Here is a 144,179-nt window from a genome sequence, read left to right on the forward strand (position 1 = left end):
ATACTACAAACACCACCTCCTCAAATAAAAAAAAAAATAATAAAATGTTAGCTACAGCTCTATTGGGTTGGCTCTCTCTGTCCCAGAATTTATAAATAACCTGAAGGTAGAAAGAATTTTAGACAGTTACCTCTTTTATTTCTTTAGCTCATAGTATTGACAGTTGTCTAGTATCTAAAAACATCTTTTATCTTTTTTTAAGTATTTGTGGAGAGAAGCAAGACCTTTCCTGATAGTAGAAGTCATATATGCACTTTTTAAAAAGAAACATTTTTTCAAGAATCTCATTACCTGTATATTTTTCCCCCGAGGAAAAAATTTGGATAATTGTGAAAAAAATACAGAATAGATAGATTACTGTTTTCAAAATAGTCTACAAGAGATCAAAGCTCTTGTAAAAGTTTTCTAGTGTTTTAGGATGGTAGAACCCTACTTTTGAAGTATATGTTGGAAACCACTGCTGTAGTAAAAAATGCCCTTACACATGAATTTTGTATGTTATCTGTCAGAGAATTAAAACTACAATTACATTTCTAAAAGTTTAAAATTGTTTTTAATATTCCTACTCTTTTTTTCCATATAGAAAGGTGTTCAGCAGGAGAATTTAAGAAGAAAATTTAAGTTTTAATAGTGACTTTAGAAAATTGTTTCTCAAAAAAAAAAAAAAAGAAAATAAAGAAAATTGTTTCTCATCTAGTCATTCTTTATCTACTTATTTTTACTTTTTCCTGAAACAAGTAACCTTAATATTGTTAGTCACTATTTATTCCCTCATTTTTAATTTTCCATTTGCTACTGTTGTACTCTAGGATTCCAAATATGAAAAAAAAAATTCTATTATTATCACTTTCTTGAGAAAGATGACTGGTATGTAGTCAAAAACCTGTTTGGCAGTGCAGTTAGAGATATAATCTCTCCACTAAGCAAACCCTACTATTTAAGCAGAGAGTACCTAAGGACTCAGGACGTAGCCATAGAGAGAAGTCAACAGTGTGATCTTGGTACATTTCTGAAATATACTTTTGTCTAATTTAAATATTCAGATTTTGCATGATAGCTGTATTAGGTTCTCCAGAGGTGGGGAAAAAAACCAATAGGATGTCTTGTTTAATATCTAGAAAGAGATTTATTATAAGGAATTGGCTCACATCATTTCAAAGGTTGACAAGTTCAAAACTTGTAACACCGGCCAGGTGGGTTAAGAGCCAGGAGGGCCAATGACATAGTTCCAGTCTAAATGCTGGCAGGATCGAGACTCTGGAAAGCTAATGGTGCAGGCAAAGTCAAATGGCAGTCTGCTAGAAAACTTCTTCATGCTCCCAGAGGCTGGAAATTTTCTTCTATTCAAGTATTTAACAATTTGGATGAGACTCACCAACATTATGGAAGATAATCTGCTTTACCTAAAGTTAAACAATTTAAATATTAATCTCATCCAAAAATACCCTACAGATTGACACATAAAATTAACCATCACAATAACATTTATGTTCTTTCCTTAGGCCTTATTAAAATGCCAAGAAAAAGAGAAACAATTTCAAATTGAAATAACTGATAAACTAACAAAGAAATGCCAAGTTTTATAGAACATAATAGAGAGGTAGTATCATTGGGAGGGGAAAAAGGAGATTAAAGAAAATGCATTAAAATGGGGAACACTCAGGAAATTGAGACAATGGTAAACAGCAGTATGTTGTTTGTAATCTATTATTAAATCTCTACAGTGTCTTCTATAATCCCAAAGGCCTCACATAAAGAGAGCTGTGAAAACTCATGAGCACTAATGACTTCAGATACCTCAAAGAATAATACGTGAAAGTCGTACAACAAAGAGAAAGAAATATTATACACACAATAATTAAATAATTAAACTTTGTTAAAGGGAGTTCCTGTTTTACCTACCAACATACAGAAATTAGATTTATTTATGTATTTATGTTTGTATATTTTTTATTTAGAGCTTTTTTTCTGAAGCTCTTTTATCAGCCTTAAAGTAAGAGTCAAAAAAATGAGCATGTTCCTTTTCTTAACTGGGTTCCCTTTTTTCTTGCTTGTTTGCTATTAAATTGCATAAATTTCTTACATATTTTGCATACTATCCTCTTATCAGATATATGGTTTACAAATATTTCTTCTCAATCTGTGGATTGTGTTTTCATACTGTTGATTATTTGTGGTGCAGAAGCGCTGCAGTTTAATAAAATTCTACTATTTTTTCTAAATTTATCAATTTTTGCTTTTGTTGTTTGTGTGTTTAGTATCATATCCAAAAATCTTTGCCCAAACCAATGTCAAGAAGCTTTTTCCTGTAGTTTTTTCAAGTAGTTTTATGGTTTCAAGTCTTATGTCTAAGACTTTAATAGATTTTCAGTTGATTTTTGTATGTAGTGCAAAGGTTTAACTTCATTCTTATATGTGTAGATACCCAGTTTTCCTAATACTATTTATTGAAAATACTATCCCTTCTCCATTATGTGTTCTTGGCATCCTTGTTAAAGATCAGTTGACCATACAAGCATGGATTTCTGGGCTCTCTACTTTGTTCCTTTGCCTTATATGTCTGTTTTCATCCCAGTACCATGCTGTTTTGTTTACTATAGCTTTGTAATATGTTTTGAAGTCAGAAAAGGGCAGAGAACCTGAATAGACATTTTTCAAAAGAAGACATACAAATAACCAAAAGCTGTAGGAAAAGGTGTTCGATATCACTATTGATTGGAAAAATCCAAGTAAAAATTACAATTAGATATCACATCACTTTAGTTAAAATGGCCATTATCAAAAAGACAAAATGCAACACATACTGACAAGAATCTGGTGGAAAGATAACACGTGTATGCTGTTGGTGGGAATGTAAATTGGTACACTTTTTATAGAAAACAGTATAGAAATTCATCAAAAAGTTAAAAATACAGCTCTTAGAAGATCCAGCAATTCCACTTCTGGTGTATATCTAAGAAGTGATATAATAATGGTATAATGAGGTAAATTAATATTTGCACTCCCATGTTTATATTGCAGCATTATTCACCATTTCCATTCCCACTGATAGATGAATGGAAAAAGAAAATGCAAGATACCTAGGTAGGGAGGTAGGAAGGTAGGTAGACAAAATGGAATATTATTTGGCTTTAATAAAGAAGAAAATCCTGATATTTATGACAACATGGATGAACTGGAGGACATTACACTAAGTAAAATAAACCAGACACAAAAGGTCAAATACTGTATGAACTGACTTATATGTGACTTATATGTGGAATCTAAAATCGTCAAACTCAGAAGCGGAGAGTTCGAGTGGTGGTTGTCAGAGCTGAGGAAATGAAAATGGGGAGATGTTAAGGGTTACAAAGTTTTAGTTACACAAAATAATATGTTCTAACGGCCTCCTGTACACCCATTAACAGTAATGACATATATTTAAAATTTGCTAACATGGTAGATCTTAAGTGTTTTCATCAAAAATAAAAATAAATGAAATTGTGTGAGGGGATGCATGTTAATTAGCTTGATTGTGGTGATTACTTTACACTATAATACATGTGTCAAAACATCAAGACATACTCCTTAAATATATACAACTTTGATTTGTCAATTGTACCTGAATAAAGCTGAAAGAAATGAATTAGCGTGTTATTCAGTGATCTGTAAGAAATTCTTCCCAGCTACCTCGTTTTATTTTTATCTTTTCCTTCAGGATACTTAGAACGTATAAAATTCCTATGCTCCCTTGATTCTAACCCACCACCCTAAAGCTAAGTGCTTTATTCAGTTATTCAGTAATTATGAATATTTTGGTTCAGCTATGCAACTACACTGAGTGAAACTGGGAGAGTAAAGAAGTAGAATCCTGTTCTTTTGCATCAAACACGACACTCATCACACTGCCGGTAGTGAAATGGTAGATAAGCCACATCCATTTTTACAAGCTTCTAAAACATTCCTTGGGAAAATATCTCTCATTATATTTCATTAAACTATGAAAAATACTAAAATGGCTTCTAACTCATTTGTGTTATTTCCTAATTCTTTTGGAATAACCAGTAAAATATTTTTAAAGCTCTAATATTGCAATTTATTATTTTATTTGAAAACAATACAAAGAACTATATAAACACTAGAGAGAGTCAATGAGGCTAGAACAATAACAAATAGATGTCAATTTGTATATTGATAATTTACAAAGCCTGAAATCACACGTTTGAATGTATCATCTGTCATACATACGAATGTGTGATTTCAGGCTTTGTATATGAATGTATCTCATAGCAATATGAAAACATTCAGTTAAGTGTTATTGAACATTAAGTGCAACCATGTGATTATTCAGAAACAGTTATATAATTTTTTCATTGCCCATCCAAGTAAATGCCACATTGAGTATTCAGTATGTTTGAATGTGCAGTCTCTCACAAAAATCCTCTTTCTTCAAACCATAATGTTATACATTAACTTACTACAGGGCTTTTAAATATTATATTAGAGTGTAATTCTCTGCATATTGTATTTGGGATTTGGTGCTATGAGCCATGTGATGCTCTTACACAGTGGTGCCTGGATCGATGGACCTAAGCTTTATTATCCCACTGCAAAGAGATAGTAGGGTAGAGGTGTTTGCTACTTGCATGACTGTCTCTTATTTTGATTGTTTTATTTAGATAGTAAATCAGTGGCATTAAAAGGGATCCAAAAGTTAAATATTGTAAAAGATTCCCAAAACTAACAGCAAGATGAACAAAATTTACTTAAAACTGTAGGTGGCAATTATTGTTTTCTTTACTTCTTTTTATTTTCCTTTAGGCCTCCTAAAATTTCTGAAACAGCTCTATTTATCTAGTCTACAGAGATATTGGGGGCATTCTAGTCTTTATTAGGAAGGAATGGGCATCTTCCTTTTGCTGAAGTTAGCTTTTGGGAAACGTGTCAGGAATTAACTGTCTTTTTGCTGTAAAATCCTGGGTTTCATGAAAAAGAAAATGCATTCTAATTCCCATAAATACGTTAAATAACAAATAACATGTCTCACTTAAAATAGCCATAATACGTGTCAACATTGACAGTAGAGAGTAAACATAGGGAACCTGAATCAAGATTCTTACCACTCCCAGAAGTTAGAGTAGAAGCGGAGGGGAAAAGGCCCTCAAGTGCTTATGAATGTGAAATCAAGAAGGAGTGAATAACACAATGTCATTTGCAATCACTTTCTGTAATGTATAATATGATGTACCACCCAGACTACTCCAGCAGGACTGAGAAGCTCATTCCAGCACCTTCTGAAAAAGTGAGCAGCTACATGTCTCTTTACAACTTTCTTTTAGCTAGACACATTTGTGTTCAGGTTATGACCTCTTCCAACGTGTAAACCTATTCATTGTCAGTGTAAAAGTGTAAAGTCGTGGCTCCTTTGTCTCAAGGCAAGATGACTCTGAAGGGTCATTCCAGCTCAAGCACTTCTCCTGAAACTATATGAGGCAATCCTGTGACTGCATTGAAGTTTTACCTTCTTCCTCTGCCCAATTCTAGAGACTTTACATGTTTAAAATGTTGATATTGAAGGTGCTGCCCAACGCAGTTCCCACATGCAAAATCCGTCTCCGTTTCTATTCAAGGAATCCTGACTTAAGACAACTGGCATAATCAAGTCTAAGTAAACATATTTTAATCTGAGATATTTAAGCTGGTTCCTCTATCAGCCAGCGGGCAAGGACAACATCATTATTAGCAGGAGATGGAGTACTGCAATTATAGCAGTGCAATTGTTAAAACTCTCACCTTTGATAAATTGGGATGGTGTGCTGGTACAAGTTAATGCACTCCAAATTTCAGTATCTCGGGCTTTTGAGTGGCTAAGAAAGTGTTAGAAGGAAATTGAATGATATGTTTTAGCTAAGCGACATTGATGCATCAGAGAAGACCAATAGAATGGTGTGGGTGACTAATCACCAATGAAAGTCAACTGTAAAATTCAGAGGGCCTCCTTGGCAGGTTAAAAAGAGACTCTTATTCCCTAAAGATAGAGAGCAGGAAAAAAAAAAACTGCGAATCAGTCCCAAGAATCAATTATACTATTATAATTATTACAGTAGCAAAAAGCTTTCCAGAGGAGGTTGAATTCATAACCAACAAGGGTTATGTTAATGTCAATGATAGATTTCTGGTTGGAAAAGATTGGTACCCTAAGTCTTGAGTTGGAGATATATTCGTTGATGAACTAAAAATCATTAAACTCAGATCCCCTGAATACTCTGGGCTTGAAGAAGATGCCCATTTCTTCCTAATAAAGACTAGAATGCTCCCATTGTCTGAAACTGATAAAGTAATTTCCACCTCACATGGTGTCTTGAACACTCTTAAGCATCTAAACTCAGCTCATTTTTTAGCTTACACACTGGGGAAGTGCCAGGCATTTTAAGAAAGATAAGCAACTATATCCCAAAGGGACCCAAAGACACCTCTCAACAAACTTCTAATGAGTTCAGCGAAACCTAGTCAATATACAATTAGTCCTTTGTATTCACAAGTTCCCCATCCACAGATTCAACTAACTGCAGATGGAAAATATGACAAAAATACAATAAAAAATAATACTGTACAAATTTTAAAAATAGTATAACAACTATTTATGCAGCAATTGTATTGTGTTAGGTATTACAAGTAATCTAGGGATGATATAAAGTATACAGGATGATGTCCATATATTATATGCAAATGCTATGCCATTTTACATAAAGGATTTGAGCATCTGCAGATGTGGGTATCCAGGGGAGATCCTGGAACAAATCTCCCATGGATACCAGGGTTGACTGTATATTGGAAGGAGTTAGAAGAGTGTGATTGGGTCTATATCCCAAGGATCCTGTGTCAAAGAAGGTAGAATGTGAGATAAATAAGAGGTGGCCAGGTTATTAGTAAAGGAAAACTTTCCCAAAAGGATTTGATACTTTCATGAAAACTTCAGAAAACAGTGTTAACTACTATTAATTTCTTAGAAGTTCTGAAAAAATGGTAGTGTGTAGTAGGCAAAGTATAAATACCAAAACTGCCAGATGTTACAAAAAAGAGTTTAAACATTTACAAAAGTGTCCAAGCTACTGAATATACTATGTAAGGCCAGAAAATTCACCATTTAACCATATTCTGAGGAAAAGCCTGAAAGGCTCCCTGTTTACCAAAGTAGTATGTGATGTCCTGGTGAGAGATATACCGTCGTCCTGGAGAAACTCAATGTCACCTGACCTCAACTGAGAGGACTTATGAGTAATAAATACTGTTACAGAATTGGGTTCCCTGATGACATGAAGGGTAATAGAATCTTGAAAATGTGCAGATCAATGGCAGTATTTAATCATCAGAAACAGGATGGAACCAATTGCCATAACTAGTGGCAAAATCAGAACGGCAACCTACAGGCCGTGACTCTCAGAGAGTTATGGAGGTGGTTAATAGATAGTAGCATCCTCAGGTGGGCATCTGACAAAGGTGTCTCCATATGGGCAATCAAAAGAAATTAAGTATGGATGGTCAGTAGACTGAGGGGAACATCTCCAATAAAATGCAATGGATGAATGGATGCCATTGTTTCTGACGCAGTTTCTGAACTTAAGCCAGTTTTCATATATGGAGCCCATTGAGATAAGGAAGGAGAGAGGAGGCTGTGGGGGGAAAGAAAAAGAGAAGTAGCATCTCCCACACTTAAGAATATTGTTACAATTCACAAAGTGACATGCATACGCTGCTGAGTATGTCCAGACCAGGAAAGTGTTCTGCAGTAGAGAAAAGCTAGAAAATGTACAAGCTGTACCAACCTCGCTGATTCTCTTATACAGAGGTTTGGGTAATGGGGAGTGATTCTTTGTTATTTATAATAGTGGAGAATTATGCAACATTTAAAAACAAAAAACAAAAAACAAAAACAAAAACTCTGTTTCTAGCATGTTACTTGTCCCTGGCATAGAAGAAATACCTAACCATAAGAAATTAAGTGGTCATTTGCCCTGCAAATCATAAGCTGAGTTCTGTCAGATCTTTCCTACCATAAGCAAGGCAGGCCTAGTAGAAATACGTTATAGCATGGAAATACATCTAAAATCAGGAATGTGCAGTGATCCAGACCCTTGTTACACCCACCACTGGTATACCAGTCCCTCTCTCTCTGCCTACATTTATAACAATATAAGAATTTGTCTCATCCAACTTACGGAAGTTGAGCTTAATCAGCTGCTGCACTACAGCCCTAGTCAGTAGTAGTCCTGAAAGTAAAAAAGGTTCACTTTAAGACCAATTGGAGAAGAAGAGGTGACAATTTATCCCACTTCCCTTCTTTTTCTAAGTTTCTCTTGGGTTACAGACCTATAAAAGTCACATGAAAAAAGTATAAAATTTATGATAGGGTGGAATGGATTAAGATAGCACAAGGGGTGGACCATAGTGGATACTGTGGTGCACAATACAGAGATCTTCAGATCTCTCACCAATGACTCCCTGCTGAGTGCCTCTCCATGAATTGCCTTAAAGACAGCTGCCTGTTCAAGGTAATATTCTACCCTGAAGAAGCCCATATTCATGACTGGTCAATACAAGGATATCAAAATCTCATCCCTGTGTTCAAGGTTGGATAACAGTAAAAGACCATCTCAGATTCAGAGTTCCCTATGGATATGCTGACGCTTTTGTTAAGACTGAATCACAGGTTGCCTTATCTCTGCCCAAATTTCCTTCCTTCACTCCAATACAGATGTTACTATCAAGGGCAATGGTAAATCAAATTTCTTCACGCAAGTCTTCATCTCATAGTCTGTTTCCCACACCAAATATAATGCATAATCCTTACAAAATATCAGAGTATCTTTATCAGCCAACATATTAGTATAATAATTGATTTCAGTTCATTCCAATGTGTAGGCCTTAATTGGTCAACAGGATGGTACAAACTTGTTTAAATCTAGAAAAACATGGATATTTCTAGTACAGTATTAGTAATAAAGAATTGAAGCTAGAGTTCTGATCCAGCAAAAAGCCATTGTCTCTGGCAATCTCTCCTGGATATCTGGAGTACTTTATTTATGATGGACCACGGTGATCACAATTAAAGATAAAGGATGATTTCTGGCACACTAAAATATTTGTTGGACACTATACTTCTCCAGGGTAATGCCATTTCCTCTCACAATAGTCTATATTGTGACATATTTCTTGCCTTTCCCCAATCCCAGACATGCATTCATAGTCCTCCAAGAACAGGAATATAATTCCCAGTTATCTTGATCTGTTTGTATTGCTATAGCAAAAGAACATAGATCATAGATTGGGTAGCTTAAACAACGAACATTTATTTCTCCAGTTCTGAAGACTGGGGATTTCAATATCAAGGCACCAGCAGATTTCATGTCTGGTGAAGGTCTACTTTCTGGTTCATATATAGCTATCCTCTTGCTGTGTTCTAACATGGCAGAAGAAACTAGAGAGCTCTACGGGTCTCTTTTGTAAGGGTGCTAATCCCGTTCATGTGGGCTACACCATTATGACTTTCCAAAGGCCCCACTTCCAAATATCATCTTATTGGGGAGTTAGGATTTTAGCACATGAGTTTGGGGGATGCAAATGTTCAGTTCATAACACCAGCTCAAAGAATTTGCCACTCAAGAATTCAGGATGCTTTTTGTTTTGTATATATTGTTCATGGTGCCTGTAACTTCTATACTGTTGTATTGAACTACTCTTGGTACTATTTGCATTATTTCATGTTGTCTTCGAGAAAGACATTAAGATAGGGCACTATCACAGGTGATGCTCTCTTGAAAGCCCAACTCCTGGCAGGAGGCCAACCAGCACAAAAAAATAGTACATTAACCAACCAAAACTAAGGACCTTCACAGAGTCGATTTCACCCCTCTGTGACTTCCACCAGAGCAGATGCTGATCTCCATGGCTAAGAGATCTATAGATGATTCACATCATAGGACACTGCGCAGATAAACCCCAGTATCAGCATGGAACCAGGTAGACCTGCTGGGTTGCTAGATTGAGAAGAGATAACAATCACTACAGCTCTGCTTTCTGGAAGTCACCTCCCTAGAAAGGGGGAAGGGTACTACATCAAGGGAAACTTCTGTGGGACAAAAGAAACCAAACAGTAGCCTCAAGCCCTAGATCTTCCCTCTGACATAGCCGACCCAAATGAGAAGGAAACAAAAACACAATTCTGGTGATATGACAAAACAAGGTTCTTTAACACCCGCCCCCCCCACCACCACCCAGCAAATTACACTAGCTCACCAGCAATGGATTCAAACCAAGAAGAAATCCCTGATTACCTGAAAAAGAATTCAGGAGAATAATTATTAAGGTAATGAAGGAGGTACCAGAGAAAGAGGAAGTCCAATTTAAGGAAGTCAAAAAATAAAAATACAAGAAATGAGGGTCAAAATCTTCAGTGAAATAGATAGCATAAATAGAAAATAATTACAACTTCAGGAAATAAAGAACACAAATGCAAAATGTTCTGGAAAGTCTCAGCAATAGAATTGAACAAGCAGAAGAAAGAACTTCGATACAAAATTTTTTGAATTAGCCCAATCCAAAGACAAAAAAAGAGAGAGAGAGAATAAGAAAAAAATGAACAAAGCCTCCAAGAAGTTTGGGATTATATTAAGCAACAAAACAAGAATAACTGGTGTTCCTGAGGAAGAAGAGAAATCCAAATGTTCGGAAAACATATTTGGGGGAATAGTCGAGGAAAACTTTCTCAGGCTTGCTAGAGACCTAGACATCCCAATACAAGAAGCTCAAAGAACACCTGGGAAATTTATCACAAAATCATCAGCTAGGAACATTATCATCAGGTTATTTAAAGTCAAGATAAAGGAAAAAATCTTAAGAGATGCGAGGCTAGTACTCTTTCAGACCACAGAGAAATGAAATTGGAAATCAACTCCAAAAGGAACCCTCAAAACCATGCAAATACATGGACATTAAATAATCTGCTCCTGAATGATCATTGGGTCAACAATGAAATTAAGATGAAAATTTAAAAAATTATTCAATTTGAATTACAATAGTGACAAAACCTATCAAAAACTCTGGGATACATCAAAGGCAATCTAAGAAAAATGTTCATAGTTTTAAATGCCTACATCAAAATGTCTGAAAGAGCACAAACAGACCATCTAAGTCATGCCTCAAGAAACTAGAAAAACAAGAACAAACCAAACCGAAACCCAGCAGAAGAAAGGAAATAACCAATCAGAGCAGAAGTAAATGAAATTAAAACAAACAAAAGCACACAAGCACACACACAAAATACAAAAGTTAGATGGGGAAAAAAATCTGGTTCTTTGTAAAGATAAATAAAAGTGATAGACCATTCAACAAATGGTGCTGGAATCATTGGCAAGCAACACGTAGGAGAATGAAACGGGATCCTCATCTCTCACCTTATACAAAAATCAACTCAAAATGGATCAAAGATTTCAATCTAAGACCTGGAACTATAAAAATTCTAGAAGATAACATCAGAAAAACCCATCTAGGCATAGGCTTAGGCAAAGGTTCCATGACTAAGAACCCAAAAACAAATGCAATAAAAACAAAGATAAATAGCTGGAATTTAGTTAAGCAAAAGAGCAATTGCATGGCAAAAGGAACAGTCAGTAGAGTAAATAGAAAACTCACAGAGTGGGAGAAAATCTTCACAATCTATCCATCTGACAAAGGACTAATATCCAGAATCTACAATGAACTCAAACAAACTAGCAAGAAAAAAAAGAAACAATCGCATCAAAACATAGACTAAAGATACACATACACAATTCTCAAAAGAAGATATGCAAACATGAAAAAATGCTCAATATCACTAATGATTAGGGAAATATTAATTAAAACCACAATGCTATACCACTTTACTCCTGCAAGAATGACCATAACAAAAAAAGTAAAAAGAGAAGAGCTGTTGGCAAAGATGCAGTGAACAAGGAACACTTCTACACTGCTGGTGGGAATGTAAACTAGTACAACCACTATGGAAAACAGTGTGGAGATTTCTTAAATAGCTAAAAGTAGAACTACCATTTGATCCAACAATTCCACTGCTAGGTATCTGTCCAGAGGAAAAGAAATCATTATATGAAAAAGATGCTTGCACAAATATAATAGTAACACAATTCACAATTGTGAAAATGTGGAACCAACCCAAATGTTCATCAATCAATAAGGGTATAAAGAAACTGTGGATAAAGAAACTAATAAATAATTTTAGGTTTATTATTGGATGCAAGGTTAATGTCTTTTAAAAAGTTATATTTCTATTTAATAGCAACAAAGAATTGAAAAATGATGTCTTAAAATTACCATTCAAAGTAGTATTTAGAAGCATTTAGAAATAAATTTTACATAAAATGTAGAAGACATATTTATTAAAATGTTTAAAACATACTTGAGATAAATTAAAACCTAAATAAATGGAAAAATACACCACATTTAAGGATTAGAAAACTTGATGTTGTCAAAATGTCTTTTCTCCACAAACGGATTTATATATTCATTGCAATCCCAATCAAAATAACAGATTTTTTTGTTTGTTTGTTTGTTTTTAGAAATTGACAAACTGATTCTAAAATGTGCATATAAATGCAAAAAAAAACCTAGGAAAAAAACAAAACTTTTTGGAAAATAAAATATATAAAGGATTCATTCTACTGACTTTAAAACTTACAATTAAGCTACATTAATCAAGGTAGTATTATGCTTGTGTAACAATTAATAGATATATTAATAAAATAAAACACAAATTCTGGAAATAGTTTTACTCTTGGCCAACTGGGTTTTAGTGAAAATGCCAAAACAATTTGAAGGAGAGCAGAATGTATTTTGCATAAATAATTCTAAAATAACTCAATGTTTATATGGACAAAGTATATCTTAACCAGTAATATATAACATACAAAAATTAATTTGAAAAGGATCACAGGCCTTGGTATTGAACCTAAAATTCTAAAGTAGAATATATATATATGTGTGTGTGTGTGTGTGTATTATATATACATATATAATACACACACACACACACGCAACCCTCTGGAAAGCAGTTTTTAGACAGAACACAAAAACATTAACCATAGAAGAAAAGCTGATAAATTGCACTTTACCAAATTTAAGACATCTGCTCATTCTTAAGCAGCTCTCAGAAAATGAGAAGGAAATATTTAGATTAGGGAAAAATATTTACAATAAGTATATTTGAAGAAGTATTTGGTTGATGCAAAAGTTTCTGTGGTTTTTGCCATTAGAAGTAATGCCATTAAAATCGGATTACTTTTGCAACTCAATATTTTGTCCGTTTTGTATAAAGAGCTCCTATAACTCAATAAAAAAGAAAACATACACAATAAAAATGTTCAGCTCCTGAACAGAAATTTCAAAAATCGCCAAGAACATAATGAGTTAGTACTTCACACTCAATAGAAGGTATAAAATTGGGCAAATGACTGAAAATATGTAACGTTGGTGATAATGTGGAATAGCTAGAACTTTCATACAATGATAGCGGGAGTGAAACACATCCTTATTCAAAGACCAAAATTTTTACCTCTAAAAAATAAAAATATTTTCCAAGAGAAATGGAAATCTTTTTCCACAAAAATACTTGCAAACAAATGTTCTAACTTTATTTACAAAAGCCTCAAACTGAAAATTACCCCAACAATCCATCAACAAGAAATTAATGGTCAAATATTTATTCAGGTGTATACATGCCTGAATCTTAAACTTGGAGAAAACTTCCCCTTAGTTACATTACCTCAATCAATCAATAATGCTTATATTTGAGATATAGACTTCAAAAAATCTTGAATATCACATTAATAATCCAAAATATCTCACTGATAAAGACAGGTGAGGCAGAAAAACTTAGAGAGGAATGAACTATGAGCATAAAGGGTTCACAAAGGTATGATAAAGACTTTGGCTATCCTTTCTCGTTGTCCACTCTAGACTTTAGCCAGAATCATTTTTCTTTTACATAATAACTTACAGTCAGTGAAATGTACTAATCTTAAGTGGTCAGTGTGATAATTTTGGCAAAACCTGTAAGAAATAACTAACACTTTTACCAGAGCATAGAGTATTTCCATCATCCCAGAATGACCTTTTTTCCCTTTCTGTGGTAAATTCCCATCTATCATAGACAATTATTCTCTATTATTTATCTCACCATAAATGTTTACATTTTATTGGTCTCCATAAAATTGATGTATGCAGCATCTACTCTTTCACATCTGTTTTGAGAGTTTTTAACGTTGTGTTTGTTGGTAGTTCACTTGCTAAAAAATTGCAGTGGTGCAATCTCAGCTCACTGCAACCTCTGTCTCCCAGGTTCACACAATTTCCCTGCCTTAGCCTCCCAAAAGTAGCTGGGTCTGCAGGCATGTGACACCACTCTGGTCTAATTTTTTTTTACATTTTTATTTTTATTTATTTATTTATTTATTTGTATTTTAGTGGAGACAGGGTTTCACCATGTTGGCCAGGATGGTCTTGATCTCATGACCTCGTGATCTGCCGACCTCAACCTCCCAAAGTGCTGGGATTACAGGCGTGAGCCACTGCACTAGGCGATAATGGTTGCTTTTTGAGTGAGAAATTTTTAAATTAAAGAGCAGAGATACAATGTTATATGAGATAGGATAGCCACATGCTGTGAATATACAAATATAAGCTGACTATATGGATTAAGAAAGCTAAACAATAAATGGGTCCATGAGAAATTATTAAGATTATATCAGAAATCCTATAGAAAAGAAATTTGAAGATACGAGTTTTGGCAGCTACTAGTTCACCACCTTTTTATGGAAAAAGAGCTTTGGCCATCAACCTTCAAATACACTTAGACATCAGGCAGAACCACCTCTATACTGAGATGAATAAAACATGCTCTTTGCTTCATGGATTTAATAATATGTGTCTGCCCTTTGACATATGGAACACTTGTGGAGTGATGATAGAATCATGTACCTTAGTAAATTTGGTGAACATACATTGAATCATGAAAATTTTACCATAAAAGAGTTGTAACTTATGAGGGTTTTAGAGATATTAACTAACTCACTTTCTTTTTCTAACAGTGTTATTCCCATTGTTTCAATTGTTTTTATTTTCCAGAATTTTTCAGAAAAAAAATATTCCTCACATATATTATTTTATTAAATCCTCTATTGTGTTGGACTCGGCGGATTCTGCCAGCATTTGGACTTATTCACGACAGATACATGTCTCTTCAACTAGTGTGAATTTATCTCTCAATGATTTATTAGTCTCTCAATGATTTATCATGTCCAGCTAACTTTGGTATTTTTAGTAGAGCAGAGTTTCACTAAGTTGGCCAGGGTGGTCTTGATCTCTTAAATTCAAGATCCACCCCGCTCAGCCTCCCAAAGTGTTGGGATTACAGGCATGAGCCACAGCACCCAGCCACGAATCCATATTTTCCTAACTTGTGTGAGGGATCAGTACCACCTAACAGTGGTAGATCTTACTTTCGCTGCTAAATTTTTGCTCTGTTCTCTTTCTAGTAAGGGCTTTATCCTGTGTTATTTATTGACATGTGGCATATAGGGCCCTCCTTAAAGAGATACTACATTATTGTCCCATTGATTTAGAGCCTGGTCACATATAAGCTTTAGTTGATGGAAGGTGAGTGAATATAACCTATGGAAACACCTGAGAAGAAAAACACTTAAGAAGGCATCAAGTTTTTCTGACAGATTTCTCTTGCTTGATGTCCCAAATAAGGACCACCGAAGAGGCTGGAATCTGGTGTGAGAAGAAAAATGGAAAAGAGCAACAGAAGTTGACCCACAGCCATGGATATCTATCCAGAGCAATAAATCAATGTCAATTATAGCCACTGTCATGTGGGGGGTTGTTTGTTATTAATAAAGCCAACTAATAAAATTTATATACTAGATTGGAAAACAATCAAGGTGAAACTTTTTTTTTTCTTTTGAGACAGAGTTTTTCGCTGTTGTTACCCAGACTGGAGTGCAATGGCGTGATCTTGGCTTAATGCAACCTCCGCCTCCTGGGTTTAAGCAATTCTCCTGCCTCAGCCTCCCTAGTAGCTGGGACTTCAGGAACTCACCACCATACCCAGCTGATTTTTTTGTATTTTTAGTAGAGACGGTGAAGGTGAAATATTTTAACAATAAATTTGAATTGCAAATCTGAATCCATCTTTTTTATTTTTTGAGAAAGAGTCCCACTCTGTCCCCAGGCTGGAGTACAGTGACGCAATCTCAGCTCACCGCAACCTCTGCCTCATGGGCTCAAGTGATTCTCCTGTCTCAGCATCCCAAGTTGCTGGGACTACAGGAGTGAGCCACCACACCCAACTAACTTTTGTATTTTTAATAGAGCAGGGTTTTACCAAGTTGGCCAGGGAGGTAGTGATCTCTTGACCTCGTGATCTGCCCCCTTTGGCCTCCCAAAGTGTTGGGATTACAGGCATGAGCCACTGCACCTGGCCACTAACCCAATTTAAATGACATGTCAAGAGTAAAAATGTTTGCTTCTTGAGCAAAACTAAAAATGTTAAAGTTATTAAAATTCATATTAATAAGAATACAATACTCTGAAATCTCAAGTTACTAAAAAAATTATTTCTGTACCTTTTGGTCTTAATAATATGTGATTAAATAAACTAGTAGTCTAATCACTTAATATCACTCCTGAGCATTTGAGGAGAGATCTCTCCTACTTCAGCAAACCCTTACAAAGTGAAGGCTGCTTTTCTTTGATAGGTCATCTAAGTCATGGACAGGAATGGGAAAGGTATCTTTTTTGGTTCTCCATTACATACACAAAACACCTCTTCAAGTCCTGTGGAGGTTATACCACCAGCCATATTTTTCTCTACTACTACGCATGCTGTCATCTACAGATCACCTCTTCTTCCCCAGAAATTAAAGCCATGCACAGATCATTGAATCCATGATTATTATCATGCTTAGTGAGTTAAATTTTATTGATGAGCTCTTCAAAACCTTAGTCTCTCTCTGTCTTTTCACTCCCTCACATCTAGCAAAATCTGGTTTCACCTTGCTTTCATCTTCTGTCCCCATGGAAACACTCTGGTATATCAGTAACTTATTTTCCCCCAGAAATCCAGGTTGTAACCATCTCACTTTCTCAGTATTATTAAATATCTCTCATCTTTTCAGCTCAACTTCTCTAGCAGTCCCTCAGAATTGAGATTTAATCACAAGGAGCTGTAGATTTTCTTTATGCATCATTCTCTTTGTGTTTTCACTCTTCTTATTACCCTCTTAGATTTGGTAGTTCATGTTTATTATCATGAGTTTTTAAGCACTTACAACTCTTGTTTTCTCTTTACTGCTGGAACTCAACTGCATACATTTTCTGTGTCTAAAATCTGAATAACTGAACTGGGCTGAAAATAGTCATAAAGCCATATTGACAAGACTCTCTTTAAATTTATCACTGCCCAAAAATATTATATGTCTTAAATTAGTTTGCTTTTTTACAATTTGGTATAATTATTTCAGAAATTTTCTTTCAATAAATACATTCCTATATATAATTTTATCTTTCTTAATTTGTTGTGCTCGGTATAATTTCTTCAATTGCATTCTTTATTTCCTGGTATTTCTGTCTAGATGATTTCCACTTCCTGATCTTTGCACTTTCCATTCGTTCAGACTATAAGGCTTTTTCCCTTCTGTTCATAGCTAACTCTTATTCGGAAGGTCTCAACTCAAATGTCATCTCCTTGGAAAGCCCTTGGATGGAAACCCTATTCAAAGAAAAGCTCCTTTATCACTCTCAGTTACATTGCCCTGCTGGTTCCCTCATAGCACTAATCACAATAATTATCTCCATTTTTTTTCTTTTATTATACCTTCTTATATCTAAAAATTAAAGTCTTCAAGAGGAGGATGCTTTTCTGTTTTGTATTCTGCTATATCCTTAGTGTCTAGTATAATGCCTGGCAAAGAGCATGTACACAGGAAATAGTTTTTGATTAATGAATGAATTAATACCACATGCAAATCACTTGTTAACACTTATTCAGTTTTTATATGTAAAGTGAGCAGGTAAACATACATGATTTCCAAGATCGCCTTTTGGATTTTAGTCCCATCTTTAACCTTTTGACTACAAATTGTAAACAACTATGCCACATGATTAGGTGGGTAGTTGAATCAACTGTTAGTTTGATGTGTCTATTTGGGCTGGTTCTACCATTTGTCATAAAAGATTTCCTGATATGAGGCTATTTTTGATTCTTCCTACAGGTGACTGCATCTTCAAAGAGATCTTAGCATCCATAAACAAGAATAGTCAATTGTCCAAACATCTCTGCTCACCTTATTAGAAATATAGTAGCTCTCTGTAACACTAACCACACACATTCAAAATATTTATGGGTTCTAGGTTAGTCTGTACAAGAATTTTACACATTAAAAAAAGTTACAATAATCAATTCATTCCTGACAACTCACTTTAAATTTATTCATCTGCCCAAAACATAAGTGGATAAATCTACTCTGCCACCTTCCTCATATTCCCATGTAAGAGGTAGTCACAAATATCTTTACATGTAGGTCATACAAGAGTTGTTAAAAATCCTGATTGCTTGAATCTTGTTGTAGAGTTTAATATGTATTTCTTTTTTTTCTAATGATAGGATTGCAATCAGATAGCAACTAATATAAGCTGTCACAGTTTGCACAAACTTTGATATTTGTAAGCATCATGTGCTTAACCACAATATCTATGCTATTTATAGGTATTGACATAAAGTTTTCTGGTGAAATGCAGGCAATTATAATTGTGGAAATACAGAAGAGAGATCAATTATTTATATTATGTTGGGTAGGCACAGGCCAGATGTGAATAAGACTCATTATTTTTCTTGTATTCCCACAGGCTCCCTCCAATAAGTATCTATTGATTCATTCTCCTAGAACAACTTTATCCTGCTGACTGAGTAAGCATCCATATAGTTAGCATCAAACTTTAGTTTATACAAGTTTTATTTAGTTATTTCCTTAACTATTCTTAAATGCTGAGATTATTAAAATTTTAAACTATCAAGCACATCAGTAATGAAATGTGTATATCATAATAGAATTATTCACCTTAAAGACTGCAAACTCAAATTCATGTGGGGTCCAAGTGAACAATACCAAAGAATAAAATTTTTAGAATAAACAAAAATTTAAGATAAATTAAGATAACACAAGTGTTACTTAACTCCATCTAATATTTACTGTTAGAGTAGGTAAGTCTGGCATTAACAAATCATATGATATTTTGGAAAGCAATCTGAAGTACTGGCAGTAAGTGTGTGTATGTGTGTGTGTGTGTGTGTGTGTGTGTGTGGTATGTATGTGTGTATGGTGTGTGTCTATGTGTTTAATTTCAATCCACTTTACAAAGAAACCAGTCTTCTGCAGGCTATATCCATCACTTTGTCAGTTAATAATGACTTCAGTATTATTATTTTTATAACATTCAAACAATAAATATTAACATAGTATTTAAAATATCATTTACTTTACAAAATGCAGTGTACATAGAACTGCTCCATGTAATAATATGTACTTTGATGCAATATATTTTAGTGATACTCAGTTTTTATTCGAACTATAAAAGCAGTTATGCAGATGTGTATATCTCAAAAGCGATAAACTTACACAAATACATTTTTAGGCTTGCACAAAATGTGCTATTATTTCTTCTTTTGCTTTTAATATGAAGAGTTGAAAATATTGGATTGGACAATATGAGAGAGGAAAGGTCCTATGACAGGTGAAACAAGTTGGCTAAACCAGATACAAATGAGAATTTGTAAAAGCTCACAAATGTTGAAGAAATTACAACTCCAAACAATAAACTTCCTAGAGATAGTGACACAGAAAATTACCTAGTAAATGATCACATTTCAATAAGAGAGCAATTTGGAGGGATATTTTGTTTACTGATTACTCTGTTCTACCAGACAGTTCCTCTTATCACATTTGATCAGAAAAACACAGCAAAAAGAAAACAAAGAAAAGAAAATATGTCGTTAGGTATTACAACAGGACATCTGGAACTTCCCAAAACAAGTGTGGAATAGTGTATTTGTGTATTACCAACATTTTAGGGGTCTGTACAGTAGAAAATAAAACAATACTAACCTGGACTATATAACTGAAGGAGATGAAGGTAGATAAACAATTAAAATATGGACTGTGAGCAAATGAAGCACTTATTAAAAATTGGGTATATTTGATCAACAGTAGTTAAAAGATGTCTTTCAAAGGACATTCCAAATGGATATTACACAGTGAAGACTATTGGACTAATGTTACCTGAGAATTCCCGCTTGCAAGGACATTCATGTTTAAAGAGAGATCAGAGTGCTACATGCAAAGGATAATGCTGTAAGTACACGAGTTAAACAATGAGGATGAATTGATAAGGACAATGATGAAATTTTTCTGTTCTTCCAAAAATTATACTTCATGATTGTTTCTTCTACCTAATGACAAGATCATCTTTCTGTTGTAAACTTATTACCTGGTTACTATGGAAGAAAAAAAAGTAACAGGACGATGAATACACATACAGAAAAAAAACATTAATATTTTATAGGGATTCATGTGGAGAAAATTAATTTAGAAAAAAAATACTTAAACTAGATGTTTTGTCCAGAAAGAAATGAAACAGAAATAATTGTCCACTAGTTAACAGCAGTTTTCTCATTTATATGCTTTTCCTGATTCATAAGTAAAAAGCTAAGCATTAATAATCCTCACTATATCATATAATCACAAATAAAAATTTCAACCTTTTAACTTTTTGTGTCAACTTAGCTAGGCCATGGTATTCAGATATGTGGTCAAACACCAGTCCAGATGTTTCTGTGAAAGTATTTTTTAAATAAAAATACTTTTAAATACGTTAAAACTATCAGTAAAGTAGATTAACCTCCATAATGTTGGTGGGCCCAAATCAGTCAGCTGATGGTCATAGTTAAAAACAGATTGATGTCCCCTAAGTACGAGGGAACTCTCCCTCTAGGCTGTCTTTAGACTTGAAAATAGCTCTTCCCTAGGTCTCCAACCTGCCAGCTTACTCCGCAGGTTTTGGTATTGCCAGCCCACATATCATGAGTTCTATTCCTTAAAATAAATCTCATTTTCACTATACATACAAATATTATTGGTTCTTTTTCTCTGAAAAAACTCTGAATTATATACACTATTTTCAATTTCCGTTACTAAAAATGCCATGAGTTCCTGCAAATGACAATTGAAATTTGAAATGAAACACAGTATTCGTTACATTAACTCCCCAAACAATAAAATATTCGGGTATAAAACTAATTAAATATGTATCAAATATACATTAGGAAAAGTTGAAAAAAAAACTCTAATGAAATAAATTAAAGAAGAACTAAATAAATGGAAAGATAGTCCATCTTCATGGCTAGAAATACTCAATACTGTGAAGGTATCATTTCTTCCCAGTATGATACATAGATTCAGTGCAAGCTCAATCATAATCCCAATAAGATATTTTTTAGGTATCAACAAACCCATTTCAAAGTTTATACAGAGAGGCAAAAGATCCAGAACAGCTAACAAAATATTGAAGAAAAAGAATAAAGTTGGAAGACTGATGCTACACTACTTTAAGTCTTACTGTAAAGCTTCAGCAGTCAAGATAGTGTGGTATTGGTAAAAGAATAGACAAATAGACCAATGGAACAGAATAGAAAGCCCAGAATAGACCCACCCAAATATATTTAAGCATTGCTTCTTTGTTTAAAAAAAAAAAAAAAAAAAAAGCAAATGTAATACAATGGAGAGAAGACAGCTTTTTCAACAAATGGTGCTGAAACGATTAGACATCCCCATGATAAAAAACAATAATTTAGACACAAAATTTGCATAATTCACAAAACTTAACTCAAAACAGATTATAGACTAAAACAGAAAATGATGAAATGCCTAAAAGATAACATGTCTTAAAAATCCAGATTACCTTAGGTTTAGATTTTAAATACAAAATCAAAGGAATCATCAATAAAATACCCAATTAATATGCTGGACTTCACTAAAATTAAAACCCTCTCCTCTGTGAAAGAAACTGTCAAGAGAACAAGAAGACAAGTCACAAACTGAGAGAATGTATTTTCAAAAAAAAAAAATATATATATGTGACAAAGAACTGTTATCCACAATATAGAAAGAACCCTTAAAACTCAACAATAAGAAAATGAACAACCAAGTTAAAACTCTGAGAAAACTTCAGAACAGACACCTCACCAAAGAAGATAAACATGTGTAAATTGCTCAACATTATATAATATCAGGAAATTGCAAATTAAAACAACAGTAAGATACCACTACTACACATCTAATAGAATGGTCAGAATCTAAACCGATACAACAGCAAATGTTGACAAGAATATGAAGCAACAAGGAGTCTCATTCATTGCTGATGGGAATGAAAAATGGTACAGCCACCTTGGAAGACACTTGGCAGTGTCTTACAAACCTAGACACATTTTTACCATGAAGTCCAACAATCTTGTTTCTTTCTATTTACCCAAATGAGTATAAAGTTTTACATCTACATGGAAAACAGTACACACATGTTTATAGAAGCCTTATTCATAATTGCCCAAACTTGGAAGCAATAAAGATGTCCTTCTATAAGTGGATGAATAAAACTTTGGTATATCCATATAATGAATTTTATTAGTGCTTACATAAAATGAACTTTGAAGCCATGAAAAAAATATCCGTTTTTCAAGTCATGAAAAAATATGGAGTATATTACTAAGCTGAAGAATCCAATCAGAAAAGGCTACATACTACATGATTTCAACTTATAACACTTATAAAGGCAAAGCTATGGAGACAGTAAAAGTATTGGGGATATTAGAGCCTGGGGTGATGGGGAGTGAGAAAGAAGCATGAATAATCAGATCACAGAAGATTTTTAGGTCAATTTGTATTAAAACCAATTTGTATTAAACTCTAATGGTGAATATATGTTCAGTATATATTTTGCAAAACCCATAAAATGTGCAACACCAAGAATGAATCCTAATGTAAACTATGTACTGTAGGTGATAATGATATGTCCATGTAGGTTCATTGAATGTAAAAAAAAAAAAAAAAAAAAAAAAGTACGGTTTTGATGAGGAATAATGATAGGGAGGCTGTGAGTATGCTATATGGAGAATCTCTGTATTTTCTGTTCAATTTTTTTATAAACCAAATCTTTTCTGAAAACATGTAGTCTATTAAAAATGTTATGGGTCATTAAAAACCCCACCATGAGACTGCAAGTATCTATCTATTTCTTGCCAGCTAGATTTGAAAGTACAGCCAGGAATGCAAACATGAATTTACATTAAGTCAAAGGATAAAGTAGCATTTTAAAACCAGCTGCCATTACTTACATTATTTATTTATAGGCTAATGTATAATTCCAGAATTGTGCTGAATAAAGACAAATATATTCTCTTTATTGAATAGCTTACAATCCGAAGATCAAATGAAAATTTAGAAACAATCTTATTTGCTCATGAACATCAAACTAAGCATTCTAATAGAAGAAGTTAATTCCAAAAGACTTCTTGTGTGGACAACACTTTTTATCCAACATTTAGAGTTCTTGCACCTACTTACATATTGAGAAAAATCAGAATGTCCTCACTTTGGTCTAAGTGTTGGCCTAAATAGCTTCCTTTTAATTGGCAGACTATAATGGCTATATATTTAATGAATCTAACAATATTAAACAAATAGCATTCAATTATACTTCGAACACTAAATTGTTTTAATTTGGAAAGAAGAATTCCTGGAGTCTAGCTGAACCGTTATCAGCTATTCAGAATTGCTCACCTTAATATAAAAAGTTCTGTACTTGAAAAATTCAGAAATAGCAGCATTATACAATTGGGGAGTTCACTTATTTTTCTTCTGGACATTTAAATTTATTTTATGTGATCTCATAACTAGTTCTTGGTTGCTTTAGTTTCGCTTTTGGGTTTTTTTGTTTTTTTTTTGTTTGTTTGTTTGTTTGTTTGTTTGTTTTCCCCCTGTTTGGGCTGAGTAAATACTTTCCCCTAATGTAATTTAAAGCTTAATACATAAATTAAACCCACTTTCCTCTTGACGAATTTTTTTATGGCTTTCTCATTAGAAAAGACAGTTACACACTCTTGAGCCAAAGAATATTATGAGCACACTTAAACTTATGACCCAGCGCTCTCCCTTAACCACTTTCCCATCTAACAGTTAAACCACTTCAAAGTTACCCCAAAGTACCAGCGTTTTATTCCTCTCTGGAGTGTGGCATTCTCCTTTTTCCACTTGCAATGTTCCATCCTCCCTCCCTTGTCAGCTTTGAAAACAGGAGTCTACGTGTCCCTTTCACCAGGAAACTCAACTTTGGGGCTTGAAAAGGCTTAAACACTCCATCTGCTTCAACCCAGGAGCTTACTCAGATACCATATATATTTCAAATGAGGCTTCTGATTCATGATGCCATACTGTAAATCATTATTTTAAAACATGTCCCCCTTTGAGTGAGTAGGCTTTTTGTCTGACTAGATGCTACGTTTTATTCATCTTTGTGTTCTCATCCCCTCACACATTGCCTGGCCCATAACAATTGCTTAAGAAATAATGAGTTGAATGAAATGATGTATACTACCCTATCACTGTCAGAGAGTAGTGTTTTACTTATAATCTAATACATAGTTGTCTACTGTTTAAAAATCAAAGTTTACCCTTGAGAAATTAGCATCTTAACCATACATACTTACCACACCCCACCCCTGCCCTCAGCCCCCGCTCCCTTTTCACTTAAATAAGAAGCTGTTTTATTCTGGCAGTTTTTGCCGGAATAAACTTCAGTCTAACAGAAGTCAGTCTAACAGAAATGCATTAATGCAGGCTGGATTTGCCTAGACATCAATAAACTCGAAAGGCTCCCTGCGGGCCGCTTGTAGTGTCAATAAAGATTCGTAATTACTTGCTCCTTGGAGCATTTTTATACCTGAACCCGTTCGCTGTGCTGCAAAGAGGAAACTCAAGATCTCGGAAGTTCTTAACTTCCTAAACTCTAGAGGAAGCATGGTAAGCATTAGCGGGAACCTCGGGTTTTTAAGCAAAGATGAAGGCTGTTTTCGTTGCTATTTTAAGCTGTCAGGGGATAAGCAACTCAGAATTCCCCTTCTTACTTCCCGCGGGAGGGAAGATTGGAATTGGGCCTTCTCCTTTCTGAGCATGGGGACGCCTAAACGCAACGACCAAGAGTGAAAGACGGCTGACGCTACTGTTTGACCTGAAGGAACAAGGATTTCAAGTGGAGAGAAACTGGCGACCAGGGAGCTGCGGACGTGCGCATATAGATGAGGGAAATCCTGGCTCCCACATACCATCTTCTACGAGAGGTGCCCCCCGACGTGCCAGCCCACCGTAAAGAGCGGAACTAGCAGAGCAGCAAGTATCTCTCCCAATGAGGATGAGGACGAGAGGATGGCAGGGAAGTACTCTTGAGTGAACACTCGAACACAGGACTCCTGAAGAGTGTCCCTGCCACCCAATTCAAGTACGAAAAATGGTAGGATGAAGGACAGGTGACAATCAGACGCCCTATATATTTTGAGACTTTTGGAGAGAACTTTTCTCTTCCTTTTTTAGAGAGAAAGTTGCTCTTCCTTTCTCCCCTCCCTTTCCTTTCCTTCTTTCTTTCCTTCCTTCCTCGGTGTCTGAATGTGCGTGTGGGTGTACTTGCGTTTAAAAGAGAAGTCCCTGGTAGTTTTTTTGTTTGTTTGTTTGTTTTGTTTTCTTTCTCAGAATCCTGTTTCTCCGCAATGAAGTTTAAGTGGGATTGGAGTTTCCTTGACTTCTGCGTAAGGAGTTTCCATATAACAATGAAAGGGAGGCGTTTAAATATCCATAAAGTTCCTAATGACACTTCTGTCATCACTCGTTTCCAGCAGCATCCTGAGCCAGGGTCGTTTTCCACCACCCATGCTGAGTGGGCGATCGGCTAACAGGTTCATGTGTGTATTTGTACTTTCCAGATTGAGCTGTGCATGGAATAACAAAAGTCCTCTTCCTTCCACCGCCGCCCCCCACCCCCACCCCGTTTCACTCCACCTTGGAAGGGTTTTTTTTTTTTTTTTTTTTTTGCGTGTGAGAGTGTATATTAAGCAATAGCGATTGGAAGAAGGTGTTCCTCTTATAATCCACCCTCAGCTCTTCCTGAAGCAGTCCTCCGGCAGGACGCTTTTGTAATCTGTCCCCAGGCGAGGTGCCCTCTCACCGAGATGCCGATAGACATCTTGGCGCTCCCAGGCCCCGAGAGCTGATGTTTTGGTGTCCCAGGAGAGCGTGTGAGGGTCCCTGTGTGTATGAGTGAGTGTGCTTCTGTGTGTGTGTATGTGCGCGAGCTCGCTAAGCGCGTGGCAACTGTGAGCTTCCTCTCCCGGCGCAGAGCAGGCAGAGCCGGGGACGTTACTCTTCAAGCAGCCTCCGCCCCCTCAGCCCGATGATTGGCTGGCTTTGCGCAGCCTTCCCTTGCTAGAAGAGGGAAGGGCCAGTGACGCCCCCAAGCCAGCTGCAGAAGCGGCCGCCACCTCCAAAGCACAAGGTGTCTCATCTGAAAAGAAACCTGAGCCCCAGGGAGGCGGCGCGGACGACCGTGGCAGAGCTGGCGCGAACCGGGCGAGAGGGCGCTGGGCAGCGCTCGAGTACAAGAGGGAGCTCGGCCACAGAAGACCCCAGCGACCTGATCCTGGGATCCCAGCTCCAGGCTCTCCTCGCATTTTACAGGTTTCCCCCCGGCGACTATCTCCCCAAAACGGAGCCTTTACATCAAAAGAAGGTGCGGGAGCTGGAGCAACCAGGACTTTCCCGGGCACCCAAGATGCGCTCCATTAGGAAGAGGTGGACGATCTGCACAATAAGTCTGCTCCTGATATTTTATAAGACAAAAGAAATAGCAAGAACTGAGGAGCACCAGGAGACGCAACTCATCGGGTAAATGCAAAGCTTCATTTCAGGATATGACAAAAAGTCAAGCCATAAATGAAATGTGAATATAGAGGGTAGAGTGATGCTTAGGATGGCATGTGTGTTTGTTTGAGCTCGCGTGTGGTTGGTGTCAGGAATTAAATAACAAAGGCTGTTGTTGAGATGTGCGTGCTTCTCTAAGCTGTTCCCAGTTTGAGTTCAACTTGCCCTGTGCCGTTATGGTGACAATTGTGTTGGCTCTGGGTGCTCTCACGCAAAGGAGAAGTCACTGCAGAAGTGTCAACAAAGAACGTGTGCCCTTGTCCTTTTAATCTGTGGCGGAATTCAAGAGAGATGTCATTGTTCACCAAACGGTTGCCTGTTTTCGCTGTCCTATCACCTAAGGAGACACTGGAGATAGATGATTTCTTGAAAGGCTGAAGTTAAAGCTCAGAAAGCAGGAAATAGGTATCCTCTGTTTCTCTACATTTTTTTTTCTTTCATTTTTGACGTTGGATAGATCTATGTATTATAATTTGAATTAGAAACTCCAGTACCACTAAGGATACTTCCTTATTTGTTCTTCTACGGTTAAAACGCATGGGCGTCATGGTTACAGTTTTAGAAAGAAACTGGGTACTGTAGCTTCACACAGATTATATTTCTGCTATTTTTTTAGTTTGTCTAGATGAATTCAGACTCTCCCCCGCCCCATTAAGTTCTGTAAATATCACACTTCCTTCCACCCTCCCGCTGGCCTCTGTGCCTTTGAAGTTTACCCAGGAGGTGGTGCAACTTTGTGTTTCTGACATAGCTTGGAAGCGTTTTTCTGAGGATGTGAACCCGATTGTCAACTCTGTTCAAAGTCCTGTTTCGGAAATCCTCCCTGTTCCGGTCTGGAGGCGTCCTCTATCAGAAACTCCATACCAGCAGAGATGCCTACCCAGTGTATATTTTCTCTGACATTGATTTAAACAAAGAAAAAAGCCGTGTGTGTGTGCGTGTGTGTGTGTGTGTGTGTGTGCGTGTGTGTGTGTTGGGGTGCTGGGACTGCTAAAACACACACATGTTCTTAAACTTCATGCACTTCATTTCTTAATACTCCTGCTCCCTAGGTAATAAGCATTTATTTAAGTGACCAAGATGCAGGTTTATCCTTACAGAAAGACTTTCTCTTCTGCAGCACAGTCAAAGGGGACTGGAAGAGACTGAAAAAGGTAGCAAGGAATGGGCTGGAATGGTAGTTATGCATCAACGAATCTATACGTGGTCTATTCTGAGGGGGTAAAAAAGACGGATATGAGTTCGTTTACACAGGAGTGGGTGGCTTGAAAATCCAATCTAGCTCAATTGTCAGAAAAAAAGGACTTTGGGCAGGGGCGTGGGCATCCCTGCCAGACCTGTGCTTGCCAGGCAGACAAAGGGGTCTTTAGAAAGGTGATGAATGGGCGCGTGGGGCTCCTATGAGAGGCAGAGGCTGGAGCGTGAGGATCGAGGCTCTTTGTTCCCTCCCGGGCGGTGGGCTAAGAGGATAAGCCTGAGCCCAGACAAAGCGGCCAGGCCTCCCCAGGACTCCGAGGGTTCGGGCCCTTGGCTCGGACTCTGGTGAGCAGGAGTGGGCGGGGCCAGTGAGGAGAGGAGTCGCCAGACACTGCTGAGGTGTCCCTCTCCGAGCCTCCCTAAGCTACGGCCAGGAAAAGGAGCGCTTCTCGAGTCCCTGCAGGGGAAGTGGAGCCAGGACACTCCACATTGCATTGGTGTCATTTCTCCTGTGGCCCTTTCCTAGATATCGCCGGTTGGTGGGCGCAGCCCTGGGCGCTGAGGAAGAGGAGGCGGGCACCGGCGCGGCGGTTGAGCTACCCCGGCTGGGCTTCTGCCCGCATCCTTTTCAAGCTGAGGCAGTTTCTTCCCAGCTTAGCTGAGAAGGCGTTGGGGCGGGCGCTAGAGTTAACCAAACAGGAAGAGAGGCGCGCACCGGGGCTGTCCCCTGTTCCGAGGGCGCAGGCGGCAGGGGGGAAAGAATGAGTGAGAAGACTGGGGAGCCTTTATTGCAGGACTCAGGCCCCTTTCGTCCACCCCCACCCCCCCGACTCCTTCCAAAGTCACTTTCACTGCTCAGTTGGCAACTGGCTCCTCCTTCTTAATTATAAGCCACAATTACAGTCCGATGGGGCGAGGCAGAGGGCTGGCCGCGAGCGTCGCGCTTACACCAGTGCCCTGCAGCGTCCTGGCTGCCTTGGCTCTTCCTGAGGGACCGAGACTGTGGATGGAGTTGGAGCTGCCAGAGCAATGCGAGGACAGCTAGGTTCCCTGAGCACTGTTTCCTTTTTCTCCAGGATGAAAGGTTCAGTGGAAAAGCTTGTGATCTGAGCTCGTGGTTTCGTTTCAACTCCCAAATAGCGCTTCTGGTGGAGCAGTTGACTCATCAAAGGATCTAATCATCTCATTGACTCTTTCTACCCAAGCCACGGGGAGAGGCCAGTTTTGAGTTTTCAGTAAACTGGAATGGAGGTTTGCCTCCAGATCCTTGTCCAGTATTGAAGTGAGGTAACCAAGGCAGTCTCTGGCCTTTGGGGGGCACTGCGAGCCTTGTGGCGTGGCGGCAGTTTCAAAGAAGGGCCTTCCATAGTCATTGAATCTTGCACCACCATCCCAGATTCATATTTAGCTTTTCTGCTACCATTTTTTACATACGCAGTCAATTCCTTTATCCCTTCTACTCTTCCCGCAACTGGAGGTCCCATCTGTACTTGGTATAGCATTACTCTTCTATATGACACAATATTAAGCAATCGTTTCACACAGATGGAAAAATAGAGAACCAGCACAACCTTCTCACCAACGACCCATATTCTCATATCTCCAGAGGAACACCTGCGGCATGTTTTTTTTTTTTTAAGTGATTATTACAGAATAGGTCAAGTAATGATTATTGAACAACTAAAATTCATATTTCCTGCCTATTAGTTAATAAAGTTTAAGTCAAAAGGCAGTGAAGGCATTAAGTGGTGTGTTCTTGACTACCTTTTTTTCTTAGTAGACCTCACAGTTGGCTTATGACTTAGCTAGCTCTGTGTGCACTTTGGGTATAATTGGAAATGTGTTCATATAAAGTTCCCATAGGTAAAATATGTAAGCATCGTCATTTAATGAGATAATATATTTGAAAATGTAATATAAAATGTCATATAAATATTTGTTTTGTTAGTCCTTAAATCTTGCTACACACTATTTTTCTGGTTGACCACAAATGAGACTAACTTACTTTTCTTATTATGCAGGAATCTCCATTATAATTTGACTATATACTTTAGGTTATGTTACTAAATGATAAACAATATTAATTATGAAACCTATGCTAAAATTGACAGTGGAGATAAGTATTTTCACTTAGAGTATTATATTTTCAGCAAAGTTAGCTCCAGTTTGGTTTAGGATGAAGCACAACTTTGTGAATGCAGAAATTCAGAATTTGCACTTCACATTTCAAATTTCACAATTCTACTAAAACTCATAAGCAATAAATTAATGTAGAACCTCTCATTTTTATTTTTAGTTGTTTGTCACTTAAGTGATGAAAATACAAAATGGTCTGCTGTGTGTGTTCAGCCTTAGTTTAATGCAAGTTATTTTCTTAAAATTTGTGTAATAAAGAGTAAGTTTAACCTAGTCCAAAGGGAACAAATTCATTCAAAAGCCAAGTCATGAAGAGTTTCAGTGGTGTTGAATATGGGGCTTTTGAGAACTAATGCTGTGAAGTGATATTAATCATATGAGTTACACACTACAAAACTAATAAATTCTAATGAAACCTGGAAACTTGTATTTCAAAGAGAAAAATATTTGTAGGCACTAGGTTACCTAACAAATGATTAATTCCTGCCACTGGTATCACACAGATAATGATCTTAGTGGATTTTTTTTTTTTTTTTTTTTTTTTGCTCCTTCTAAGCAAAGACACTTTGTGCTATGTTGATTTATGCAGAGTGATTTCTTGATATGTTTTGATGTGTTTTGCTATTTTCCTTTTAAAAGTACATACTGAATCTTCTTGCAGATGTGTTTTGCTTGTGTTTTGCCATTTGCCTTTTAAAAATACATAGTGAATCTTCCTGTAGATGACCCTATGCAATAAATATTTTCAGTGCAGCTGTTCAAAAGTCATGTCTGATCTAGAGTGAGAAATAAATAGGGGGGTGGCAACATCCTTCGAGCTTTGCATTCATGGGAAGGAAGAGCCTTTTCTAAGACAGAATGCTACCAAGGTCATGTGTGAAACATCTCATGGGACCCATTTAACATTGTACAGAGAAATTTACTCTAGAGCTTCAGATTGTACTGAGTTTGGCCTTCTCCCACAATGACTATTAGGAGTGTGACTAGTTGCAGATATTTTTATTCAAAATTCTTTCCAGTGATAAAAGTCTGAAATTTGGCTTATCACCAGCTCAATGACAGCAATTCAAACAGCAGAGTAAAATGGTCACATTTGATTCTTAGAACACTGATTTAAACTTTTTAAATCTTGGAGATTTTAAAAAGGGTTGGGCCATCTAAAAACATCACAGCCAACATTCTGTCATGTGATATGTATTTGTATCTACATGTCAATGAAGCAATGATCCATAGATTATTCATTTAATTAATTAGGTTTTAGAGACAGAGTCTTGTGATGTTACTCAGGCTGGTCTCTAACTCCTAGTCTCAAGTAATACTTCCACCACAGCCTCCTGAGTAGTGAGGACTATAGGCACTGCCCACCATGCCCAGCTCTTCCACACATTTTAGAAAGTGCAAGCCCATGCATATTTTCACTTCTTCTATGAAAGTTTATTGATGGTGAAAATAATTATTATAATGATAGCAATCTGTGATTAAAGATAACATTGATACATCAATTAATAGGGTGATGATTAGAAATATCCCTTACCCCTAGAAATAGTGATAATTTGCACCTGAACACATGAAGTCATATCTCCCAAAGTGTGAAGGTTAGCTTCTGTGTATAGCCACATTTTTATTCATAATTAGTTATTATCATTAGAAATATAATATAAAAATTGACTTCTGGTCCAATGGTTAGTAAAGTGCACCCCTTGTCTCCTTGCATCCTAAATGGCCCCCTGTAAAGCAATCATTATTTGCCATGAATAGCCATGCAAATGTATCATTTTCATCAGTAGGATAGATTAAGTTATTTTTTATAGAATTCTGAATTTCACAGGGAATAGCAGTTTATGATGCTTTGAGCAGCTTCAAATTTAAACTACATGTTTAAAAAAATGCACACCAAAATACCAAACTATAAGGCTTCAAATACAGAATTCAACCAACAACTGTTATACTGGTAATGTTCCCATTGATACTAGGAGAGGATTGCCTGCGTAAAAAACACAGATTTAGAGTTTGTTATGGAGTGAATTCATGTTACATTTCAACTATATTTCTGACATTCTAAGAAGTAAAATGTGATGTAAAGAAATAAATACAAATATTCAAAGGGCTGTGGTTATTGTTGGTATTCTATAAGAAGTGGCTTTTTGATTTTCTGAGTCTGGGTTTACATTGATAAAGTACAAGAAGATGGTCTATGGAATAATAAATTCATTCAGATATAAATGTTCTAATGGTATGCATGCTATTACAGGTATCTGCCAGCATCATGACTCCCTCCAGCACCCCAGCTAGTACCATGCCGCATGACATACTAGCTTGACACTATTGATTGCAGAGGGTAGTTTTTTAAATATAAGATAAAATATCAGTAATAATGGCTACTGAATAAATTTTCTTCTTACTATAATCTCTGTCTCTCCATCACCTGTTAGGGCAGTGACTTATTGTTGAAATGTTTTGAAATCAATGCAATTTTTGAAAAATTAATTTTACATGTAGAGCCTGACTTGATCCTCACAAAGCCATTGCACATTAGATAATTTCATTGCAATTTTCAAGGTAGAGTAAGGCCACTGTGGCTTGGAAAGAGAATACAGTCCAGGAATACAAGCAAGTCGTAGAATCACAAACATGCCCAGATCACCTGATATTCCAAGTTATCCTTGCTTCAAAACAAGAGCCCCTTCTATTATGCATATATGCCTTCTGTAAAAATGAAATTACAATCTTAGAAGTCGCAATTATACAGAAGGAGGAATACTGAAAAAACATTCTGCCTCTATTGTCTGAATAGAGTTAGTGAGAGGCTAATAGGAAACAGAGCTTTTTATTTGTTTTATCTCATTTTAATTACCAAATAATAATTGTGTATATTTATGGGATACAATGTGAGGTTTCCGTATAAGTATACATTGTGTATTGATAAGATCAGGCTAATTAGCATATCCATCACCTCAAATATATGTCATTTCTTTGTGGTGAGTACATTTAAAATCTCTTGCAGCTACTTAAAAATATACAATACAATATTATTAATGGTAGTCACTGCGTTGTGCAACAGAACTTATTCCTCCCATCTAAATGCGAAATTCTGTACTATTGACCAGTTTCTCCCCATTCCCCATTCACTCCCTCTTCCCAATATTCTGTTCTCTACTTCTATGATTTCCACTGTTTTAGAATCAATATATAAGTGAGATTACAAGGTATTTGTCTCTCTGTGTAGACTGATTCACTTACCTTAATATCCTCTAGGTTCATTCATGTTGTCACAAATGGCAGGATTTTGTTCTTTCTTAATTGCTGAATAGTACTCCACTGAGTATATATATATAACATTGTCTTTATTTCTCTGTGGATGGACACATAGATTATTTCTATATCTGGGCTACTGTGAATAATGCTGCAGTGGACATGGGAATGTAAGCATCTCTTTGACATACTGATTTCAGTTCCTTTGGGTATATGCCCAGAGGAGAGATTGCTGAGTTACATAATTCTGTCTTCATATTGGGTGATTTTTTTAAATTTAAGTACTATAGAGATTTTTTTTATTCAGAAATTGTTTTATTTCAAAAACATCACATGTAGATTCTTGTCCTGATAGTTATATTCACTTAATCCTCATAACACCTTTCATCATGCTTATATAATTCCTTCTAACTTGTAGGGGAACATGTATCTAACAATCTTCATTAGTAATTAATTCAAATTATGTATTGTGCTGTTTAGACAAAATGTTTCTTACTTTCACAAAGCTGTAATTTTTGTTTTGTTTCAGAGAGGGTGAATTGTCTTTGAGTCGGTCACTTGTCAATAGCTCTGATAAAATCATTCGAAAGGCTGGCTCTTCAATCTTTCAGCACAATGTAGAAGGTTGGAAAATCAATTCCTCTTTGGTCCTAGAGATAAGGTGAGTTTCTCTACTAAGAAATAATACATTTCACATCCTGTCCTCAAATATGTTGGGCTTGGCAAACTTATATTAAACACCTGATTTATGGTTTAAGTATGAATACTTAAATAAAAGAGTGAACCAGCTCTATTTAATGTTGCTCACTGAAGAATATGAAGCCATAAAACTGAAATCATTACATAGTCAGAGATTTAAGAATGAATATGTGAATTTTGAATATAGTGTCTTTATACTAATGGAATAAAATATTCAGCAGAGTACTAACATTTAACATACTTCACTCAATTACTCAGAATGGACATATATTTTAAGAATTATCTTTAACTTCTTCCCTACTGAGTCTTCATTCTGCTTTTGGGTTTTCACAGCTAGCTGAAAATAGAGCCTATACAGTTCTACTGTGCTGACAATTATAAGTAAATTAGCCTTATCCTGTTAATGAGTATTTCTGTGTGGGCTCATGTTTAAAAATTGGATACAAATCAGAAAATAAGCTTTCTAGATTACTGACTTCTTTTTTGTAAGACTAATCATTTTAGCTGAAACCCAATCTTAAATCATACTCTATACCTACATATATCCAGTATGTAATTTTCTTCTGAAATAAACCTGTTACTGATAAGAAAGTTAAAGTCAAACATTCTTAATTATGGAGGAAACAGGAAGACTGTTTTTTCTTTATAGTTACATTGCATTACTATATGGGTTGGTACATTTGAATCAGAGCATATCAGTAAATGAGAACTCACTAAAAGTGTGAAAGAACACATTCTTTATATAATAAAATAATATCAAAGTCAATGAATAGTGACCAAAATACTAACTATTCATTGACTAGATATTAACATAGAGATTTTATAGGAATATTTAGTGACTAACAGATAAGGGGTTGATTAATTTTCCTGGGTTTCTATCTATTCACTTATTGGAATATACCTACCTTTAATGTGGATTATAAGAAATTTTAAAGAAATGTCTATTAGTCTAACTACATTCATCTTTAGAGTATGCACAGAAACTTCATACAATGTGTTGAAGCAAAGATAATCACTGCATGTTGAAATTTACTTGAATGAATGTCTAGAAATTTTTAAAAATTGGGCATCAGGGTGATGTAGCAATAGTATTACTACTTTGGTTTAAAGGCTTAAAATTGACTGGAAAGGAAAACAGGAATCAAATCATGGCAATGTCAAGCGGTGTATGTTTGTTTGCTTTTAGTTTAGTGGGAGCTTTCTATATTCACCAGCCTCCTGCAAGAATGAGGAAATGAGTAGAGTCTGATGACAGAGCTCATAAATCTATGACTTCTGGGTAGAATATGGCCAGCAAGTAAAATTTATTTTCACTGGATAAAGAAACAAAGAAAAAAATCCTTAAAGCCAGTATTAAAATCAGGAGGATTTAAATAAAAGTACAGATTTCCATAAACTCTTGAGAAATTGAAATTTGACAGCTTTGGATCTGTACTCTTTCTAAGATTTAGCTGGTTAAAGCTAACCCTAGCCATGTTCCTCAAGTTTGACATTTTCAACCTGGAGCTCACATCTTTCATGATACCTATCTAGTGCATTTTCTTGTCTCATATCCCCATCCTCATATTTGAATTTAGAAGCCCTGTGAGAGGTGAGGTAATTATGAGGAAAAAGGCACAAGATGTGAGATGATATGGGGTCATAAATATAGATATACTATGGTTTAGAATGGAGTAATGATTCATATTTCTTGAAGGTATATTGGAGAGAGAGATATACAGGTGATTAAATAGCAACAGTTTGATCTGTAAGCAGAAAGAGAACTTTCAAATAGCATGGTTTAGCGAGAAAGGAGCCAATTAAAACTATAGAGATCTGGTAAAGAAACCTGAGAGAAGAAAGTAAAATTAGATATTGTAGTAGTTTAATTAATATATCTAGCCATGCTAAATAATATGTCTAATAACAAAAAATCTAATAAGTAAATTAAATAAGTAATTGCCACTTGTTCAATTATTATATCTGGTCATGCCTTTCCTCATATCTTTATAAAAATCAAATACCATAAATATGCATGAGGCTATATACATTTTGCTATTAATAACATATTCAAAAAAGCATAATGAACCTAAGTTGACCCAAAAGATTCATATTACAATTTTACAAATCAATGAGAATTGCATTCATATATTTGAGGGTGATCTATTTTTAATTATAATAACTGATAATATAAATGAAATGTTAGTACTATTTTTTATGGTTTCCCTTAACAGGTTAAAGAAATAACAATAAAACAAATAAACAAATGTTGAATAGTGCATACAAATTTGTCACTTCCTTGAAAGAAAAGAATAATTTGTAAAACCATTATTGTACAATGTGTAAAGAGTTCATAAAAAATAGAATTGGCTATGGCAGAAATGAATAGTGAGTATTAATCAGTTTTATACCTGTAATAAAACTTAAGAATATGAAAATATCTGATTGTTGGCTTAGATTTTGCAAATTTTTTTGGAAGACATTGGAAACTAAATATGGATTATTATTTATTATTATTATTTTCTTTCTTCCTCACTTTTCTGGAATTTAAGAAGTTACATATCACATTGAATCAGTGACTGGGTGTCGGTAAATTTTAAAAGTGTTTCCAAATTTCTACTTTTAAGTTTTTATTTATTTTTATTTTTATTTTTATTTTTATTTTTATTTTTTGAGACAGAGTCTCGCTTTGTAGCCCAGGTTGGAATGCAGTGGCATGATCTCCGCTCACTGCAATCTCTGCTTCCTGGATTCCAGTTCAAGCAATTCTCTTGCTTTTATTTTTATTTATTTTTTTATTTTACTTTAAGTTCCAGGATACATGTGTAGAACCTGCAGGTTTGTTGCATAGGTATACACGTGTCATGGTGGTTTGCTGCACCTATTCAACCCATCATCTGGTTTTTAAGCCCTGCATGCATAAGGTATTTGTCCTAATGCTCTCCCTTCACTTGTTCACCACCCCTGTCAGGCCCAGGTGTGTGATGTTCCCCTCACTGTGTCCATGTGTTGTCATTGTTCAACTCCCACTTATGAGTGAAAACATTAAGACATTACAGGCAAACATTTTTTATCTTACATGATTTAATTATGAATATAAATCTTTTACATTTAAAAATCTTATTAAACTTATAATGTTCTTATTACATTCCTAATAATTGTCCATGTATTAAAATGTGAAAACAGTTCCTGAGATCATTTTTTTTTACATTTGTAGACATAATTTTCTTTCCTATTACTAATTCCTTTATTCTTGTATGTGTTATGTTATTTTCATAAGCACACCAAGAATCAGTTCATATATATTCATCAAACAACTGTACTTCTGGGGAGCTGTCTACAAGAGATGGTTCCATGCGTTACTTCAGTGTACTTTGAGGATTCAAGATATATGGAGTTCATGCATTCTACAGCTAACTTTGCACTCAAAATAATTATCTTAGTTTTAAGGCTTGATATTTTTGGCAAAAGTTTGTTCTTTCCTATTATAAGTTAAGTAATGACAGATTTAAGATGCATTCGATGTTGTGAATAAATCAGTTAACACTGTACTGAGAGATTGCGTAGTCACGTTCAATATTTGCAACTTGACTTCTTTCCATATTTAGATTATTTGTTTTTTTTTTTCTTATTTTTATACGTTGACTAGAAACCCCAAGAGTGCAAACATCAAGTATAGATGTATAGAAATGTACAAGCTCAGCTACTATCAGGATAGCTTTATTACATCATAATTAGAAAAAATATTTCAGCTCTCAGTATCATGATACATCAGAGTTCTGAAATATATAAAACTTGAAGGCTAACTAAACATAATTGCAAATTTATATATGCTTAACTGAGAAGAAGAATTTCCTATTGCATACATGGATTTACTTTATGAAAAGGTCTACATACAGTTTTTATACCATTTTCCACTTGCTTTGATTAGTAAGTTAGCAATAGAGCTAATCTTGTGTCATAAAGCTTATTAGAGGTGTGTCAAGATTCAAACCCAAACCACCTGACTGAGGAACCAAAGCCTTATACAATAAATTTTTTTAAGAATATATTTTAGTAGCCAAATGTATATTATTAAAAATTATCATTATGGAATAAATGATTCTCTTTCCTCTAAAATAACAAAAGATATTCTTTATTCACCATTACCAAATTCGGGATCAAATATCAAATGGTACTCTAGGATGTAAATTAAACTAAAAATGTTCTTCATCAAGTTGTGGGACAATTTTGCCTTTTCATTTGTTGTGTTTAAAATTTTTTTGATAATAAGATGTCTTTCCTATAACTGCTAGGACTTAGAAATCCTAAACAAGGTGCAGGTGAAAGTCTTATTCTTTCAGAGCTTTAAGGCAAGCTGCCTTGCAAAAATAATATTTTGAAACAAACAAAAAATGTGTTCTCTCTGTTTTTTTGTAGGCATAATGAACACTTGGCATTTCTTAGTTTTACTTCTTATTTTCTTTCAGTGAATTGTGTCAGTACTGACTTAATTTATACAGTGATTTTTTTTTTTTTTTGGTCTGTAGTCAGTGTTTAAAGTTTGCAAAAACTGATCCTAATATATGTATCATAGCCTAATTTGCTTCTCAACTTCTGATACATTCCATCTATAAGATTTGTCACACAGTACTTTCTCATGGAGTTAACAGTATCATTTAGATTAAATTTTAGTTGCAGCTGTGTGTTTATTACTGCCAAGAAACCTATAGAGAAGAAAGAGTGGCACCTGGTGATAGGTTAGCTATATTTAACATTTCACAAATGAAAACAATGTTGCTAAACAATGTTTGGTAAATTCATTTTCTGGGATTCTGCAGTTGCTATTTCAAGTGATAGGTGATGTCGAAAGGGAAGTTCCAGTTGAAAATTCAGTTAATACTCTCTGTGTAGAATTTACTTGTCAGTTTAACAGTCTAAACCAACCTTCCCGTTTAAGGTTGATATAATCTAACAAAAAATAGTTGTTATGACTAAGATATTTAGTTTCACTGAAAATGAAACGTATTTTCAGATTCCGTCAGTTATCTTTTACGTTAAAATAGTTGCTGAATTTAGGTGTTTGCTTATCTAATGAGGTTTCAAAAATTGTATTATGATTATGAAATGACAGTTAAAGACCTATGAGGGGTCTTTTTTGTTTGCTTGTTCTTTTGAGTCATGCACAGAAAGCACAAACCCCTACTTTGAATATCAGGTAGTAACTTGACCCATGTCCTAGGAAAACTTGTACTGGTAAAGCATGCATATTAAGCATTAGTTTTTTTCTGATTCATGTTTATCTGGAGTGCAGATATTCAAGCCGTTTTCTTTCTACTGCTCTTATTTCCAAAATAATTTTGTTTGACCTACTGTTAAACAAAAATTCCTAACAATTATCTTCTGAGCAAAAGCATATATGTTCTTCATGGTGATGTACTGTTGTTTCAGTTCAGTGTAAGTTTAGGAGTTTCTATGCTTCCAATAACATTTAGCTAATTATATTTGAGTATTTTTTTATTTCATATTTATAGTCTGAACAACAACTAGACTTAGCAAATACACAAAGCTTTTAATTCTCCATTACATCTACAATCTAAAATCTGTTTTCACTAGGGGATAAAAAATTAACCTGTTCTTACTGTTTCCAAAAATTACTAAACACTTAAGTCATAATATTATTCACTCATAGTAATTACTTTCAGTCTTTCTTGGATCCTACAAAAGGAATTTTAACTCAGATAATTTTCCATATGTAGATGTAAAATTAAAACAGAAACTAAAACTTTGTTTCAGGAGTAAGAAAAAAAAAAAAAAAAAAAGAAAGAAAAAAGAAAAAAAAAAAAAAAACAAATGTAACCACACACCAGAGTCACTCAAGTTTACCTCTTTTTCTTTTTACTTTGTAAAATAGCAAACTCCGAGTTTTGCTTAAGTTTTTCATGTTTTTATGTTTTGATTAGTCTATGTGAGTTGGTAGTTTTTACAGTTTTTAAATCAATTTTACTATTTTTACTGCTTCAACTGAAAAAAAAAATACTGCTGAGCCTACAACAGCAATGGAAGACCACATAATTACAATCTGCACTTAGTAATTATTTACCTTATTAAGCATTAGTTTCTTCTAAGAGTTAGACAACATGATGTCTTTTAAAACTTTGCTTAACTCTTACAGTTTTCTTTTAAAAAGCATTTTTCTCTAAAAGAAAAATCAAGGTTTAATTATACTCAGGAACTTAAAGACATATTTAAAATATGACAGACACATTTTTCCTCTAGTGCTCTTATTGTTTAAGCTCATCACAATCAGTAAATTTTATTACTAAGAGCAGAATATAACCTCATCCCTTGACTCCATCAAAAGAGTACTCAGAAGGCAGAAGCATGATTAGCAAAGAGGTTTAATTATACTCAGGAACTTAAAAGACATGTTTTAAGTTATTTTTGAGACTGTCTATAACATAGCAAAGGTACTGTTATCGGAAAGTCCCTTTTGACGTTAGTTGACTAGCGTGTGTTAACTTTTTTGACCAAATAAAAGATTTTCTGTTTTGAATTTCTAAGCTACAAAAGATTTTTTTCAAATCTGGGCCAATAATCTACTCAGTGCAAGCTTGCAAGCATGCCACTTCTTGGGAGTGTGCATCTTCAAATACATCTACAGCAACCCATTTAAATTATATTCAAAGAAAAATGATAACACCATCTAGTTTGATGATTTAACCACATCCGTGTAGTCTCTATTTTAGAGTCAGCCTTGTCATTTTCACAGGAAATGAGAAATTTCTGTTGAAGTACCTCTGTCAGATATTAATTATTCACCAAAGTAAGTGGTAGTCAATAAATGTGTACAAAAGTTTCTGTGTATTGACACTTTTAGTGCTAGTTGTTATCTTTTGTGAAGCCTCATTTAGTGCTTGACATAAACACTTTTCTAGTTTCTATAATGTATAGGCTCTAGGGTTACTTATTTCAAATATAATTCTCTTCTTATATAACCTGTACTTTGTTAAGACAAACTGTTATGGTGTCTCAGTGGTATTTCTATCAATTTTTGTGATTTCATGTGTAGACTATTTATATAGGCTTTCCTATACAACTTCTACTGCTTATGAATCTGATATTCAGAATATTTGAGAAAAAATTACATAAAATTATTTTTTTCAAAGAGTTGGCAGACATATTTCTTGAGTATAAAATCATAACAGAGTTTTTCAATCACTTGGTTTTCTAACTAGAACAAATATTAAACTGGAACATATTTAGAGCAAATAAAAATAGACGACAAAAGGAAAGATATGAGTTACTTTCCACCCTTCTTTAATAATCACGCTTCTGCCTTATGAGTTAGAGAATTACTCTTTTGAAGGAGTAAAGGGATGAGGTTATATTCTGCTCTCAGTAATAAAATTTACCAGTTGTTATGAGCTTAAACAGAAGAGCACTAGAGGAAAAATGTGTCCATCACGTCTTAAATTTTTTAATAATGACATTGTTTTTATTGCTTTGAAAATACTTGCAATAAGAACACTTAAGTAAATAATATCCAATATCCAACCTAGATGTAGTTTCCCAGATTGCTTCTTGCTGGTATTATGTTGGATACCCCTAGAATCAAACAATTCCAGACTTTTGTGGGCCAGGTACATAGTTTGAGTCATGCACAGAAAACATAACCCTCTGCTTTGAATATCAGGTAATAACTTGACCACATACTGGTAAAGCATGCATATTAAGCATTAGCTTTTGTTGATTCATGTTTCTCTAGAGGGCAGATATTAAAGCCTGATATACATATATATATATATATATGTATATCAGGCTTTAATATCTGGGCTGCCATGATAGCCACGTGACAGCTCCCTGCTTCCTCTCCTGTCCCCACTGTCTCTGCTGAATGAAGAACCTAGAGAGATTTTGTCACAACATAAAATCAGGTCCTGTTATCCCCTTTTTCCTAAGGCTTCCCATCCCTCCCAGAATAAAAATCAGAAACAAATATTAATGCGAAACTCTTTAAAAAATGGGCTTGGCTGAGCACAGTGACTCATGCCTATAATCTCAGAACTTTGAGAGGCCAAGGTGGGCGGATTGCTTGAGCCTAGGAGTTCCAGACCATCCTGGGCAACAAAGTGAGACCCCCATTGCTATACAAAATTTCCAAACATTAGCCTGGGTGACAGAGCCAGAACCTGTCTCTAAATGAATACGCCTATACAGAGGCTCTACTTCTGTAGCCTCAACCTCCTTGGCTCAAGAGATCCTCCTGCCTCAGCCTCCTATGTAGCTGGGACTACAGGGGCATACGACCACACCCAGCCAACTTTTTATTTTTTTTAAGGTGGAGTCTTGCTCTGTTCTCTCGGCTGGAGTGCAATGGCACCATCTTGGCTTATGGCCCACTCTGTCTCCCGGGTTCAAGCAATCATTCTGCCTCAGCCTCCTGAGTAGCTGGGACTACAGGTGTGCACCACCATGCCTGGCTAATTTTTGTACTTTTAGTAGAGATGGGGTTTCACCATGTTGGCCAGTCTGGTCTCGAACTCCTGACCTCAAGTGATCCCCCTGTCTTGGCCTCCCAAGGTGCTGGTATTACAGGCATGAGCCATCATGCCTGGTCATAATTTTTTGATTTTTTGTGGAGATTTCAACTGTCTTTGTTGCCCCGACTGTTCTTGAGCTCCTGGGCTCAAGCGATCCTCCTGCCTTGGCCTTCAAGGCATGAGCCACTGTGCCTGGCCTAATCCTGATAACACTTTTTTTTTTTTTTTTTTTTTTTTTTTTTTTTTTTTTTATGACGGAGTCTCATTTTGTCACCATGCTAGAAAAAAAAAAAAAAATATATATATATATAAAAAAAAATATATATATATATATATATATATATTTTTTTTTTTTTCCTCAAAACCTACCAGGGTCCCAGACTCTTCTCTTCTTGTTAGTTCCAGGTGTAAATAACCTCCTCCAATGATGTCTTCTGCTCAGAGTTCTTAAGCCTTCAAACTCTCCTCTAATTACTCTGACCTATCCCTCCCTCCTATCTATGGACCTATATGGAAATCTGTGGACCTGTATGGAAAGGCAATATCCCTTTTGCTTCTGGAATGGCTCCAATTTATAGTGGTATCTTTTGCTGACTGGGGTTACAGAAACATTTAAAAGATCCCAATCAATAGACTCTCACACAGCTTATATTACAGACATTGCTAGATAGGTATTCCCTTTCAGCTCAGCCTGCAAGTTAGTTGGTTATTTCATGCCTGACTTTACCCCTTTCAGTGCCTTCCTAAAGAAGAGGCTAACATAAACCAACATACGAACACGTTTTAGACAATTGTTCAAGAACAACGTATTTATCAGATATATAGCACAACTTCCAAATTATTGCAGACAGCATTTGTATCAGGTGCTTTTCTGTATCATGCCAAAGGTCATCAGTTTCCAGCCAGCTATATATATTTTATCATTTTCCATCATCTACCTATTTAGCATATGCATACATTTATGTTCATATAGCCTCTCACATCTGTTATCAATTTATGTATTAGGCTAAGGATCCACCAAAAATCAACTGTAAAATTTAGTGACCAAACAAGTAGAAAATGTCTTTATTTCTCACATAAACTCACATGATCCACTCATATCCTATTTAAGAAAACTAACTTACATGACCTAACTGAACTCTACTTGGGTTTTGAGACTTGCAAATATTCTAGCTGAGCATCCATATGCTCAAGTAAAACTTAGAAGGTTCAAATACTAGAAGGAAGAAGAGAAGAAATGGAGCTAAGGAACAATTAGGTAACTCTGCCTCACAGTCCAATGTTCTATTGACTCATCTTGTCTTTTATGTATCCATCTTACTTCCTGGACTCTTGATCTTAGAGAAAAAGTTTCATATACATTTATTGCTATAGTTTTAATTTGTCTTTAGATAATTATAATATATATATATATCATCTGTATAAATGTATATATCATCATCTGTATAAATGTATATAAGTTTGAGAAGTTCATTCCTTTTAATAGCATTAACTGTGATACGGTCGAAAACAATTTCAAATTATTTCTATCCACCTTAACTAGACAATATTGAACAACATATATAATTATCAAAATAGGCTGAAGCTAGCAGAATAACTATTCAAAGTCAAATTATGTCAACTATGTTTTACTTAAGAAACCAATTTTTCTATATATTTTGATAATTGGAGTGTTTTTTTTTTTTTACTCCACAAATACATGTATATACGGTATATATGAACACAGTCATTAAGAAGCTGTACAAAGAATTTTTAAAATTTTTATCTCCTATAAAATCAACTTAATTCATTTGATTGCCATCTAAGCTTCCTAGTTTACCAATTTGGTAATCTAAGATTAGTAGTTTACTAATTCGTATTTTGTCTTATGTTATTTTGTAAATGACATCACCAGTTCTTGGATATGCTGTCCTTAAACTTAACGTAAAACTTTGCTTGTATTTCAAATACAGGAAGAATATACTTCGTTTCTTAGATGCAGAACGAGATGTCTCAGTGGTCAAGAGCAGTTTTAAGCCTGGTGATGTCATACACTATGTGCTTGACAGGCGCCGGACACTAAATATTTCTCATGATCTACATAGCCTCCTACCTGAAGTTTCACCAATGAAGAATCGCAGGTTTAAGACCTGTGCAGTTGTTGGAAATTCTGGCATTTTGCTAGATAGTGAATGTGGAAAGGAGATTGACAGTCACAATTTTGTAATAAGGTAAGCATTCTTCTTTTCTTTGAGACTGGAAGTTTTTCAAAGACATTTTACTTAGGGATGGAAAACTGACAGATAATTTTATAGTATTACTAAAAGCTCAAACAAATATTTGTCTATGATATCCTTTGCTGTGTAACATTTAAATTACATTTATTCTGGAATAGAATATTATAATTATTGCATAGTTGAAATAAAAAGTGATCTCATCGTAGCAACAAGATTCACACAGCTTTTTTGGTGATAGAGGAGGCAAATGGCAATTTTAGTAAGTTTAATATTCACACAAAAATTTTTTTCTTACCATTCTTTATGCTCATTAGTTTTGTGTGATTTTATTTGTTGTATAAAGATTATGAATATTACTATGGAATGATGTAACAGATTTATGTTAATTTTGCTTTTTATTAATAATTATCTAGAAGATAGTAAGAGTGTAGTTTAGCAAGTTTGTGTTTGATATCCCGAGCCACATTTCTTTAATTTATCTTTATATATGGTACTTGCGTATGTTAGTGTATTTGAATTTTATAGTTTTCTTACATAATTAAGCATGCCTGCTTGTTTTTTATTAATGGTCAAGAGACGTTTGATGAATTGTGTGTTTGATTAACTTATTAACTGAAAAAACTCAACAGTAGAAGTAGAATTGTAATCACATCATAAATATAAGCAGTTTTTAACGGGCAATTGTTATATCTATACAGTTTTTTGGCTTGTTTCAGTTACTTGGAAAAATTAGGTAGATGAATGAAACATGGATATGGAAATGCGAAATAGCACAACATAAAGATGGATAGAAAAGTATGCCAAGTTGACATGTTGAAAAACACCTACAGTCTCTTGAAGCTATGCTAGAGTACAGTCTGTGAAAGTATAGATCTTGAAAAAGTCTCTTTGAAATAATGTCGTAAAAGGAAAGATAATTAATTACGTATGTATTAATCATAAATAGGCAACTACTTTTTTAAAAAAGGTCATGAAAATTCACACTCAAGCATTAACAAGTGAAGAAAATTCACAAGAGCAAATACAACTGCGAACATTTTTACCTTATTATCTTTCCTTTTCTCTCTTGGGTGGAGGGTCAGAGATTAATTTGAAACCAATTGAGCCTTTTAAAACCTGAACTCTTAAACGAATTAGAGTAAGAGAAAAACCTTGTGAACAAGTAGATACATATAATGACAAAATTGTATAGAAAGAGGATGTAAAAGTATTTGATGAGGGAATGTCCAAGGAAGTGGAATCAGGAGCTTCAAACATTGAGGTCTGTGAGAAGTATAACTGTGGAAAAATGTTAAGGCCTCTAGAATTTCTGATATGACCAAATCATAAGGCAGGTAAAATAAGAAAGTAAAGCTGTCAAAGCATAGTCAAAATTGTTGCAATGTAAGGATTGTAACAATTGCAATAGGGAATTTTAAAAGGTAATTAATACTGGAGTAAAACAAAGTATATTTCTGCATTGCTCTGAACTTTGGCACTGGGGCCTAAGTTGTTAGGTTTGGTCCCACCTGTGACTCTGAAATTAAGGCTGCTTTTACACGTGCGTAATGGGAGAGGCTTGATGGCAGTAGTCCCCCATGTTTATGTCATTTCCTTATTGCTTCCTGATCTGGCTTTGTTACTCCAGTTTCTAATAACTGAGATTTTGAATTATTCCAGTTCCCAAACTACTGAGTTCTTATGCAACACGGAATTGTGTGTCCAATAAGTGATTCCTATACTCTTTCTCTGTCTTAAGAGTGACTGGTGGTCAACTCTGCTTTATATTACCACCTCTCATTTTCACTTTTCCGGCCTTCAATTTCTAGAAGTTACACAGCCTGCACTATATCTCACTTCCCTGTAATTGGCTTTGATCAGCCTATAGGTTTCCAGATTTCTGAGATGTAGTCAATCTGTGAATAAAACTCTGATCCCCAAAAATCGTTCTATCCACCTTTTATTCTAAAATTGAAGACAGTTTTCTCTTTCACTGGCCAAGCAGCAACTGGCTGCCTGATAGTATTACCTTCATAGTTCTACTATGGACTACTGATCATTTCGATCACTACTAAGCTACTCTGGGGCTACTCCAGCAAAATGCCTAGAACTTGATATTGTTCATATACTTTCTCTTCCTTTTATGTTTTAGGCACCTAATTTGTCATTTATTAACAAATTCCAACTTCAATTTTGGAATATTCTTTGATCATTCCTATAGTAACCCAACTCCAGTGAAGTTCAGTAAACTGCTTTACCTGCTTTTATTCCATATTCTGTGGCTCCTGGACTCTTAATCTACCTTATTGCTAACTTTCAGATGGATTTGAATGTTTGTTCTTAGTTTCTTGTCCACTATTGTTAATCAAAAGATCCAATGTTTTAGCAGAATATCCTTGGCACTTCTTTAAGTGATGTATTAGTCTACATTCATAGTGCTAATAAGGACATACCTGAGACTGGGAAGAAAAACGGTTTTAATTGGACTTACAGTTCCACATTGCTGAGAAGCCTCTGAATCATGGTGGGAGGTGAAAGGTACTTCTTACATGGCAGTGGCAAGAGAAAAAGAGGGATATGCAAAAGCAGAAATCCCTGATAAAACCATCAGATCTTGTAAGACTTATTCACTACCATGAGAACAGCATGGGAAAAACTGCCCCCATGATTCAAATGGTCTCCCACCAGTCCCTCCCAGAACACATGGGAATTATGGGAGTACAATTCAAGATGAGATTTAGCTGGGGACATCACCAAATTGTATCATTCCACTCTTAGCCCCTCTGCATCTCATGTCCTCACATTTTAAAACCAATCATGCCTTCCCAATAGTCCACCAAAGTCTTGACTCATTTCAAAATTAACCCTAGAGTCCCTAGTCCAAAGTTCCATCTGAGACAAGGCAAGCCCTTCTGCCTTTGAGCGTGTAAAATCAAAAGCAAGCTAGTTACTTCCTAGGCACAATGGGAGTACAGGTATTGGGTAAATACAGCCATTCTAAATGGGAGAAATTGGCCAAAACAAAAAGGTTACAGGGCCCACACAAGACCAAAATCCAGCAAGGCAGTCAAATTTTAAAGCTCCAGGTCTCACATCCAGGTCACTCTGATGCAAGAAGTGGGTTCTCATTGTCTTGAGCAGCTCTGCCCCTGTGTCTTTGCAGGATACAACCTCCTGTCCAGCTTTTTTCACAGGCCAGTATTGAGTGCAGCTTTTCCAGGTAAATGGTGCAAGCTCTCAGTGGAACTACCATTCTGGGGTGTGGAGGATGGTGGCCCTCTTCTCACAGCTCCGCTAGGCAGTGCCCCAGTAGAGACTGTGTGGGGGGCTCCAACCTCATTTCCCTTCCACGCTGCCCGCAGAGGTTCCATGAGCACACCACCCCTACAGCAAACTTCTGCCTGGGCATCCAGGCATTTCTATACATCTTCAGATATTCTTGACTTTGTGCACTCACAGACTCAACACCATGTGAAAGCCACAAAGCCTTCAAGCTTAAACCCTCTGATGCCACAGCCTGAGCTCTACATTGGCCCCTTTCAGCCATGGCTGGAACAGCTAGAACACAGGGCACCAAGTCCTTAGGCTGCATACAGGGACCCTGGGTCCAGCCCAGGAAACTATTTTCTCCTAGGACTCCAGGACTGTGATGGGAGGGGGCTGCCCTGAAGACCTCTAACATGCCATCAGACATTTTTCCCATTGTCTTAGAGATTAACACTCAGCTTCTCGTTATGTATGAAACATTCTGCAGTCAACTAGAATTTCTCCTCAGAAAATGGGTTTTTCTTTTCTATCACATTGTCAGACTGCAAATATTCCAAACTTTTATTTTATTCAGTTTCCCTTATAAAACTGAATGCCTCTAACAGCACCCAAGTCACATCTTGAATGCTTGGCTGCTAAGAAATTTATTCTACCAGATCCCCTAAATCATCTCTCTAAGTTCTACGTTCCACAAATCTTTGGCAGGGTTAAAATGCCACCAATCTCTTTGCTGAATCATAACAAGAGTCACCTTTGCTCCAGTACCCAGAAAGTTCATCTCTACCTGAGACCACATCAGCCTGGACTTTATTTTCCATATTGCTATCAGCAATTTGGGCCAAAGCATTCAAGTCTCTAAGAAGTTCCAAACTTCCCCATATTTTCCTGTCTTGTTACTTAGTGGCTGTTCATATCATTCATTAATCAATTATATTGAATGATGGTTTTACTGGAGTTTCAAAAAAAGAGAGTTTAACACGATGCTAAAAGTGAAAAAAAATCAGATAAAAAAATTAAAGCCCAATTTTGATTTCTTACTGAGTGACTCAATATAGAACTGATTTCTAAAATTTAGGTTTGATGTATCCCTAAATAACAGAAAATAATCATAAGAGTAAAATTCTTATTTCTTAACAAAAATGTCTAAAAACATAATTTAAGTAATAATTTTAAATATACTATGATCAACGTTTTAATATGTGCAACCCTATAAATACCTAGTATTTTTACAAGGTTCCTTAAATAGCAAATGCCGTGTTTCAGGGAAAGAAGATTGGCTAAGATAGAAAACAGAAGAAGCCAGTCACTGATTAGGTTAAAGATATCTTACTTCTTGTCTTGCAGTCCTCTCTGATAAGGAAGGCTTATAAAAAATGATAACAACCTTGTAATATTAAGATTCTGTCATATGATTACCGACAAGCAAATTTTTTACAAATCTGGTTAGACATTGATGTGCCATTTATATATCATTTCTCACCTGCTTGAGAAGAAAAGCAAATGGGAACGTAAGAGAAAATATTATTTTGGTATTACTTCTTAGACCTATCTCTTCAAAGATTGATAGGAATTTTGAATACTCTCGATGTGCTATCTTAAAACTGCAGAAAATGATGATTTCCCCCTATGAAATTCTGTATAAAAGAATGTTCGGTTACACATATAATTTGATCTCTGATCTTCTCTTTTCCATCTCTGGGATAATTTCTTTTATCCTTCAAATAACACCTATATTTCTGGTATTGTTAAGCACAGAGGAGTATAGTTTTAGGCTTTATCACTTTGTTTTATTAATTAATAAAAGAAAAATTCCAAATATTCAGTTGACTAATGCAACACTTCTAATATCAATAGTAACAATGTGGGCAGAAGAAAGTAAAATATATGTGATTTTAAAAATTGTAAAACACTACTTGATATCAGTACTTTTAACATTAATAATTTAGGAACTTTGAAAACTAGTTTCCTAAAATTTGTCTCAACCAGGGTCCATATTAATGAAAATTCCATCAACTGAAATACATTGGTTTAATATTTTTCCTGTAAATGTTTAAAAAGAAAATTACCTGTTAAAAGATAAACATTACATTTATTTTATCAAAGGCACCAACACTTGTTACATTATTTTATTTACACATAAGCCTTCATGAATACCATCCAAGAGCCAGTCATGAGCAGTGCCCAATTACAGAAATAAACATCTACATTCATTCGTAAAGGACAACTGGCACTGTGTGGGGTGAGGAATAATCACTACAATTCAGAGTCTCCAAAAACATATAGCACATTTAAAATATTTGTCTATGGCCAGGTTTATTCTTTTCAATAATGCAGAGGGACTATAGAATGTTTGAAAGAGAGATTAAGATATGCTTCCAATGCTGAATGAAGGGTTCACACTCAGAATTTTACCTGAAGTCTTTGAGGTATTTCAAGATAACTATTTAGATTACTAATCTTTAAATATCACACACAATAAATTTTAAGAAGATATCACTGGTCACTTTAAAGTTTTAGTTAAATTCCATAAGCTGTCTGACATTCTGCCATACACCAACCAGAACACAGCCAACATCTACACACCTTATATAATTAACTATCAACAGATTCAGTCACCATTATAAGGTGCTGAACAATATTCAGCTGACTAAAAAGCACGGTGATTTCTACTATACCTGTGTTGCAGAATACTTTGACCCACTTTTAGACTTTACATACAGTTCATGGGGTAGTCTAAATATTACCATATCCAAGCTGAATTTAACTTAAATAACCCTTTTTAATGCCACATGTAGTGGAATAATGATAAGACTAGAATGTTTATTAAGTTAAATAAAAGCTAGTAAGGATAAGAGAAATTGTGTAATTAATTTTTTTTTAATTTTGGACTTGGATTGTCTGATGTGCTAAATATCACATAAACATAGAGATAGATAGATGATAAACAGAGATGACAGAAACTGGGCACAGTGGCTCATACCTGTGATCCCAGCACTTTGCAGGGTCTAGGAGGGAAGATTGCTTGATTCCAGGAGTTTGAGACCAGCTAGGGCAACAGGATGAAACTTCATCTCTACAAAAAATTAAAAAATTAGCCAAGTGTATTTATGTGTACATGTAGTCCCAGATACTCAGAAGACTGACATGAGAAGATCACTTGACCCCGGGAGGTTAAGGTTGCAGTGAGCCATAATGGTGTCACTAGACTCCGGCCTGCATAAAAGAGCAAGGGCAAGACCCTGTCTCACAAAAAAAAAAAAAAAAAGAAGAAGAAGGAAAAAGAGATTGCATGTAGAGAAAGAGAGAGAGAGGGAAGAGGGGAGAAGGAGAGAAAGGAAAAGACACACAGAGGAAATATAAAACTATGAATCAAATTGATTCATATTTGTGCTGCACTGAAAAGCATCACTCAATGTATAGTCTGAGTCCAATCAGAGTTTATTGTAGGTGATACTGGATGAAGTTTTTAGCTTTGTTATATTTAATTTAATAATTTATAAACTGAGATTAATATATGTACTTTCTCTCTGCCTGGAATTTTACAATTTACCTATTCACAGAGACCACAGAGTGATAGAATTGTTCCTACAAAATCCTTGCCTCAAGTTTACCCCCACCATATATATTTACTTATCTAAAAATGTCCCATAAAATTTCAAGAATTGAAAGTTTGAAAGATTGCATATATCATTTATATATCATCACAGGTAAAGAAAACAGATTTAGAAAGAAAGATTCCCTCATACAATCTGTATAAAGGGTCTTTTGAAATCTTATTTTAAGTTCTTATTCTTTTTGTAGTTTTGAAATTATTGTTATAGTGCACATTTTATATTAAATAATGTAATTTGTTGATTGTGAAAATTGTTTTGAATTTTGCAAAGCAATCTTTAAAGTGCTTTTAAATTTTGCTGTAGTTATCTTTCAAGTTTTTAGATAATCTGCTCTAATAGCTACAAAAAAAGCATATTCTAATATTTGTACTAGCTAATGCAATAATTTCACAACAGTGATTTTCAATAAAAATATTTATTTGGATATTTCCCAATAGTGATGTTGAATGATGGCAGAGAGCAAAGTTTCATTCCGTCACTCCTAGTCTCCTCTTCCCCAACTTTGTTGGAAAAGTGGTGGTAAATTATTTCCTTTCTCCGAGCTGGCTGAGGATTGTAGAAACTCTCAAGCAGTACTTCAGTGCTGGCTCCTTATAGAAAAGAAACCTTGTTTCCCCCTTAGTAACAAGAAAATCTGACCCTGTAGTGTCTTTGGTGTTACATGGTATATTCTGGGGCAGCCAATGATTAAAAATTGCAGTAGACCCCTAGTATTCTTTAACCATCAAATACCACTCCTTACTTTACTTGAACAAAGATACTAGAGATAACGAGTCCTACTTAAGAGTCAGAAAGGAACTAGGAGTTACAAAACACTTTCTTTTGTCACTTTTGGTTAATTAGTTGAAATTTCTAACTTAAGTTTATTTACTTCTTTCTTTCTACTCACCTGTTCTCCATTCTGTCTTCTTCCTATCTTCTTTCTAGCTTAAATCTCTATCTTCCATTTACTCATTTTAATTTCTTAAGCAACATCTTCAGTCCCTGCCCTGTGTCTTTTTCTCTACTTGACTGCCTTCCTCATAATTTCCTCTTGGTGCGTAATTTTTTTTTTCCTTAAAAATCAAAAACAGCAATGAGATATCAATTAAGAGAGCCACTTAAATGTGTATGTATTTATGTAAGTAAATCCTTGCTACTCAAAGTGTGGTCTTAGATGACCAGCATTATCACCTGGAAGCTTGTTGGAACTACAGAATGTCAGAACTTGCACCTGGTCTGCTGAGTCAGAATATATATTTGATTCAGTGCCCAGGTGATTCTTAGGTTCTTTGAGGTTTGAGATGTGCGGGCCTAAACAATATGCCCTAGGCAAGCTAGAGCTCCCACTATGTCTGATTTTTTTTAGCCTATATATTTAGGACCTAGCACCAAGACTGGTACACCGAGGTTGGTCAACAGGTAAAAATTTACAGTTAGACAGTATATTAGTCCATTCTCATGTTGCTAATAAAGACATAACCCAGACTGGGTAATTTATAAAGAAAAGAGGTTAAAGTGACTCACAATTCCATATGGCTGGAACGGCCTCAGGAAATTTAAAATAATGTCAGAAAGCACCTCTTCACAGGGTGACAGGAAAGAGAATGAGTGTCCAGCAAAGGGGGAAGCCCGTTATAAAACCATCAAATCTCTTGAGAAGTCATTCACTATCACAAGAACAGGATGGGGGAAACTCCCTCCATGATTCAATTACCTCCATCTGGTCCTGCTCATGACACATGGTGACTATGAGAAATACAATTCAAGACGAGATTTGGGTGGAGACACAGCTAAATTGTATCAGAGAGGAAGGGTAAATTCTGGTGTCTATTAAACAATAGGATAACTATAGAAAGTTACAATGTATTGTATATTTCAAGACAGCTATGTTATCACCAGAAAGAAAAAAAAATGTTTAAAGTGATGACTATGGTAATTATGATTTGATCATTACAAAATCTACACATGCACTAAAACATCACACTGTAACCCCATATGTATGTATGACTATTATGTGTCAATTATAAACCAAGAAAAATAGAGTAAGTTTTTTTTAAAAAAGAATAACTGCCAAGAAAACACTGATACATTGAGGTATACAGAATTTATTTATTGAATGGATAAATAAATGAGAAAATTAATGTAGAAGTTGAGAAAATTTTGGTTTATATTCATGTATCTGCTGTCAGAATTTTTAGTTTAATGGTTTAAATTCTCTTTATATAGGACTTCTCTTATGTACCAATTTTCAAAATTAGTACATAAGAGAAGTCCTATATAAAGAGAATTTAAACCATTGCAAGAAAACACGGAACTATGAAGAGTGGTACAGTGAAATGTTTTAAAGATTAGGGATCTGATAACCTGGGTTTCACTTAATTACTGTGAATGTAACATTTGACAATCATCATTATTTTCACTGTTCAGTGAGGTCAATAATAATAGGCCTATTAATAGCAGAATGATGAGATGAGTTATCAGATGAGAACATAGTAAAGAAAAGCACAAATTGTAAAGTGAAACTAATAATGAATGATGCTAAAGGACATCTTGTTTGAGTTCATTGTCATAGGTAAAAGTTAAAATAGGCACTGCATTTTCTAATAGCCATGGCTAAAGGGGAAGCCTGTTGACTAGAGATGTAAATTCTCATTGTCTGGTATGAATAAGAAAAAAAACTTTCCCCAAATTTATCAAACATGTAAAGTTGACACTCAATAATTGGACATAACTGAAATTGAATAATATATTAGGCAATGTGATATGCAAAGACAAAACAACACCACTCAAATAGGAGCGTCTACAAAATTTGATTATGTAAAATTAGATACAAATATATTGAAGACATAGATGTCTTCAGGAAACTAAAGTAACATGGTAAATATATATTCCTAAAAGCAGGGATGATATTTTTCACAAAGAAGCAACATGGAGGAATTGACTTCCCTTGGCTGGTACAATGTATTTAATAACTCAGTCAATTTTTTATTCTCCACTGGTAGATAATGTACAGCAAGTTTTAAATCTTCTTCTTGACCTTCTTTGAATGCTAACTCTTTTATAACAAAATAAACTTTTCTGGAACAGAAAAACATATCTGATTTTTTTTCGACATGTTCACAATGTATGGCCTTAAGACTTTATCTTTCTACTCTCACAGAAGATCTGTATTTCCTAAACTCAAACAGCAAAGAGCAAACCACTAAGTTCATGGTAGAGAGCCAGGTCTAGGGCACTAGAATGATCATTGAAAATTTGCTATTAAAACAAATAACTAATTGCAGTTGATGAATAGTAACATTGCTTATCTAATATTTGCTACATATATTTTCTCCAGTACTTTGATGTAATATTTTATTCACATTTTTGATCAATGAAATTTTATAATTTTTAGAAAACTAAATTATAATTTTTGTTTATTGATTTTAACTGCAAAATTCATGTTATATGTAGAAATGATTTATATTCATGTACCCCAAAACCTAAAATGCAATTAAAAAAAAAATAAGAAGTGCTGCTAGCACCTGCTCTGTGCTCTGATAATGTACATATCATTATGTACTTGCCTTGTGCCAGGTACTGCGCTCCGCACTTGACAAACATTATATTATTTAATCCTTACCAAAAAAATGCAATGATTTATATTTTATTATGATTATGATTTTTAAAATTTAACTTAAAACTACACATGAAATAGGAAATTTAAATTGTGATGAGAGCTACAGCTCTTTATTTTTAATGATGTTGCTCCTTAAACAAAAATTATCAAGTAAAAATTAAAAAAAAAATAGAAATGACAATAACAATAAACTGTCTAAAATTTTAAAATATTTTAAAATTTTCACCCATTTTCTAAGACAAATATTGTAAACAATTTTTCATATGTCAGTCTAACAAAGATTTTTTAAATGTTTACTATTCAGTGAAAAGTTGCACTGATGTTGACACACCCATAAAGTGCATTTGGAAATGTAAACTGATACAGTTTTTCCAAAAATCAAGTTGATGATGTCTCCAAAAAGCCTTATAAATTAAATTAAATCATTGTATGTCTGAAGGATTAGTTATTCAACACGTGAAGAGGAATCTGAGGCAATGGGACCAGCAAGCACATAAATACATTCCATAGTGTTAAGACAGAATTTGAGACCACCTTACTGTTGGGTTCATAATAAAAAACATTGAAGGGGAAATTCCAAGATATGCTGAATTTAGATTATGAAGGATAATTATACCATGTTAAGAATTTGCATGGAATCTTATAGTCCATGACGGACCCTTAGAGTTTGTTAGTATGTTGTTTAGTTTTTTCTTGTTTAGCTTTTGTTGTTGAAGAGAAACATACTGAGAAATAAAGAAGCATGAGCATATTCACACAGTTGGAAAGTCCATAATAATAAAGAGATAAATAAAAGATAGAAAACGTGGTCTAAATGAGGAAGATAGTGGAGGAGGAAAAAAGTGATGACATTCAGATCATAGCAAAAAGTAAGATGATAATACCTAGTGTAGATGATGTGATTCATATTAATGTGAAATGTTATCAATATTATCCCTCTTTGACATGAAATGAACATTTAGCAAATGGTCAGTAGATCTATCCTTCCATAGATTTTCAAAACATGGCTATAATTTTTGGTTTAAAGCATTTGTTAGTTTTCAAGGATTGTATTTATCTTTAAATAAGACATAGGTTAAAAAAATGTACTCCAAAGCCAAACACAAATAAACTTGTCAGTTCTTATTGTTTCAAGTTATGTGTAATCGTAACTTTCATCTTTCTTATAATTGTTTTCCACTTCTTCATTCTAGTGCTTTACCAGAAGTTCAGATACAAATATAGAGAGCAATTGTCTACTTTTGAGGTAATCACACTCTAGTAAAGGAAGTAAATTGATACACTAACAATGTGCAAATTGCTTTATTAGAGGTACTTATAGAGCTAGACACTGATGATGAGGCAAAGAGAGAACAAAAGCTTTCATCATTATTATGTGTAGCTTTACTAATTTATTAAAGATGTCAACCCCTGTACAAGTAACAAAATATGCCAGAGTTTAATATATAGTAGAATACACATAAGAGTAAGTACTTTTACACCAGGCCAGTGGAAACAATCAGTTTTGCCTGGGAAATCATGTAAAGCATTGAAATGGATATTAATCATTGGGTTTTAATAACAATGACTTTTTCAGGTTGAGGACTAGGATGTCTTAGGAAGGGAGATAATTTCAGGCAGATACATCAGCATAAAGGAGCACAAATAAACAAAGACATAGGTAGTCTGATAATATTTGAATCTAAGACAGGCAAAGGATGTATAAAACAAAAATTCTGGGTAGGGGAAGGACTAGTTATGAAAGCCCCAATTAGGAATCTTGACTGAAACTACTGAATATGTTTGGTTAGGATCGTAACATGATCAATGTACATTTTAAACAACAAAACGCCATCTCTGAAACAATTGATAAAGTTGACAATCCTTGTAGCAAGCAACTGGTTAGACCAGTGTCTTTTAATATCTTTTCACAAAGATGATTAGTAATAGAAATACATTTTATATCACGATCTACTCCTAGTGTTTTCCATGGCTACTGTTACTGCACATTACACATATATGGAAGACTACAACAAATTTTCTTAAAATGATGTGTAAGGAACACTGTCATTTTCTGTTATAATCTACTCTATTCTTTTTTATCCTTTCGAAATTGGTGATCAATGAGTGCACAATTAATTCAGGATCTACCAATGGGTCTAGATAATTGTTTGAAAAATAATAAGGACATTATTCTCAGCTGGTGGTGCCTCAGCTGAGAAAGTATCAACAGGAACATAGAAGAGTTAATATACTCAGGGGAAATTCTGAGAGGAATTTTTAGGGCTTTGTAATGAATCAGATGTTGAGGATAAGAACATTATGGGGATGAGGTGTTACAGCTAAGTCAAAGTATGAATTTGTTAAAACAGAGTTTAAGAATGATCCCCTTAGAATAAATATGGTGTAATAAATGTGAATTGCCTTTGCCCACCTTATATCAGAAATTGAAACATTCATTTTCACACACTCGGAGCATTGTTTCCAATGCTTGGTTGATATTAGAATGCCTAAATCTTTTGAGCATCACATCAACTGTCTTTCTGGGACTCTGTATTGAATAAATAATATATATAAAGTTAAAAATCATTTTTCAACCTTGGGTTATACTTTTAAAAAGATATTTACAGGAATGGCAATGGAATATAATATTAAGATTCTGCCTTTTTAAACAAGAAAGTTAAATGCTTAAGTGACATTTCTGTGGCAATTCGATGGTATAATCACTAAGAATTAGATATTTTTCCTACAACCCCTCTAATGTAACAGTTGTATGTACTTTATTAACAACATAAATTGCAAACGGAAAATTACAGTTTTTCTACGTTTGTTTCTTATTATGGGTGATTAAAACATCAGCCATAATATTTGATAAATGTTGTTTCCTTCTTTTAGTGTACAGTATATTTTTTAAGGAGTGAGGCACTATGCTGAATCAGTTCTTTCTTCTGTACAACAGTAGTAACTGCTCAGCAACCACAGACCAATGAGGTAGTCAGTTTCCCTGATGCTTATGGCAAGAGTGTGCCATGATACATATATCCTGAGATTTCTCACTTGGTTCCCCAAACGCTAATCTTAAATATCCCAATTACAAACTTCTACTCAAAATTTTATTTGGCAATACACAGGGAATTATTCAACAACTGCCATGTTTTTCTCCCTGCATTCCTTCAGGCAAATAAAAATTACACCTATTTTTAATTACAGAGACAGAATTTAGAGATTATACCTAGTATTAATTCTATGTGCAATTTTAAGGAACATGATATTTATGATTCAAATATATATTAGTTGACTACATATATATTAGTTGACTAAATATATATTAGTTGCATCCATATTCACTTTTATGAAAAAGAAAACAATTACATGCTAATTCTTTTTTTTTTTTTTGAGACGGAGTTTTGCTCTTGTTACCCAGGCTGGAGTGCAATAGCGCGATCTCGGCTCACAGCAACCTCCGCCTCCTGGGTTCAGGCAATTCTCCTGCCTCAGCCTCCTGAGTAGCTGGGATTACAGGCACGCGCCACCATGCCCAGCTAATTTTTCGTATTTTTAGTAGAGACGGGGTTTCACCATGTTGACCAGGATGGTCTCGATCTCTCGACCTCGTGATCCACCCGCCTCAGCCTCCCAAAGTGCTGGGATTACAGGCGTGAGCCACCGCGCCCGGCCCTACATGCTAATTCTTAATGGTCTGTGATAAATGGTAAAATTAAATTGTCATATTTAAATTACTTTGACAATTCATGTAGTGTAACAGCAAGTTCCTAACAATGCTCATGAAGTTTAATGATGTATTTTTTACATATATGTATGTGTTTATTTAGCCCAGGTGTTAAAACAAAAGTGTGAGTATAGAATCAGGAATTAGACTGCTTGGTTTTCAACCCCAGCTCTAGCAGTTACAAACCGATGATCTTAGCCTGGTCACCCATCCTCTGTGTTTGTGCTTCAGTTTACTAATCTGTAAAATAGATATAGTTATAGTAGTCCTTCAATATGTTGTTATGAGGCTTAAATGTGTAAGTTTATCTATGTATGTGTAAACATTATATATATATATAATATATTATATGTAATATAATATATATTATATATAATATAATTATATATTATATATTATATTACATATAATATGTATTATAATTATATATATGTAGTGCATTTGTGTGTGTGTGTGTGTGTGTGTGTGTGTGTGTGTGTGCAGTTTTGAAGAGGTCCTGGCATTTTAAAAGTCCTTTGCTAGTGTAAAAATAAAAACAAAGATGTCTTTGTAATACTATATTGAAGAAAATTTTTTGCATAAACATTATTTTTACTTATACCAATATCTTTCAGTTTACTCTTCAAAAGAAAATATGTGCTATATGTAATGGAAAAATGTGGAAATTAAATTAAACAATTGATCAAGATACAGCATGTATAGCATGTTTAACTTCAAATATTTCCATTCATTTTAGCAAATATTTTACATATCTTATTGCTGCTGTATATTGGGCTTTGACTGATAGACACTGGAAACATAAAGAGAAAATAGATATGTCTAAGGAATCCATAGTCTAGTAGAAGAAACTAACATAACTATATAATTAATACACAGCGTGATAAATTCAGTGAGAGACAAACAGACGCTATGTTAACATTATGTCAATGAAGACAAGACAGCACTTAGTAAAACCAGGGTTAAAATAATATAATCTAAGGTTCGGTACTTAATTCTGAAGGCATAGGGAATTACTATTGGCCATGCCCATGTGTCCTCAAACTTAAGGGACAAGGTTATGCTTTCTAAAGCAGATGGAGATTCCAGAACACCAGATTTTAATTTTCATTCACTGGAAGTTTTATCAAATAAAATTCTCATAATCAGTAAATGTGCATGGATGATTGGAGGAGTATGAGACTAAAGATTGTAAGAATTGTAACAAATTACATTTTATCATATTTATTATATATATTTAAATTATAAAAACTTTAAGCAAGGTGTAACTAAAATTGGACTGTGGCAAGAAGAGTAAATAGGAAGGGTTATATTTGGGGTAGCAAGAAGGGTATCTATGAGGCAGAATTTGATGACCAATAAGATATGGGGAATACAATAGGGAATAAGGTGTAAGAAGTCTCTGAGCTGTTTGTATTTTGTTGACAGTAGAAGTAATAGTGACATAGTATTAGAAAATAAAGAAAAAAAATAAGTTTATGGAAGAGAAAAGAGAACACTACAGGTAATGGGTTTCAATTTGAACATGCTCATTTAAAGTATCATTGGGATAATAACCGAAGAGTTCAGCAACCGATTGAAACTCAGGCAGGAGTTAGAGTTGGAGATGAAGATTTACTTAACCACGCTAACTGAAGGCTGGGAGTAGCTGAGCTCTTACAAGAGGTGAGGTGTGAATTGAGAGAGAAGACGGCTAGTAACAAAAATCTAGAAAATGCCAACAAGGAAAAATTAATAAGGAGTGACCATTAATTAATAAGGATACTTTTTGCCTTACTTTTTAACTATTTAGTATCTGACAATTTCTTGTTATTTAAAAAGAATCTGTAAATATGGAGAAAGGGGCCCTTTTGTCCACTACAAATGCAAAAATTGAATAATATTTCCATTTATCTCTGCCTAGCAGCAAGGGAACAGAAATACGGTCAAAACCACTCTAACCACATTTTCCTAATTATGACTTTGGCTTAGTGAAATGTGAGGTCAGAAAACTGGATTTACTGAAAATTCAGAGTTCCCTGATAGTGAGAAATGACTGAGGTGTCCCTGACAGGGACCTAACCCATTGTTTGGGGGCTATGATCTTTTTAGTGGCTTCTGTGGTTCAACCAGCTTTCCAATAAATCACTTTTTTTCTAAGTCAGAGTTGTTTTCCGTGTGTTGGGTATAGACAAGATAAGAACAGAAACAAAGGAAATAAGACGTCACTGAAATTTAAGAAACACCATGCAAATGTCACAAGAAGTCCAATTAAATAACAGACATTATAATAATTGGTAGTTTTCTGGGATAAAATTTTGAAGATATAGTATTCAGTTATGTGTATGTTATGTCTCATTGATATTGCTATGAGCTTTGTACTACCTTTAATAAATGAGATAACTTTACAAAATGATTGCTGAGCCCTTACTATGAGATAGGTTGGCAGTGGGAATAAGTAATAAACCAGGCAAGTTTGCTCCCAGCATTAGGAGAACCTGAATTTTGTTGCCATTTCAGAATTTGCTATTGCTTTCTATAAACATATTGTGAAGTCTCAGATAAAAAACAGCAGTTAACGCTCTACCCTCCATATTGTTTATTACAAATAACCATGCAATGACAACCAGATGCTGTTAGTCTTTATTTTTAATTGAAAAAGTATTTGCAAATTGTTGTACCTGTGATGTATTATCATTTTATTTTATTCATTTTTTGGTTCATTTTACCCTATGCTCTATTTTTTTTATCCTTTCTTGAAAAAAGTGCTAACTTGTAATTAGTCATACAACGCAAATCTCCAAGGAGAAAGCTGATAAATGCAACGTTTTAGTTTGATTTAAAATGTGGATTCACAAGGAAGCATGCTGACTATAAGCACCTTTCCTGATGTTCCAGGTTCTTTTCTGTTGCTATGCTGAAGTTAACAGAGACAGTGTAAGACAGAGCTGTCCTTACTGTTTGTCCTTGGCTTAAGTCTTGGGAAAGCTCTCTAATTTTAGGTCTCATTTTAATCCATTGCTTTTTATCAGAGAAGATAATTGTATTTTATATTACATTTAAATAAATTAAAGATGTTAATAGTCTTTTAATGACCTCATAATGTTTTGAGATAATGCTTTCAGTATCCTCTTATTTATTTTAAGACTTAAGTTCCAATGCTAAAGAAAATTTGTCTTCTCAGCAAAAACATTTGCTTATGTGTAGTTTTTCATACTGTGCACACTTCTTATACGATATAAATCTCCTGAAGAGAAAGAAAACACAGATTTACACATTTCAATATATTTGTTTTAAAATTAAACTCAATGAGTGGATTTTACTTTTCATTTTCACCTAGAACAACTTTTTATTTTAAGAAAGAGAATATAAGCCACTGGTTTTATTGTAAAGGGTCCTGATTTGAATTCATGAGCTCTGATTTTTAGTACTGTACTTTTAAATGGCACCTCAGAAGTAGGTCATTTTTCTCTTTTCTTTCTTGCTTCTTTCCTCCCTGCCTTCTTTGGTGTGTGTGCATCTACTTTTAATTACCTAACCTTTTTCCACATTTCCGTAGCAGGAAATATCAGAATCAACCTTTTCTTTTCCTTCACATTCTTTCCTATGCCTGTTTTCTTTGATGGCTTTTCAGAGGAACACAACCATCTGTATATTCCTACCTGGGAATGACTTTCCGCATGCTGGCATTATCATCCAGCCCCATCCATGACCCCAACTTGGGGAAAGAGTGTTTACAGAAGACTGAGGGAAGATGAAAACTTCACTTTAGCCTATCAGACATTCAGACCAAACATGAAGTTCAACAGGGTGATAGAAGTCACAGCCGTATCACCTTCACATATGCAACTGAACTTATGACCATGTTCTTTGTATTTATTTTTTGCTTCCTTTCCAATCTTAGGGATTAAGTGGTTTGCAATGTTTAAGAGCATGAGCTCAAAACCTACCTTTACTACTTACAGACTATGTCATCTTGGACAAATTTCCTGCAACTCAATTTCCTCATCAATGGAAAACATAGCAATAGTGCCTGTCTCATTGGCTTATTGTGAGAGTCAAATATATTACATGCAAAGCACAGAGAATACTCCCAGGCACATCACAAATACCCTAGGTTCAATAAAACTTGAGTATTCATCCAGGCCTGGTGGCTCATGCCTGTAATCTCAGCTACTTGGGAGGCTGAGGCAGGCTGATCACAAGGTCAGGAGTTTGAGACCAGCCTCACAAACATAGTGAAACCCCGTCCCTACTAAAAATACAAAAACGTTAGCTGAGCATAGTGGCAGGCACCAGTAATCCCAGCTGCTGAGGCAGGAGAATCACTTAAACCCTGGAGGCGAGATTGCGTCATGTGAATTATGTTATGCAATTCTAACTGGGAGGCCTTATTCTCCTTAATACTTGAGTCACATTCCTCTTTTTAAGTAAAATTGACCATGTCTATGACTTTTGAAGTTTCCACACTGCCTATGGAGTCAAATTTGTTTCATCTAATATTTAATATGTTTGCTGTCTGGCCCCATCAAGTCATTCAAACTCCAATTCCTAGGGGACAAAAACTAAATTTCAGCCAAAGTGGCTTACTAAAATGTGCTATAAATAAAGTTTGGGCTTCCTTATGCTGTTGCTCAGAAATATTTTATTTGACATGTCTTTAACTTACCTGCATACATGTCAAAAGATTTATGATCATAATAGACTGTAAAAGGAAAGAGCATGTTAAAGAAATTAGCATAATTTAGTATTTTTATCCACTAAGGGCAAGGAATTTTGAGAGAAATTCCAAATACTTCGTTTAATTCAATTTTCTCAGTATAGTTTCCATCATTGTTAGCCTGATTCATAGAAAAATTTGAATCTCTGAAATATTTTTATTTGTCACCTATACTTCAATAAAGGAAACAGAAAAAAAAGAAGAACCATAAGCTTAGAGAAGTTAAGTAACTTGCTTGATATGAACTCCAGTGCCCACATGGTTACTGTGGTCATACGGCTAAGAATAGAGATAAAGCTAAATATCTTTTATTTCTTAAAGTTTAAGCCAAATTTGGATAAATATGAGGTATATGACATTTTTATTTAACTAAAACAATGCTTTTCCTTGGCATGCTTCCCCTTTTTGTCCCCTCAAAAATTTAAGCTCTTTTATAATATCTGTGCAGTTATAGGAAATTTCACCAATGATTCGACTTTTGTTTTCTCTGAAGTATGGGAATGACACAGTCTAACATATTTCTTGGTATTTAGATCTTTGTTTTCTAGAATGAGTTTGATTATATTTTCATTCTGTGAATTTCTCTGGAGAGTATGACACTATTCTTCCCCCTTGCCACTAATGTAAACAAATCCGGGTTTGGGAAAAATTTCCTCTTCTGTTTAGTCACTTCATTATTTTCGTGATGTGTGTTGTTTGTATTTCTATGTAGTTGAAGATTTCATCAATTGGTATTTTGACAGCAAGCATAAAATGTGGTGTGTGTGTATATGTGCGTATTTTTGTTTGCCTATTCAGCATACTGAACATGCAAATATTCAATGATATTTCCACTTTATTATATTTTGTTTACTACATTATGGTATACCACATATGTCAACTTTTAATCCTATAGTTAATATTTCAAAAGTCTTATAAGTTAGTTATTTAATACTTTCTACTAGCATTTTGAAATCCTGTCTATCGAGAGATTTGAGGTATAGATATTGTGTTTATGTTTTAGATATTTAAAACCTTTTGTTTAATAACTGCTCAAAGTTTTGGAAACATCACGGCTGAATGGCCTTGAATAATATACCTGAGTCTTAGGAATCTGAGATGAAAAGTTAGGGTTCAATGATAAAACACTCTTTCTTCTACAGGAAGGTTTGTGTGAAGGATGAGTTTATAGACATCATATTTCTGAATCAAATCATATGTATAAATAGTGTCAGTTAAAACTCCTGTCCTGGAATTATTCCAAACTAGATGGTGCTTTTTCTTTGCAGTCTGTATGCCCTTGGACATGTTTCTTAACCGCTTTAACCTTGGTTTCTCACCTGAAAGTGGAGTTAATACTACTTTTTACCTCAAAGCAAAATGATTGCTTTCAGGTCTATGTGGTGCCCACAACCTTCATGACAGGAAAGGCAAAGAGACTGACAGGCTGCACATGCCAGCTTTCCCTAGAAATGTTGAGAAAGTAATCACAAAGTCTAAAAAAAGACAGCTAACAGATTTTTGTAGCTGTTCCATTTGCTCCTCAAGCTGAGAAGCAAGATGGGAACAGACAGGATCAACAAGCTTCCTCTAGGGGCAGAAAAGAGAAGACATTCACTCCTATTTCACAGTGGATTGACAAAGGTGTTTCCATAGGTAATAATGTTTTGGCTGAGGAAGCAACGCAGTGGGATTGGCTAAAGAAGAAAAAGGATGATAATTATGTATTTGGAATTTGTCTGAATATCAACAAAGGCAGGAAAAATTTGGTGTATAACATACCTACAATTGTTTTATTCTTATTTAATCTGCTGTGTGTGAAAGGATGTAAGTGACAACCTCCAATTGTCACAGAAAACCATGATTTACTTCAGTATCTTGGATGATGAGTTCTATATCTAGCACAGACATATACGTCATAGAATTAAAAAATATTTAGCTAAGTGAATGAGAATTAACTTATTGATATTACTTATAATATCTGTCAAAATACATTTTGGACAGATTATATCATTATTAAATAACACAAGTAGTTAAATAGCTGGAAAAAAATTCTGAACTTCTAGAGTAGTGTTTACAAAACAAACTCTCAATAAATGCCTGTTGAGTAAATGAAAGTGGGATCTCCTAGTTGCATATATTGTTGAACTCTAATTTAAGGGGAATGCAGAAAATAATGGCCAACCCAAGAGATACTTTTTGCTAGGAAATTCTGTAATCCCGAAGTGCTCGTACATGAAATAAACATTTATTCCTTTCAAATTCTAAATTAAGCATCTTATATAGGTTTTAAATTAACCTGAAAGTACCTTCAATTCTGCATACAGGGATAAGAAGCTATCATATGCACTGTGAAATTATTGAAGAAAATTCAGAGGCCTAGAATACAGTGGAGCTAGCTGCAATCCTATAGGTGTTCAATCAAGATTGTAGAATAGACACAAATAAGTTGAGAACTGGAAAGTTTAGAGTAAATAAAGAATTCTGTTAATACAGCTAATTCAGGGAATATGTTTTCAACATGTCAAAAGTAAAATGTGCAAAAAAAATTTAATTTGGCCAAAGATAATATTGTTTGACTCTACTAAATATTTACATGCACTCAGCAGTTTTGACTCACAAAAAAATCCACAAATTTAAAACTGATCATTCCTCTATTTTATGAGATTAAGAATAACACAAGTATCATGTATTACTCATAATTACTTGAGACACATTCTGGCTAATTTTGAATATTATAATCTCTAAGAAATTTTTTTTGAAAAAGATGAAACTTTGTGATTGCAAATATTTTCATAATCTTTTTCAGTCAGCAGTTTTGCTGCTAGTAATGTTCAGATCCTCACAACAAAGTCTACTGAATTGCAGGAGTGCAACATAGCTTATTGGTTATTTTTTATTTTTTAACACTTTCTTTTAAAGATGTGGCATTCAGCTAATTATATGACTAAAAATCTGACTCAACCACAGAGTCATTAATTTACCAGCAACATGTGGACATGGTATTACTATTCTTTCCAGGGAAATAGTACATGTAGTCTTCCCCAGGAAAATGAACAAGCTGGACTCCTAAAGCCAGAAAGGGTTATATTTTATGAAGCGTCTTCTGTCTTGCTATTTTCAGTATCTAAGTTACTATCCCTGACAAAGTCTGATTGGGCTCTGCATGTGGATTTGTTACTCTGTGATCTCCAGTTACTCTTTTAGTTAGCACCATAATCATTTAGCCTTCATTAATTAAATAAAATATGTTGGTTTGTTTCCTAGCTCAATCCTATTCTCCAGAAATATTCTTATTCCATTAGCTTCCTTTTACTGTCAAAGTGAAAAGTATTCATCTTTCCACCTTCAGCTTTAATTGATGAGCATCATACCACCACTTGAGAGATTCATGGCCAGAAAATCGAGAGTGGGTATTGGCAAATACGGATATGGGGAGGGGCGTTTAAATATGTGGCAAGAAACAGTGTAGAGTAATTGAGTGATATTTTTTCCTGAAGGGATAATTCAGCAGAATGTATCATTTTGATTCCCTTTTATTGGGTTGGTTTTTATAGTGAAAATAAAGTATAAACCTTGTTTTTCTACAATGGGAATTATCTAAAAAGAAATTACTGAGGATTTGTTGTAACGGAAAAATATATCCGAAGCCGTTGCCCCAAGAGGAACATGTTAACTACAATGGTACAGGTGTTCTCTCTACTTTTCTGAAAGAAACGTTAGTAATAATGATGTCCAGAAGACACTTTTCCTCACAGTATCCATATTCAAGTTACAATTAGCTACCTTAGGATTTTAGATTACTTTTAATATTTGTATAGAGCACATTTTAAAACGATCAATGTCTTGATCTGTCATGAGTTCCACAAGAAGATGTTCACCTTTACAAGTATTCACAGGCAGCAAATCTTTTTCTGGGTTGTCCTGTTTGTAATATTCTTACCGTAATCACAATGAATAATATCTAATCATAATTAATGCTATGAATCATGAGTAGAAACAAATAAAATACTCTGTCATATAACATAGTGGGTATAATTAAAGATACCTAAATTGAAAAGATGATAATCCTTAATCTACACTTTCTAAATAATATTATTATGTTAATATTTTTCACTCAGTAGCTCACCCTAGATAACATAGAGTTTGAGATGAAGTATATTTGTTGTTATAGCTAAATATTGTCAGAGATCTAGGAAGTAATAAGATATATTAATTAAGAAAGATAAGGAATGATATATAGTACAGTATTTTTAACATCAGAACACACTTTACTTTTTAATTAAAATGTAACTTGTTTAATAATTTAATGTGACAAAATACACAACAAAGAGAAATCTAGGGAACTTTCATAAAGTAGCCAAACATGCAAAAATGCAGAAAAAGAAAATCTATGTATCTTCCCTTCCCTTGAAATGTTGATGAAAGTATTAAAAATAGTTTCATATTTTCATCAAGGGTTAGATTGAATAGCTTCAAACAACTTTTTCCAATACAGTAAACTCTTGTTTATCAAAATCTAATTTTTCTTTTATCAACTGATTAAAACCTACCTTTTTAAAAGCAAGTTAAAGTAGTTTCTTTAAAAAAAAAAAAAAAAAGAAAAAGGCTATTTTTTAAATCAAGTTTTAAAAGGTCTATGTGATAGAATCAAAGAAGCATCAGAAATTGGTTCAAGACCAAATTCAAGGTGCTTTCCAAAGCTTTCTTCTACTATAAGAATGGAATCAGGTTAGATGAATAAAATCAGGCCCCAGTTCTTTTCAAGACCTTATGACTCCAGTGGAGAAAACAGGACAACATATTCTGTTCCTTCTCTACATATACAATTCTCCAGGGATGCATATGTCTGAAAAGGGAAAACAGATATTTTGAGTATGTCCTCAAAATAAACAGAAAGGGTGACATTTGATCTTCTAGTAAGTGCTTTTCAGTATTACTTAAAATCTCAGAAAGTCATATTAAATATGATATCTCCACTTTTCTTCTTTTTCTTCTCCTTTCACACCTATAGAAAGCAATTGTAAATATATTTGTGTAAAACACTATAAGGAAATGCACTTTTCCCCTAACCTCAGAGTATAAGTAAAGCCAACTTTATTTCCTTACACTTACAAAGTTGTTGAAATGACTTAATCTTTACAAGTGGTGCGGATTAGAATGTCCAGTCCAATGTGTTTTACTTACTTATAGGGCAGCATGTGGTTTAAATTGCCTACTGAATGGCAAAAAGAACCCTTGTGAATTAACTATCATAAATTCGCTGATTACAAATTCATATTGTGTGGTTTTATGATAATAGATAGTAAGGGTATTCTTACGCAAAGGGTATTCTTACACAACAGGATGAATTCATATAAGTGGCATTTTGAGCCCTGTACTGGGAGTGTACATTTTTGTTGCAAGCCGTATTCCTGCACATGTGGAGACCATTTGAAAATGTAATCTTACCAAGTAGATGACCTTTTGGTTTTCTTTTCATCTAGTTAAAAAAAAAAATGCTCATTTCCCATTCTTCTTTTCAAGAACACCATTTTACTAGTGAATATTTCTTTTTTTTTTTTTTTTCATTTGTCCCATTAATTTTTTCCTCTTTAGGTGCAATCTAGCTCCTGTGGTGGAGTTTGCTGCAGATGTGGGAACTAAATCAGATTTTATTACCATGAATCCATCAGTTGTACAAAGAGCATTTGGAGGCTTTCGAAATGAGAGTGACAGAGAGAAATTTGTGCATAGACTTTCCATGCTGAATGACAGTGTCCTTTGGATTCCTGCTTTCATGGTTAAAGGAGGAGAGAAGCACGTGGAGTGGGTTAATGCATTAATCCTTAAGAATAAACTGAAAGTGCGAACTGCCTATCCATCATTGAGACTTATTCATGCTGTCAGAGGGTAAGTGACTGGAAAGGACCAGTCTGTCCTTGACACAGTGGATCACATATAACTAAACATTTTCCCTGGACAGGAAAAACTTCAGTAAAATCTCCAAATGGATATATGTTTCCACTATTTTATAATGGTTACTCTATTTACAAACTTGAAGGTTGTTTATGTACAATGTGATTTTAACTCGTTCTCTTTTTTGAAAAAGCAAATGGTTGAACTTGGTACCTATTTATGTCTGCTCATGACCAGACTACTAATTTTTATATTTTTGCACTAAAAAGTAATAAGAGTTCATAGTAAAATTAATGAGTTTTGGGTAAAGAACTACAACAGAAGTGCTGAATGGCTAGTGGGCAATATTGTGTAAGCATAAATGTTAGATATATTTAAGAAGCAATTAAGTCCCATCTGTAGCCAAGAGGCCTACAGTGAGAGAGGAGTCCGGCTGAGATAAAAATGTCTTAATGCTTCCCCCCAAAGTCACGGACACTTTTAATGAATTAAGCCAGTAGTTCCCTTTTATTAACACAAGCTAGGGAAAAAAAAATAAGATACAAACACTTGCTTAAAAGTAGAAAATGACCAAAAGATTAAATTAACTCATGCACACATGTAAGTGTATAAAGTAGATAAATCAAAGATGAGCGATTATGTATTTTTACTGGAAGTGTACTGAGTGTCAGATACTGTAGCTACAAAAATAAAGAGCTGATCACTACCTTTAAAAAAATGCATAGGCTTTATGGTAGAAACAGAGGCATATACAATTCACTAGTGGCATAATCGAGAAATATATTGTCAGGGGTGTATAATTTGTCCCTTAGGATCCCAAAGAAACTTGGAAAGTGGACCAAACATTTGAACTGGACTTTAAAAACAGAATAGCAATCGCCAGGGGACAAAAGAAAGAGAATAAGAAAACCAAAGGGAAGGAAGTGCTGTTGCATTATGAGAGGGTGCCAGGGCAAGGAAATGATGAAGTGCACAGTAAAAGTATGGAATAATGGAATCTGTTGTGGAACCTGGAATACGAAGTTGGAAAAGTAACTTGGGATGTGATTGACAAGGGAACTGAGTTTATGCTGTATGAAGCACGGTTAGATGTCTGAATTTAAGAACAAATCTTGTAACTGCAGACATTTTACAAGGACAAGAAACTGCTAGAAGCATAAAAACCAATTAGGCTTTTGATTAATTTATTCATATGATAATAAGGATGTAGGACAGAAGCAGTGGACTTGAGAAGGAAGGGCAAGTTCAGGGGGCCAATTAAATACAGTGGTTACAAGTCCTGAAAAAAAAAAAAAAAAAAGGTTTCCAGGCCCAGACTTAAAAATAGTTTCGTGTACTGTAATAAGAGCTGGACTAAGGTGTTTTTGTTTTGTTCCTGAGATATTTCCTGCAAGGATTTACCATTTCCTGTTTAGATATCCAGATAGTTTTCTGTATTGTATTATTCTGCACACAATTAAATTATGTTCTTATAATTAGATCATGGTTATTCCACACACATTCTCTTGGTGTTTGACAGGAAGTTTCGGCAAAATAAGATAAAAATACATGCATTTGGAGGATAAGCAACTATTTTTTTTAAGTTACAGATATCCCTGCTAATTACAATTTGACTGTTAAAAAAAACAATCTTAAGAAAGAGTAACTTTTACAGTGTATTGTGTTAAGAATATGTCTGTTTTTGTCTGGGTGTCTGTCTGTTTTAAGTTACAGATATCCCTAGTAATTACAATTTGACTGTTAAAAAAATTAAGAAAGTGTAACTTTATAGTGCATTGTGTTAAGAACATGTCTGTTTCTGTCTGTTTGGGTATCATCTTATTCTAAAAAATATCTTAAAAAGATAACTTTTCCATCTTACACACACACACACTCTCTCTCTCTCTCTCTCTCTCTCTCTCTCTCTCTCTCTCCAGTGATAGCAGATTAAACTTTAGAAAGAAATACTCTGAAGTAAGTACTTCCTGACTATGGAAAAATAATGAGAAAATTTAAGATTACTCTGAATTAATATCTTTGTTTCCTAGATTTTGGTTTATATTTCTCAATCCAATACCAAAACCAATGCATGAAATAAAAGGAGGGACTGTAACAGTGCATTTTCAACTAGTTAGAATCCAGATAGCATTATATATGACTAGCAGTGAATACACATGGGTTTTTACAGATATTTTAAACATAAAAATTGCAGATAATTTTCATAATTTAATAAGACTTGTATGTTTTGTCCTATTCACTTTTATTTTATAACCATTATAAATGTAGACTACTTCACTACTTCCTAAGCATTTTATTCCAAAGAGCAACAAGGCCCAACTTCTGACCACTGGTGAAAGGAATGGTGTGCTTTTTTTAGTTACTGTGAATTAGATATATGTGCTAAACTGATTTTGAATTCTGTAGAAATAACTTCCCTCTCCATCTTCCTCCTCATACAGCTACATACACCCATTTAAAGTGTTAAGATATCGAGTTCTAAACTGTGGCCAAGGATAATAAAAGTAGCTCTAGAGAGGCTTGCCACTTTTTAAATAGAATGGAAATTCATACAGGTGGTATGTGCGAAAGGAAACTTCATTTACGGATTTTATTGAAACTAACACATTGACGCATGCAATATAGCATTTTGACATAATGTGTGTACTTGCTGCTAGAACTCTAAATAAAAATAAGGAAGTGTGAGCACTGATGAAACAAAAATAATTTATGTTATATAAAAGCAAGGGCAAACTCCCCAAAGAATTATTCTTTAGGAAACTGTTTTACATCTCCTTTGACTTACCTCTCTGAAACCCCGTAGTTAATACAGTTCAGCAAAATAAGATGTTTCATGTCCTCTGTTGATTATTGGAGTTTGTTGACTCTCAAATACTATTAAAACATCCAAGACACAGATTTTAGGGTGGGTACAATCATAATGTTAAAATGTGAAGGCTCTTCCAAGTACTGCAGTTACAAATAGAAAGTTTAAGTGATTTGTAAAACAAGATTCCTGAACCCAATGAGGATCAATTAGATAGTTTTCATACGGTCAGACTTCATTACTTAAACATTTTCCCCTCTAAAAATTGTGATTCCTTATGAACTTTAAAAGCCTATTGAATTTTGGATTTTTTTAAAAGCTCTAAAAATGAAACCACCAGTCAAAAAATTCCAATACTGTTAGGTATTGTTTTAATGTATTGTCATCCTTCTGACACCATATTCAGTGAAACAGAAGAAAAAAATATACAGGTAGATTCATAGTTTAAAAAGAATCTTGCAAAATAGTAAAAGAGTAATGGGAACAAATCAAATATACAAGTAACAAGTTTAAGAAAATACATGAAAGGATAAAATTGGTGTGTTGCCACTTTTTTGTTGGTATTTTTTCAGAAGCCCCAAATGGTCTGCATTTTTCAAATTATCATTTTGTATTTTTTTTAAATAAAGAATGGAGCAATTTTTGGCCCTGTGCAGTGGCTTATGCCTGTAATCCCAACACTTTGGGAGGCCAAGGGTGGGTGGATCACCTGAAGTCAAGAGTTCGAGACCAGCCTGACCCACATGACAAAACCTTGTCTCTACTAAAAATACAAAAATCAGCCAGGTGTGGTGTGCACATCTGTAGTCCTTGTTACTCGGGAGGCTGAGGCAGGAGAATCACTTGAACCCAGAGAAGCTGAGGTTGCTGTGACACGAATTTGTTTTTAGTAATTTCATTTCCTGTTTGGTAAATTGGTACTGTTTTACATTTTACTTTTAGTGACTAAATAACTTTTGAATTATTTCCTCACTCATAATATAATAGTACAATTCGTTTACATACTTTATATGCAGTGTCTTTTTTGCTTCATTGTTTTTATTAAATAAAATTACAGTGAACAAGAGGATATCACTTAATGTACCCTCCCAGGGTTCCCAAGGTTTTGCTGGAACATTGATATTTTATTTTGACATACCTTCCTAAAGTACCTCTGTCCTTACTTTATAGCACAATGACCAATACCATGATTCCTAGCTAAATGTAAGAGGGAAAAATATGTCTTATAGATATAAAATCAAGTTACATATCTAGCTAAATTCTCATCTGGGTAGTTTTCTCTCTGTTGAAAAATATTTAATAGTTATTAAAAGAGAAAGCACCCACTAGTTGCTTTCGTAGAATATATTTTCTTATTTTTTCTAACAAACAAATTCTATGTTCACACATCATTGATCAACTTTTCTTCAGTGTTAACACTAACACAAAAATACTGTTTCTCAGGTATTAGCTGTCACACTCATCTTTCAGATGTAAAATTCCATTTAAATTAATGTGAATGTAAATGTCTATATAGAATGTACATGATCTTCTGCAGGCTGACTTCATATGAATGTCATGGGTTTGCAGAAGAATTTGAATCAAGCCAGGCTCCCAACAGTCTTTAGCAAAACTGTAGGCTAAAATACATCCTCAGTAGATCTCAGGAAATTGAGTTTATTAGTCATTCAAATAGATTGTTTTGGAGCATTCAATCAACTCAAGTCACATAAGGAAAAGCAATTTTAAAAACAACTTTGTAAAGAGAAATATTCACTCTAAGTGCTTTCTGAAAATGGCTTACTTGTTTTAAAATTAGTCTTATGCTAAAAATATTTCCATATGGTTTCTATTTTGACCTATGAGCAACACAGCTGTAATATTTCCTGACAAAACATAAGTCCTAGTTTAATGTTTTTGAGTAGCTAGACACTACGCATTAGGTATTTTAAACCAAAGATTTCCATGAAAGGATATTTCTTTCCTTACTAGTGGACTCTGATATGCACACTTCTGGAACTTCAGTGTTTCCTGATATTTTAATCTGGTTACCCTTCAGTCACAGTGTTATTTCCTATCAGGTCCCATATTCACATTGTGTTGTGGAATGTGGAAATGTAAATAGTTTGTATCTGAGAAGATATTCACAATTGTGTGGCTCAAACTAGAAAACAGCTTTCATTCTGCCCCTAAGCAATATGCTTCCCAGTTTTGGTTTTCTCTCATTGAAACTAAAAGGCTTTGCAAAACATCTAGAGTTTCTTTGGAAGAGTAGTTAAGCTTTCATAGCACCCCTGTGACATGTGTATATTTTGGCCTTCCTTCTTGGTATGTATTTTTCTCTCTCCTTCACATAGATCATTTTTTACTCCTTCAAGTCTCAATTTTAAGTTAAGTTTCAATTAGGCATTATTCCCCACTGTTGTTCCCTTTGGTAGTATGACTTTGGTTCCTGCTCTCTGTATTCTCTTCTCAAGGGATGTATTTCTCTTTTAGAACATTCTTCAAAATATATGACTCTTGTTTATTTTTAATTCTGCAGGTTTATTTTAAATTTTATAATTGCAGTGATTGACTTATTCATCTCTAGAACTAATAAGCATGAATTTCCAGTACATGTTATGGTGGAGGTCAGGGATCATGTGCAAAGGGTTGGACCAAAAAAAAAAAAAAAAAAAAAAAAAATGGGCAAAGTTGTGCTGAAGTTAGACATTGCAGTTTGGTTCAGTTAGTTCTCTAGAGCAATCCAAACGAGCAGGGAACCAAGCAGAATTGAGGAAGAGATTCAATCTGGGTAGCACTAGAAATTATTTTCACCAGGCAGTATTCTGGTGAATAAGAGGGAAACTTTTAAGGAGGAACGCTTGAATTCCAAATAGTGAGGAAGTAACATGGATAGTTTCTCTTCCTGCAATTTATTATTAATCAAAGTATGTATCGACTTGTGCCCTGAGTCTACTAAACTGTGAAATTAATGCTTACTAAATTTTACCTGCCTATGGTGTTGCTAGGATAAAAATAAAAGAGCAAGTTCTAATATAAAAAGTAGATGAATCATAATAATGGGGCATAACAAATGGGAGCATCCAGACTGACCATCTATAAATTTATCCTGGCCACCTGTTAAAAGTACCCTAGATCTATAATTTAGTAACTTAGGTATTATCTTTGAAAATCTATATGAAGATATCAATCCATTAATTTTAATATTAATTTATTAAGGTGCTCTCCAGAGGAAAAATGGTTATTAAACACATTTTAGCCAGGCAAGAAATCTTCATTATTTTATAAATTCTAAGACTGAAATTTCATAATCAGAAAAAAGCACTATACTGCTATATTCACAAACTATAGGGATAACTCAATAATTTGTTCTATTGCCTTTCACTTTCAAGATTCAGTCTTTTAATGAGTGATAGAAAGTGCACAAATAACATAAGAAATCAGAATTTCCTTGTTTCTCTGACTTTTCAGAAGAAAAGAACATTGATCAATATGCAAAATATATGCTGAGTTAATTTGCATTAATCTATTCTAATTTAACAGAGATTTCTTATGTATAGTAAAATATTTAATATATTTTAATTAATTATTAAATATTAAATAGTTGGAAATTTAAAGTAAAATACAAATCTAAAGTTTTAGACAGTGAACATGACTAGCTACTTCTGAGTTTGTGGAGAAAAGTTACTGAATCAAGTTTCCCGCAAATCTTTGAAAATGTTACAGGTCCGTATCTTCTTGAAATGATCCAAGCATACTTTAGCTTCAGTGTAATAGTTTAGATCAGTTCTTTTGTTTCTATGTGATTGATCATGGTCAACTAATTCTAGTTTCTCATGTGGTTGATCATATAATCACAGCCTCAGGCCACAACTTCCAAATTGTGGCTATAGCTATTTGTCAAGCTAGCTCAACATACAAGTAATAAGTTAGACAATAAGGCAAAAGATTTGGGGTTTGACCACTAGAATTGCCATGTAAGAAACAAGATACTAATACATTCTACCAACCTTTTTAGAGACCAGCATGCCACACCAGATTCCTATTGGTAAGAGATCAAAGGAAGATTAATTTCTGCTTCTCCTTTTTCTCTTTGCTCTAAAATCTTACCCCCAAAATCATTTAAAAATCTGGATGAATAAATATATTGTAGCAGAATAAGTTTAAAGACTTTAGCTATAAAAATATTTTTAAAGTGACTTTAACAATCTTTTCAGGTATTTGATTTCATAAAGCCAAGTATTGGAGCCACATTCACCAGAGGTAAGCTGGAAGCCTTGTTTTTTACAGTTTCCAGTTTGAGCCTAACACCTATGACTGACTTCTCAGAAATAATGCATTTGCTTTTTCACATTCCATGGATGAAATAAGTCAAAAAGAATGTTCATACCTACAAGAGAAGAATCACAGATTAGAACCCTAGTGAAGACCAGTATTCAGTGCAGGAAGTAAAATCAAATTGCAGTGTCCTGATTCTGATAACTGGCAGGCTTCCCTCATCAATGTGCATCTCAGATAGCCAAGGTTATTCTGTGCTCCTCACTACTATGTTGAATAAGATTTCTTGTTTATGTGTCAGTAAGTGAATGCACTCTCCCTTCAAGATAGAACATTTATGATTGAGTATGGTTTTCCAAAGATTATATTTAAATATCATACCTGGTGATTGACGTATGTGGGAAATGTTCAATAGATTCTTTTCAGATTAATCAAATCACATTATATAAGATGCAAATTCTTACACAACTATTTCCTCTATGTAATCTTATGTTGGGACTGTCACCTGAGGGGCATAAGTAAACACAAATTCGTAAAGTATTTCCTCACTTCTTAAGGAAGGATACTAGCTATCATATCTTAAGAGCTGTGGCCCTCTAGGATAAAATTGTACCATTTGTTGGCAAATTAGGGAACCATCTAGATGGTACCATTTTTGTACATTATATGAAGAATTCTTATTCCTCTTAAGGACTTACTTCAGTATAGCTTGAAAGGATTTAAGTCTCTCTCAGTGAACACCACCTAAACTTCAGATATTGGAGACAGAAAATAAAATGCTTAAATACCAAGTAAGATACAAATAACTGACAGCTAATTCATTCTTAAGGGCAAATAAGTTGTTGAGATTAAAAGAAGTAATTTATAGTGACCCTATGAGCATACTTCAGGAATTTGCAGAGCAAGAAGTGGAAACTGTGCAGGACCAGCAGTACGGCTGACTTCCATTCCTCATGATAATGCATACACTGCATCTTCATTCAGGTGGATCATGGTTAGGCATCATAATTAAGCTCAGTAATAAAAAAGTTGTAGATGACAAATCATTGCTCTATATTGTGTAAATGCCTGCTGCTTTTTTTTTTTTAATTTTTACATGAGTTTTCAACACGAGGTTTCATTTCTTCAGCAATTATATTGTTTAGCTGTATCCTCTGGTTAAGTTTTCCTGGTGAGAAAACAAGTCAAATGCTAGCATCTTAAGAACTCAATTGCAAACACTCAATTCTTACCTGCTTCCACTTTCATTCTCCAAACCATCTTCCAGTGACCATGTTGATAGCTGAATGGAGTATGTTGCAGAGGGAGACTGTGCTGGCAGTTGCTTCCATATTTCTAACTAAGAATAAACCGATTTTGTTTCAGACAGTATAAAGATTCATTGTCAACATCAAGTTATTTTCATAATGAAAGTGTGGTCTATGTTGCTTGTCCCATCCTCTAATTAGTCATTTAAAGTATATTCCTAAAGAAAATATTGCCCTTTGATGTCACTCCTGAGATAGTAAAATCAGCAGAAAACTGTTGTTCTTGTGTAATATAAACACAATAATAAAGGGACGATATAATAAAGTAATTAGGAATTCTTAGGTACATAGCTTATGTGGATTTTCCTTAATAAATTATTGGCCTTTGTAATAGGAGATTCCTTGGCCTTTATAAAAATTTCAGCAAACTTTGACAATATTCATTAGGCTGTAGCATCAAGCAACTGAGGTCAGCTTTAGAGTTTCCTTGTTTTAGAAACTCAATGATATTTTTACCAGTTACCAACTTGGATAAAATTGAATAGGTAAAAAAATCATGTGACAACTGGATATATCTTAACATAATCTAGCATGGCACAGATTCTACTTTACACTATTAATATGTTTGATAATGTGATCTAATAGAAACTAACTTTTTTCTTTTCACCAATGAATCATAATTAAAGTAAAATAATTACTTGCAGCTAAAGTTCTGATTGCTCATTTTATTCAAGTGATGATCTTATTCCTCTCAGTAGAATTCAGTGAGCTTTTTGCAAATACTATTTTATAGGTGCATAGAAAATCTTTACAATATGGCTAGCTAATCTTACATGAAAATATGTTTCTCAATAATGCTTGAGAAAATTGTATAGTCATTATAAATGTTAATAGCCCCTATCTGAAAATAAGAAAAATTGAGGACCGTGTTGGAGTGTGATATGGGCACTTTATCAAAATTTTCATCTTTGTTTTTACTTCTTAATAGTCAATATATTTAACTTGATACTTTTTGGAATCCATCTGTCCTATAGTCAAATAATCCATCAGCAGGTCTCCATTAATAAAATTCACTACCAGGAAGAATCAATGCTGCTAGAATTTTATAGTTTACTCAGCTCACAAATACTTCCTCTCTTTCTGTTTTCTCTGGAACAGATGCATACAACAGAATTGCTGTCAGTTTCAAAATTAAAAAGCTAATTATTTTATAAGAAATTACACAGAATATATAAATACAAGTATTTTAGTAATGTACAAAGTGTGAATTCCTATCAGACTGAACAAAAAGTGAAATACAGATATTTTTCATTAAAAAGTTTCTATTGAAGTAGCAAAGCATTTGAAATCACATACTTTCACAACATTTTAAAAATATGAATAGAAGTGTTTCTGCTATAGCACATTCATTCCTTCCGTAAACATCTTTAAAGTGCTATACTGGGTAGGTCTGAAGCTGCAAAGAAGAAAACAAAGCAGGGGCTTCCTGAAGCAACAAAACCAGCTTGGTAACCAAGAGGTTTACATAGGGAAGTGACAAGGTAGTTTAGGAATGCAAAATCAAGGGATTTGGCAAATGCTTGGAATACCTCTGGTGGATGGGATGTGTAATTTGTCACTGTTTAGAGATTCACAGAAGAGATTCCAAATAGTATTAAAGATCAGCTAAAAGAATAGACTAAGAATTTACAGTTATGCCCATCCACAAATTTTGTCAGAACTATGTCACCAGTGGAGGGTGTCTAGGTTCTTGGTGTCTTGAACAAATAATTGGACAAAACCCACAAACAAAGCAAGGAATGAATGGAGCAACAAAAGCAGTGATTTATTGTAAATGAAAGTACACTCCACAGGACAGGAGCAGGCACAAGCATAAGGACCCAAGAACCAGGTTACAAAATTTTCTGGTGTTTAAATACCCTCCAGAGGTTTCCGCTGGTTACTTGGTGTACACCCTATGTAAATGGAGAGGGTATTTCTTGTCATCACTGAAGTGTTTCCATCTGATCTAGTTTTAAGAGGTTAGAGTGAATTGGCCTTAGGTGCTCTGCCTCCAGATCCTATTCTTCTGCATCAGCTATATACTGCATAATTGTCCTTTTTCGAAAGAACTAAACATAATGACTCCAAAACCTATGGCTTGAATAAAAATTTGTCTTAATCCCAATTTACAAAAGTTCCAGTTTACAAAAAGCATCAGGTTCTCGACCATAATTTTACATACTAAACTTTATTCTGGAGGGTCATGGAAGGCCGTAAGAGTAAACAGCTATGCAACTATTGAAATCAGTAACCTGTTTAGAAATTATCTAACATGACAACAAAAATATGTTCCCAATAGACTTATGAACCTCTCTTCTTTCTCCATCATGATGTACAATAGGTTTTGCATTGCCCTTATTCTGTTTTTCTCATTTAACTTGGTGTGCACGGGAAATAAGTTTTTGGATGTCTCGCTGTGACACTGAGGGTGATAATGATGAGGCATAGTGTGATTGCAAACGGATTAGGTGGGGGCCAGGGAAAGGAGTACCCACTAGGGAATAAAACACAAACAATTTGTTGTTGTTGGTTTTTTTTTTTTTTTTAACTATCTTCATTTGCTTTTATTGTTTGGAATATATGTAATAGAAAACTTTGGTGACTATTTTGTTTTTATTGTGTCTGTCCATAGAAATATAAGAATATAAGAAATCTATCTTTCTTATATTATTAAGTAACCCAGAGACAATAATGTTACAAGAGACAATCTAGGCTGACTGGAAAAGAGACTCTGTGGAAGACAAAAAAAACTCCTAAAATGTGATGTTGCCCAAGCTAGTCAGGAGATAATACAGGCATTCATCTTCCTCTCCAGTAACTTGTGTATTAAGAAATGACTTTGCCTTATTCAAGCATGTGACTCATGATGAAATGAACTGCTTTGGGGGAATTTTGCAGCTCTCTCAATGTTCTGACCCTTTTAATATTTAGCTATGATTGGGGATTTTCTAACCAACCTGATGATGATATTAGGGAACATTTTCATAGCTTGTTTTTTAGTCCATTAGTACAATACATTGAAAATGAGTTTCATTTCAAGTCTCCTTGAAAATTCCCTAACTTGTACCCTAAAGAAAACTCTAAAATTGCCATGTGTATAGATATGCATATACACATACATATGTATAAACAGATATACACAAACACTTATTTCATCAAACAACTGTATTCTCTGCTTTGCGTTTCTTTAAAAATAGCACTACAAACCTCCTTAAAATAAGTAAAAAATACTCTAAAATGTTAAAAGAAAAAGGTGAAAGGAAATTTTTAAGAACTTGGAGAAACCTAAACACATTTGAAAATTCTCATTTCAGATATCAGACTATATTGCTGTGTCTCACTGAGAAGACCAAATAAGATATGACATGGTATAAAAGTTTGGGATCAGTAATAGTTTTAAAAAGACTGGATGAATTGAAAATATTAAAAGTATATATTTGTATTGAAATATATGCATACGTTATATATACTTAACGTTTACATATAGAAAAAATGTTCATTTTTTTTGGCATAAGCCAGGTAAATTCCTTATTTTATAAAGGAGACTGTTGTGGTCTAGAGTTTCATTTGCTCAAGAATAGACACTCAGTGGCACAGTTAGAGTTGCTGATTCCAGGAGCAGCGCTCTTTACACCAGCTTGCTGCAGAACAGTGTAACTTTATGATGGTATAGCAATATTTGTGCCATTTCATCATTTCATTTTGATGTATGATTTCTCAGTATAATAAAACTTATTGATTTATAGACCCTTGCATGCATTGCCAAAATAATATTCAGAAACGGAGTGTTCTCTCTATATAAGTTATCAAAGATCTTGAGCTGTTTCTGCCTTGTGTTTCCTTGGCAGAGATAAAGGAAGATTATTTGTCATAGAAAGAAGAGGAAACAACTAAATTAACTGTCTTCGTAGCTAAGGATTTAGAGTTCCAACTTTGGACCCAACTTTTTAAATAAATCTAAAATAGAATTTCAATGGTTATTTTTTCAATTTTAACAAAGAGAGCATGAATTCTATAGCTGAGTTCTGAAGCATTTCATTAAATTTAAGTTCGTTTATCTGCTCAGGCTTTCAGCTGACATCTGCAGGGCAAAATCCAGATATTTTCTGGCAAATTGATTGATAGTGTGCCATATTATTTATGAGACTCAAACTATATACATTTGAAATATTTTAGTTTAAATGAAGTTTGAAACAAAACATAAAACCTTGCAATATATATTTAGCCAGAAAACAAGTGAAATTCATATCATAATTAAATACAATTTTTTAGATATTCTTAGTTAACAAAAGGTTATAGAAAAATATTTAAAAGTGTAGGTGTGGTGACTCATGCCTGTAATTCCAACACTTTCAGAGGTCAAAGTAGGAGGATTGCTTGAGGCTAGAAGTTCGAAATCAGACTTGTCAACATAGCAAGCCCTCATCTCTATAAAAAAGAAAAATGTTAATGATGTTCTGTTTTCAGTGCAAGTTTTGTCACCATGGTTTAAATAATTTTGTTGGGAAGTTTATAATGAGGATGTCATAGTGTTAGAAACTGAACACCACCATTTTCCGATTTGCTGAAATTACCCAGTAGCAATTTTATTTTCTGTTATACATATTTGCTAGTCCATTCAAAGCAAATATTCATGAAGCTATAGCAGAAGAAACTGCCAGATAATATGATCTAAGTATCTACAATGTTGATGACTTAACAGTGAGTCTCTGGAATTCACAAAAAAACATTTTCATTTTAAATTCAGATTAATTAATTGTATTCTTATATATAAATAAGTAAACACTTGTAATACTGTGGCTTTTAATTTAATACTTAATTTAACAGGTTCTTTTTTCTCTAGTGCTCCAAATTTAATCAGTTACTAATGTTTGACTAATGGAAAAAATATAATTTATATATCACTTCTGGTCAAGATGTATTTTGGTTATGTTATTGTTTGCTGTATATTTACTGGCAGTTTAAGTAATGTAATGTTAGTCTTCATTAAAATCTCGAATTTCTTTTATTTATCTTATAGAAACACACTACTGTAACTTCTATTCCTTCTTCTGGTCATAGAAGAGGGGTAGCAGACTCATAACTCACAGTTTGATTTGGCTTACTAACCTGCTTCATAAAACCGATATTTAAAAATGATGTTAGTTGTCATCCTCTAAGTATCATGAGATTTTCAACAGACATTTCGATTTCCGGTGATTCTTTTAAAAATCAGAATATCTGGGAGTCCTAGATCTTTATTTCTTCATGATTCTGGTGAGGCAGAGCTAAACTGTTCTGTCTTCTATATTCTGGTCACTGAAAATCCTGTCCTTCACAGTCCTATGTAACTCTTTCTCTCTTCCATCCTGAAAACAAACCTGATTCATTCATCCCGGCTTCTGTCTTTATTCAGCTCTCTAACCATTTATTATTCTGCCTTATCAACGTGGAATGAAGTATAAACATGTATGGTAATTGATTCAGACACTATGAGAAGTAGAGAAAACTTTGCCTATTTTCCAATGAAAATCTCACTTGAAACTATTGACATTAAGCCATTTTTGGGCACATTAAGTAACTTACTAAGACGACATATACGGTAGCTTGGTCTCAAATGTACGTCTTTTGACACAAGTTTAAGAAACCAAGTGTGAAATAGTTGCAAAAAAGTAAGTAACATTTCACCAGTAAAGATTCCTTTCAGGCAGTGTGTGCTAGTAAATATTTAACAAACACCACTCTGGGAAAACAAACAAATTTGATTTATAGCATTTGCTGATTTTCATAATATAAATAATCACACCATATTCAATTCCAAACTAATGAGGAGATGACAAACAGCTCACAAAATTCCAAAAACAGTAATTCACTGTGGCTCTGTGAGTCAATAAGGGCCAGCTCCAGCACACCAGAATAGACGTATGGGTCAAGGAGATTCCCGTGTAAATTGGGCGAAGAAAACTGAAGCTATTAACATACAGGATTATTAAAAGAAATCCTTTCTGTCACAATGGCAACTCTATCAGAAATGTCTGTCTCATGTATTAGAATATTTTCTTTAAATTTTACCTGTTATCATAGTTTAGATTGGCGAATGCAATTGCACTAGCAACAGTGATTTCTGTAAGCACAAAGTCAATAGCTTTTATAGACTTCATCTCTTCTAGTTTATTATTATACTAATCAAATATCAACATGTGTAAATGGATGTTTTATATAATAATCCCTGAAGTGGAGTCTCTAAGCATTTATGACTAAAGAGAAAGTATTTAAATTCTTCATCCTGCTATTGAAGTTGGCCTGGCTAAATGCTTCTGAATAGCATTCAGATTATGGTGTGTGTCAGAAATGGACATATACTCTAAAACTTTTATTATTTTTCTAACTTTTAATATTTTGTCTAAAATGTAAAAGATTCTAATAATAATAGTAATGGCATGGCACAGTACATATATTCTAATTTCTCTATTTTATATGCTTGAAAGCATTTTGACAATACTTAAATATTTTCATTTTACATTGGAAACTTGGTAGTTATGATATTGATTCTCACAGGTAAGAAATACGTTTACTCACATAATTGGAAAAAACTGATTTCTTAACTACTTAGCCTGAAAATGAGATGATATTAGTAAAGTGATTGCTGCTTATTTGATAAAGTAAAATTATATAATTTCCATTAGTCATACCTAAATATATAAGAAAAAAGTAATTTGTGATAAAAGTTTTATACAAGAAACAGAAAAAAGATTTAATTCTTGATAATACATGATTAAAATATATATATATATGTGTGTACATACATATATGTATGTGTATATATACACATACATATATGTATATGCAATCTTTATGGTATTTTAATATATATATATACACATACGTATGTGTATATATATACACATTTGAGTATGTGTGTGTATATGTATGTATGTGTATAGTTGTATGTGTATATATATTCCACTTACTATATATATTCCAGTTATTATGCATTCAGTTCTATTACTAATTCCAGAATCCGAATGCAGAATTTTATTACTCTAATTATTAATAAAGATTATGATTGATTTCTAAGTAGAAATAAGGTGTTTGGGTAAAATGTATACTTAACTTTTTAAGGGATAAAAACCATTTCACATATGATGTTTTACGGTACCTCTCAGTAATTGACTTACAGAGCTTTTAAGTTAAGAATTAAAATATTATTTCTCCCTCATTCCATAATAAAAGGAATCTCACCACTAAAGAGAATTACAACTGAATATTTTGCAGAAGTACTTAAGATTATACAGGTTATCTTTATTTCTAGCATTTTAAATTTCATATTGAGCATAATGGTTTTCTCAAAAGACTATGATTTTGTGGTGCTATACTGGCAAAATAAAATAGCAGATGTTTCATTTAAAACCTCTTAAATTCATTCTTATGGTTGAATGTCATCCCTTTGCAACCACCGCGTCTAAAATATTTTACCCCTCTTGCTGAAGGAGACTTGCCCAGTGCTTTAGAACTATTAAATGTTACAGATAGAGAATCTGCATCATTTGTTTCCATTAACTGTTCTGCCTGGATGAAAAAAAAAATCCATAAAATGACAGATACATGTAACATTGACTTAAAGAAAGCAAATAAAGATAAAATTTGCTGAAAAATATTCCAATATTTTTAAATACTAGTAAAAGATTTCTGCTGCTCACAGAACTTATGCACCTCAATTATTTTATTTATTGTCTGTGAAAAGACTGGCAAAATGGGTAAGTGTGTGCATGTGCGTTGAGAAAATAACTTGGAACAGTTGTTGAAATCTGTCCTCTGCAGTTTATATTTCCTCACCTATAATATAAAGGAAATCATCATTTTGCCCAACGATTTGGAGACAGAACTTTGAACTTGAAGTGGCCTGTGTATGAAAATAGAAAGGACATAAAAAAAGAGTAAAATAGCCTGTGTTCAAGTATTCTGGAATTATTCTTGAGAAAGAATTTGGAGCAGAAATGATTACATGCGACTGAGATTTAAAATGTCTTATTATTTTCTTATATGTTCTTTCACAAATTTAATGAGAAAATATGATATGGAAATTTAAGCTGCAGTAGACTATCAATTTCTAGATGTCTTTATTATTTAGCTATCTACCCAACCATCTACTATTTATTCTCTTTCTTCTCTCTCTCTGGTAAACCAGTTCAACACTGGCTCCCTGAAGCACTTGTGACACTTATTGATGACTCAGGTTTTGCAAGTGGAAAGTAGAGTTAATGATTACATTGGTATCTTATTTCCCTCAGGTATTATGCTGTGTGTGTGTGTGTGTGTGTGTTTTAGGACCAATGAGAAAATTCCCTAGGCTTCCTTTAGAGTTCCTATGAGTAAAGTCAATAGTAGTAATAAGTGATGCGAGCTTATTTTAACCTGGAAATTGGAAAGTGAGTCTCCAAAGTATTACATTTTAATGTCAGTACAGAACAGTAACAATTTTCTCTGATGGATTTTGTTTTTTCCAAGCATCAGTCAGTGTTTTTTTACCAAATCTAAGTAAAAAATTCAATCTGGAGATGATAAAATAAACAATGCTTTTAGAATTTAAAAAATTACGAATAGTTCCAGTTAATTGTTTAAATTTGGTTTTATTTTAAAAAACCATTTGTCCATCTGAGAGTTATGAAATGATAACTTTAATTTGCCAAGTTGGAGAAGTCAACGTGGGATTTAACATTTGCTGTAGAAAAGTGAAAGTTATTTATTTCTAGGTTACACTTAGCAAGGAGTACCATATATTTAGCTGAGAAAGTGTGTTAACCTTCCTTTCTACATTCAATTTTAGGTTTCTTCTTTTCTATGTATTTTTATCCATTAGTAGTCTAACATACCTAATGACAAATCTCAGAATAATGCAAAAAAAAATGCAGCATTCAACCCGCTGTCACATCTTATGCTTTTGACACTTTAATTTTTTAATTTTAAATTAATGTAATCCATGTAAAAACAGCATGGCCAAAGTAATAGTAATACTAGAGATCCAGCTCAACTGGTCTTTAGGGACACAGATTCTGGAGCCAGATTACTTCTTAATTCCCAGTTCCACATTTTACTAGTTGCATGACTTTGTGCCAGTTAGTTATTATCATGATAATGCAGCTTCCTCATCTGTAAAATAAGATTATTAAGATTATTAAGAGGGCCGACATCATAGGGCTAAGGAGAGATCATTTGAATTATATGTAAAGCGCTTAGAATAGTGCCTGGCACATCGTAAGTGCTAAACAAGGCTTATCTCTAATTAATACACACTGAAAAATAGATACAGTAAATTCTCCTTTGGGTAATTAAGTAAAGCTCATTTCTCTCTCAAGGTATTTCTCTCTTTCCAGACACGTCTCCCTTTTCTTCAGGTTTATTTAAATTAATCACAGTTGTTCTAATAAAGAATATTGCAAAAAATAAATGAATTTTGGTTAGAAAAACAAATAGGAGACTCAGTGATAACATCTTATTTTGCCTTACCTTGATTTCGGAAAGTACTCTGCTCGAAATGTCTGAGTTTATCATCCTTTTTACTTCTATATCTCTCTCAATTAGATTGAAGTCGACTGATGGTTATTTGTTCTATTCTGGTGGATATCAATAATGACATTCAATGTCCAATGTATCCCCCAAGGTGAGGATAGGTCCATTCCAAACTTGGCAATTGAAAGCTGTACGTTAATTTTGGGTAAATATCTATTGATTTTGCTACATTATTTCTGAAACAATAATTGGCATCCACAGCATCTGCAATGACTTTTATTTTAAACTTCATCTTAAACTTTTCACAGAAGTAACAAGTACAACCTCAGATCAAAAATTTGGTATGAATGAATATGAATTAGTGGAAAACTTTATTTTAACCACCAGTAATAGCAATACTGTATGAAGTTAACTTTCCAATGTTTATCTTGAATAGCACTGCACATTTTCAAATTGCAAGTAGCCACATTTACTTTGGCTAAAAAAAAGATTTTTAAAGATTTAATGGTTTTTCTCATGCATTTTCCTACTCATTTGCCTGCTTTCATGTGAGTCAAACTTAATTTGTTTATGTTTGAAAAAATGACAACCTCTTTCAAAATAAGTAGAGAATCATTCATGGTTGTCAGAATATCTCACAATTTCATAAAAAAACAACTCTCCATATGATAATTCAACAGATAAGTGTCACTGTATAGCTAATGATGTGACATTACTAATAGATCTGAACCTGTGGATATCTTTAGCATTTGTGACTGAAAATTTTGTGTACAAGCAGAAAAAGAACAAATTAACGTCTTTTCTGGGACATAAAAATGCTACATCTGGCCAGGCGCGGTGGCTCACATTTGTAATCCTAGCACTTTGGGAGACCAAGGTGAGTGCATCACCTGAGGTCGGGAGTTCAAGACCAACCTGGCCAACATGGTGAAACCTAGTCTCTACTAAAAATACAAAAATTAGCCTGGCATGGTGGCAGATGCCTGTTGTCTCAACTTCTGGGAAGGCTGAGGGAGGAGAATCACTTGAACCTGGTGGGTGGAGGTTGCAGTGAGCTGAAATCATGCCACTAGCCACTATACTCCAGCCTGGGCTAAAGACTGAGACTCTGTCTCAAAATATATATATATATATATATATATATATATATATAATAAAAATGCTATATCTATAATAACAAGAATATGAACTAGAATATATCTCAGCCCTAATTCCTTGTTTTTCCATTTCACCCATGTTTTATGTTTTAGAAAAAAAAAAAAAAATCCAAGAAAGCTGGATGTGTTAGACCATTCTTGTGTTGCTGTAAGGAGATAACTGAGGCTAGGTAATTTACAAATAAAAGGGATTTAATTGGTTCATGGTTCTGCAGGCTGTATAGGAATCATGGTACCAGCATGAGCTCAGCTCTTGGGGAGGCCTCGGCAAGCTTAAAATCACGGCAAAAGGCAAAGAGGGGGCAGGCTCTCACAGGGTGAGAGCAGGAGCAAGAGAAAGAGCTGGGAGATGACACACACTTTCAAACAACACATCCTGTAAGAACCCACTCACTATCTCGAGGACAGCACCAAGCCGTGAGGGATTCACCCGCATAACCCAATCACCTCTCACCAGGCCCCACATCCAATATTAAGGATTACATCTCAACATGATATTTTCCAGGGACACAGATCCAAATTATATCAGCAAATCAATTTGATCAGTGGTGACAACTTAAGAAAGAGAAAAAAAAAAACAATAAACAATAAGTGAAGAAACAATATTAAAGCATTTACAAACTCAAAATTGTCAACATAAAATAAATGCCATAATAATACATTTTAGCAATTATATTTTAATGACCCCATTCGATACAAAATTATAAGCATTTTCATAGATTAAAAACATTTCTTTTTAATGTGGCTAAATAGCTATGAGGTCACTCTGTTTAATATTTAAAGTTTTAATAAATGCTCACTTCTAAGCATTCTGGTCTCTATGCCCTGCAACTAACAATTGTTCCTTTTGTCACCAAAGCATTCCATATTTTATTATTCTTTTATTCTTCTACCTGTCTAATTCTATTAAAGATAGACCTCGGTAGTACATATACATATACATTATATGTGTGTGTACATATAAATGTATATCTATTTAGATTGAATTTTATAGAAATAATCTCTTTTGATTACTATATTAGCACTCATTTGATTAAAATGATATCCTAATATCTTCAATATCCTTTAATTATTTCATTTACTTATCCAACAAATACTTATTGAACATATTGTACATGCCAGGCATTTTGCTACATCTGGGGTGCCAACTTGGATTAAACAGATACACTTCTGGCCAGGCATGGTGGCTCAGTCCTATAATCTCAACACTTTGGGAGGCTGAGGCAGGCAGATCATGAGGTCAGGGGATGGAGACCATCCTGGCTAACATGGTGAAACCCCGTCTCTACTAAAAACACAAAAAATTAGCTGGGCGTGGTGGCACTCACCTGTAGTCCCAGCTACTTGGGAGGCTGGGCAGGAGAATCACTTGAATCCTGGAGGCGAAGGTTGCAGTGAGCTGAGATTACACCACTGCACTCCAGCTTGGGCCACATAGTGAGACTCCATCTCAAAAAATAATAATAATAAATAGATACAGTTCTTACCTTACTTGGATTAATTATATTGGTACTAGGTAATTATAGTATGATATGATAAGCGCAAGATGAGTGAGGAGTGGATGCTCTTGGAGAATCCCTTCTAGCAAAACTGAGTTAAGGGACTGATTAACAGAAAAAGGCCTGCTGATGAAATTGATGTTCTAGTTAATGCCAAGAATAGGGAACTATGTTTCGAGCAGAGAAAATTACATGTGTAAAACCAGATGCCTTTTTGTTGTGTGATATTCGCTAACACCATGTAACACTATGTGCCAATCATTACTGTAAGTGATTTTCACACTATGCAAACAACCCTTTTGATGTAGTTTTGTTATTACTCCTATTTTCCTCTTGAGAAAACTGAGGAATGAATTAGTTAAGTAACTTACCCTAGTTATGTAACCAGTAAAATTCAAGGCTGGGATCCAAGTAGCTTGGTTTCATCATCTGTACATTTGCTGCTTCCTCTTAATTCCATACTGCCTTTTACAATAAACATGCACAAAAGTTTTAATTTATTATGCTAAGCATTCATTTTGCAGCCCAGTCAATTCAGGAAAATGATTTTAGAGATCAACTAACAATTGTTGATATGATACAAAATCCCTGTGTGTCATCAATCATGAATTTGAACTCAGCAAGAAGGCTAGGAATTTACTTCACTTCAACAAAGATTTATTGCCTTTCTCTCTATGCAAAGCTCTGTGCTAGGTGCCAGGGATGTAAAGATCAGTTGGTTTAATCTCTGCCCTCAAAGACTTCACAAGTTTACTTGGAAAATAATATGTTAACCATTAGAAATTTATAAAACTTATGCCAAATACAACCAAGCAGACACCTACATGTGATATGAGGGCAAAGAGTTTGCCTGATGCACCTTTGAATTCATAGCACAATGTCTGTTACCTGACTAAAGATAGAATGAATGAATGAACACAACATGCTATAAAAGGAAGAATTATTTTCCTTGAGGTAAATCATGAGATGCTTTGTTAAAAGGAGGCATTCAGGGTCTGTAAGAGTGGACTGGATTTTTTTTAATGGAAGGTAGTAGAGTAGTAAGGTAGATGAAGCTTGACAACACAGAGGGGAAGAGGAGCAAAAGCAATAGAGTGGAAAAGAATAAGAACCGAATAAGAACAATGAGACAATGTCCTGAGTTGTATTGGTGTAAGTCCCCAGATGGCCTCAAATGATGGAACAGGAGGCAATAAGAATATTTTAGAAGTCAATTTGTTAAACTGTGCAAATTAATGATGGTCTAAGGCAGACTAATGAAAGCAAGAAGAAAAAGAAAGAGATATAGGTGGAAGTTAGCTAGGGATGTATTAAGATCATGTTTTTAGAACGCTGCAATACTTTTTGCAGTAACCAACATTAACTGAAAAAGGGAGAGTCACACTTTGAAAATAAGAGCAATCTCCTTCATTTCGTTTATGGGAATAGCAAATCTCTCTTCTTCTTATTGCAGTTTCTGTAGTCCAAATCATGTTTGAAAATGAAACATCTGTGATCCTGAAATATCTTCAATAGCCAAACATCTGTGATACAAAAATATCTTCATTTTTTGGGGGGGAATTGAGAAGGCTTCCCTCAGGCATATGTCCCAGATATACAGTATCACATCTCAGTTATAACTGCAAACACTGCAGTGCCCCAATAGAGGCTCCAAAAGAAAAACTAACTCATATGGATTTAACTAAAATAGATATAAATAATTAATTAAATAAACCAAAAGTGTGAACTGATATGTATGAAAGCTCCTGCTTTAAGAATCAATGAGCTGAGCACATTTAATTCATCCATATATGAAGTCTCTCTTATTGATATTTAGTATTGATCATTAAAAATTAAAAATTCCGTTTAAACTAAACTAGATTCTCTTTAGAACTTGTAGGTAAGTTACTCCCTTCTAAGTACTCCCCAGAACCAATATTTTAAATAGCATATGGTTCTATATTCTGGGAGTATACTCAAGTATTTTTGACTTGCATACACTATGTAGATTCCCGTCATTTCTCAACTCCTCTGTCACCTTTCTAGCCCCTCTCCTCACAACGCAAACCAACTATAGAAAAGTTAGTTCAAGAGTTAGGTAAGAAATTTTTTTAAAAATTGTTTTGTTTTGGGATCCCTGACCCCTCAGAGATAATCAGACTCAACTCATACAGGGACATTTTAGCTCTATGCATTGGACCTGATGGACACCAACTTCAGCGGAGCAGTGATAGTGGAGAATGAAAGAAAAATGAATATCATGAAACAGGATAGAGATGAGAAAATATGCTGAGGAAGAGTTGTGTCTCTGCATGAAAGAAAAACAATGGTAATAATAATAATTCCATTTATTGAACATTTATCATTGAATTATCATGAGTAGGTTTATGAGTCTTTTTTTAAGATGAAAAGAATTGTGCTTCAGAAAGAATAAAAAAAAGAAACTTGTTAAGAATCCAGATGGAAAGTTTTAGATAAATATTTTATATCTTAAGATATAATTTTAGCATTTTTATAGTTGTATTTTGGAGATTATCTTGATCTGGCACCTGCAAGGCATTTTATACAGTCCTTTTGTGGGTTGGTAAACAGCTCACTGAGCCTCAGTTATGGGCTAGAGACTGTCAGTTACCTCAGGGCAGGGACTATGTCTTTTCTCATCTGGGCTTGTTCACCAGCCAAGTACCTGGAGAATAGTACTTCCTCAAAATTAAGTGGTTGATGGAGAAATACATGAAAAAGAAATCATTCAAAAAGTTAATTTAGGTAGATAAATATAGTTATATAATTCGACTAATTACCTCTAACAAACCAGCTATCTCAATTTCAATTAATACTATCAAAGAGAGTTGTCAGTGAACATTTATTGTAAGTCTTATATGTATATGTAATGCAATTTATTTTGGGACGCTATAGGCTTAATTTTAAGAATGCATTGGTTATACTGTGCTTTAGCAGTTCTAAATAAACATAATAAAACATAATATTTATATTTGAAGTCATATGCAAGTATAGTTACACAAAGATATAATTACTTAATCTCCTGTAGAAATTATTTGCTTGTTTCTTCAAAAATTAATTTTAGTTGTACTTGCACACTTTTTTTGCATATTTGTACATTTATGCACATACATAGACATAATGCAACCATTCAAAAGAATATCTTTGTCTAAGTTAAACAGTAATCAGCTGCCATACCATTCTTGATGATGCGTTCTTGCCTGCTTGCCTGAACTCATGAAGTTATTAAAATATATTACCATCTAAAAATATTAAGTTTATATATGTATCTTGAATTCAGAATAAAATATTTGATGTATATGAATAGTTGTTGCAAATGGAAGTTCCTAATCTAGAAATGAATTGGGCTTTAAAAATTTGAAGCCCAAATAGGAAACTATTGGTTGTTTTATTCAGCAATAAACACTACAGTGCTAATTATGTGCTAGGCGTTACTCAAAGCACTTCAAAATGTTTACCTTATTTGGTCTCGTTAACAACTCTATAAGGTAAATATTATTCTCATTTTATTGACGATGAAACATAGCACAGTGAAGTCAAATATCTTATGCAAGCTCACATAGTAAGTGGTAGCACTAGTCTTTGAAACTCATCAGTCTGGCTCCAGAGTCTGCATCCATAATTATCACACAGTGTGTCTTCTTACACTTGCTTGCCCCTTGTAACAGTTCTTAACAGTTTTATAAATGATTGTTAAAGGCTTAGAGTGAACCATTTAAGTCCTTTATCTTCAGTGTGGCACATTTGTGGCCAAAGATTGCAAAAATACCATGACTACACTCTTAAAAATGAAACATAAATAATAAATAAAGACTTCTTATCTCTTTATCTGTTTAATTGTGCTTTGGAAAGATCATTTTTCCTTGCAGAAGAATATATTGCTAGGTAGAAATGTCGTAGTAATTCCAAACGATCTGAGTATGTTCAAGAATTTTAGACGTTATATACAACAAGTAATTTATTATTGTCTACTTTCTCTTTAACTTACGACTTTCCTTTCCTCTATTATAGATATATCATTGTCAATATACTATTTTTTCAAGCTTTTCTTTATTACTCTAAAATAGAATTCATGTAAAGAAAGAAAGTCCATGTAAATGAAAAGATTTATGAAAGCATTTAGGCAATAGCTGGGAGAAGTAAAGGAAAAAATAGATTAAAGAAGATATAAGTGCTTGTATTTGAAAAAGGATTGAGTTTAAATTTCTAATCCATGAGAGACAAAACGACAAAGAATCTTTAGGGGTCAAGTTAATAGATAATTGTTTCGAAGGGAGAGCGTGCTGGGGATGACTGCTTGGCTTACACTGCTGTTAGGGGCTCACCAGGTGCTGTTCACTGGGATCTCTTGGCAATTAGCCCAAAAATGCCAGAGCATGGCTGTAAGGTGAGAGCAAGCGTGAATACACACTGATGCTCCTATGTGTAGAATATTCACAGTTTAGAGGTAAAAATGTGTGACTTGGGAATATCCTCACACCTACAAATGACTATTCCCACACTACTTTTATAGGTCACTGGGCTGTGTTTTGAGCTCAAATATTGCCTGCATCAGAATTCATAGCCGTTTCATAGTGAGTCACTTGACAAGGCTTTGTTCTTTTCCTGGCTGTCATAATTAAGCTAATGAAAATTCTTCTGAGTCTCAGACCTGCTAAGAAAATTTCTCAGGAATATGGGCCTTTGAAAAAATGTAATTCTTACCTTGCTTATCTAAGGATTAGTAGTTTACCTCTTTTGACTTGAACTAGTGCCTGTGGACTAAGGATCTTCCACATGCCACACAAACTGCTGATCATTTTCTAGAATTCTAAAGCTTCTCTACCTAGATTTTCTACAGGCAAAGTGTAGGTTTAGGCAAGGGAAATGCCCTCGAGATGTCTATGGGGTCCCAAGAGTGAGGAATCCAGGGCAAAATAAACTTTTGGACTGAGAGGAGCCTTTTGGCAAAGATGTGACTAGAAATCTTAAACCCAACATATGTTTCCGTCTAATGGAAAAGCTTTTGATCCACAATGAGCCATTTTCAGGGTTTTTCAAAGAGGTATTTCTTTTTGAAGTTTTTGAGAGGGAAAAATGAAGCTTGGAACCAGCAAAAAACACACTGACCCTAAGGGGTACTGGAAAGTTGCTTTCTCAAGGTGCTGTGGGTGAATGTTTTCGAAAGCTGCTTGCCTGGCACAAAAGAGGAATTCTGAAAGGCTGACAGAAATGTTCCTCATTTCAGCACGTATCAATTTATTACTCATCAGATCATTAGGGTTTTACATGGTGGTTGGTTTATGTAGGCCCCAGTGTGTAATGAACCCAAGAAGTAAAAACTCCCCCAGAACCCCGGGCTCTCCTAGGACAGGTAATCTGCTTTCCAGTGAATGGGAGTGGACTCAAGTTTTGTAGTTGTAATCACAGGTTTGCTCTGATTAGTCAGATGTCCCAGAACTGTAAATTAGAGTGTTTTATATTTGCTTCAGTATATACATCTGTATATGTATAGCTAACTGGATATGGAGATCGTTTTCAGTTTGAAATTTGCCTCACTTAACCAGTGTTTATCCACATTGTACAGTACTGATGTTGCACGGGGCATCAGGGCAAAGTGCTACAATAAAACATAGGACATCTGTGATCTTAAAAGGCACTTTGCTCTTTTCTTGCAGAGTTGCAGATTGCTCCTGTGAATGCCAATGCTATTTAGGGAGGAACTAGAGTGACAAAGGTACATCCTGGATATCTTAGAGTTGCCTGTGGACACACGTGCAGCTTGTCTCTGAAGCCAGGAAGGGCCTGATTAAATACAGGGCCCACCCACTGTGAGAAAACACTGTGGCATCCCAGCTGCCATTCAGAATGTGAAATCCAGGATATGACCTGTCAAGATGAGCCACTTCAGCATATTGTGGCATTGCAGCTGTCACTGAGATACATAAGTCTCAGAGAAAAGCATTCAAACTGTTTCCATGGTGGAATGAATACAAATGCATAGCACTCTAGTCATATTTGAATGTGAGTTTTTTTTTTAACAGGATGGTTTATACTAAATATGCAGATGTGTGCTAGTGACCCCAGTACCTCTTTTCGTCTCTGATTGCTGAGCATTTTCTGAAGGCATATTTATCTTAGTTTATATCTGAGAGGGGCAAGGAACATTTTAAAACCGTACAGAGTTAAGATATGCAGTTTTCCTTCTTCCTCAATGAAGACAAAATTGTTATAGATTATCCAAGCTACATCAATGACACATCTGAAAAAGAGAAGTTTTCACAGCCTAGATTCATTTTATACTTATTTCTTGATATTGAACTTATTTTCTTCAACTTCTGACAAATGTATAGTGTTAGCAACACATTTATAATACCACTTCAAAACTACTAACTTATAGTGTCAGGAGAAACCCAGTGATTATAATTAGTGATTTGATAAAGCATTTTTCTAATAGGAAATTAACATACATCAACCCACAGTTGTGCCAAATAAGTGGTAATAAAAATTGAGGGAGGAAATTTCCTTCCTGTGGGGGTGTATGTGTGTGCGTGTGTGTGTGCATGTATATATATATACACATACACACACACACACACACACACACACATATATGTATTATATATCTGAATAGCAAACTGGAGATATAAAGTTACATGTGTTATATATGTTTACAGATATGATTCCATGTATTAATGTATTATATATAATTGTATATATAAATGTAGTATACAACATATAACTATACATGTTATATACTAAATAGGATACTCACATGGATATTTACTTTATTAATTAGAATGAAATGATCTATTACCAAACGATACCTATAACAATTTGTTTCACTTGTTTATCTCAGAAATTCTTGATTCTAATAATTCATTAATTTAACAAGTATATTCATGCTTGTTATGTAAAAAATATTCAGTAGATAAGTGTTTCTAGCTTGTTTGCATATAAATTTAGAACTTATATATCCCAAAATACTTGAAAGCCATAACTGAACTACAGAGTAACCTTCAGACCTTCACACTTGTCACTTCTTCATTGCACTGTGACAGATTTTATTTATTTATTTTTGCCCCAAGTACCTATCATATTCCCCAGATGGCTTAGCCATCATCACTGGCAGATTATGAATAATGTTTTACACTGAACAGATGTAAGCAATTTGTAATTTTTCCCCTTTCTGAACCAGCTTTGTTTTGATGAATCAACTGGAAATTGAAACTTAAGTAGAACTTCTGTTTGAAAAAGAGCAATGTTTTCCCACATTGGAGTATGTAGTCAGCTCTTAAATATAGACGAGAAACAACGAATAGGGGAACTGGCCAGGGAGTGTGGCGAGAAAACAAGAAGATCATTTATTAGCATTGCCATATAATTCCAATTTCTTTATGCTATAGAACCACATATTTAAAAAAAGTTTTAAGTTGCTTCAAACCAACCAAAAGTTCGTCAGGTTGTCTGTGTTTCTATCCAGTAAGAATATTCTTCAAAATAACTAGAATTCTGGAAATACAGTAAGTGTTGGTGAAATGTTAAGAGAGAAGGAAATGAGCTGTCCCTTTGACAAGGAGGTGTTTGTTCTGCTGAATGGTATTTTATCTAGTTATACAAATTATAATTATATTTTTGACTCTAACATAAGCAGTCAAATTGAGCCTTACTGGCAATGCATTGTTAGGATAAGCTCTCTACAAGCTATAAATTAGGCAAATAATCTCTCTACAAGAGATTATTCATTTTGAATAATGACAAAAATATCTACCTAAGAAAGATCTTAATTCTATGGCTAAAAAAGGCACATTTGTTTATACATCGATATCCTATTCGTAAATAATATAATTTCCTTACAATAGCCAGTGGCTAGACCTAAAACGCCACTCAATATCCAGAGTTCAATCATGGTCCTGCGCTTTCAAAACCTGTTTCTGACCTAATAATTCTTGCAGTGGAAAGACCAGTTATAGTGAGTATCCTCAGCTTTCTTTAAAATCTGTGAGAGCAGTTTGATTGGCAGTTGGTCTAGAATAAATGTGAATAACCGAATACTTGAAAATCTGAGAACTTCATATTGCTACAGATAGAATTTGATAACAAAAAATGTAAGCTATCCAAGACAAATACTAATGCACTTATTTCTGTGCTCATTACTTAATTTCAATCATCACTAATACAGAAAGTTTAATGTTAATATATAAAGTATAATTCAGTAGAATACATAGACCATCCTCAAAGTTTATTTAACCCTTGCCTCCTTTAAAAAAACCATGAAATTTATATCTTTCTGTAGTAATATTTTGAATTGCAAAATAAATTAAATGATATGATTTGAACCCAATCAAAACAACTATATTTATCTTGCTACTTCTTCTATCCCACTCTGAGAATCTATGTTTCTCTGATAGTGAATAATTACAGGTTCTAATAATCTGATAAAATATATTATTTTTATTCCTTTTATAAAGACAATGTCTCATACTGTCACCCAGCCTGGAGTGTAGTGGCATGATCATAGCTCACTGTAACCCCAAACTCCTGGGCTAAAGTAATTCTCCCACCTCAGCCTCTCCAATAACTAAGACTACAGGTGTATGCCACTACTACTGGCTATTTTTTTTTTTTTTTTTTTTTTTTTTTCATTTTGTAGAGACAGGGTCCTGCTATATCGCCCAGGCTGGTCTCACACCTTGGGCCTCAAGGACCCTCCCACCTTGACCTCCGAAAGTGATGGGATTGCAGGTATGAGCCACTGTGCCTGGCCTAAGGATCTTATTTGCTAAGTCTTTTGTGTAGGCAGCTACCCATTAGGTGTATTTTCTTATTTACTTAAGAAATTCCTAGAAATAGAAATTCTATTTGACCCAGCAATCCCATTACTGGGTATATACCCAAAGTATTATAAATCATTCTATTATAATGACACATGCACACATATGTTTATTGTGGCACTGTTTACAATAGCAAAGACCTGGAATCAACCCAAATGCCCATCAATGATAGACTAGACAAGGCAAATGTGGCACATATACACCATGGAATACCATGCAACCATAAGAAATGATGAGTTTGTGTCCTTTGTAGGGACATGGATGAATCTAGAAACCATCATTCTCAGCAAACTGAAACAAGAACAGAAAATCAAACACCATGTGTTCTCACCCATAGTTGGGTGTTGAACAGTGAGAACACATGGGCACAGGAGGGGAGTATCGCACACTGAGATCTGTTGTGGGGAACTAGGGCAGGGACAGTGGGGAATGGGGAGATTGGGGAGAGAGAACATGGGGAGAAATGCTAGATATAGGTGACAGGGGGATGGAGGCAGCAAACCACATTGCCATGTGTGTACCTATGCAACAATCCTGCATGTTCTGCACATGTACCCCAGAACCTAAAGTATAATAAAAAAAAAAAAAAAGAAAGAAAGAAACTGAATGGGATGGCTTACCTTGCCCCCCGACTTTTTTTCTTTTTAGATTCTGTAATGTAAAAATCCTTAGCTATGTAACAGAGTCCCTGAGTTCCTGAGTTTGCTTTAATACACAATTGTTAGGGCCAAAATAAAAGGCCCGTTTTTTCCTTATCTGTACAAAATCTGGAATCCTCTGGATATCCTTTAAGGAGTTCTCATAAATTTTAAGGCTTTGCAGCTTTCTTCCAAATAATAATATTAAGATAGCAACTGAGATAATTCAGAGGTTTTTTTTTTTTTTTTTAAGTAACCCCATTAGAGATGCAATATGAGATTTCTTAATATTTTAAACTTAATATTTCCCAAATTTTAATGCAGTTTATCCTCTAGCAGTCTATACTTTCTTTTTGAACCTGTGTATACCCTAGATCCTTCTCTTGCCTTCTGCACTCTACCTGTAGTATATGCATTTTTGCAGTTTATGCACGAAATTTGAGACATTATACAAAACAATATTACATGAATGTACTAAAAGAGAAGCAGATGGTCAAGAATACTACACACTTTTTTGTAAACTAACTCCCACAGATGGTCTTTCTTCAGATTTTTTTTGCCCAACTAGAACCAATCATCAAACAAGTGATTTGAGAGGCTTTATTATGGAAATATTCCTCTTGAACAATAACAACAACAAAAAGCCATTTCAATCACATTTTCATTTTAAAGAAAGTTATGTTTCACCCTCTTTAAGTTTATTGTTATAAAATCTGAGTTAATTATCTCTATCAGCTTATATTCTTATTCAAAGTGTCAGTAAAAAAGTTTGTGACTCTCATTTTTGAATTTCTATTATACCAGTGTAACAAAAAGAAAACAAATTGTATGGAATAAATATTTGTCTTAGGCAGTACCTATAAATTTAAGTGAATTTCATGACTGCTACATTGAGTTGAATTGTATAGTTCACATTCTAGATAGATACCACATGATCATTTTTCTCTCCTTTTCAAGTCCTGAAAAAGCAACTATTGAATTTTTTGTTTCTTCATTTGTTTTGTTTTGTTTTACTAGATGATTTCAAGTCCTAGTTGTATAATTCAGGCACTAATTCATTAAATCATTTAAATAAAAACAAGAGTTAAATGAAACTGACCTTAAATTTGTTAGTTGGGTTGAATGCTATATGAGCTTGTGTTACCGGAAAGGGGACCCAATCTAGACCCCAAGCAACAGTTCTAGTATCTCAGACAAGAAAGAATTCAGGATGAGTCCATAGAGTAAAGTGAAAGCAAGTTTATTAAGAACATAAAGGGATACAAGAATGGCTACTCCATAGACAGAGCAGCCCCAAGGGCTGTTGGTTGCTCTTTTTTATGTGTATTTCTTGATTATCTACTAAACAATGAGTGGATTATTCATACCATCCCTTTTTAGATTTTGTAGAGTGAATTCCTGACATTGCCATGGCATTTGTAAACTCTCATGGCACTGTGGGAGTGTAGCAGTGAGGATGATCAGAGGTCAGTCTTATCACCATCTTGGATTTGGTGGGATTTGGCTGGTTTCTTTACTGCAAACTATTTTATCAGCAAGGTCTTTATGACCTGTATCTTGTGCTGTCCTTTTATCTCATCCTGTGACTTAGAATGCTTAATTGTCTGGGAATGTAGCCCAGTAGTTAACTCAGCTCCTATTCGTGATGGAGTTGCTTTGGTTCAAATTCCTCTGACACAGATAGATAGGGAGTGTGACTGGACTTTGTTAATGTGGTTGCTTCAACATGATATATTACATTTCATTTATGTGTTGATTCATAATTTACAGTGAATTATTATTTGTATAGTATCATTCAATTGCTTCAGCATTCCTAAAGGGAAGATGTTTTTGCCCAAATTTAGAGATCAGGAATCTGAAACACAGACGTGACAAGGACTAGCCAAGACTTAGCATTGCACTCTAAAGGCTGACGTCATTCAAAGTCCTAGGATTTTTCACTGTACCAAAGTTATTCGTTAGGAACATTAACATTATTTAGAAACCTTTTCTATATTAATGTTCTTGAATTCGGCAACCATTTTATAAATGCAGTTTATAAATTAAGTGATTCTGCCTAAAATGTATTGAAGGTATCATCACTGACTCTAATAAAAAGTAAAGGATTAGCAACGGTTTGAAAAGATTGACATTTCACCAAACAGAGATTGACATGTAGAGAGGAAAAAACAATCCAAGTATTTAAAAATATTTGACTAATGAAAAATATTTCCTATCATCTTTTGGCCCTTTAAAGTTTCAGGACTAAAAGTTGAAAGTTTTCCTCTAATATTTTGGAGCAGAATTAAAACAGTGGCTTTGGAATGTAATTGAAAATCTAAAGCCTGCATCCTTGACATTGTCTGAGCATTATTCCTTCATGGAGGTTTTCCACAGCTGGAAAATTCCTTTTTATATGCTCATGAAAAGCCTTTTTTGAGTCTTCAATTTGTGCCAGGGACAAGTCAATTGTCTAAATGGGCAGTGCCCCTACAGTATCTGCCCCATTTATGGCAGGAATAAAAATAGAGAATAAAGGTTTATGTTTGACCTGTCTCCCCAAATGCTATTAGTTTGATACTTGCTGGGAATGCTTTTAGGAACCACTTAGAATTTGCTTATGGCTATCTTAATTCTAGTCATTTGCTGGGCTTTGAGAACTCTGCTCTTTGACTGATGTTTAGCTAGTGTACTTTGATAGAAAGAATTTTACATTATTCAAAGGAATATAGATCACATTTGTTGGTTCTTAGTTTTCTTGGAATTGATTTTAGCACAACTCGTATGTGGGAGGTTAATGTAACCTGACTTATTGATGTAAACTGAGAATATCCATTTGCAAATAGTCCAAATCAAGCTAAAATAAGAGCATCAGACCATTAGAAGACTTGTTTGTATTTTGTTGTCATATTAAACTTAACTTTCATTGGGAAGCTAACTTCATATAGGCTGGGGAATATGGAAGTAAAGTCTCTAAGTGCCTCCTTGAACTCCATGTTAATATAAAGCAAAAATCTGCATGGATGAGCACCTAGATCATGCTCATCTTTCCTGTCTAATCCATTTTTACTAAGCTTTAGGATTACCTACATCACTACCACCCCTTGTTTTTTAATAATTTTTTTTTCTTCATAGGACTCCATGTCCTGTGATTAATGATTTCATGGTTTTCTTTCAATATTAGTAAGAAAAATGTAGTTTCCATGGTTTTCTATTTTCCAAAAGTAATCTGATATCATAAGAGCACTTAAGTGTTAATCTAACTCCTTTATCACGCTTCAGAAGACCATCTCTCTTCTGTTTTTCTAGTATTTCACTTTTTATACGTCACCACTTCTTCATTCTGGCAGTTTAGATTATGAGTTTCAGTTTTTTTCTCAGAAGGATTAAAAGTGAAGGTCATTAAAAATGGTAATGGATTAAAAGAAAAGGCCTTTAACATCTGTGGTTTGGCATCTGTTTCATTTTTGTTTTGCCTCAAATTTACCAGCTGAAGATTTTAAACATGATCTTTGACAACTCCCAAAAGAAATTTTACTAAATGCAGTTATAATCCATCTATTATATGATGCTTATTTTTAAAATTCCCCTTCACCAAAATCTAGCCCACATATGATGACTTGAATCACTCATGTAGTTCAGGAGACATCTACTTAATTCCATTCAACAATCTGACATGGTTAAATAAAGTCTAGAGTATTTTATCTGCTTATTTTTGTTCAACTTTTCTCACTTTTCAGCAAGATCCCATTTTCCTGTGACTTCATTCTCTTACATTAGCTTTAGGTTTGAAATTGTAATGGGTCATTTTATAACTTTCAGATAATCAAACATTATCAAAACATCATGTTTTTAATAACCAATTATGTAATTTTATATGTCAATTAAAATAAATAAATTTGAAAAAATACATTAATTATGATTTGTCAGGAGAATACATTATATGACCCCTAGTAACAAGTATTATAGGAAAGTAGAAATTATGTTGTGAGTTTTTTAGTAGGGATGATCTTATCAAATAGCTCTGTAATACAGTTTAAGAGAAACACTGCATGTTATGGCAGATAAAGCAGGGGTAGTTAGTATCTGCCAGCAAGATGTGAAGATTAGACTACTGCTATTGTTGGATGGACTCTCACATTCTTTATTCTGAATTCATATTACTTTTGGTCAAATAGAAACGAAAGTTTTAGATATAGTGAAAACATATTAAGATCTTCATTTTGTTGGTAAGTAAACCGTGTCTGAATATGTTTAAATGGTTTGTCCAAGATTACATCATTAACAAAGGTAAAGCAAGACCAGACTTCAGCTTTTCCCAATACTTTCTCACTATTGAATATTGTCACTCAAGGATTGGCAAATTGTGAGAATGTTCCATTTAATTAACACTACAAATCTCTAAAATACCAGCAATAACAAATTAAATAAGCATTTTAAGTACCAACTGTGTATCCAGGATTGTGATAAATATGAGTTCAAAATAAAAACATCATTTATCACTTCTGTTTCTAATTTTATTAGATAATAATAATACTCTATTTTCTCTCTTTACAAATGGAATAAACAACTAATACCTGAAAATGTTTCTAAGTAACTTTTTAAATAGACTTTTCTTGTTCAAAACTTATTAAGCTACAGGTCAGGAGGAATATTTTCTGTCTCTTCTGCAGTCTGCAGTGTACTGGAGCTGGCATGTACTGTCTTGCAATATCTGATTGGGTCATCTCTTCTTAATTCAGTGTTCACTGATGTCAGGTTTGTAGCTTGAAATCAGCCATGATGGTAACATTTACACCACAGAAATTGCCGAATGTTATATATATCAGTAGCACTGTCTCCCCACATCCAGTGTCTGCTTTAAGCATTCACCAGCATACCAATGTACAGCTTGTTGGCTGAGAAAAACTGGGCAAGCTGTTTTACTTCTTTAGCCACAGCTGCATCCTCCATGAAGTAGGGATGATACTATATTCTGTAGCATATATTGTAATATTTTATGAGGATCATGTGAAAGTGGTTTGAAACTATATGAAGTAAAATTACTAATACCACAATAATGAGAGTTGTGTATTCACTAAATATGAGTCAGTTGTCAAAACCAACTTGAATAGGCAGATCTAGAATTTCTTAACATTGTATCCACAATTGATGTAACAATGTGCATAGCCAGATAAAAAGAAGAGGGATGAAACTCAGAGTTAAGGGCGAAGCCTTGTTTCTGTGATAGACCTCAGATAACATACATTGGTACTGAATAGAATATAGTGATAACTGAGCATAAAGCAGTATTCCTATTCCTTTCTTCATGGCATGAGTCCTTTATGCCTCTGAAGAATTAAGCTTATAAAGTTTGATAAAGCATTTTTTGTATATATACTCTGAAGGGCTTCTGTAGGAAAGATTTTCTACTTTCTTCTCAGCTACTTGACACAGAGCTCTGAATACAAAGGGCACATAGAAAAAATATTAACAATTGACCTCTTAAAGTTACAAACTTCTGCTTTCACTTTAATGACACTTCAAAATACCTTCAGAAGCATCATGCAACTTTGCATGGAAATTCTTACCCTTTGGTACAATGTCATTGCCTTTGTCATTTGCAATGTGGTTAAAGAATATATGTGTATACTGAAAGCACAAAATTGTTTTCTAACTTCAAGCACTTTTGGGAGTGTACATTACATGTGATAAGTGGGCCTTTTATACTGGTCATCTCTTATTTACCTTTAAAAACATTCCCCAAAATCTTCACACATAGAAAAAAAAATCATTATTGATACTGGCCTGTTAATCACTGTAACACCATGTAGATCATTATTTACTTTTTTCCACCAATTAACTCTGTGTTGAACATGATCCTAAGGTCTCTCTATTCCAAGCTGAATGTTCTTAAGTGACTAAGGATACATTTTTTTTTGTTAAAATTAAAATAGTTATGGCCACGTATAAGTGAGCTTAAATCTTGGTCCTGTTACCTACAACTTCTGTGACTTTACATTGATTATTTAACCTTCCTTTCCCATCACCACCAAACCTCAATGTCCTCATCTATGACATAACATCTACTCACAGGTTTTTGGTCAGGATTAAATGAAAAAGCACAATATATAGAATTCTTTATACTGTCTCTGGCCCATTATATATACTCAGTAAATTATTCTTATTATTACTTATTGATAACTGCTTGTCCTTTTACCCCTATGTTTATTCTCAGCTTGCCAAATCGTGTTAATTATACCTCTCTGTCCCTTTATTTACATGCATTAGAAGATAATTTAAGATCTATCACTTACTGTCTTTCTGGCATACTATAAGAATTAATTCATAGCAGAGTGAATTATTCTCAGCAATATAGTGCTGGAAGTTCCATTTTTATTTGAAGAATTTACTGTCGACCCTACTTTATCTGGCAGCACAAGCTATTTCATAATCTTAAAAGGTATCCTGAACTGTACCAAAATAATTTCAAAACAAAATTCACTTATTTGTGTTTTACATAATATATTGCAGACTAGAATACAATGAAAGGACTATTTTACCAGTTGGGAAGAAAACAGCAGGGATATTCCATTTCAATATGTCCAGGGATGACTGCTTTAAGTTCCATGTTATATAGCTGATACACATATACTTCTCATAAGAATAAACAGACATATTGATAAATGTGACTGATGGACTCTCAAAACACATATATTTATTCTTGCTCCATGCTGTGATTTTTGGTGGAAAAATAATATCATCATAAATGGTCTCTGTTAGCTTTCTGGGGTGACTGTAGAGTTGGGGTTGTGCAGACATTTCCTGCAAAGATTCCTTATAGAAAGCCAATTATTTTATAATATCTCAAATTACTTTAGACTGGAAGATCAAAAGCCATATTTTTACACTTGACGTAGTCTTCCAGGGGTATCAAGCACAAATCTCAGTTATCAGAAGATAAATATGAGAGGAGAAATAGAGGAGACTCATGAATTAAGAGTATAAAGATATATTTTGTTATACACTTCATGTCACATTCCAGATAGAAGAATTTCTGGGCTCATTAATGAAAACTTTGCTTATAATATAACATTAAATTACAACTATTGGTATAGTGAGATTCTATTCTCTATATTCAAATTCTTCTAGAAATTGTCACATTTTATTCTTGGAAGAAGAATAACATTTTCAGAGGAAAAATATGATTATCAGTTTGGTACAAAATTAATTGCAGTTTTTGCCATTGCTTCCAGTAGCAAAAACCACAGTTTTTTTTTTTTGTTGTTGTTTTTTGTTTTTGCCATTACTTTCAATAGCAAAAACCGTAACTACTTTTGCACCATGTAATACTTCTAAACTTTTAGACATTTTTATTTAAATATAAATACAAACGAATACTTTGTGTCTGTCAGTATGTTGAATGTGAGCTCTCCTTAGTATCAATATTGTTAAATATAACTTTTTTTCTAAAACCCTGATTGCTTGAAATAATCAAGTATTGTGACTCATCAGTTGATTATTATCTGCTTTTATTATGATATAAAATATAAAATCATACTGGATTTAAAATCAATAAGTATTTATTAGGCACCTTATTTTCTTTGCAATGTATTACAACCTGAAGGAAGGAAAGAGAATAAAATGGTGAGGAGGAAGTAGACAAGGAGTAAGCATGAGTCACACAATTTCATGGAGAGAGAAGATTGAAACTGCACTATAATGTTATAGAGGAAACCCCAAAGCCATAGAATTAAATGTTTGTTTCACAATTAAGGAAACATTTCCACTGAGGTTGCATGACATGACCACAATTGTCCAGCCAATATGTAGTCACAGAAGTTTCCAAGAGAGATGTAGGATTGAAGAATGATTATTTTGGGATATGTTGAAAGTCAAGTAGTATTACTTATTATATATCAAGCTTTAGGATCTTTTACCTTTACTTTCTCTTTTGCAGAATCACAACTTTTTATGTTAAATATTGTTAACTGAGCTCCAAGGAAGTGACACAGCTTTCTTAAGTATCAATAAACATATCACAAATTCAAAGCTTTATCTTCTGACTATAAATATAGCCTTCTATAGCACACTGGTTTGGTGGGTAGAGACATTTCATATTTTTCATATTTTGAGTTTGTTTGAAGTAAGAAATGAAACTAATATGTTGGAGCTAGAGTATATAAGACACCTCACTTGGTCAAAACAGAGCTTTCACGCTGAGAGAAGTAAGATCTACAGAGGCTATCAAATGTGTTAAAAAGTTATAAATGTTCTATTTACACATATAGTCAAGAGTGAATGTTTCATACAACAGAAGAAGGTATAATAATAAAACAAAAGGTAAGGAAAGAAGGAAGAAAGGAGGGAAGTAAGGAAAGAAGAAAGAAAGGAAGGAAGAACAGAGGAAATTAACAATATTAAAAATAAAACATAGACTCTTCTGATAAAAAATAATTTGTATATGTCTATGTATGAATGTAACATATATTAAGATCCAAATCAGCCAGAGAAGAAAAAGGATGCCACATGTTGTAGCAGTAGCAGTAATTATCTTTATGTGGTTGGATTATAGGTAAAGGTTTTTCTTACTCAGATTTTTTTCCCTTCAAATTTTATACATGGAGCTTACATTGATTTCGTGACTCAAAAAGAAATCAATTTACATAAAAAGAAATACATGTATGCAGCTCAATTATTGAATTTAAAATTTTGCTAAATTTTAAACTATAACGTACATTTGAAGTAAAAATTGGAACATATTATACTGAAACAGTGTGAATATTCCATGATTTTATCAATGCATTATTTTCAGTTTAATATTTGTTCCAATGAGGATGAAAAACAACTTAATATTCTATTTTTTATATACTACATAAAAATTTGCAGTTTTAAAATATCAAATTGTATAAACGTGGATACATTTAGGTATGGATTTCAAAATTGCAGTCTGGGCTCTACCTTTTAATATTATCTAACCAATTACGCTAACAGAATTAAAAAGAATGTCTATTCTTGTTCTTTTTACATGTAGAATTTGTTACTGAGCAAATACTGAATTGCAATAATTTAGATTGGCCTATACAATTTCAGGCACAACATTAGGTTGATAATAAACACAAAATATAGTCTTATAGACTGCATTTGATCAGGTCTGTGTTTTTAAATTTTTAGAATGTTATTATTACTTATGGCCTGACTTATTTAAGGCATTTTCAACTTATCTGTTACATATTGATGACATTTATTAAGGTGTATTTTTCTGTGACACTTTTTAGAAATCAATAGGATAAGTGGCTTTTATTTTGTATTGTTTCTTCAAAAATGTCCTGAAATATTGATGGCATATTTTTCTTTGAAATTATTCAAAGTATTGCAGATCAAATATCATCAAACTAATTTTTCTGTTAACATTTCTAAAGCTAAATTAATTCAATATTTTAATTGCATATAGTTATTTATTTAGAATAAGACCCAAAAAGTTTCTAAAGCCACTCTACTCATTATTTTCAAATAAGATGCTTTGCAATCAGTTTCATTTTCAAGGCACTTCAGTGATATTTTATTTGTGATACCTCATAAGATGCCCTGTATCAAAAAAGGTTTATTGTACATCTCTGACACTGTTTTAAAGCATGTAAGCCAATAATTTTGCCTTCAGCATTTCTGACATTGTAGTTACTTATTTGTATTGCGTATAGAAATTGCTTTGGTATTTGTCTATGAGCAGTTGTAGTTATATAAACCTCTAAGAAATCTCTCCAAAATTAGAAAATAGAAAGCATTCATTGATATTTAGAACTTGGAGTTTCATACAAGTAGTATAGCAGCATTTTTCTCACTTTAGAAATAACTCAGCATGACCCTCATACTGCCAAATTGTTCTAATCATTGACTTTGCCAGTGGAAATACTCTTCTTTTTTTACTGAATTTGAATTTTCTTGGCTTACTTTAAACATTTATAAACAGATACATTTTTTAACTAATCAACTTAATCACCTAACATCTGTAACCATACACAGATCACATTCACAACACTTTTCCATAATCATTATTTCATGTTAAAATAAAAAAATAAAAATTAAAATTAAAATTAAAAAAATATTTGTTTTCTCAAAGCCCAGAGAGCTTCAGGTCACATCATAGTTTCTTCAAAGTCTTCCCAGAAGTTTGAGTATGCTCCTGGCTTAGAATCAATGTCTATGGATTCCACATTATGTCAATAGTGTATAGGTTATGGTTTTGCTCATTCAGTTCCTGTGAGTTATGAGAAAATTCCTAGATGTTCTTCTCTGAAAATTCCTTATAAAATTTTCTTTATGGATAATAGACAGTCTTAAAACAACTGTGATATCAAAGGGTTCATAACACATTTCATACAGCTCAAAATATTTAGCCCACAGCCTTCACTAAATAAGAAAAAGAGAAAATAAAATAAAATAAAATAAAATAAAATAAAAAAAAAGGAAAAGAGAAAATATGTAAGGCCAATCCTGACTGGGAGAAGGGAGAAGATGAAAGACAAAATATAGAATTATAATGGCCAGGTATATTTTTCCTGTTTTGGATGTTTCCAGTGAAGTTTAAAAGCATAAATTTATTTAAGGAAATGAAGTAACATATCACTTTACGTTTTTTTCATACTCAGTACTCTAGATGTATTTTATCTCTCCTGGAAAGCACTATAAAAGTTTTAAAAAAGAGAGAAAAGAAAAAAATAATATTATGTTAAATCTAAAGCAAGTTTATTAAATACAGCAACCATCCGAATCTAACATAATATTCCCCTTGAATTTGGATGGCAGAATACGTATCTCTCCAAATAGAAGACAATAGTAAAATCTAAATAATTTTAGAAACATATTAAGTTTTTGTGTTTATAATTAGACTACTTTAAAAATAAGAAAAAAATCCACACTCTCTCAGCTGCTTTCAAAAAAGATCATTATCCTTAAGGAAATGAATATGCCAAGAAATATTGGAAGCCCCCTTTCTTACAGAGGTGATGATTAATTTGTGAGTTTGCATGCTTTTCACAACAATGTTTGATAGCAATGATGGATTTAAACATTTTGAAGTACTTTATTGCCTATAAAATACTTACAATCATTGAAATATATTTTACCTATTTAATAAAATGTTAAATGGTATAAGTGGTAAACTATCAATTATTCTACAACTTTTTTATTGTTTTTGTTCTTATGTGAATAGAAGTAAGTCTTCTAATTTGCTTTAGTAAAATGTAATTTGGAAAATAGAGCTGAATAAATCAGCTGATATAACATAGGTAAAGTCTTTTTTCCTTGATTTTTAATTGTATTATCAACATTTTGAAAATCTGTAGTCATAGTTTCCATCTATTTTTTTTTAGGAGGATTACTTAATCTGTACCCAATTATCATGACTTGTGCAGTCATACTTAATTCTTCTGAGAAAATGTTACTCTATATATTATAAAAATGTTTGCTATTGGTTCATTTCAAACTTGAGATTCTAGAGTAATATTTACCTACATCCCAGGTCCCCTGGGTATTTATATAACCTCAAGAATAAGAAAGAAAATAAGGGATAAAGAAAAAATTAAATAAAAGCATCAAATTTTCTAAATGTTTAAAAATAATTCTTCAGTTATCCTTTAAAATATTATTCATAAAGATACCTTTTAAGTTTTCTACATCATGTAATTGTTATAGGATATACTCTATATTTCTCTAAATTCTTCTCTTCTTGATTTTGTTTTGTTTTGTTTTGTTTTTCCAGCTACTGGCTGACCAACAAAGTTCCTATCAAAAGACCCAGCACAGGTCTCCTCATGTATACACTTGCCACAAGATTCTGTGATGAAATTCACCTGTATGGATTCTGGCCATTTCCTAAGGATTTGAATGGAAAAGCTGTCAAATATCATTACTATGATGACTTAAAATATAGGTACTTTTCTAATGCAAGCCCTCACAGAATGCCATTAGAATTCAAAACATTAAATGTGCTACATAATAGAGGAGCTCTAAAACTGACAACAGGAAAGTGTGTAAAGCAATAAAGCACATTTTAAAACATAAAGACAATATGGACTTCTTTTCTGAAGATGCTTCCGAAGATTTGAAAATAGGATCCAAAACATGGCTGGGTTTCAGCATCCACCAATTAACTGAAAGGTTGATAAAGGACGTTCATGAGAAACTTACTACCAGCTGATGAAATACCTGCAAAGTGCTCTAAAAATTAAATATTTTGACTTCAAGGGTCCTAGTAAGTGCCACTTCCACTAAGAATACAGTTTGAATGTATAATCAGTAGTGTTTACAAGATCCAACAGTGCACTCATCATTAGTTAGCAAAGTAAATATGTTCATCACTGTCAGGCTGCCCACAGCAACTCCAAGCACATTGGAAGAGAAACCCCAGGAACACAACTCAGTCCTTGTGAAACTAAACCATCCTTGTCATCAGAAATCAAGATGGAAGCGATTTGAGCAATGAAATCCATAAGATTAAACAACTCAAGTAAATGCCTTCAGTCAGGACTCTGAGTCTGATTATAAATTTTATGTTTAAATTTATGTTTTTGTCTTCTGGAATCTCTTTTGGTTTGGGTATTGGGGTGCTTAGAAATCCTTTCTGAGATACATATGAATGAGGAAAATAAACTTTAAGTAATTATTTTTAAATTTCTTATATTTTTTGGAAATCTATCACACAAAGACTTTTTTAAACAAATGTTTTATTTTGCACAACTCTAAACCTCCATATTATTTTGCAATGGTGTAGAAGGTACCAGCTAAACTGTGCCACTATGTAATATTAGGCCATTCTAAAGAAAAGATGTTCCATGTCATCTGAGATGGTAAAATAGGCAGAAGAAAAAAGATCTTTGGTACCAAAGATTATACTTGTGTTTCTACAAAGATTAAAGCAAACAATTTTTCTTTAATGAAAATAATATATAATTAACATGAATATATTATTTTGCTATGAATGTGAAAGTTGTCTCTAAATATTTTTAAATTTCCAAACTCATACTTTATTTTCATTTGAAATGTCTTTCACATGTTTTACATTACAAAATAATTTTGTGGAAGCATTTTGCCCTTTAGAATAAATATTTGATTGATATAGAGAAATGTGACTTCCAGTTCTTTGATATTTCCCTTGTTATTCAAATGGAAATATGGGAATGCTGTATACATTACTGTTAAATTTCTTAGTGCAGAAATATCAATTTTAACAGAGTATTGTTTTCAAAACAAAGATGTTTAATTTCAAGAGGTTTAACAAGAAAATTGTGTCAATATTTTGCACTTAAAATGAATTTAATTGACCAATATATTCTGTAGTTAAACTTAGTCACAATATCACATGTGTTTTTCAGGAAACACATGAAATTATTAACAAAGTAATTTTAAAAATTTAATGTATAACAGAGTTGACCAATGGGCCAGTTTTCTGGTAACTTATACTATGATAGTAGATTGTTTGTTTAGAAAGCAGAAGCACTGCATTCTCACTTCTACTTTGATTTTTTATTTCTTGGGGAGACAGTTTGAAGAAAGAAGAAATGGCATGGAGAATATATATGTTTTGTTTCTTAGGGAAAACAATCTGAGAAATGAATAAAAACCATAGTGTGTGTGTGTGTGTGCATGTGTTTGTCCAGGGAAAAGGATATTCACAGTAGTACAATTCTCAATATTTTAAATTACATGTAGTATTTTTTTAAATATAATAAAACCTTGGGATATGGAATATTACATCTTTTGAGAACGTATGTGTCTATAAGTGAGTAAAATATAATGCATATAGGAGACTGATAGCTAAAAATGAATGGAATGTTGATGTACTTTTATAATTAAACCTCTTATCTATTGGATATTGTAAGAGAATTAGACACATGTAAAGTTGAAAAGTCAGGTTTACTTAACAAATTGAAAGTGATTTATAAAATCTAAATTTGGACTATTTGCAAATAAGTTGTTCAAGTTGCCTTTAATTTAAGTCCAACAAAAATCTAGAAGTCACAAGCAAATTTCTTATAGGTAAAATCCATCCAGGCACTCATTCAAGTATGTTTTTAAAAAGCAGTAGCAAGGTACCTTGCCATTTTTAGTATATTTTCTTCTCTTCTTTTCTTTTCTTCTTCTTTTTTTTTTTTTTTTTTTTTTGACATGCAGTCGCACTCTGTCACCATGCTGGAGTGTAGTGAGGTGATCTCGGCTCACTGCAACCTCCACCTCCTGGGTTCAAGTGATTCTTGTGCCTCAGCCTCCCAAGTAGCTGGGATTACAGGCACCCACCACCACACCCAGCTAATTTTGTATTTTTTAGAAAAGACAAAGTTTCACCATGTTGGCCAGGCTGGTCTTGAACTCCTGGCCTCAGGTTGTCCACCCTCCTCAGTCTCTCAGAGTGCTGGGATTACAGGCATGAGCCATCGCATCTTCCCATTTTTAGTATATTTTCAATAAATACATTTAAACAATGTTAAGGCCACAGCACACGTATCTCAGCCATTCATTGTTCTGTGCATTGATGTTTGTCTCGTAGATGCATTGAGTAGTGCCTTTTTAGCTTTTTCGCATTGCTTTGTCACCTTATCCTTTGTGTTCCCTAAATACATTGCCCACTTCCAAAAACGCTCAGCATGAGAAAAGGGCTTCAGTATCGACTGAGACTACTTTTGTTCATCTCAGGGAACTTTCAATAGTCAAGAATGAATTAAGTTAAAGGTATTTAGGGTTCAAAGAAGACAAGCAGTACGAGCCCATTTTATTCCTTGTTGTATACCTTTCCGTCTGTCCTCTGGCTTTCACTGTCTACTGTGGCCTCCTTCTAGGAACAGGGCAAGATCAATGAAGGCTAAAGAGTAAGAAAAAGAGTTGAGATTTAACCAATAGGGGAGCATAAAGAATTATAACAAAATCATACTATAAAAGCATACTTGAAATATCTGGAGTTTTTTTCTTTTTTTAATTTTGAAAATATCATATACTCAGTTTTAATATTTTAATTTATTTTTCACTATTTAACCCTGTACCTGGCAATGCTCAGGTAGCTGATTGTGAAATATTCCTGTCCTTTACAGAACATGGTTTTTATTGTGCTGTTGACATGAATAGGCCATGGAAACATTTTCATCATTATTACTCAGCCTGTGCTTTAATTAATGTTAAGTTGCAAAAAAATAAAAAGTTAGCAAGTAATAGATTTTCTGGGCAAATCTAATGATTCAGCTCACAGGACTGATGAAACTACTGTGGAAGTTTTTCTATCTGAAAGAAGGTGCTGGGCATTCAAATGTCTTCATGTATTGTATATCATATGAATTGTATATCAATTGCTAATGGGAATTTCTATATTTATGCTTACAAAAGCAATTTATTTAAGTAATGCTAGAGGTAGTGTACATACCAATTAGTTATTCAGTTACTATACAGAAAAAGGATGAACAAATTAATTTATTTCTAATTGAGCCAGTTAGACATAATGCATATAATGTGATATTTGATTCATAAAAGAGTTGTTTTCATGTGGTTATTGTAGGGAGTATATATAATTGTGGAAGGGGCATGGGAAGAGTTGTGAATAGTTAGTTGTCATCTCTACCAGTTTGAAAGTTTTCCCATCAAACATTAACAATATCCCAATGTTTTAAAAATTGAATGAGGGTTATTATTTGTATTTGATGAAAGAAAATTCAAATAAGGCCCACCTAGAAATAGATATTTTATTATATATGTGCTATAGATATATCTATATAGTACAAATAGACATGTGTGATGCATATATACAATGTTATATATGTGTATATGTGTGTATACACACTAAGTCTGTAATATGTACACACTAGATTTGTGTTATGCTAACATCTTCAGGGTCTGCACTGTGAACTCCCCTGGAGATAAGTAAGGCCACTTTAGAATAAAGAAGTTCTTTTGAGACTTCAGTTACTAACCTGCTTTCAGAGGTATCTAGTTTATAACTGAATCTTATGTCGTTCATATGTAGAGTTATAGTGAGGGTCTAGTATGTCCAAATCTTAAAAGTAATAATAAAGAAGAAAAGTAAAGGCTTCAAGCTAGCAATGTATTCGAATTACAGTTTTCAGATTGTGGCTCCAGGCCTTGTGTTTCTCATTTAAGTAGCACCTTTTAATAAATATCGTTTCTTTATTTGTATTTGGCAAAAGCACAAGTGTTTCAAATGTAAATAGCAGGAAAAAAAAAAAGAGTTTACAGAGATAGCATTGCTGCACAGAATAATTGCTACTGAGTATTTCTTATACAATTTGTGGAATTGAAAGATGAGGTTTATTCTGTCAAGTTCATTCTGTTCAACACTGTTTTCTTATTGTTTGTGTATAGCAACCGGGTATTATTGTTTTATCATTTGTAAAATTGTAAAATAAATTAAATCATTTTTTTCACTGTTTCTTTTCTCTCTTATATCCAAATTCTTAATTATACTTTGTATGTCAACATCAGGTGATCACTTCTAAGAAGGTTTTGTCGGTGCTTTTGTTTTTCCACTCCCCTTAGCCCTAATGGTTGGCAATTAGGCAAACCATTCATTTTTAAGTGGATGCATGGGAATATGAACAATATGAAAAACCCCATGACTGTTAGGGAATCCTTAATGATTTTTGTGTAGTACATTTGTTTGTGGTTGAGAGGATAAAGTATTTCACAAGTGACAGTCATTAATATCTAATTTATGCTCCCACTGACTAATGTTAGTGGGTCATTTTAGCTACAATGGAGTAATACACACCATACATTCCATGGCAGATGTTTGATTTAGTATTTCAACTGCTGTTTAATTCACTTAATACTGTTTGCAATTTGCCTTCCCAGAGATGATTCCAAAAAACTCCGTGCTTAAATCTTCTTCCATGGCTTTCTATTACTTGCAAGTCTGTTTTCAGACTCTGTACTGATTTGTGCAGAAATGTTTAACTGTAATTTTTAGAAGCCACTGTAGCATTCTGCAATTTTGAAACATTTACTGGAGGCCAACAATGAAGCATTGACAATAATTAATAAATATAGATGCTATTTATATTAGCATGATTACTTTATTTTTTAAAGATTCAAATACAATAGGTTATTCCTAGCTATTTTGGGGGGTTATAATCAGATCTCATCATGTAGAACTCAATTTTTGATGTTATGGAAGAGCTTTCAGATTGTAATATGAGTTTTGATACCCGAAGCAATTTTCTAAAAGGCAATATTTAAAAATAATTTATTCCTACTGTCAAATATTATTTAAATGCTTTTTGGTTTATGTATGGTTTTCCCTCTCTTTACTCTTATTATTTTATGTTACAGCCCAATCCTTTTCAAAATATATTCTGAGAAACATTGCTATTTAACATGCTCTGCAAAGGAATGATACATTCTCGCATAATTCTGCAATGCTCCCTGGAATTAATCAGGAACGGTATTAAATTACAAACTAGGAAGTCTTCAAATAAAGGAAATGATTTAAATTTTCCTAACCGAGAATTTCAAAATGTAGCAAATTTTTGCACCTTTAATACTTATTTTAAGAAATGCCAAATACACTATTTTTTACAAACCTTTTCTAGAATTAAAATTTTGGCATACATTTTTATTTGCCTTATGCTTAAATATCTGTAATGTTCTACACAATTTATGATTTAAATATAAATTGCCTTATTCATGCCTTTTCCTTATATTACATGCTACAATTTAAAATACAAGTGTCAAGATGAACATTTTGATTAGGTAGGGCCTTTCCAGATAGTTTATTAAAATGTACATTTCTCTAAGTTTTTGAGCAAGCTTTATTAGCTATGGATTACCGTATCAAAGCAATCCAATTCACCAGGGCCTATAATGTTAGTATAAAATAAATTGAATATGTACTCATAGTAACCCAAAAATGTACCAGGCCATTTGAATCTCCCCTATCATATGTTATCAAGACTTAAATTGTTCTTACTCTGAGCCAAACATAGTTTTTAATATCCTATGTGTATTAACTGATTTAATACTAATAAGTCTATGAGATAGATTCTGCAAATATTATAATTTCATAGATAAGATTAAGGGAGAGGTCATGTGATGTGCTCAAAATCATGCAGCTCAAAAATGAGAGAACAAGGCCTCGAACTCACTGACTTCAGTGTCCATGTCCTTAACCATCACATTTTGATACTGCCTTTTTTAGCAGCCAAGAAGTTCTCTGGGAAACAGTTTGCAAAACAGATGAATATTTAATGAGTACAGATCAAAAATATAGGTACATATATAAAAATAATATGTAATTTAGACTTTGGGAAGGTCTAATTACTGATTCCTGCCCCGACATAGGACAATCATTCCTAATAATAAGAATATCTTTACTTCTAGGTCAGTGTCTTTCCCCTGATTGGTGCTGGATAAAAACTGCAAATTCTTGCTCCTGACTCTTCTTGTTATATTTTTTTCATGGAAGCTGGGTTACCTTTAGGTTCGAATCTGACTCTATGTATCACAGAATTTATTACATTACAGCTATTTAAAAGTCTAAATATGAACTTCCTACATAAACGTTTTGATTGAATGTGTTTTATTCATCTCCATTAGCAACTGTTTATAGAAATCTCTTAAAGTTGAACTTCTGCAGATAGCTAAGCTCACCCATTTGACATCGTTTTCATTCTGTTTATTAATTTTTCTCTCTTCCTGGGGATAGGAGTCACATAATCTCCAAATTAAGGTGGCAGCTTAATGGTTTGCTCTATAAACTAGCTTCATTGTGCATAAGCCCATGAGAAGAAAAAATATCAGATATAAGTATCAAACTAACTTAACCAATTTTTAAAGGATAAACTATTTCAGTCACTTAATTGCTTAATTTTTAGAATCTCAATAAACAAATTATGTAAGAAAGTGAATACCAATACCAAAATAACTCTATTTACTTTTTGCTTCCGGGTTGCTGATTTCTGATTCAATCATCAGAGTAAGATTTCTCATGTAAACACAAAAGAATTTTAGCCCAGGATGTGTGACAACTCCAAGCATTTCCCATTTGGAGATTTAGAAAATAGATTAACACAGTAAAAGAGGTGAGAACCTACAATAAAGAAAGAAAATTATATTGTTTAAAAAGTCATGCTGGGCGCGGTGGCTCAAGCCTGTAATCCCAGCACTTTGGGAGGCCGAGGTGGGTGGATCACGAGGTCGAGAGATCGAGACCAACCTGGTCAACATGGTGAAACCCCGTCTCTACTAAAAATACAAAAAATTAGCTGGGCATGGTGGCGCATGCCTGTAATCCCAGCTACTCAGGAGGCTGAGGCAGGAGAATTGCCTGAACCCAGGAGGCGGAGGTTGCGGTGAGCCGAGATCGCGCCATTGCACTCCAGCCTGGGTAACAAGAGCGAAACTCCATCTCAAAAAAAAAAAAAAAGTCATATATAATTTTATAAGTACTTCTTTTGGCTATGAAATTATCTTCTGAAGAACATACTTTGGATAACACTTCTGAATGTAACAAATGTAATAAACAATACAAGAAAGGAGAAAAAATAAGTGTTTCACATGTGAAAGCTGATACTTATTCAGTGTTTACGTACCTACTAAATATTTTAAATAGTATTTTCAAATATGAAAAATGTTTAAAGTGATATTCTCTCAACATTTTTTTAAATTATTTTTTACAGAAAGTATTACTCTCTTTTTAAAAATATTGATCACACACCTACATGGCTCCATTCCTAAGAGCAGTTGAACAACTAAAAGCTACTGCTCATTCTAGGCCATACATACAAATCAGTTAACTTTCAGGCCTTGTTTGTAGAACAGAAGAAACAAGTGCTATGATGCACTAGTTTGCATTTTCTAGAACAAGACAGGATATTATAATAAGCTCATTCTCTGCTGTCTGTCCAGCCCAGCTTCCTTGGCTCCAGCCTCTGGGCACCACACAGATGGGCTGACTATGAGCACATCTGCCACTGCTGCCAAAATGTAAACACACTCAGCTGGCAGCAGATGTTTTCCAGGAAAGATCACTGCCACTGGAGTTGTTCTGCTTTGGATTCCCTTAGCTGATCTCCATGGTTGGACATAAGGCCATTCTATTCAAATAGATCATTTGTCTCCCAGGTATAGAGCAATAACACAATAGATTAAGGCTCAACGGTTTTATAATTACCATGTTCATATACGTAGAAATGCTGTTAAATGCTCTCCTAATGGGTCAAGATTTTTCTTCTTATTTAAATGAGACTTGTTTTACTTTAAGATCTCATTTACTGAGCTCTTCAATGGTAAAAAATAAAGTTTAGGGGAAGAAAAATAAGGAGCTTTTCTGCTTTTCTATGGTCACTGGTATAATTTAAGTTAGTGTTCTAATCATTATCTGCATTAATAGCTCTAGTCCTGCATTTTTATTGGAATACTCAGCATTCATTTGTGGTAAATGTTATTTAATACTGCAGACCTTGAAAGCACATTTTTATATGAGTTTATAAACTCATTTAATATGTATGTATTTGTAAACCTTGATGGCATATAAAAATCTAGAAATACTTCATCTTATAAAATTTTTACACTTATTCAGCATTTATAAAGTAATAGTAACTACTTGTCACTCTGTTAAACATGGAGGAATACCTTTCTCTAAAATTATCAAGATTTAAATAGAAGCAGCATAGAAGAAAATAAATGATATCATTTTCTTGTTAAGTACTCTACTCATCGTGTGCCCAAAGAGTTAGGGAAGCCTCAAGGAGGTTTCTGGATGAGGGACATTGATCGTGGCCTATAGAAATGAATGTTCAAGAAAGCATCTTCTGACTAGTGGCTATTAAACTGAGTGTTAAAGGACATCTTTAATTCAGTTAGACAACCATTATTGAGTGTTGAGAACATGCACCTACAAAGAGCTAGTAATTTTTATATCTGTGTGGCTTTATTTCAGTTATTTGAATGACAAGTCATATGATTTGACTGTGTCCTCACTCAAATTTCATCTTGAATTGTAGTTCTGAAAATCCCTATGTGTCATGGGAGAGATCTGGTTGGGGATAATTGAATCATGGGAGTGGTTTCTCCCATGCTATTCTCATGAGAGTGATTAAGTTCTCTCAAGTTATGATGCTTTTTAAGAAACTTCCCCCTTTGCTCAGCTCCCATGTTTCTCCTTGCTGCTGCCATGTGAAGAAGGACATATTTGCTTCTGATTCTACCATGACTGTAAGTTTCCTGAGGCCTCCTTCCCTGGCAACAGTGAACTGTGCATCAACTAATCCTTCCTCCTTTATAAATTAGCCAGTCTTGGGTGTGTCCTTATTGCAGCATGAGAACACACTAATATGACAAGCAACACAGGAACTCTGATCATTCATGAGTGCAGCAGTTGATTAGGCAGGACACAAAGCAGAAGAATTTCAAGAAAGATGTGAGCCTGTTGGAAGAACACCACTCTTTTTAAATAAATTGCCCTTGCACATCCTCTGCAAACTTGAAATGTCCTGAGCAGAGGACAAAGGCAAAGTTGGACATGGTTTGCAGTCTTTGTAAAATCAAGACAAGGGATACTTCATTAATAGACAAACAATATTTGATTAAGGCAGAAGACCAAAATAACAAAAGGCAGCTGGTTTTTCTTGTTTGTTTTTAGAACTTTAAACATTAGAGTTTGAAAGAAGCTAATGATTGACCTAGAAAATTGAAATATCTAACAATACCTGCATTGGAAAGTTAAAATTCTCTGAGCGCCCCCCATCCTGATCATATTTGTCCAGATTAACTGTTAAACTACAAGTTTGAATAAAACGGAAGCATGACTTACTACCAATACCAAGTAACTGCAGACTTTCTGAAATTATTTATTTTATGACACCCTTCACTTGCAAATATTACTGTTAATAGTTTGTGTTTCTACCTTGAAGGAATGATTCATAAAAGAAAATGTCTCTGACTTGATTCTAAATAATGAATTAAAATTATTTTAATGACTTTAATATATGATTCCAAATTATCCTAATTGTAAAGTTTGACTTCTGAGTGATCCCAGGATCTAAAAAATCTACCTGCCAAAATTCTCATGATATACAATTTGAAACTTCTAATATTACGTTTTACTCAATGACTAGTCCTCTCTCCACTGTAGGCCTCTCTTTTATGTCCTCCTCTAAAATATTGTGTTTCGGGGAAGATATTTTGGTCTTTTTAAAAAATCTCTACACTTCTAGAGAGCTTATCTATTCTGATATATTTAGCAGATATATAGACACCCAGGAGATAATAATAAAAACAAGGAATCTATTCATAGAGCAATGTCCATATGCATGTCTTAGTCTAGGTCCCCTTAAAACATAGCTCAAGGGAATTTTAATGCGAATGGTTTATTGGGCAAATGTTCCTAGGAAGCAGAAGTGAAGAACCAAGACAAGTGTAACAGAAAAAGAGTGAAAGCCTATAAAAGATGTATTCAAATAGGCTGTTTCTGTGAATAATGGGTGCTCAATCCTACTTGGACTCTCTGAAGGGCCTTAAATAAGGATCTGAGGATTCAAGAGATGAAAGAAGTAATTGTCCATGAGACCCCCATCACCTATGGAGAGTTTCTCTATGAGTGATTAACTTCCTGAAATTCTGTGTTGTGCTTGTGAATTCTAAGCTAGCTCCCACAAGTTACTCATAGCATATGCCAGAAAAAACTTTCAGTATCAAGGGAGGTAGAGCTTAACATGAGGCACTGTATGCAAAATATCTTTTGCTGAATTAGTGACAAAAATCATGGGTGAAGCAGAGAGGAAGTGATATAGTGTATTAGATCACGGTCTTCCTAGTGCATCACTTGCATAGGCTCATGCACTCCATTAATTCCAGTTCATAGACAACTCTCCAAATTGTTAGAAGGCCGCCAAATTTATGGAAGACTTTATATAAGAGAGTTAGTTTGGAAACTGTAGCTCATCTACCTGTAAATCATTTCAGCATGATTGATATTTGTCAACTCCTTCCATTACCCATTTTAGAACACCCTCATTTCAGTTGATGTGTGTTTGTTAACTAAGGGATGACCCAAACTTTTACTCCAAGGAGTCTGAGCATTTAATTGACTTTTATTTGGTGGACTTGATTGCTAAAATTTTCCATTCATATTTATTTATGGGCACTGAAGCACCAAGAGACACTTGGTGACTCTTCCAGGTCCCAAACACACTCTCCTCTACCTACATTGTATAGCAGGTAACTCTAACTCTTTGTCATAATGAATGTCAACCACTCCTTCCAGCATAGTAACTCTTTTCCTTGCCTATTTGTTCACTGTGATGAGGAGCCCAATTTCATAACGTAGTTGTTTTAGCTTCAAGTTGAGTGGGAACTTCATTGTATCTCTTGGAAGAAACATTCCTCCATTAGAAACCAGGACTTCTGATGTACCACACACTGAATTATAAATATAGAAAATTTGAAGTTCCAAAATGGATTAACAGAAGTAATTGTACTTTCACCTCTTGTTTATGAAAGTGGGATTCTAGATATTAGGGACACAGCATTATATATTAGCCATTAGTTTAATTTCTATAACAAAGTTTAAAGGACAGCCTCCCAAACCTGCATCGTGTCATGGCCCCGAGCTGTCATTCTGCAAAACATTTAACAAGTCATCCCATTGTATGATGTTGGCAGTTTGTGATGAAAAGCTATGTACTGAGAGAAGTGGATTCTATGGTAATGCACTTATCACCTCACCTTGTTTGCTAGGAAATTGCTAGTCTGAAAAAAAAACAAATCATTGTCCAGCATCCCATTCTGATAAATCAGTGATTTTGTAAGAGGCTGGATGGTAATGTTTGCAGATATACTGTATACAAGAAAGTAAATCCATAACCAGATTTAATTATATCAATTTGGTAAAATTAAATCATTGCCTCTTCCAGGGTTTAAAGAGTCCAACAATATTGTACCTGTCTCATTTCAGCATGCCTCTAAATTATTCAACTTGAGTTGATAACATTTTATGGGTCCATATTGGTTACTGTATTTGACATTTTGTCCAGTTAGCAATGTCAGTAGCTAACCAGCCTTGGTGAGAAGGAACCCATACTGTTGGGCGCATACATAGTTCCATTTCTACCACCATAAATGTGTATGGGCCCATTGTACAAACACTGTGGCAGCTGAGAAACAAGCCAAATGACATCAGTAGGACAAGCCATCCTATTCACTTACTGGTTTAGATTCTCCGCTATGATAGAAGCTCTCTTTTAGACATCAATGAAACACACAGTAATTCACAAACTTTGTACCCCATCCCCATATTCATCTGCTTATAATATTCCCAACTTTATTTTATTCCTAATTTTTGTCTGTTTAACTCCTAGTTCAACTAGTAGAAGTCATTTGTCATTTTGATACCAAGATGAATGATCAAGTATATTCCTCTTAACTCTGCTCACTGGGAGGATATCCCCTCACCACTGTCCTATGAGAGAACACTTGGGATTAGCTTAAGTATAATAGCAGTACATATGTAGCTCACATCATCTACTGAGCTGACCCATCTGAGAACCAGACCCAAATTTTCCATCACTACAACTTAGTCATAGGGAACTCCCTAGAAGGCCATAGAAATGAACTAAGGGATAAAAAATGGTTCTATTGAAATAGTTTACATGGAATTCTGGGCCAACTATTTGTGTAACTTAGGTATATACACCCTAGATCAAATTAGGTCCTGCTATAGTTTGAGTATTTGTGTTTCTCAAAATTCATAGGCTAAAACTTTAACCTTCCAGGTGATGTTATTATGAGGTAGGGTATTTTGGAAGTATTTGGGTCATGAGAGCAATGCACATTAATGGGATCAGTGCCCTTGTAAAAGAAGCCAAAAAAGGTTTCTTCGCTCCTTATGAGTACATAGCAAAAAGGGGCTCTCCATGATTCAGTTAGTGAGCCCTTACCACATCAATTTTACCAAAACCTTGATCTTGGAATTCCCAGCCTCAGAACTGTGAGAAATAAATCTCTTTTTTTCATAAGCCACCAAGTTTATGATATTTTGTTACAACAGCCCAAATAGACTAACGTGGTTTGTATCCTGATTTTCATTCCACATTTAGTTACACTTATATGATCTTATGACTCAGAGTATCTGATAATACCCAGATAAGGTGGGCAATGTTAGCTACATAATCCCTCGAAACCCCAAGCACAGCCATTCAGTCTTTACCAGAGTCCATTAGTATTCCCAGAGTTGCTTCTCAAACTGCAAGTAGTTATCTCCCAAAGAAGACATGACTCTGACTCCACAACACTAGGGATTTATGGTGTGATATTCCAACTGGAGTATTCCAGGAAATCAACACAGAAAACTTAGGTACTACAAAAATGTCAAGCATCATTTTATCTGATCATAAGGCCAAAGTAGTATGGTCAGCTTCCACTGCAGCCTAGAACTCCCACAGAATCCTCTGTCTTCTGTCATATGGGTCAGAGTAATTTTTCCTAGTGCATTGTATGCTGCATTCAAAATCCAGTGTCCCTCTGAGCAATATGCCTCTTTCTATGTCTGAGGAAACAGACAATATAAATAAACATAATCAATGAGAAATTCCATACATTTATGGGACCTGCCCCCACGCTTATGGGGCTGTCTGTGGGTCTGCAGTGGAGTTTGATGTCTTCTACTGCCAAAATATTCTCTCTCCCTAGTTCACAGATAATCATTCCTGATAAATATGCAACATATAAAACTCCATCTCAATGTCTGCTCCAAGAGAATTCAGTCTGTGACAATTGGTGTTAGAGGTGGCAGAGAAATCAAGCAATAAGATGCCACTTAGGTGACAATTAGGTATTCATTTTATCACTGTTGGTAGGTAAAGCACAGGTACCTGCTTGCATATATTGATGTTTAAGTGTTACAATTCTCATGCAGTGAATTTAGATGATATAGTGGTGTCATAACAGGCATAGGGAAAATAGTGATTATAATAAGAATAAGATTAAGTGACTCTTTTTAAGCACAATAATTTATGCTCTAGGAAAAGATAATAAAAACTACTTCCAATTAATAGGCAGTTGAAAAGTAATAGGAAAGATAAAAAGATTCTCTGAGAGCGCACACAAACATTCTCCTTTTGCAATTCGAAGACGCAGACAGGCCCAAAACCTAATTATCATAATGGCAGAGTAGCCCTTCTCCAGTGAAAGTAAAACTCCAAGCCAAAGGACATTGTTATGTCAAAATCAGGACCCTGGTTGGGAAAAAATATCAGTCTAACACATAGGTTGATGCTTCTCAACTTATTGAATTTCTGGATTCCTCTGGGCCACATTTAATGTGTTCAAGTGCAACATAGGACTAATGACTATTGACTTGGACAGGACAGCCCAGAACATTCCTTCTTTGATAAATTGTCGATGGACCTTCACAGTCAACAATCAGGTTACATCTATGCAGGAAAGGGCCCCAGGGCTACAGGCCTAGTCTGGTCCTAGCTCCTTTACTCATTTGCTGTGAAATTTCTGATTTTCGTCGTCTGTTACCTGGAGAGAGTAGTAATAGCCTCATAGAGTCTGACAGTTGATATGTTAAGACGCCATGATTAACAGAAAATAATCTTAGCAGTGAGAAGAATTGTGTGATGTGCTGAGTGTACTAGGTATTGGGAATGGTGTAAAGGAACTAGTTTCTCATCACAAATAGAATACAGAAAACTTAACATATACATTAACATATACTGATAACGGAATACAGAATACTTGGGTTTCCATAATAATTTTACCACATGCTTACATTACTAAATGACATGCAGTTCATTCTGCATGGCTTTAAGCTCAACAAAAGTGGATCTTTGTCTGCTATATTGATGTCGATACATATAGCACTATTTGTTACATTGTCACTACTATTTTGTATTGTGTTTTATGAATATAAATTTTAAAATGATTTTGGTTGGGATACTCAAATGGAAGAATCATTTGACAATATCCTGCCCTCAGCTTTCCTGATGTAAAGCCAGTTTCTCTGCATGGGTCAAGATGCACTCCATGTGCACACCTGTATGTCTCAAGTCAAAAAGTTATGTTAATCACAGGTTGATTCTCTAGTTAAACATTTTCTCTCACCACAAACATTTAATTCCATTTTCTCCAAAGGAAGCAGACTATCTCAAGGAGAAGGTGCACTCAGGGTGATTTGAACTCTTACTGTATTAAATGATCGCGATTATGGATCTAAATGTAGTTTTCTGTTAATCTTTGCTCATCAACCCTTCAAGAACATTTTTTGTCTCTTCAATCACATTTCTTAATGCTTAACTTCATGGGCTGTAGGGAAAAAATAATTATTTTTCTTACCCATCATTAGGTCATGGCTGAGACCTCTTTAACGAAAGGAAGATAAACAAGAGAAAAGCATATTAATTTCTTTAATATATGTTTCACATGACACAGGAGGCTTCATAAGAAAATGAAGCCAGAAAGAAACATGGCAACCTGTATGCTTTTATGCTTAGGTTTGATGAAGAGTGGGCAGTGATGGGGGAGGATGATAGGACAAATGGGGTATGAACCAGTAGTGTTAAACTGGGGGAATCTTAGAAAGTACTATTTGGACTCTTACCTGTGTTTTTCTGTCTTCAGAGATAAGAATGCTCCTTATTTTCAGATATAGGAGGGTACTTTTTAAGTAAAGGTTTTAAAACCTGCTACAGGGGAAATGGTGGGAGAAAGAGAATGGCCTTTTGAGATTTTGTGGTCAGCTTCAGGGAAGAAGTTCAATGGGAAGGTCAGAGTGATCTTCCTGCTGCTTCTATATTTTCAAATGCCAATATGCCATATTTTGGGGTAGCATGTCCTGGGGCCCATCAGGGCCAAACAGAATATTCTATCTGTACCATATTTAGTTAGTTTTCTATGTGCACTGCCCTCTCTCTATTACCTCTGGTTTATTTGTTTCAGTTAGAGTATATGATACATTTTCACTACCTATTATCTGGTTAGTATCTATATTACTTGGGTCTCAGTTCAATTATCCATCTATATGCCCCCATCAGAGCACCATCCAAACTTTATTATTACTTGTTTATTTATCTATTGATTTCATAAAATTATCGAAATAATGGAGACAGATTTTGTTTTATCAGTTAAACCTGTTATGACTACAGGTCTCAAAGTACCTAGCACATAGTAGGTCCTTGATAATATTAGATGGATGAATTATTTACTTACTGTGTATCAGTTGATTTCAAAGCACACATATTTTAACATCTCTAAAGTCAGAGTGCTACTTATGTCTCAGGATCATTAGGGTGTCACTTTTCCAGCCAGAAACCTCTGTGGCCAATCCTATCTGCTTGGTCTTACAGGCTGCACTTGGCTTGCACTGTCGGTCTGGATAACACACCTGCCAAGGGCTAGCCAGGTGCAAAGTGGCGAGGGGGTGTGTGAAAAAACGCAGGGCCTGGCCACTGTGCACAGCCAGGCCTGGTGGCTGCGGCAAGGCAGGCAGCTCCAGGTACTGGCATAGGTATTGGCTCTGTGCAAGCTACAGCTAGACTAGACGTACCACAAGAGGCTTCTGCTGTGGCCACCAGCATCTAGACAAGGGGAACACAGTGGTGCCCAAAATCTCAGAGCCACCAGAAGAAAATGCAGAGCCCCCAAGGAGGGTGTTACTGTGTGTCACAGCCTTAGCTCAGGGAGCCCAGAATTCTGGACTCCCAGAGGGACCTCAGCTCCTCTCTCCTTGTTGCCTGAAGCATAGAAAGTTGCAGGGGGCCAGTGAGGAGGGGTGTTGTTGGTGGTGTTTCAGCCCTGTTTGTTTTATAGCTCTTTCAATCCCACCATTCAGTAGGTCCCAAGTTCTTGTCCTATGTCCAGAAAGAATGAAGTATGCTGACAACTGCAGTATGAGCAAGGTGGAGAGGAGCTTCATTGAGTGACAGAACTTCTCTCAGAAGACCAGCACCGGGTAGCTCCTTTCTGCAGGCAGGTCATTCCAATGAATCTAAGAGACCTGAAGTGGGTAGCTCTTTCCCATAGCTAGTAGCCAATTGGTTGGAGTCTGGCTGAGTCTGGGGGTTTTATGGGTTCAGAAAGGAGAATGTACCTGCCGATTGTTCTGTGGGCGGCCATGTGTGGGCCTGGAAAAATACCCTAAGTTCTCACTCTGGTGGTGGACTCCACCCACAACTGGCAGCCCAGCCCCTAGGCTTCAGGCCATCCCTGGTTTGACTGTAGGGTTTCACCAGGGGCCTGTCCCTTTCTGCCTAGGATACTGTCTTCTACCTGCTTCCATCAACATGCCATTCCTGGTGCCCAGGCTGTTCATGCCAAGAGGTGCCTGCAGGCCCATGCATAGCTGCCTTCTGTGTTCCTTTGGCCTCCCTTCCATGCTCATTGGCACCCAAAGCCCAGATCAGACTGAAGCAGCAGGGACATGGAGTGTCATGGTCACCCTGAGTGTGTACACACCTGGCTGGATGGTGACAGCACCTGGGCTCAGCCTCAACTTTGCTCTGAAATTAGAGCAGGAGCAGGGAAGAGTCGATGCAGACACTTCCAAGACTGTCGGGGATAGGGGCTTTCCAGGACCTGGAAAGCACAGGGATGCCCAGGTTTAGAGCTGCCTCTGGGTGGCTACAGCTGCACTAGGAAATGTAGAGCTCCCACCCACCCAACTCAGTAGGAGGCAATGCTCCTGCTTCTTCCCAGACTTGTTGACTCCATGGAGCACACAGCCTTGGCTGTACCTCCCCTAATGCAACTGGCTGCTCCTGATGGGCCACGGCCATCACGTGTCTATACCGACCTTGTAGCTGCACAAGAACACAGGGACCCCACCAGTGCCTTGTTATAAAATCCAGACTTACAGGGCTCAGTGGGCAGGAAATGCTGGTCTTGTTCTGAGCTGTTGCTGCTAAGCAAGCTACAAATCTTGTTCTCTGGATTTTCCTCAAGAATCAGACTCCAGTTGACAAACCCCAGTTCTGGCTGTGGGAAAAAAAGTACCTGGATGGACACACAGATATTGGTCTTCACACTCTTCTTTACCCTATGCTTGTCATCAGCCTACTACACAGATGAACCCACCTAGAAATTTTCAGAATGATTGTCAAGATGAGAAACACATCTAGGTCTTCTGAGTCCATTTAGACTTCACTACATTGCTTTCATTCCCATGGTCTTCACAAAATGTTCATATTTCTAAATGCATCTTGACAGTCTGTACAGTTATGTGACAAAATACAATAAAACTCCTCTTTCTTGGCTCATGGAGGAAGCTGAAGTTACAGGGATTAGACTTGTTTTGAAATGCTCAAAAGAGTAGCTGTCAAATGAATCTTGATATTGAAAGAAAATGTATATGTCAGAGTAGTGAAAATTTTTAAGATAAACGTACCCCCTCTGTCATCTCACTCAGACATAAATTCAGCCCTAACAATGGCCCAACAGGATCTGCTGCACTGTGACTCACTCACATGCTCTGATCCACTGACATGTTGCTCTTCCTCCTTCCCCTCCAGTCCACTGGCTTCCATGCTGTTGTGACACATAAGCCATGGTCCTGTCTCAGAGCCTTCGTCCTGCTGCACACTCTCTTCAGTGTTCCTTCTACTTGTGGATATCTCAGGGCTCACTTCTTCTTCATCTTCCTCCTCCATATTTCACATTCTTAGAGGGCTTTCCTAACTACATTAAACTAAACTTAAACCCACCCCTCTTTCTTACTTTATTTTTTCTCCTAGCATTCATCACTATTGGATATATATATATATATATATATATATATATATATATATATATATTACTTACTTCTTATTCATTGGCTAATTTCCTTTACTGGAATGTTAGCTTTGAGAAGACAGGAAGTCTTGATCTTAGTGTCCATATTATCCTTGGCATTTTAAACATTGTCTGATATATAATAGGTGCTCAAAATATAGTTTTTGAGAGAAAGAAATATTTTCAAAACATTTTAAGACTCAGGACAACCATGATATTCAGGTCCATGATTTTGATAGCTGATGAAAGGATTAAAGTGGAAAACATATCTAATTCAACAAGCCTGTTCTCTATTACTAAAATTTTTAATTTTATACAATGAAATTCAGTGCAACATTCATTCCAAAAGTATCTAATGCTTTTAATTAAAAAATATTGGATTAATCCTTTGTATTTTCAAAAATTTCTGACACTGTGATTACAACCATAAATTAAATTTAAAGAATCATTAATTTATTCACTTGTTCATTCTTTTAACATAAGGATGTGAAATGACTCATCTGTGTTAAAGATTTTTAATGGCCTCATGGTACCAACTAGTCAGTTTGACTTATCATGAATCACCTTATAAAACAAAACAATAAATAACAAATATAGACTTTCTGGTCTTAGGTTTCAGAACTTCACCCCACAAATAAGACAAAATGAAAATTCATTATCTGAGTAGAGTCTATTTTCTCTTCTTTCATGTCAGATATGTTTCCCTAAGAATATTTTAGACATAGGAGTCTTCCAACTTTTTTTTTTTTACCAGGCATTCTACTAAAGGATAGAAGAGAAGTATGATTCTCAGCTTGGCAGAAAGTGTGCTGCATTTCACAGCTTACACATGTATACAAGCCAGTGTCCACACTGATGGTTTTGGCTGCTTTCTTTTATAATTTTAATTGTATTATAATGGGTTTTAAATGTTTACTATTAAAACTCTCCCCGTGTTTTCATGTGACATGGACACATGTCAACATTTTCCATCAGGTCTAGTTATGAACATAGTCTCCATGGTACAATTGAATTTAAGTTAGAGTGGTGTCTTGGAGTAAGGAAAAATAAAAGGTAAGAAAGAGAAATGAAAATTTCTTTCTAATGCTTTCTGAGAAAATTAGTGTTCAGACAGGACTCACTTTCAGGAAGCCTCCAACGGGTTTTGAAGGAGAGTCTGACAAAGTTTCTGGTGAGTGAAGAACAGTTAAAATTTAATCAAGTGTATTCAGGCATCCCTGGCTGATTATAAGTGGTTATGTAAATCATTAAAAGAAGGAAGGTAGCAGTAGAGACGGGGTTAGATTTTGTTACAATAAGTAAGTCCTAGATAAGTCTATCTATATTGCAGATATATTTGTTTCACCAATTCACAAAAATCTTTAAAATGCTAAGCAGCATACAATTTCATTAAGACTTTCACTTAAAAGTATGGATAAAATGCACTTGTAGAAATCAGTTCTTTAAGCTTACTTTTCCATTTGCACTTGGAATTCATTCACAGTAAGGTGATTATACAATGACACACATAAAAAGTAAAATCTTCCATTCCAATAGATAGAATTTTAATTACTGCCAACTAGATTGAGATGCTGCTCCAGTTCAGGGAGTTAAGAAATCAGCGCAATGCTATTTATGTTCCTCACAACATATGATGCAGCAGTCCTGTTTTTCTATTATCTATTGTTTTGGAAACTGATTATGCCAGGAGCTATATAGCTTGTGAGGTAAAACTGAAATGCCCCCACCTATTTCCAATTAAGATTAAGAGGATCTTTTGTCATGTTGAGTCTATTTAGGCATAAAATTACAATTATTTTGACATTAAATTCCCATTATTGTATTTCCCCTCTGTGATCTTTTTACAGATATTTGTGGAAATGCTGACTGACAACAATATTTTCTTAAACACTATTCCCTTGTCTACTTTTTTTTTCTTACCTTGATGTTCATTCCTCCCAACACTAACACCACCCTCTTATCTGTCATGACCTTTGAAACTGAATATTAGGAAAGAATTAAAAATGAAAAGTAGCATAAAATTATCACTTCCCCACTGGTTTATGTAGGAAGCAAAACAAAGACAAAAAGCAATCAGTAAAATCACTGTCATACTAAATAGGTTTCTAAGAGCCCATTTTAGATGTGGTGAGGCTGCAGTGACAGCAGGAAGAGGCATTTGCAGTGCTCTGTAATACTGAGCCCTGGCAGCTGTGGCATCAGGGTTCTAATTTAGTGCCCTGGCAACTGGAATGTGGTCTGAGGTCTCAGATACAGACCAACCTACCCTCCAACCTTCAATTAACATAACCACTGAAGCTGCCACCTAAGTGCTACGGGTGGCCCCTTGAGCAGTTGAGGGCAGCTTTCTGTAATGTCCTAAGAACTTGCTCTTTTCTGCTGCATACAATGCCCCTGAACTTTTCTGTACTTTCCTCTCTGGAAAAGCTGACAGGCACAACTTCGGACAATGGAGCCTTAAAGGAGGCATGCTGACTTTATTGTCTCTTTTAAGTGTTCCTTTTGAAGTGAAGGAAATCAGTCCACAGTAATCATTATAGCTCCCTCTAGGACGGTACTGCAAGGTCAGCTCTGCACAGGAGTCTTGCACTGAAGCACGAGAATAAGATAGGAATATTTGACTTCAAACCTCCTGGCGATTTTCATTAAAAGATAAATCTACCTCAATCTATTTTGAGACTGGGATTTTCGTAACACAATAATAAAAGGGTCATTGTGAGAAAGATTTCATTTCATCTACCATATTTTTTTTTAGTGCTCAATCTACTCTATAAATGCATTTAGCAACTCTAAAGGCAATTGGAAAGTGTGTAGCATATGGTAGCTTTGCAGCTAAGTAAAATATTGCTCAATCCAGTTAGAAAATTCAAGATCTGACTCTCCCAGAGTGAGTGTCTTTGTTCATTTCTGAGAACACCTCAAAAGTCAACGTACTGTCCATCTGAGTCTGTTCGTGTGAAGTGACAACATGATCGAGAGCTGCATTGTGTGAAAACACAGTGAGCAACAGAATGTCACCTACCATTTTAAAGCTGTACTTCAGAGCGTCTGAGAGTCTGAGAGATCCTGAATAGGTGATTTTAGTGAACAAAACCTACCTTTAGTGGGCGATGTATCTTAGAACCCACTGCTTTTCCATGCTTTACGGTTAGACTGTTTCTTGCAGAAGATCTTTTGCTGCTTGGAGTCAAGTCAGAAAAGATACAGTCATATGAGAAGGGTGTGATTATCTCTGATGGGATATCCAAGAGGCCACACATTTCCTGGAATGACACATAAAACCTGACAGCATTTTAAAATGAATTAATTTCTAATATTTTAAAATACTTTAATCCATAAGAAATACGAATGGTGATTAAAATGAATGTACAATAAAGCACTGGATTTGAACTAAAGAAAGGTTTGTTGTTATGATAATGGTATAAGTAACACTAAAAAAGGAATTGCCTCAAATGCAATCATTAACATTTGTTTCAGGTCTAAGGCATCTATTTACCTTTCATCTCTGTCTTGCATACTTTAATTTTCTTCTATTTCATTAATTTTTGAATTCTTTCTTCTTTCTACTTTTTTCTATACCAATTCTAGTATTCTTTTTAAAAAGGCTTTCTCATGCACCCATATACTTCTTAAGCACTTATAAAGGTTTATAATAAGTCAATTATAGGCTTATTACAGGCCTATCGGATTTTGCTGCACTTCATTTTATTGCACTATGAGATACTGAAGTTTTTACACATTGAAGGTGCCTGACAACCCTGTATGGAATAAATCTGTGGACACCATTTTTCTAGTAGTATACACTCATTTCATGTTTCTATGTCAAATTTTTGTAATTCTTGAAATATTTCAAACTTCTCATTATATTTGTTATTGTGATTTGTGATCAGTGATCTTTGAGGTGACTATTATAATTGTTGTGGGGGCACCAAAAACTGCACCATGTAAGATAGCAAGCTTAGCTGATAAATGTTGTGATAGTGTATGCATTCTTACTGCTCCACTTACTGGTTGTTTCCCAGCTTTTGTCCCTCTCCTCTGGCTTCACTACTTCCTGAGCCACAACAATATTGAAATTAGGCCAGTTAATAACCCTACAATGACTTCTGAATGTTTAAATGAAAGGAAGAGGTTCAGGTCTTTCACTCTAGATCAAAAGCTACAAATGATTAAAGTGAGTAAGGAAGGGGATAACCTAAAAGCTAGGTCTCATACACCAAACAATTAGCCAAGCTGTGATTGCAAAGGAAAAGTTATTCAAGGAAATTAAAAGTGCTACTCCAGTGAGTGCATGAATGATAAGAAAACAAAACAGCTTTATTGATTATAGGGAGAAAGTTTGTGTGGTCTGGATAGACGATCAAACCAGCCACAACATTCTCTTACGTCAAAGCCTAATCCAACACAAGGCCCTAACTCTCTTCAACTCTATAAATGTGGACAGAGGTGAGGAAGCTGCGGAAGGAAAGATGGAAGGTAGCAGAGGTTGGTTTAAGGAAAAAACCCATCTCTTTAACACCCAAGTGCAAGATGAAGTAATAAGTACAGATGTACAAGCTGCAGCAAGTTATCCAGCAGCCCTCACTTTGATAATTGATGAAGAAAGCCACACTAAATAATCACTTTACAATGTAGAATAATAGTATTCTATTGATAGAAGTTGCTATCTAGGACTTTCATAGCTAGAGAGGAGAAATTAATGCCTGGCTTCAAAGTTTGAAAAAAGAAGCTTTCTTGTTAGGATCAAAGGCAGCTGATGACTTAAAGTGGAAGTCAGTGCTTATTTACCATTCTAAAAATCCTGGCGCCCTTAAGAATGATGCTAAATCTACTCTGTGTTCCAAAAATGGAGGAGCAGTTGACAGCACATCTGTTTACAGCACGGTTCACTAATTTTTTTTTATTTTTTTGAGACAAAGTCTTGCTCTGTTGCCCAGGGTAGAGTACAGTTGTGTTGTCTTTGCTCACTGCAACCTCTGTTTTCTAGGTTCAAGCAATCCTCCCACCTCAGCCTTCAGTTGTAGCTGGGACTATAGGCACATATCACCATAGCCAGCTAATTTTTGTAGACATGAGGTTTCACCATGTTGCCCAGGCTCGAACTCCTGGGTTCAAGCAATCTGCTTGTCTCAGCCTCCTCCCAAATTACTGGGATTACAGGTATGAACCACTGTGTCCAGCCAGTTTGTAAAATATTTTAAGTCCACTATTGAGACCTATGGCTTGGGGTGGCGGGGAGGGGGGAGGAAATTTTTTCAAAATATTACTACTCACACCTGTAATCCTAGCAGTTTGAGAGGCTGACATGGGAGAATCACTTAAGCCCAGGAGTTCAAGACTGGCCAGAGCAACATAATGAGACTCCATCTCTACAGGAAAACTTTTTAAAATTAGCCAGACATAGTGGCACATGCCTGTAGTTCCAACTACTTGGTAGGATGAGATAGGAGGATGGCTTGAGCCCAGGAGTTTAAGGCTGCAGTGAGTTGTAATCATACCATTGTATTCCAACCTGGGCAACAGAGCATGACCCTATCTCAAAAATTATATATATTACTGCTCATTAACAATTCATCTAGTTACCAAACAGCTCTGATGGAGATGTACAAGATGAATGTTTTCATGCTGTTAATACAACAGCTGTTCCACAGCCTGTGAATCAAAGAGTAATTTTGACTTTCAAGTTTTGTTATTTAAGAAATACATTTTGTAAACCTATAGCTGCCATAGTGATTTCTCTGATGGCTTTGGGCAAAGTAAATTGAAAACTTTCTGGAAAGGATTCACCATTCTAGATGTCATGAAGAACATTCATGATTCATAGGAGGTCAAATTATCAGCATTAAGAGGAGTTTGAAAGAAGTTGATTTCAACTTCCATTAATGATTTTGAGGGGTTCAAGGCTTCAGTGGAGGAAGTAATGCAAATGTGAAGAAAACAGCAAGACAAATAGAGTTAAAGTGGGGCCTGAAGATGTGACAGGAATTGTTACACTCTCCTGATAATATTTTAACAGAAGAGAAGTTGCTTATTATGGATGAGCAAAGAGAGCAAAGGTGCAATCTACTCTTAGTGAACATGCTGGGAACATTGTTGAAATGACAACAAAGGATTTGATGATTATTTAAACTTAGCCAATAAAGCAGTGGAAGTTTTAGAGAGAATTAACTCTAAATTTTCAATTTAGGAGTTCTACTATTGGGTAAAATGCCATTAAGCAACATTACATGCTAATGAGAAATATTTCATGAAAGAAAGAGTCAAATTGGCAAACTTTATTGTTATCTTATTTTCAAAAATTGCCACAGCCACATCAACCTTCAGCACCCACCACACTGATTGATCAGAAGTCATTAACACACAGACAAGACCTCCCCCTGGCCTCCACACCAAGTAAAAGACTAGGACTTGCTGAAGGCTCAGATAGTCATTAGCATTTTTAGCAAAGTATTTTTAAATCAAGGTATGTACATTTTAAAAGACGTAATGCTATTGCACACATAATAGACTATAGAAATCACACCAGGGACTGGTGCCAGGGACTTTCTGGCACCAGGGACTAGTTTCATGGAAGACATTTTTTCCGTGGACAGGTGTGGGGAGTGGTGGATGGTAGGGCGAAGATGAAACTGTTTCACCTCAGGTTATCAGGCATTAGATTATCATAAGGAGCGCACAACCTAGATCCCTCAAATGCACAGTTCACAACAGGGTTTATGCTCCTGTGAGAACCTAATGCCCTTAATGCTCTGACAGGAGACAGAGCCCAGATGGCTTACTTGCCTGTCAGTCACCTCCTGATAAGCAGACCAGTTCCTAACGGACCACTGACTGGTATCAATCAGGGGCTCAGGGGCTGGGGATCCCTGAAACTCACGATAGTCTTTTAAGTAAAAGTAGTGTAGACATAACTTTTATATGCACTAGAAATCCAGAAAATTTGTGTGACTCACTTTATTGTGGTGGTTTGAAGCCAAACCCACAACATCTCCAAGGTGAATATATATACATATATATAATGTATATATATATATATATACACACATACATATATATACATATATATATTATTGCATTTTAGGTTTTGGGGTACATGTGAAGAACGTGCAAGATTGTTGCATAGGTACACACATGGCCATGTGATTTGCTGCCTTCCGCCCCTTCACCTATATCTGGCATTTCTCCCCATGCTCTCTCCCCAACTCCCCACCCACCACTCTCCCTCCCCTATTTCCCCCCAACAGACCCCAGTGTGTGATGCTCCCCTTCCTGTGTCCATGTGTTCTCATTGGGTAAATCTATATTTTTAATAGGACTTTTTCTTTTTCTCTGAATGACAACTCCTAGTGGTATCTGTTGTCAGAATCTTGAGGCCCAACTTACAAGGAAAATGTCTCAGTGCCCTTCCCTTTAAGCCATCACAAAGAGTCAGGCCATCATGAGCCAATTGCTACATTGCAGGGATAGACAAAATCAAATCAGAAGCTGACACCAAACTAAACATTTTAATATACAAAACTCCATCTTTGCTCTGAGAAGACCCTTAAAAATCAAAGGAATTTATTCATTTTTCATTAAATTTTAATTTTGGACTTGATGAATATCAACTATATACAGGGATCACTGCTCCTAATTCCAGGTAAGCCACTCTCTTTCACTTCTTCCCATGCTACTTATTCTCTATTGGTAATCTCTTCCATTTGCGCGGTTTTCATGGTGGCCTCTTTAAGCCTACATCTTTATGATCTGATCGTTCAGCCCAGACCAGTCTCCTCACTTCAAGACTCATAGAAACAACTGCCTATTGGAAAATGTAACATATTCAAAGCTAAATATTTTACCCCATTTCTGTCCCTTTCCTTCTTTTAATGTTTCTATTTTAAATGGTATAATCATCCATCTAACTGAAATTTAGAGCCATCTATTTTCTTCAATACTTACAAATAACAAAATACCATTCACGAAATTTCTTAATACCTCCTAAAAGTATAGATTTTTTCTATAGTCACTTTGCCACTGTAATAGTTCATGATGCTATAATCTTTCACCTGAAAAATGACACGATTTTTTGGTGATGGTCTCCCTGACCCCACAATCTATTCTCCATAAAGGCAGATACAAAGACAAAGCTGATTATACTGCTATGCTTTGCTTTTAACAACCATCCATCTTCTGACAAATTAGCCCTACTTGATTTGTCTTGAAAAATCCTCCATTATCTGACTCCCAACTGAGATGGGGCAATATCTTTCCCACCTCAGTTTGTTCTTTCATTCATAAATCGATTCCTACATTTCTAAGATTTAGTTCCTAGACAGAACCAAATTCACTCTTACCTCCACATGCTATTTATTATTTTTTCTATGTTTCTGCCTTATCTCTTAAATTTATTATTTTTCTATGTTCCTCCCCTATCTTTTTAATATGCCATATTCTTGTTCACCACTCAAGATTCAGTCTAAATATCACTCTCTTTGTAATACTTTCCATTTCTTCCTAGAGTACTTTGTCAACCTCTAGGGTGTTTTGTTTAGCAAGATGATGTATAGGTAATGATCACAAAATCCTGTTTGTGTGAAAATCACACCCAAATCATACTTTCAAAACATCTTAAGGGTTTCTTCTAAATAACAAAAAGAACATAATTTCTTTCAATACTGGGAGCTCACTCTTCTATGTGTAATGCTAAGTGCTTTGCATGCACTTTAATTGGTCCTTATAGCATGTACTAGTATCATTTCATTTCACTTCTGAAAGATCTGAGGCTACATTTGTGAAAAGTGAAACAGGAACTTAAAGGCAGAAAGTTTGACTCCTAAGGTTACTCTAGGCTCACAGATTAGCTGTGCTCACTCACAGTCTTTCCACAAAATAGCACAGAGATAGGAAAGGATAGTTGTGATTGAAAAGTCAGGAGTCAATCAGAAAAAGGAAGAGTTGTAGGAAATTGAGTCTGCAAATAAACAAACAAACAAAGAAGACAGTGAAGATAATCCCCACTCAGTAGATCACCAAGAGCTCAGAGTGAGTGCAGCCTGAAAAAATTTTTGTGGTAGCTAATCGCTGAGGTGGACCTCACCTCTCATTTCTACCTTCAGATATTCTGGAGTAGAGACTGGCTGTAAGTGTGCAGATCCCTTTCATGTCACAGAAATTGAGCAATTTTTCAACATGACCAGAGTAGCCCAGTGTAACAGACATTGCTTATGTGGCAAAAGTAAATCCCTAGTAGACACCAGCAAGTTCACTCACCCTCACCTCCGTCCTGACATGCACCTTCAATCAGGAAATGGCCTCCCTCAAGCTACCTCTCCCAACAACAACAAAATACAAAGGCATAAACAGCACCAGGTCAAGCCAGAACTTGCTGATGACTCCAGGCAAAACATCTCCCAACCACCTTGACTGATTTAGATATATATATATATATATGCGCTAATAGTTTAACACATAGGGCATGATCAACTCACTTGTGGCCTAGGCAGGCAGATCACCCCTAGATAGGCTGCCCACTAATGACAGAGCAACAGCATAGAAACACTAACACCTCTGAATGTACAGACTACTTATTTTTTTAACATAATGAAAATTCATGAAACATGGATGATTTGGCCGTTGAGAATACACTGAACTTCCCAGACAGATTCACAGCGCTGGAAATATCAACTAGTCTGGATGCATTTACAGCCCTTACTGCATCCTAATACTTAGATGGACTCCATCTGTTCTGTCTCAGTATCCCATGGGCAACAAGTTAAGGAGGAGGCGCTTGGTCATTCAGAATTCCCAGCAGGCCGTATTACACCTTCATGTTTTTACTAGATTTAACAGTAGTGGTTTTTACTGAACATTTCAGTCATTGAGCCCACTACCCATCTATCACTTAAAAGAAAGCTATGCCTTATGTCACAAATATTGATATCTATTTAATCACTTTAACTCAGTCTGTGAATTTCTATAACATGTACTGTTAAACATGTCATCCATGTTGAACATTACATAATATATTGAACGGTATATAAAAATTGACTGCATCACTGAGTATTTCATCAGGGTATTTTTAATAATAATTTATTTATATCTTCCAAACTGAAATTACATCATGGACAGCTATAAGTTACTTTTTCAAGATTTCTATAACTGGATTCATAAGAAGCCATATCTCATGCAGATTTTTAATTGTCAACATTAAAAAAGAGCATGTTAGGCGTTTATTAGTAATTATTTAGATCTACCAAACAGTATCTTTTATCCTGGAGACAGTTATTGCTGAATTTGACATGTTAGCTCTGTATTCCTAGGTCTTAGTGTAATGTCAGGTATGTAATAGACAAAAGCATTGTTAAACGGTTAAATGAATCAACAGTTCCTCTCTCTAGAAGTTTCTAGTCTGTATGAGAATATGAAACAATAAAATCAGAAAAATGGTACCATACTAGTAACACTAAAATGTCAGAGAAAAGATTGAACGTTGTGGGAGGTAATGTTGCAGACACAGCTGAGTTTTAAGCCACATAAACTTGGTTTCAAACCCCTGCTCGGTTACTGAGTAGCTAGGGGACTTCAGGCATATGACATCTCTTTGGGAGCCTTAACTTTCCCATCTGTGGAATGGGTAAAAAGGAAAGCATATTACTTTCCAAAATATTACTACTTTATAAATTAAAATAAAATTTGAGGGCCAGTAGAAATCATGAAAACGTTTGAAGAATTGGACCATAAACTGAGATTTTAAGAATGAGTAGAATTTCTGATAAATGAAGACAAAGGAAATGGAGACTGACTCTAGTTGCAATAAAGAAAGCAGGGTAGAGAAGAAAAAAAAAGAAGTGTTTATGTGAAGAGAATTGTTAAGAAGCTATGTAATAAAATGGGGAAGGGTGAAGGTAGCTTTGATGGACTTAGTGGTGATGTTTGCAGTGTATTGCATATGTGGATAAGTCAAAGATAACACCGATGTTTCTAATTTGTGAAACAATATAGAGAGTGATATAATTCACTGAGGCAAAGGACCCCAGAAAAGAATCAGATTGAAGAGTAGTAAATCAAGAATACTGTGTATGGTTAAGTTGAACTGCTATAACTTTTTCATGTTACTATGTAATTATTAAAGAATCAGTTGAAAATTAAATGTACTGATCTGGAGCCTAGAGGTTTGAATGATTAGAGAGGCGGCTGTTATTCAGTGGGTAGAATCTGGCAGCAAAGGTATCAAGGAAAAGATATTCCCCAAACTCAGCCAGCATTATCACAACAGGCTGGAAGCCAGAAATATTACCTAGGATGAACTTTTTTTTTTTTTTTTTTTTTTTTTTTGAGGTGGAGTTTCACTCTTGTTACCCAGGCTGGAGTGCAATGGCGCGATCTTGGCTCACCGCAACCTCCACCTCCTGGGTTCAAGCAATTCTTCTGCCTCAGCCTCCTGAGTAGCTGGGATTACAGGCACGTGCCACCACGCCCAGCTAATTTTTTTGTATCTTTAGTAGAGACGGGGTTTCACCATGTTGACCAGGATGGTCTCGATCTCTTGACTTTGTGATCCACCCGCCTCAGCCTCCCAAAGTGCTGGGATTACAGACTTGAGCCACCGTGCCCGGCGTGAACTTTTAAGCTTACGGATGGGGAGCAGGAAGTTTAACCAGAACCAAAAGAGATCTGCTGCCAAATAAATGAATGGAGAAACCTTTAACTTAGTAGCAACATTTAAAGCCATAGAAGTATATACAATGTATAAAAGAAAGAGCATAGAAAGGGAACAGAAACTTGGCAGAGGGCCCAATTTATGGGAACAGAAGCGGGAAGAGAAACTGAAACAGGAAATGAAGAAAGCATGAGTCACTGGGAGAAAACCTTTAAAATGCAACATGAGAAGAATCAAAGGGAGGTAGTTTTAAGATAGACCCAATGGACATTTAAAAAGTCCTCAGAGAAGTCAAAGAAAAAATCTGAGAGCTACCCCATGAAATTAGCAATAAATACATGAAGACTTGATGGAGTCTATAGTCAATTTGTAAATAATGTGTGAAGAAGTCTATAGATATTTCTCAAAATCTTTACCGGTTGTTTTCCCAAAAATCCAAATTCTGTCTACTAAACAATATATCTTGATCTCCGGGATCAACATGAGAATATCAGGAAAACAAAATATTCTCTTTTAACATTTGCCATAATAATGTATATGCGTAACAGTATGTTACAAGTATGTATATTAAATTTTGATTTATTAAGAATAATCAGGTCTCAGTTCAGGCTGATACAACAGAATACCATAAACTGGGTGGTTTAAACAACAAATATTTATTTCTCACTGTTCAGAGGCTGGGAGGTCCAAGATCAAGGTGCTAGTAAATTTTGTGTCTAGTGAAGCCCTTCTTGCTGATTTTCAGATGACTGATTTCCTGCAGCATCCTCACATACTGAAGAGAGAGGGAAAAAACTCTCAGGGTCTCTTCTATAGGGGACAATTTCCACTTGCGAGGGCTCCACCCATACGACCTAATCACCCTCCAAAGGCCTCATCTCCGAATTCCATCACATTACAGGTAAGAATTTTAACATATAAATTGGGGAATGATACCAACATTTTGCCACTATAAACCACAAGTAAATAAATGCTTCCGAACTTATTAAAAGCATTCTTCTCTCCCTTAAATTAATGTGGACTCTAGAAGTCATTAGAGAAGACCATATTTTTCTGCTGTTATGTGACTCAGCAATACACACTTCTTCAATCAGCATCTCTCCTACAAGCCTTATATTTCACAAACAACGGTTTGTGAAGGAAGTGTATATAATATATGTAACTATAGCAAAGAAATACTGTGATTTGTGAAGTATAATCATGTCTTGGTTCAGGCTGCTGTGACAGAATACCATAGACTAGGTGACTTAAAATATAAATAATACATGTTTTTAAGTATATGCATCAGAGACATTTAAAAATATTTTAAGCTTTAGGATAGAGTTTTGGTAGGTAAAAGTTTGTGTTTCTTTATCTATGCCACTGCATTTTCAAAAAAAAAAAAAAAAAGGAACTAAATGATCTATGTTAAAGAAAATGCGTCACAGTAGTTGACCTAATTTCCTTTTCTTGGTGCATATTATCAGAATGGATTACTGTTTATTGAAAACACAAAAGTGGACCTCCTTCCACCCTGGGAATTTTTTGCAATACTTTGAAGAGCAAAGCTTAGTTTAAGAATTCTATTTGAATTTAGACTGTTGTAAGCCTTAAGTACATGCATTTTTATGTGTATTTGTAGGCAGATATCACACTTTCAGGCTTTTGTACTCTCTGGCCTCTACCCACAATGTCGCTCTGTGTGCCTCAGAAAACACAAAGAAGTAATGCCACTGGATAGGTAACTTGAAGTGAGACCCTGTTCATTGCTATGAAAAGCCAGCGATTTGTTTGACCCCTTGCTCCAGCAATAATATTTCTCGTCACCAAGCATCAGTAACATTTAAGGTCTATCAGTAAAAATTGCTCCAAAAATGGAGCAATTTTTATACTTCATTTTGTGGATCATCTTCATTTTATCATTCTCTTAGACCTCCTACTCACTTTCCTTCTTTAAAATTCAATAATTTTATCTTTATCCATTTTAGATACTCATTTTTTATATCTTCTTTTCTTTTGTAATCAGCTGCAGTTTGACCC

At 34.6% G+C, this 144,179-nt stretch overlaps 1 protein-coding gene across 1 annotated transcript; it reads left to right on the plus strand.

Moving 5' to 3' along the window:
* Window positions 1-26,638: 26,638 nt before the first annotated feature.
* On the plus strand, window positions 26,639-116,200 carry ST8SIA4 (ST8 alpha-N-acetyl-neuraminide alpha-2,8-sialyltransferase 4). Its single transcript, XM_003920723.4, has 5 exons — window positions 26,639-27,071; window positions 34,222-34,353; window positions 44,845-45,102; window positions 69,552-69,845; window positions 111,519-116,200. Exons 1-5 carry the CDS (start codon window positions 26,959-26,961, stop codon window positions 111,799-111,801), a joined length of 1,080 nt encoding a protein of 359 aa, XP_003920772.1. The 5' UTR covers window positions 26,639-26,958; the 3' UTR covers window positions 111,802-116,200.
* The last annotated feature ends 27,979 nt before the right edge of the window (window positions 116,201-144,179 follow it).

Source organism: Saimiri boliviensis, chromosome 1 (assembly GCF_048565385.1).
Source record: "Saimiri boliviensis isolate mSaiBol1 chromosome 1, mSaiBol1.pri, whole genome shotgun sequence".
Classification (NCBI taxonomy): domain Eukaryota; kingdom Metazoa; phylum Chordata; class Mammalia; order Primates; family Cebidae; genus Saimiri; species Saimiri boliviensis.

What these genes read in the sequence shown, in the direction of transcription:
- ST8SIA4 (XM_003920723.4), top strand. Translation starts at nt 26,959, where the DNA reads ATGCGCTCCATTAGGAAGAGGTGGACGATCTGCACAATAAGTCTGCTC. An exon ending in CAGGAGACGCAACTCATCGG is followed by an intron (nt 27,072 to 34,221) that starts GTAAATGCAAAG and finishes GTTTTGTTTCAG; the next exon opens with AGAGGGTGAATTGTCTTTGA. An exon ending in CTTATTCATGCTGTCAGAGG is followed by an intron (nt 69,846 to 111,518) that starts GTAAGTGACTGG and finishes TTGTTTTTCCAG; the next exon opens with CTACTGGCTGACCAACAAAG.